Source organism: Tachysurus fulvidraco, chromosome 15 (assembly GCF_022655615.1).
Source record: "Tachysurus fulvidraco isolate hzauxx_2018 chromosome 15, HZAU_PFXX_2.0, whole genome shotgun sequence".
Lineage (NCBI taxonomy): Eukaryota > Metazoa > Chordata > Actinopteri > Siluriformes > Bagridae > Tachysurus > Tachysurus fulvidraco.
Window position 1 is genome coordinate 18,411,003 of NC_062532.1, and position 144,179 is coordinate 18,555,181.

General features: G+C 38.4%; 8 protein-coding genes and 1 long non-coding RNA gene across 17 annotated transcripts in view; 6 read left to right on the forward strand and 3 right to left on the reverse strand.

Moving 5' to 3' along the window:
- plcd3a (phospholipase C, delta 3a) overlaps window positions 1-12,726 on the forward strand; it is a 34,343-nt gene extending 21,617 nt beyond the window's left edge. Inside the window, exons 4-15 of the mRNA XM_027161074.2 lie at window positions 1,372-1,501; window positions 1,724-1,949; window positions 2,400-2,601; window positions 3,044-3,188; window positions 3,283-3,435; window positions 4,324-4,467; window positions 5,276-5,432; window positions 5,529-5,645; window positions 5,723-5,901; window positions 7,067-7,202; window positions 8,230-8,379; window positions 11,323-12,726. Of these exons, the coding sequence (XP_027016875.2) occupies window positions 1,372-1,501; window positions 1,724-1,949; window positions 2,400-2,601; window positions 3,044-3,188; window positions 3,283-3,435; window positions 4,324-4,467; window positions 5,276-5,432; window positions 5,529-5,645; window positions 5,723-5,901; window positions 7,067-7,202; window positions 8,230-8,379; window positions 11,323-11,453 (1,870 nt within the window). The 3' untranslated portion in view covers window positions 11,454-12,726. The remainder of the gene's footprint in view (window positions 1-1,371; window positions 1,502-1,723; window positions 1,950-2,399; window positions 2,602-3,043; window positions 3,189-3,282; window positions 3,436-4,323; window positions 4,468-5,275; window positions 5,433-5,528; window positions 5,646-5,722; window positions 5,902-7,066; window positions 7,203-8,229; window positions 8,380-11,322) is intronic.
- A 1,304-nt stretch (window positions 12,727-14,030) lies between these two features.
- Window positions 14,031-24,899, forward strand: nmt1a (N-myristoyltransferase 1a). Its single transcript, XM_027161075.2, has 12 exons — window positions 14,031-14,253; window positions 17,778-17,877; window positions 17,997-18,141; window positions 18,517-18,635; window positions 18,984-19,075; window positions 19,462-19,578; window positions 20,375-20,545; window positions 20,909-21,017; window positions 21,385-21,555; window positions 22,476-22,643; window positions 22,902-23,039; window positions 23,808-24,899. Exons 1-12 carry the CDS (start codon window positions 14,144-14,146, stop codon window positions 23,826-23,828), a joined length of 1,461 nt encoding a protein of 486 aa, XP_027016876.1. The 5' UTR covers window positions 14,031-14,143; the 3' UTR covers window positions 23,829-24,899.
- Window positions 24,900-25,944: 1,045 nt separating this feature from the next.
- On the forward strand, window positions 25,945-34,719 carry LOC113652163 (perlucin-like protein). 2 transcript variants are annotated; one of them, XM_047801162.1, is made up of 14 exons: window positions 25,945-26,947; window positions 27,363-27,464; window positions 27,979-28,047; window positions 28,987-29,013; window positions 29,133-29,260; window positions 29,343-29,464; window positions 30,153-31,640; window positions 32,249-32,287; window positions 32,491-32,580; window positions 32,730-32,792; window positions 32,955-32,972; window positions 33,456-33,592; window positions 34,073-34,194; window positions 34,407-34,719. In XM_047801162.1, exons 1-7 carry the CDS (start codon window positions 26,827-26,829, stop codon window positions 30,283-30,285), a joined length of 702 nt encoding a protein of 233 aa, XP_047657118.1. In that variant the 5' UTR covers window positions 25,945-26,826; the 3' UTR covers window positions 30,286-31,640; window positions 32,249-32,287; window positions 32,491-32,580; window positions 32,730-32,792; window positions 32,955-32,972; window positions 33,456-33,592; window positions 34,073-34,194; window positions 34,407-34,719. The 2 variants fall into 2 exon arrangements, with proteins under 2 accessions (XP_047657118.1, XP_047657117.1); XM_047801161.1 differs by lacking the exon at window positions 32,955-32,972.
- Window positions 33,463-36,569, reverse strand: LOC125138875. The gene is made up of 3 exons (XR_007137976.1): window positions 36,433-36,569; window positions 35,600-35,830; window positions 33,463-33,597 (listed from the first exon to the last, which is right to left on the reverse strand). It is a non-coding gene; the product is annotated as an uncharacterized LOC125138875 (long non-coding RNA).
- LOC113652191 (all-trans-retinol 13,14-reductase-like) lies at window positions 35,705-43,506 on the forward strand. The gene is made up of 11 exons (XM_027161113.2): window positions 35,705-35,867; window positions 36,461-36,643; window positions 37,191-37,432; window positions 38,151-38,352; window positions 39,018-39,215; window positions 39,295-39,414; window positions 39,843-39,981; window positions 40,104-40,213; window positions 40,378-40,544; window positions 40,788-40,947; window positions 41,143-43,506. The coding sequence occupies exons 1-11, from the start codon at window positions 35,705-35,707 to the stop codon at window positions 41,286-41,288; spliced, it is 1,830 nt and encodes a 609-aa protein (XP_027016914.1). The 3' UTR covers window positions 41,289-43,506.
- Window positions 43,507-43,641: 135 nt separating this feature from the next.
- Window positions 43,642-47,642, forward strand: cdk21 (cyclin-dependent kinase 21). 2 transcript variants are annotated; one of them, XM_027161114.2, is made up of 8 exons: window positions 43,642-43,787; window positions 44,722-44,955; window positions 45,195-45,327; window positions 45,530-45,697; window positions 45,786-45,895; window positions 45,978-46,028; window positions 46,133-46,265; window positions 46,522-47,642. In XM_027161114.2, the coding sequence occupies exons 1-8, from the start codon at window positions 43,762-43,764 to the stop codon at window positions 46,597-46,599; spliced, it is 933 nt and encodes a 310-aa protein (XP_027016915.1). In that variant the 5' UTR covers window positions 43,642-43,761; the 3' UTR covers window positions 46,600-47,642. The 2 variants fall into 2 exon arrangements, with proteins under 2 accessions (XP_027016915.1, XP_027016916.1); XM_027161115.2 differs by lacking the exon at window positions 43,642-43,787 and adding an exon at window positions 44,010-44,162.
- A 1,430-nt stretch (window positions 47,643-49,072) lies between these two features.
- svilc (supervillin c) lies at window positions 49,073-72,687 on the forward strand. Of its 7 annotated transcripts, none has more exons than XM_047800821.1 (30): window positions 49,073-49,165; window positions 53,084-53,616; window positions 56,015-56,161; window positions 56,513-56,686; window positions 58,186-58,217; window positions 59,473-59,534; window positions 60,773-60,906; window positions 60,987-61,239; window positions 61,474-61,910; window positions 61,989-62,046; window positions 62,363-62,404; window positions 63,279-63,347; window positions 64,233-64,295; window positions 64,367-64,575; window positions 64,805-64,962; window positions 65,129-65,221; window positions 65,441-65,577; window positions 65,832-65,979; window positions 66,090-66,229; window positions 66,943-67,118; window positions 67,213-67,354; window positions 67,576-67,870; window positions 68,016-68,228; window positions 68,358-68,565; window positions 68,720-68,850; window positions 68,940-69,095; window positions 69,725-69,853; window positions 69,958-70,061; window positions 71,170-71,325; window positions 72,112-72,687. In XM_047800821.1, exons 2-30 carry the CDS (start codon window positions 53,321-53,323, stop codon window positions 72,196-72,198), a joined length of 4,449 nt encoding a protein of 1,482 aa, XP_047656777.1. In that variant the 5' UTR covers window positions 49,073-49,165; window positions 53,084-53,320; the 3' UTR covers window positions 72,199-72,687. The 7 variants fall into 7 exon arrangements, with proteins under 7 accessions (XP_047656777.1, XP_027016922.2, XP_047656780.1 ...); XM_027161121.2 differs by having other exon boundaries at window positions 60,990-61,239; XM_047800822.1 differs by lacking the exon at window positions 49,073-49,165 and adding an exon at window positions 52,965-52,989.
- Window positions 72,688-72,785: 98 nt separating this feature from the next.
- On the reverse strand, window positions 72,786-79,077 carry tmem98 (transmembrane protein 98). Its single transcript, XM_027161122.2, has 7 exons — window positions 78,937-79,077; window positions 75,911-76,101; window positions 75,334-75,465; window positions 75,166-75,199; window positions 74,943-75,058; window positions 74,775-74,834; window positions 72,786-74,224 (listed from the first exon to the last, which is right to left on the reverse strand). Exons 2-7 carry the CDS (start codon window positions 76,039-76,041, stop codon window positions 74,035-74,037), a joined length of 663 nt encoding a protein of 220 aa, XP_027016923.1. The 5' UTR covers window positions 76,042-76,101; window positions 78,937-79,077; the 3' UTR covers window positions 72,786-74,034.
- Window positions 79,078-138,331: 59,254 nt separating this feature from the next.
- Window positions 138,332-144,179, reverse strand: part of kcnj19a (potassium inwardly rectifying channel subfamily J member 19a) — a 29,515-nt gene continuing 23,667 nt past the window's right edge. Inside the window, exon 3 of the mRNA XM_027161046.2 lies at window positions 138,332-140,857. Coding sequence (XP_027016847.1) covers window positions 140,217-140,857 — 641 coding nt within the window. The 3' untranslated portion in view covers window positions 138,332-140,216. The remainder of the gene's footprint in view (window positions 140,858-144,179) is intronic.

The following is a 144,179-nucleotide window of genomic DNA, read 5'->3' on the forward strand; positions in this document are numbered from 1 at the left end:
ACAAATACGCTTTACAACGTTGTCGTGCTGTTGAAATTTCCAGCCAACGTTACTCGAGTGTTCAGTTACCTGAACATTTGACAGGTTCTACCACATGCTGTAATGTTACAAAACTAACATCCGTGCAATGTTGTAAAAACATTGTGTGTGTTTATTTATGGTTCGTTTTAAACATTGATGTAATGTTAGTTAATGACATAGAAACATATGCATTAAAATGTCTATTCATGAGCATGTATTTATAAAGATGTTCACCTCATGGTCATAGAACTTTCAGGAAACATTTTGCTACAGTTCATTTCAGACTTGTTTATATTTTCTCAGGCCTAGAATCTTCCTCCAGCTGAAACATCAGCTCACTTTGTCCTGCAGTATACATGGATTACTGCATACGGAGCTTTCTTAATAAAATTGGACAGGAATTCTTCTGAAGTTTGAATTCCTGTCACTCACAGGAAGCTGAGAAAAAGTACAAAACAGTTCTTTAAGACACCATGAAAGAATAGTAAAGAAAGGAAGAAAATAAAGAAATCAAATCCTCCTATCTTGTGTCCTGGCCCTATTTTAATTAGCAAATATACATTTACATTTACATTTGGAAGATGTCCTTATCCAGAGCAACTCACTGGTTCGCTAGGTTACAGACATGGGATACTATCAACCTTAAACTCTGTACAGGGTTAAGCATTAGTTCAAGTGTTTCAGGAAGAGGAAGGACTTCACCTGTCATTTGAAGATAACCAGTGACTCAGCTGTTTGGGGACACACACACACAAACACACACATATAAGTTCATTCCACCACCTTGATGCCAGAACAGAAAAGAGTCTTGATCTATATCTAGGTGCAGTCCAAGTACTGATAAGAGCTTTGAGGTAAGAGGGAGCTGGTTCATTTTTTGGATTTGTTGGCAAGCATCAGTGTTTTGAATCAACCGTGCAGCTACCGGAAGCCAGTGGAGGGAGCGAAGCAGTGGGGTGGTATGTGAGAACTTAAGCCAGAGGTAGACTTGAAAGCAGCAAGTTACATTAGATAAATATTACAAACAAACATTCCTGTAAAGTTATACAACAAACCACCGAGTCCAGCAGAACCTGAAGGCTTGTGAAATATAAAAGAAACAGCTGCCAGTTATGAAAGAACCATTCATTGTTAATGCAGCTCTTATGCTATTATTATTATTAGGGGAGGTCGTGGCCTAATGATGAGAGCGTCTGACTCTTAACCCTAAGGTTGTGGGTTCGAGTCTCTTGTCCTTAATATCTGGGTAAATTTGAGACTGTCTATATTTAGAAATACATGCACACAATAAATGTTTCATCAGATTTAACAGTTGCTATACCACACTGAAATATCCTTAACTTTTGACACTTGGATTCAAAGCTATCTGAGACGAGCCGATCTGAACCAGGATGGAAAGATGAGCTATGATGAGGTCCAGCACCTGCTTCAGATGATCAATATAGACCTGAATGAGCAATATGCACGCACACTCTTCAAGGTTTGTCTCTTCCTATATACTGTATATAAATGTTGTGTATTTTAGACTCCAAAACTTGACTTCTGTTCATGTATGTACGTGTTTGTTCCAACTTGCTATACCACAATTCTTGATTCTGATTGGTCAGAAGATTTTGGTTCATTTTTATTTCTGAAAACAACTGTGCTATATTCATGCCTGCTTAGTCTGCTTAGTCTCTCTCTTGTTCTGGGTGTTGTGTAGAAGTGTGACCGCTCCCATGATAACCGCTTGGACCCTGCAGAGATTGAGGAGTTTTGTCGGGAGCTCATGCGACGACCTGAGCTGGACTCTGTGTTTCGACATTACTCCAGTAACGGCTGTGTGCTCTCTACGCTGGAGCTGCGGGACTTCCTGGGTGATCAGGGCGAGGGTGCCACGTTGGGCCATGCACAAAAACTCATCAAAACCTATGAATTCAACGACTGGGGTAATTTAAAATGAATTTAAATTAAAAATCAACACGTTATTGATGGAGCATCTATGACGTGTCACACAGTAAACATCTTGCCCTCTGATTTAACAAAAATCCTCCAGCATATTTTGTAATTACATGAATTAAAGATTCACTGGTCCAACACTACTACTATTACTACTACTACTACTACTACTACTACTACTAATAATAATAATAATAATAATAATTGTGCTATAATTCCTCCTAACAGAGTTTTAGGCTAAGAATTCTGTGAACTACTGAACCAGTGCTGATGTATTTATTGATATTTTAGTATGTCCCTCTGGTTAAATGTTAACACTGTACACACACACTTGAGGAATTTGATTAGGATATTCCATTAAAAAGGTTTCCGATAAGTGGCTACGGAATCTGTGTGCTGTGGGTGTGTTGTTGATGATAATTGTCTCATGTGTTTTTCAGCCCAGAAGAACCTGTTCATGACTCAGAACGGCTTCACCATGTACATGCTGTCGAATGAAAATGACTTGTTCAATCCTGATCACACTGGTGTGTACCAGGACATGACGCGGCCGCTGGCCCACTACTACATCTCCTCCTCTCACAATACCTACCTTAGTAAAGACCAGGTTACAGGAGAGAGCAGCACAGAGCCTTATATCAGGTATACACACACACACAAACACGAACACCAACACACACAACAACTACGTCACTAAAGACCATGTGACTGGAGAAAGCAGCACAGAGCCTTACATCAGGTACACTCACACATACACACACACACACACACACACGTAAAAACAATGCACACCTCAGTAAAGGTCAGGTGAATGAAAAGCGCAGACACACACCTTAAAATGAGCAACAGAGAGCTTTATATACAGTAAACACACACACCACGCTAAAGGCCAGGTGAATGCCAGGAGCAGCAACAAGCTTTTTATCAAGTATACACACACACATACTCTCTCTCAAACACCACTATCGTAGTCTCATATCCAAAAAATAAACACAATGACATTTTTATCAGTATACCTCAAAAAGTTCAGTGCTGTATATAAACGTGTGTGTGTGTGTGTGTGTGTGCGTGTGTGCACTCTCAGGGCTTTGAATCAGGGCTGCCGTTGTGTTGAATTGGACTGCTGGGACGGTGATAAAGGCGAGCCTATGATCTTCCATGGACACACACTCACTTCTAAAGTAGCTTTTAAGGAGGTCATTGAAACTATTGCTCAATATGCCTTCAAGGTGAGAGCAGCATTTACAGTTTCAACAGGCTGCGGCTGTCAAAACAGAATGAATATACATGCTTATTTCTCTCTCTCTCTCTGTATGTGTTTAGGTGTCTCCATATCCTCTGATCTTGTCTCTAGAGAATCATTGCTCTGTGGAGCAGCAGGCCGTCATGGCTCAGCACCTGCGCTCTATCCTGGGTTCAGCGCTACTCTCCAAACCCCTCAGCGAACAGACACTCAATCAGCTGCCGTCACCAGAGGTTACGAACTCTCCTTCTTTCTCACTCTCTCTATTTCAATTGACTTATCATAGAATATTGCAGAGAGGGTTATGGACTTTGCTAAAGGGCCCAACAGTGGCAGCATTGGGGCTTGAACCACATATCCTTGGATCAACAACCCAGAACCTCAATCACTTAAGCCATGACTGCCCCAGTATTTATAATAACAGTGTCAAATTATAACGTGCTAGTGTCAGACAAAATTATAATAAATGAGGGTTGTGTCAGGGCAACTCTTTCTTTGTCTCTTATTTTGCCTGTCTCTCTCTCTCTCTCTCTCTCTCTCTCTCTCTCTCTCTCTCTCTCTCTCTCTCTCTCTCTCTATAGAAACGATATAATACATAGAGATAGAAACCTATTATACATAGAGTATCGCAGTTACCTTTCTACCTGTGATTTTGCCTTGCACTACTGATGTCACTAAATTAATCAACACTTTCCGACCAATCAGATTTGAGAATTCAGATTTGGTGTGGTTGTAATACAGAATATAATTTTGATTATTTGTAATATAGAATTTATAATTGCATGAATATTCCACACTTCTGCTCCAAGTCAACAACCGCAGGTACAAAACCCCAGGAGCCAGAAAAAAATAACCTGAACTATTATAGACGATTAATCTCAAGTCTAAACATCCTTTAATTCTTTAATTTTTTAATTCTTTAATTAGTCTTTCATTCTCTTTCCCTTTATGGAAACTGATATTGCAATGGACATCATACAGCATTAAGCCATTTTTAAAAACCCTTTTATCAGGTGGCATTTCACTTCATCAGAACCATTTGAGAAAGATGATGAAATTTCTGTCAATTTTAAAATAATTGTCACTCTGTTGTCCCTTAAATGTCCTTTATGTGTTTTCAGGAGCTGAAAGGCCGAATCCTGGTGAAGACCAAGAAACTGACTGGTCAGTTGGAAAAGTTAGGCAGCTCGGCCAGCTTCTCCTCGAGCTCAGATGAGGAGATCAGGGGCAACAACAAAAGTCCCAGCAAGAAGCAGTCTGGGAAGGTGAGTGTTGTTCTGGTCTAGTCCAAATGCAATTTAGTCTGAAAGCTACAGCTCAGTGTTCCTACTGTATGTCTATATGCTGCTGTATTGGAAAAAATGAAATTGTGGCAACTGGAAATATCTTGTAGTATTTCAATCTATTTAGTATTTCCTATATAATTACAATAGAACAAATATATGATCGTTAAATATATGTCTGGGCATTTTTCTCATTTTAAGCTTAAATCATTTTGTTCTATTAGCAGCTACTTTCGAACCAAGATCTCCATCAAAGTCCCAGTCTCCTGCGTACTGTAGATCAGACCCACATGCAGGATGAAGTAAAAGCACTGCTTTATTAACAGAACGAAGACTAACCAAACTTACATCAAACAAATATAAGAACGAAAACAAAACATGACAATAACAAAAGCCGGCGTCCTACGGCATCCGATCTTACGGCTCGAACACAACAATTACTGACAATAGAGATAACACGACAGGCATATATAGAACAGTACTTCAAGGTAAACAAGAAACAGGCGAGAAGGTGGGAAAATAGAACAATAGGAAAGGGCGAGGCACAACCCACATGGGAACAATAATAGCAAAGCAGGCCATGATGAAATGCCTGCCAGCACCCCCTCTGGTGGTTTGGTAAGGAACTGTCTCAGTAGGATCTAACAGTTACTTTTAAAATGTCCTGATTTTGTCTTGTCATTTGGTATCAAAAGTAAGAGCTTGTGCTTCGACATTCACCTTATGTCTCAGTGAAGAAAGAGATGAATAAAGGTACAGTATGTGTGTATGTGTTTTCTCTCTTTTTTAGCCAGTTAGCTCTTCTAAGGTCAGTCCAGAGCTGTCTGAGCTGGTGGTGTACTGCTGCAGTGTGCCGTTTCCCGGATTTGATGCGGCCAGTCAGAGACCCCCAAATGAGATGTATTCTTTCTCTGAGAATGATGCACTCAAACACATCAAAGAATCAGGTGAGACATGTTGTGTTCTTACAGATGTCTGTGAGGAAAAAAGGGTGTGTTTATTTAATGTGTGTGTGTGTGTGTGTGTGTGTGCACTTTCTACAGGAAACCTTTATGTGAGACACAACAGTAGACAACTGAGCCGGATTTACCCATCAGGCCAGAGGCTGCAGTCCTCTAACTACAACCCACAGGACATGTGGAATGTAGGAAGTCAGATGGGTAAGACACTAGAGATCAAGCAATCTAGAAGAAGCATAGGATCATTTGTATGATGATAATTTTTCACCCTTTTCCAGTGGCTCTAAACTTCCAGACACCAGGGGAGCAGATGGATCTGAACCGGGGTCGTTTCCTGCCTAACGGGCAATGTGGATACGTGCTGAAACCTGACTTCCTGTGTCAGCCAAATTCCAACTTCAACCCAGAGAAGACCGGAGGAGGCCCAGGACACATACCCACTCAACTCACCATACGGGTCAGCAATATTTACAGCATGTAATACAGCATGTATACAGGATGAGTCATGATATTAACACTGAGGCTTGTCAAAAGGGTTAAAGAGACACAGCCTAGGATTCAATTAAAAGTTTTTTAAAATTACTGTAATTTACTGTATTTCTGCAATGATAATGTGTTTCGCACAATGCAGATCTTTTTAAATGCAAATGCTAATAAATCTGCAAACTACTCAAGGTCAAGTTTAAGGTCAAAAACAGACAGATGATCAGGCTGGATATTGTAACAAAAAATGGAATGCTAAAAACAGGCAATTTACTCAGTTACAAAAAGAGTATAGAGTAGAGTATAATACTCAAAAGGCAAAGTCAGATTAAGCACAGCTGAGGGTTACTTGTGAAGTAGTCTCATCATCAGATGTCATGTGAAGTAGTCTCAGCATCAGATGTCATGCCTACGAACCATTGCCTGAATGCCTGATGCATATGGCAAACAAAACAGGAATCCATGTGATTGGTTTGATTCTACAGAATATCAAGGAGACATGTGTGTCACTTTTTTAACGGTCTCCTGTAGACAAAGCTGTCTTGATGCTCTTTTCTCATTGAAGAAGGAAGCTGTCGTATTTACTGTACAGCTGTGATATTGAGCACTTATGAGGATCAGCTAAATGCTGGATGTGAAGATCATGATATAGACTCATTCATTTGCACAAACTTTTTTAAGGAACGATCTATGGTTGCACATTGGTCTGATTTTGTAGGACTTTACATTTTCACACTCCTAAACTCCTAAACACAACGCTATCAAAACTAATCTTAATTGGTTGGTTTAAATGTCAGTGAGATGCCCTCTTGGCTGATCCTTGGCTAATAAAAGCTTCTGTTGTTGGTCTGAGGTCTGGCTCTGTGAGAATATTATAAAAATGAGTCTGTGTAATTGACAACAGATGTGTGTGGAGCTGTGGTGTGTAGTCCATTGCATCCATGTTCGTAGCTCGCAGACTTTTCTGGAAAGTTCAGAGACAAAGTTGACCTAACAATGTTATCATATCATCCACAACACTAGTCATACTATCTACTTTATATTCGGTGCCTTGTGTATTGTTGAGACATTTATTAAAATGCTTAATCTTGTTCCTAACACTGATCCATGAGGTTGATATCATCTCATGTCATTTTCAGGTGATTTCTGCCCAGCAGTTACCCAAGATCAACACAGAGAAGCCCAACTCCATCGTGGACCCTCAAGTTTGTGTGGAGATCCATGGAGTGTCTATTGATAAGGCACGTGCCAAAACTCACCGCATCAGCAACAATGGTACGGCCCTCCTTTACCTCGAATGGTCCATATGCTGTTTGGCTTATAAGGGTTGGGTCAGCAATTTTGAAGGCAAGACACTGTAATAGACAACAGACATCTTCAGCAGATTCAGTGAAATATCTTCTCAGAATAAAACTGTCCAGTTTCTAGGTGGTACCATCTGAGAGGGAAAAAACAAACAAACGATGTGAAGTTTAGGACAAGAAGGAGACACAGCAGTCCAAGAGCATGTGTTTTGTTGATGAGATGTAGCTTTAACTTTACAGTTTCTACACCAGCTTATCTGCCTTTTTTAAGAAGCCATCATCAGTAGTAATAATTTTCAACCATGAAGGCCTTTTTTCTTCTTATTTTTTGGTTACAATTGCAAAAATCACAAACGACCATTATATCGGTTGACTGTGTTCAGAAAAACATAAATAATGGAAAAATATATGGAAAAATTTGTCAACTGAAAGTTAAATGTAATAGAAATGTGCACTAAATAAAAAAAAACATTCATTTTGGCAATAAATATATTGGCAATAAAAAAATAATGAGAGAAGTATTATGTAATTAATTGTATTAAATACATAATACAATTAAATACATAATACTTCTCTGATTATGTATTTAATTGTATTACAGTATGTTCAATAAGATCTATAGTGTGGAAATCTGTTGTTTTGTTTCTGCAAATGCCGAACAATTTCTATGCAACACAGAAATTCACCTCTTCATGTTTATTAACTACAGTATGTTGTATAGTGAAGCTGGCATTTTCACATGGCTATGCATCTGTTACTCATGTCACTCAGTGCTTGTGTTATGTTGGCTGTTTGTCAGTGATGTGGCAGTGACACGAAAGCCTCAGGGCTTTCGTATCGTATTCCAGACATCTTCTCTGCCACGTTTGAATGTCCATCAAACCTTAATAGTGAATTTATTAAACAAGAACTGATTTCTTATGCTATCAGATATCGTCTATGCCCCTTAATGACTCTAAGGGTTAACGCACAACTCCATGTGTATGTTGTTACTGCAGGTTTTAATCCACGCTGGGATTGCACAGTGAGCTTCCAGCTGCAGGTCCCAGATCTAGCGTTGGTGCGCTTTGTGGTGGAGGATCATGATCACACGAGCAAGAACGACTTTGTTGGGCAGTTCACTTTACCATTCAACTGTCTACGCACAGGTGTGTGCATGTGTTTTTTTCTTTTATGTGTAATATTGTTAAGCTTTAGCCACATATATGTGTAAGTTTGTTAGGTGAAACTAATTATTCGGGGGGGGGGGGGGGGGCAGGTCTGGGGCTTATTTCTGGGCTGGAAAAATGTAAAAAGTATAAAATGTGAATTGAAGAAACTATGCCTATCCAAAGCAAGCCAATTTTATATGAAATACATTCTTTCTTTAAATTTAGTTGTATATTAGGGTAGGCTTAGGTATGATGTTGTGTTACATGTAGTAACAGTAGAATATGAGGTTATGTTACATGTAGTATCAGTAGAATATGATGTTGTGTTACATGTAGTAACAGTAGAATATGATGTTGTGTTACATGTAGTAACAGTAGAATATGAGGTTATGTTACATGTAGTAACAGTAGAATATGATGTTATGCTACATGTAGTATCAGTAGAATATGATGTTATGTTACATGTAGCAACAGTAGAATATGATGTAACAGTAGAATATGATGTTATGATGTTATGTTACATGTAGTAACAGTAGAATATGATGTTATGTTACATGTAGTAACAGTAGAATATGATGTTATGTTACATGTAGTAACAGTAGAATATGAGGTTATGTTACATGTAGTAACAGTAGAATATGATGTTATGTTACATGTAGTAACAGTAGAATATGATGTTATGCTACATGTAGTATCAGTAGAATATGATGTTGTGTTACATGTAGTAACAGTAGAATATACTGTTGTGTTACATGTAGTAACAGTAGAATATGATGTTATGTTACATGTAGTAACAGTAGAATATGATGTTGTGTTACATGTAGTAACAGTAGAATATGATGTTATGTTACATGTAGTAACAGTAGAATATGATGTTGTGTTACATGTAGTAACAGTAGAATATGAGGTTATGTTACATGTAGTAACAGTAGAATATGAGGTTATGTTACATGTAGTAACAGTAGAATATGATGTTATGCTACATGTAGTAACAGTAGAATATACTGTTGTGTTACATGTAGTAACAGTAGAATATGATGTTATGTTACATGTAGTAACAGTAGAATATGATGTTGTGTTACATGTAGTAACAGTAGAATATGATGTTGTGTTACATGTAGTAACAGTAGAATATGATGTTGTGTTACATGTAGTAACAGTAGAATATACTGTTGTGTTACATGTAGTAACAGTAGAATATGATGTTATGTTACATGTAGTAACAGTAGAATATGATGTTGTGTTACATGTAGTAACAGTGGAATATGAGGTTATGTTACATGTAGTAACAGTAGAATATGATGTTGTGTTACATGTAGTAACAGTAGAATATACTGTTGTGTTACATGTAGTAACAGTAGAATATACTGTTGTGTTACATGTAGTAACAGTAGAATATGATGTTGTGTTACATGTAGTATCAGTAGAATATGATGTTGTGTTACATGTAGTATCAGTAGAATATGATGTTGTGTTACATGTAGCAACAGTAGAATATGATGTAACAGTAGAATATGATGTTATGATGTTATGTTACATGTAGTAACAGTAGAATATGATGTTATGTTACATGTAGTATCAGTAGAATATGATGTTGTGTTACATGTAGTAAGTAACAGTAGAATATGAGGTTATGTTACATGTAGTAACAGTAGAATATGATGTTGTGTTACATGTAGTAACAGTAGAATATGATGTAACAGTAGAATATGATGTTATGATGTTGTGTTACATGTAGTAACAGTAGAATATGATGTTGTGTTACATGTAGTAACACTAGAATATGATGTTATGTTACATGTAGTAACAGTAGAATATGATGTTGTGTTACATGTAGTAACAGTAGAATATGATGTTGTGTTACATGTAGTAACAGTAGAATATGATGTTGTGTTACATGTAGTAACAGTAGAATATGATGTTGTGTTACATGTAGTAACAGTAGAATATACTGTTGTGTTACATGTAGTAACAGTAGAATATACTGTTGTGTTACATGTAGTAACAGTAGAATATGATGTTGTGTTACATGTAGTAACAGTAGAATATGATGTTGTGTTACATGTAGTAACAGTAGAATATGATGTTGTGTTACATGTAGTAACAGTAGAATATACTGTTGTGTTACATGTAGTAACAGTAGAATATACTGTTGTGTTACATGTAGTAACAGTAGAATATGATGTTGTGTTACATGTAGTAACAGTAGAATATGATGTTATGTTACATGTAGTAACAGTAGAATATGATGTTGTGTTACATGTAGTAACAGTAGAATATGATGTTATGTTACATGTAGTAACAGTAGAATATGATGTTGTGTTACATGTAGTAACAGTAGAATATGATGTTGTGTTACATGTAGTAACAGTAGAATATACTGTTGTGTTACATGTAGTAACAGTAGAATATGATGTTATGTTACATGTAGTAACAGTAGAATATGATGTTGTGTTACATGTAGTAACAGTAGAATATGATGTTGTGTTACATGTAGTAACAGTAGAATATGATGTTATGTTACATGTAGTAACAGTAGAATATGATGTTGTGTTACATGTAGTAACACTAAAATATGATGTGCTGTTGTCTTACATGTAGTAACACTAAAAGTGCAGTATGAAGAATATCAGTGGAGTATCAGAGTCGTTATGGACTTCTAAGGGATCTGTAGCGTGTACAAACTTGTGTTTAGGAGTCTGATGGTGTGAAAAAGAACCTCTTCCTAAATGATGTTTATAACTGCTGTAACATGACCCTAAACCAAACCCAAACCCTGCTATACTATAAGTAATAACAGGAACTAAGTTCTCAGACATTCCAGAGTGTATATTTCTTTAATAAATAAAAAAACATCAGAATGTCCTAAAAAAAAAGGCATTATTCAGAATTACTGTAAATAACTTATTACATGTTGTCTTTTGTGTCTTTCTTCATCAGGTTACCGTCACGTTCACTTGTTGAAAGCAGATGGCTCGAGCCTCTCTCCAGCAACGCTTTTCATCCACGTAAAGGTTACACGTCGAGGAGTCCCCATTAAAATTGTGTCAGACCACATGAGGAAAGTCTGAAACTTTCCAGGCCCCGAGTTGTAGTGAGCCCAGATTCTCAAGACAAGCCAAGGTGGATTAAGAGTAGCAGGAGCTGCCTGGCTCCTGAATCTCCCTTTCAAAGAACCACTTTGATGGCACACATGAGCTGTGTAGCATCCAGACACATCATCCCGCAGACTCCGTACTTTGAGTGTTGTTTGGTACAGACACAGCATCTAAGTAGCCAGGGTTTTCTGACAGGCTTTTAGACTAGATATGCTAGCTGTGATTGACATATATTACTATGAAGTCTTGTTGTTTTCTGTTTTCCTAGACAAAAGTTTCTGTGTAAGTTTTCATGAAGATAAACGCAATGATAATGTCTGACATTTTTACATAATATTTTTAGCTCAAAGAGTGTTTTTTTATTCTTGTAATTTAACATCTAATTTTATTTACATTCAAATAATCTTTAAGTGCCTTATGTCAGATAATGTACTGTTTAAAGGATGTTTATTAGTGTTACTATACATGCCATTCGGTAGTAATATGTGATGTATAGAATAAGTGGATGTAAGGATTCTTGAGCCAAATGTTGTCAGGCTAAAGACTGAGCTAGAATGTGGAAAAAAATGTTATGGGAAGTTCAAAGGCAGTTAAACAAGAAATGACCAAATCTTTTATGCAAGGATTTGATTATATGAAGTAAATAGCACTTTAACACACACAACAACATTAAATATAGAAAATTATTTGGAGACACATATCCTTTGTGTTGCCTTTAGGGAGAAAGGGACAGAACTAAGCTCATTTCTGGTCCAGAGAAATTTAACTAGTTGGCTGAAATATTTATGGCAAGATTGCAAAACAGTTATATTTATAAATTGTATTTAAAATGACTTACACGTAGGTGTAGAAACTTTGCTATGAACTTTTTTTTACGTTATTTTACATGCTAAGGAAAAAAATGCTCCGATCAAACAATTCCACAAGAGCAAATTTGAATTACTGATTTTTGGTTTTTTCAATAATCATACATTTTAAATGAAGACTACATTTTCCATGACTGCACTAGTGGGATTTAACGTATTGACTGATTTACCATCACTGTAAATTCACCTATAAATCCTGCCACCAAAAGTATGCAAAATTGAAATGAAGTTATGATTGCATGTATGATGGTTATTTTTAATAGAATTAGGAATTATTGCTTTTCTCATCCCAGATGGCTTTAACTTAACAGAGAACAAATCAGAAGTGATGTTAAATATGGACTACTGCAATTAATGTAATTAAATGTACTAAAACACAATGTGCTATGTTTCCACAGCTGTAAAATTTTTATTTCTACCAACTTTGTGTAACAGATGTTGGGTAAAGCCTATACATTTTATGTGTATATTGAATTACATATACAATGTAAATACTGTATATGTACCTAGATGCTTGACATTGACTTTTTTTTAAATAACATTTTTAAATGGCATTTTGATTAAATAATAGCCGATCTGGACAAACACTAGGTACTAATATAAGGGTTTATATATTTATATCATGCATTAATCACATGCTGGTCAGACTTGTAATATTTTGAAATAATTGTAGTTGAAGATGCATGTTTACATTTTATAAACTGTAAGATTTTATAACCTAATGTTTGTTTCTGAGATTTTGTTTGTGTGAGAAAGAACTCTGAAATAAGGTAATTCGGGGATGTAGGAATGTGCCATTTACGGATGAGTTGATCTAAAATGCTGAAAAATTACACATCCTTTATGTTAGAATGATATATGTTACTTTTTATTTAATTAAGACTTTCAGGAAAGTTAGGTGCAGACACAGCAAACAACATGTGTGTTGAAAAAATGGCAATTTTAGACACAATGCAAGTATAAATCAAACTGATTTTATATTTACTTAAACAAATTTTATAACAAAAACTATGCTAAGTATAATACTACATGTGTTCATCGAATAGGATTGGATTAAATCATTTAAGTGATAAAGCAATGACCTTAAACCTCAAGGAGTCGAAAAATTGCACTCTGATGAACCGAGCAGATCTGACTCACTAAAAGAGCCAACTCTTTGAGCTCCTGGAGTTTTTTCCTTCTTTTAATTCTGTGTAAAATTGTTAGGCTCAGCCTATCTGTGTACATCTACTTAAACAGGGTCAAACCGATAACTTTGGTCAGCTCTGGAGGCTAAAAACGTGCATAAATCTAAAGAGTCTGCTCTTCTTGGCAAGCCGAGCCTCTATGATTCTGACTCACTGAAAATAATTTCCGTCTGTTAAGGGCAACGGTTGAGTTAAGAACCATTTGGCGCCACCGTGTGGCCAGTACAATACTTACAATTGTAATATCAAAGTGATCCATTCTAAGTTACAACAATTAGTGTTGTTAGAGTGTTGTTGTTTCTTTATAGTGTTGTAAGAAAAGTCCCTAATACTATTTTATGGCAAAACCATGGTCAGCTAGTGCAGCAGAGATGGAGCAAGTTGCTAGCATCTAAAGCTAAACGATTAGCTAGGTGCTGCTGCACTACATAAACAAGGACGGCACTATAAAATTGAAAGCACTCGTTTGCTTTTGTGAAAGAAAACGTTTAACCTAGAATAGAAGTAACCCCATGACTACATCCCCCACAATGCCTTGACACGTATCCACCAATAGGAATCGGAAAGGGTTGGAGTTTTCACAGGCGAGTTCTTCACTTCCTCGTTAATCATGGCGGATGAGAATGAGACAGCACCGAAGCAGGAGAAAGAAGCGGAGCTAGACGAGGACCACGGACATTGTAGCGACTGCGAAAATGAAGAGCATCATTTCGATGATGGGTGAGAATATATACTCGTCTGTGGCTTGATTAGAAATGTAATAACTCGTGATCCGCACCCTTAAAGTCTAGGGCCCTTGCATGGCTAGGTCAAAGGAGGCGACAATTATAGGAATTCGCCCACTAGTTGCACCTTATTGGTGCTTTTCTTTTATTGACAGCCGGTATTCAACGGTTATTGGATGAAACGGGCTGACGAGGGCGGGGCTTAGCGCATTGATTCGGCTAGGTCCTGTTCAAGCTAACGTGGTTTACTGTCTGTCACGGCAACATAACCGGTGTTTTTCTGCACTATCTCACGCTATTGCTGTTCAAACTAACGTGCGTTCCTGCACTCTAAGTTAATCTTTGGATTGCTATCTATATTGTCTTATAAATCTCTGAAACCATACAAGCAAGTCGGACAAGTTCTTAGCCTTAGTTGAGGAGCATAAACCAGCCTGACTATATAACGCCGTGTCCCAAATACCCACATGCTCCCTCGATGATTTAAAGGTAGACTCATAGGGCTGCACTAGGATAGCGTCACTACGTTGCACACTTCGAGAAGTCCACTACTAGATTAGAGTGGCGTTTGAGACGCGGCCGAGTGTCCCTTTTACTTCACTGTCAGCCAGTTATTATATTAATAATCGTTTCTGCAATTAGAAAACACAAAATACACGTGTCTCAAACTCGGTATAATTATATAACTAAACCATTTGACGCTTGTTAATAAAATGCTATATAATCTGCATAGCTCTTTATTTTGCTAATCTCCATGCTAGGTAGCTAAAGCTTTAGCTAGTTTGAAGGAACAGACGTTAAAGCTAGCTGCTGTAACCACCAACACATTTATTAATAATTAGTAGCACGTTTTTTTTTACAACGTGTTTATTATTAAATCGCTTTTTTGTGTAATTTATTTTTAAGAAATCAGTTGTGAATCGAATCGAGGCAGCAGTCAACAAGCTAATATGTGCAAGCTAATCTTTGTAAACCGTGTATTACATGTAACAGTAGTAAAATAGCACCGTTGTACTTTCACATTTAATACCTCAGAATTCTATATTATAATCATATATACTTCTAAAAGTCTGGAAGTAATTATAGTCTTTGTTTAACTAGCTGTTAAGATTGAGAAAATTAAGTTTGAACTGTTTTGTATTTGTTTATGCTGATTGTATTGTAGGGTTTGAAATGTTCACCTTGTCTAACAAAAAAAAATATACCTTTACATTATACAACAAATATTTGTAGATACCCTTCCATCACACTAGGATGAAGTTTTTCCTCAAAGTGTTGCCACAAAAATCATGAGTGTCAACATCTGTGTAAGATGTAACACGACAGAGTCTCTGTGCACAAAGCAAGCCTTATGAAGGCATGGCGTGTTAAGGTTGGAGTGGAAGAGCCATGACCGTAACTCCACTGGGGTGACTTGGAACACTGATTCTACCCTAGACCTCACCTGACATCCAAGTCTGATCTCACTAATGCTCTTATTGCTAAATAAACTCGCATTCCCACAGCCACTCTCCGAAATCTATTGGAAAAACTTCCCAGAAGACCAAGAGTGGAGGTTAATTCAACAGCAGAAGGAAAAATATGGAACGAGGGCTTTAAAAAGTGTAATACGTATTTGCACCTTCGTTATAAACCTAAAAGTACATCATCGTCATAACTGTTAAAAAATAAAAGATCGATATTTTTGACCTTTGCAGTCAAAAAATCTACTGTTTAAGTGTTACACTTCAGCCCAGGCTACACATACAGTATGAGATGACAAGAAAAGTACGTTTTATACCAATGGGCTGTTTAGTACATTGTAAACTGTACATTGAGAGATTCTGATAGAACACAGTTCTAGGACGATATTTACATCCTTTTGGACATAAAGTATATCTCATCAGTATTTCCCATTTCTTGTTGTTATAAGCTGAAGCCAGAAAGAGTCTGCGAGTCAAGGCCGCATTGCAGCACCGTTTAGCCCAAAATAGATTGTTTTGTTTAGTTCTCATTAACAAAGCCATGGTTAATGATCAAGTCAGGGACTTGCAGTGATACCAGAGGTAGTAATGTAAAAGGCATGCGATTAAAATTACCAACAGATTAAATAACAGTAGTTGAACGTACAGCGAAAAGGGATTTCAGTGCCATCTGTATGCACAGAGAATAAAAATGTTGTATGAGGGAGGGGTCCACAGTGATGGGGTTTAGGAAATCTTTGAGTAGTCAAAATCAACAAATAAGGAAGTACAGCTACTGGATGAAGGTACTTTGTTGGGTAAAAAACGAACAAGCATTTTCAATCTTTTATTTGTGATGAGGTAATACACCACAACTAACAGTAACATCTGTCATGTACAGTAGGTCTCAGTAAACACAGAGCAGAAACTGTGTATTATATACAATATAGAATCCACTACATGCGAACAGATCCTACATACTTCTCTTGTCTATTGAAAAAGAAAGCCATTTGGGATTCAGCCACACTCTGCCTGAACAAAGCAGCACACACTCATGCTGTCACGACTCATGTTTGCAGCACAGTAGCGTTTATTCAGCCAGGAAAGGCGGGGGTTGTGGTTGGTTTTCTTTTCAGCGGTGGACAGGGCTAGAATCACGTCGAACACACAGCACACACGCTTTTTACCCTGCCGCTAATGAGACATGTCATCAGTCTCGTCCCACATTAACACACTGCGTTCTGTGCCTCCACCTCGCTCCCATACTCTGGAGTGTAATAGGATTAACTGCTGCTCCTTAGTAAGTACTGAGTGACCACTGTGTGCTGACGTTAACCCATATTAGCTCAGCTCAGATAGTTGGAATGTTTTAATAATAATTTCAAACTTTTCATGTATTTAAAACACAGTAGAAAATCTGTTAGTCACCAAAAAGCATTTCTATGAAATAATAAACTCTGTAGCGTGAAAATAACCACAGCATTTTTCTGTCTGAGGGAGTTGTTCTTTAATTGAAAAAAAAAAATTTAATTGTTTGCAAATTGTTGTGGTATCGCAGGAACAAAACACCCTTGGGATGGTAATGGTAACTTATTAACTAATCTGTTTTGTTGTGTCTCTTACCCATCATAAAAAGTGTAAATTCATATTTACTTTTATTGCTTTTAACCTTTTTTTACTTTTAACGACATTATAAAGTTAGAAATAGAAACTAAAAGCTTTTACATAGATTATCTTCGAGCTTGAAATGATTGAAGTTACTTTCATTCATAAAGTAAAACCTATGAACTTTAAATGAAATTTCTTCTAAGAGATGTGTGTGAGGGGGAGTGTGTGTGTGTGTGTGAGGGTGTGTGTGTGTGTGTGTGTGTGAGGAGGATTGCGTGCGTGCGTGTGTGAGGAGGAGTGCATGCATGTGTGTGTGAAGCGGAGTGTGTAAGGGCATAAACACCGTATATATAAAGCCATTGATTAATGCTGTCTTTGGACAAATAACATGTATGGTGTTTTTTTTTTTCGGATTGTCCCTGAATATTTGCATATGTTCTAAACCTAAAAGTACTGTCCTGGTTTACAGAGAAAAGGGGGACACAGGGGCCAAGAAGAAGAAAAAGAAACAGAAGAAAAAGAAGGACAAATCTGGAGTAAAAGACTCAACCCAAGACCAGCTGGCCAAAGTGAGAAAACCGTTCCTTCTTTTTATATCCTTGATGTATTGCATGTTTTTTTTGGACACTCTCAGTTCTTATGTAACTAAGTCTCTCTTTTTCCTTTTTTCCACTCCTTCATTTTCTAGGTAAACTCTCTCCCTGCCGATAAGCTTCAGGAGATTCAGAAAGCCATCGAGCTCTTCTCAGTGGGACCAGGACCAGCCAAGACCATGGAAGAGGCTTCACGCCGTAGCTACCAGTTCTGGGACACTCAGCCTGTCCCTAAGCTAGGTACACCCCAGTACACCCCAGTATACCCCAGTACACCCCAGTACACCCCAGTACCTCTGTACATTCCAGTACACCCCAGTACCTCTGTACACCCCAGTACCTCTGTACACCCCAGTACAAATCAGAGACTAAAGAAAATTCTCAGAGACAATGAAAGAATGTCTCTAGTATTAGAAAACTTTAGATTGATGGGCTTTATATTATACAATTTTAGATGAGTTACTGCCCTATTACATCGTCCAGGGTGAAAAGTATGACGTGTCATACTTCAATCTTGATAGTTGCTCTAATACGAGAGAAATAAAACAATGTTACAGGAAAATTTAGTTTTTTGTGGATCGTGTTCTGTTCCTTACTTTTTGTTTCCCTGTACAGGAGAGATGGTGACAACGCACGGCTGCATCGAGCCTGATAAAGATAACATCCGAGAGGAGCCGTACAGCCTTCCTCAGGGTTTCATCTGGGATACACTGGACCTCGGCAACCCCGCTGTGGTGAGACAGACACACACACACACACACACACGCAGAATTATTCATACTCAAATCAGTTCCCAGGCTTTGGGAGTCTGTTCAGAGGAGCTGTGATGACGTTTTGAATGTGGTCTGATTTGAAAGTCAGATTCTTTATTTTTAAATTTTTTTCCAAACACTCTCATCCATGAAAAGTGAAGACTGTGCAGTTAAACACCATTCTGCCATGACACTGACTCCAACTAGCAATATTATTTAAAATCATAGTGCTGCACATCAGTCAGTGAGTCTAATGATTTATGAGAAATCATTTCTAAAGTGATGAAAGGATTGTTGGATTGGTTTTTGTTCTCTCCTGCTGCTCCTCAGCTAAAGGAGCTGTACACTCTGCTGAACGAGAACTACGTGGAGGATGATGACAACATGTTCCGCTTCGACTATTCGCCCGAGTTCCTGCTTTGGTATGTGCATCATCGTACACCCCTTTCCAACAACACTGAGCATTTTCCACTGGTTTCTTATTTAAAAAACTCCTATCAGTGAAGAAACAAATGAGGACAGAAAACAGGACGCCGAATACACAATGACACTTTTAGATTGATATAGAAAATCAAATCTGCATAAATACGCATTGCAGACTCAAGGAGGACACCTTTGCTCTGATGCTCTCGTGCAGTGGAATAGATTTGAATTGAATCGTGGGAAGCTGCACCATTTAATCGGAAAAGTGCAACGAAGCTTCTGCTTGCTCAGGGCTTCATCATTGACCTGGCTGTGTAAAGCAAGAATGATTTACACATCTTGCTTTATCTCTCTCTCTCTCTCTCTCTCTCTTTTTCTCACTCAGGGCTCTACGTCCTCCAGGCTGGTTGCCACAGTGGCACTGTGGCGTGAGAGTCAACTCCAATCATAAACTCGTGGGCTTCATCAGTGCCATCCCAGCCACCATCTGTATCTATGACATGTAAGCTCTCTCTCTCTCTCTCTCTCTCTCTCTCTCTCTCTCTCTCTCTCTCTCTCTCTCTCTCAGCATGGCTGATTTATTGGAAGTCTGAAACTCTAATAAATCCCAGATACACTCTGGTGTTTGTGTCATATAGAAGAACTTCTTTCATGTGAACGACTAAACTTATGGTAGAAAGGCATTTTGGTTGGAATTGGCTTCAAATCACACGATTTAGAAGTAAAGTTAGGCCATTCTTAAAAATATTTTGGTTTGCAGTAAAGTTTTTTTCAAGTTTCAATGTAAAAAAAAGTACAATTTTAGTGATGGTGATTACGTAGGTATGAATTTAAACAAATTAGCATATCGTGACGTCACTGACTGGGTCTTCAACCCGTGCCTTCGGGCGCATCATTGCAAACCTTATTTTGATGCTGGACACAGTTTATCCAGAACTTCGTGCCAAGTTAAAGCGGTGTCGAGCTGTTTTAATGAATTTTTTAAGATGTTTTATAGTTGTTTGAACAGAAAAAAAAAGGTCGGTCTTAACGCAAATTTACAACCGGCAAGTCGGTTGGACTTAAAGCAAAAAAAAAAAAAAAATTGAGTCGGTCCTAAATTGACAGGGTCTGTCGGGTTACGGCAAACAAGAATATTTTTAAGGATGGCGTTGTATATAATTTTTTTTTTAATTATCATTGCCATTAGTGTAAATATCGTCCAAAACAACTCGGTTGAAATAGCGGCTTTGTAGTTTAATAGATGCAGTGAAAAGCTCCATATTCTGTTGTGTTCTGCATCATCTCTCCTTCCCCAGAGAGAAGAAGATGGTGGAGATTAATTTCCTGTGTGTGCACAAAAAGCTGCGTTCCAAACGCGTGGCTCCGGTGCTGATCCGAGAGATCACCAGACGGGTCAACCTGCAGGGCATCTTCCAGGCTGTCTATACTGCCGGGGTGGTACTGCCCAAACCTGTGGGGACCTGCAGGTAACCTACACACACAATCACTCACACAAGCATTCAGACCAAATGCAAAACTAACTAGGGAAAACCTTCATATTCCATCTTTTTTCTTGCTTTTATTGACTTTTTTTTAGGTGAATGTGTACCTGTAAAGTCAAAAACCTTGGTCTTGTGGGGATTTTGTTTGCATTCTAAAAGTTCCAGGTGAAATCAGCCTGAATCACATGCTTCATACCTGTAGTTTTTTTTGTTTTCCTTTTTTTTTTGCAGGTTGTTTTGTTTAATGATCCAAAGACTTTTTCCTTTTCTTAGTTAAATTCTTCAATCCGATGGTTAACTCTGCTTGCTTGGATGGAAAATAAAGACACATATATGCGTTGTGTGTAGATACTGGCACCGATCTCTGAACCCACGGAAGCTGATTGAAGTGAAGTTTTCACACCTGAGTCGGAACATGACTATGCAACGCACTATGAAGCTCTACCGGCTGCCAGAGGTACACACCGACCCTAAACCTCTTCTTTTACTTCTAGCTTTTACCACCCCAATTATAAAACTCCCTACTTCACCACGCAGTTTAATAATCTGGCACTACTATAATCTGTGATGAAATTGATGTGAATCAAAAACTTGTTAACCAAAAGATACTGTTACGTGTTAAGGTGTAAAAATAACTGTGAAGAGAGTGGTTGTGTCCCACATCACACAGTTGTCACATTAATAAATGTACATGCTTGTATTAGTGGTTGAGAACATGAACAAACATATCTCAGATGTTTTATCTCTAGTTCATTTTTCATTTAAGTTTAATATAATATTAATATTCATTTCATGTCGATTCTACCTCCTGTCCATGTCCCTAGGCCCCGAAGACCGGAGGCTTGAGGCCGATGACGGTGAAGGACGTCCCGGCTGTGCACCGCCTGCTGCATGAATACCTCCGTCAGTTCAACCTGGCTCCACACATGAGCATGGAGGAGGTGAAGCACTGGCTCCTGCCCCAGGAGAACATCATCGACACTTACCTGGTGGAGGTAGGCCACCTGCACAGCCCCAACACATACTAAACACATAGACCTGTATTCATGAAAAATTTTTGTACAGTGATTTTCTCCTAGTGATGAAATTCTAAGAAATGTAATGTAATGTAGAAATGATTCGACGTAAGATTAAAGAGAAGATCCTAGTAAAGATAAAAGTTCTTCACGAAGCATCTTAACCCTTAAAAGAGCTCATAAGGTCAATAAGTGTTAGAAGTAGTGAGGAGGACTTTTAAGAAGCTTAAGATGGCTAAAAGGTGAAGAGGGAGAAGAAATGTGTTGTATACAATATTTAATAATTGTGAGTTAATAAGATGATACAGTTTTGATCGTGTAGGGATCATTTTTCTGGCCAATCATATTAGAGAAAACATTAATTCATAAAGCGCATATATATATATATATATATATATATATATATATATATATATATATATATATATGCTGCTATGACATTTAGAGATAACATATAACTAACATATAATTTGATATTTCTGTGCTGTGTCAGACATTTTGACATTTATAACATACAGATGATCAGTCACGAACGTCAATATGATCAGTCACGAACGTAATCCCTACACGATATAGACTCCAATATCTTAACACAGAGACAAAGTGAAGGTTTATAATAGACAACCAATCACAGTCTTCAACAGAGTGTGTCATACCTAGTAACAGGGTTAAGCCCCGCCTCCTATCTGAGGTAAAAGTTGTATTTTGCTTGCGCTGAGTTGCTCTGTTTGGTCCTGAATCACTTTTTATGTATTCCCCACCTTTATTATTCACCAGTCTTATCTATTCTTCTTTTTTTAAGAGGTGTTTTGAAACCTGCCCTGAGATAAAACACTTTTTGTGTCAAATAACGTTTTCATTAAACCTAACTGGAAACTGCCTGCTCCTGATTGGTCCAGACTCCTGAGGGGAAGGTGACCGACTTCCTGAGTTTTTACACCTTGCCGTCCACCATCATGAACCACCCGGTGCACCGCAGTCTGAAGGCGGCGTATTCCTTCTACAACGTGCACACCACCACACCGCTGTTAGACCTGATGGGAGACGCACTCATCTTAGCCAAATCGGTCAGTGTGTGTGGGTGTGGGGGTGTGTGTGTGTGTGTGTGTGTGTGTGTGTGTGTGTGAGAGAGAGAGAGAGAGAGAGAGAGAAAGAGAAAGAGAAAGAGAGAGTGTGTGCGTGCGTGTGTGTGCCTGTGTTTGTCTGTGGGGGGGTTTCTGTGTTTGTGTATGTGTGCACGTGTGAGTGTGTGTGAGTTCAGCAGTTTCATTCCATCTCTCCTTCTCCCTCATTTTGCCTCTCACATCATCTCTCTCCTCCCGCAGAAAGGATTTGACGTTTTTAATGCACTGGACCTGATGGAGAACAAGACGTTTCTGGAGAAGCTGAAGTTTGGTATCGGAGACGGGAATCTACAGTATTATCTGTACAATTGGAAATGCCCCAGCATGGGCGCTGAGAAAGTATGGCTCCTTCTCATAACACTATACTGTATATACAATGTTAACATCTTACCAGAAAGTGTATTTAATATGATAGATCTGCTTTAGTTCCTGATCTCATGTCTTGGTTTTCACTGCAGGAGAACGCTAATATTTACATATTTTCGGTGTAAGAGCTCTACATCAGACTATGCTGCTGAGACTAAACACAAACTCACACACAAATAAAACACCAGACAACCAGTCGTCAAACGAATCAGGAAGGCTGAGGACATGTTTTGAGCTAATCGATATTAATAGAGCTCCTGGAAGCTCCTCCCACATCTCATGTTATTTTATATCATGTGTAGTAATAGTTGCCTTGACTCGCTTGAAAGAAAAATTAGCATCGATTTTACATTTTACAAATAATTCTAAAAGTAATTATAGCCCAACCCTTACCATAACGCTTAACTCCTAACCCTATCCATCGAAACGGCTGCTACATCCGGTTAGTAAAAAAGCATTAGTGCTCCATTTGAGACGATATAATCCTTTATACACGAGACGCTTGAGTACATCAAGCATGTAAATGCATGGTGGGTCCTACATCGTTTAGGATGCAGCTCTAGTGTCCAGATCTCCTGGCAGATCTGATATTTAAGATTAAATGTCTTACCACTTTTGACACAGAGACATCACTGTGAATAAAGATTTTTCTGTGGACGGCTGTGTGTATTTTTCTGTGTAATGCCATGTTTTGATTAAATGGATTTTGCTTAGTCTGATTGTTTCTTCACACTTTCGCAGGTGGGTTTAGTACTGCAGTGATCCTCTTGACTCATCAAAGCCCTTCCTTGCGTCAAAGCGAAGCCAAGAACTGACGTCATGCACTGACCACCTGACTGATGCTCCAGAGGGACTTCCAGGTTTAGGAAGAAAAGCCACCGACCGCAACCACCCCCCCCTTTTTTTCTTCTTTTTCCCCCCTTTTTTTTATAAATATAAAAACTCTTGGACCTGCACTACTGCTGGCAGACTGTCTTTTCCTTTTCTTTCTCTTTTTTCTGCTTTTCTCTAACTCCATTTCTTTTTAATCTCAGCTTCTTCTTCTCCTTTTACTTATATCCTCCCTCAGCACTCGGATCTGAAGCCACCATAATTAATTTCGATCATGCACGATCGTTTGCGCTGCGATTGCGTATTGTGTTGTGATGCGAGTGTGGATATGTGCTGAGAAACAGCAGCTCGTCCTTCATGCTGTCTCCGACGATGCTCGCTTTCGCAGTGAAGAGGCTCAATCCAGTCTCTCTCTCTCTCTCTCTCTCTCTCTCTCTCTCACACACCTCCCGTCCATAACTTACTGTAGGTGTATTTTTTTCTTCAAAAACAAAAAAAGTCATCGTAACTAAACAAACAAAAAAAAAAACACAAGAAAATGCTTGCAACAGAGAAAAAACAACAAAGATGACGATAAAACCCCAGAATGGACATTACAAGGGCTGCTGTCAGCAATTTTCTCCTTTAATCACCATGAAAGTATCACTGATTTACTGATATCATATATAGTCTAAGGAAGAGATTATTATTTTTTTTTTATTTTACTCCTGTGCTTTAATTTTATATTTTTTTCCTATTTGATGGATCGCTGCTTTATCAGTAACTGACTGCCTGTGATTTCACTGTAATGCCAACAGAGAAGCCCTGTGTAAATACACAAAGACGCAAATAATACCTAACATAAAAAAGAAAAGAAAATCACAGCTCAGAGTCCAGACTGTGGACACGGACTAATGATTAATCCTAAACGGTTCGAATGCTGAATAACGAGTGTGTCGGGAAGGTGGAGACGCATCAGGGGTTATGTTCGGGTTGAAATAAATATTTAAACGCAGAGATGAATACAGTGTGGGTTTGTTTTGTTTTTTTTCTTTGTTTGTTTTTTTTGTTTTTTGTTTTTATATGAAGAGGTTATATACGGTTTAAGTTTAAGTCAAATCTAATTCTAATCCTCATAAAGGCATTACATTTTCTGCTGCACAAAGACGACCGTACAGCATACAGAGTGATCACGCGTCTGGAAACAAGCTGTACGAAACGGTGCGCTATTCTTACAGTGTGGTTCAGTGTTTTTAAATACAGGAAGTATTGAATTTAAAAAAGCCATAGTGTTTAATCGACACAGTTAAACCTAGAGTATTAGAGGTTTGGCGTTAGTATGAGGGAACCCGTAGTGGTGATGACTTAACCGACTGTGTTAGGAGAAAAGAAACATCTTTTGCTTTTCATGATTTAGCAAGAAATCATTGTCAACATGTTTTTTTTTGTGCTAAATAAAAGTAGACGTTGCTGTGAGTAGTTCTTTGGTTTATTGTGGAATCATTTTCAGTTTAGGAAATGACGGATATTTTCGTTTTTTTAGTATGAAATCACAGTACGAATCGTTCAGGTGCTGCATTACAGTAGAATGTTGTATGTTTGAGGATGTTGTTCATGAAGTGTCCGTTTAGTTTTGCCTTGATAGTCGCTTTAACTTTGTTTCTTGCAGTACATTCCTGTTTTTTTTCCCCACTGTTATTCATTTATTAAAAGAAGCCATCATCCTAATAGATGACACGATGAGTACATAATTATATTTTAACCTCCTATCTTCATCACATATCCTCATCTAATCTCATGTATTTTTGCTTTTCTTTGCCTCTCTGGGTCCATTCCAAAAGTAACCACTTGAACCCCTTCATAAATTTCATCGTTTTGAATTGCTATATTCACAGAACAGCATGCTAGTGATTGTAAATTTCTCCACAGACTACAGATGGAAAACCAGATCTCTTTACAATGACATGTACTGTAAACAAACAAACAAGCATCAAGAACTTCGACATCAACTTCACTTCAATTTTATATATAGTTGTATGTTGAACCGAAAAGAGGAACCGGATTGAAAAGGGAAGCCGTCCTTATCTGGGTGGCCGCAGAGAGTGTGATTATAAATCATTTTCTCTTCATGAATGTGTTCTGTATGGTCAAAAAAGTGTGTGACCAGGAAGTTTATTCGTTTTTTATCATCAATTCTGTTTCCTGGTGCTCGATATCACTTCACTGGTGGAGACTTGAGCAGAAAAGTGTTTGTATTAATTGCAGTCCCAAGCCATCATCATGGTGATGATATACACAGTGTAGCTTTAGGATGTCTGGGTGGGGTCATCCTGAGCAGCAGTTAGTGGTTTTAAAAGTGATGTGAATATCGAACCAGAAGTAGGGAATCAGAACGGATCGAGCAGATCTGAAGAGGAGAAGGGTTCAGGATCCCTGGTATATCAGAAGGAGAGGCTGAGAAAGTGAGAAGGATTCCCCAAATTTCCATCCGTCTGTAGTGCTTATCTTACACAGGGTCAAAGGGAACCTGGAGTCTAAGGTTACCAAAGCATCACAAACCCTTCCTCAGGTTCTTAATTTACCTCAAAATGTTATACGGCTGAATCATGAATTTCATGGCTGCAAGTTACTACAATATTAAAACACTTGGTTAACATTTTAATTTGGTTAACCTACTCTTATTGTAGCTGTCTGTGGTTGTATGGTTTTCATGTTTCGTTTCTTTTTGCCCCATTACCTATTGAGAAATATTTAGATCAGTAAGAAACTGGGAGAAAAAAGAATTTTTTCCTACTGTGAATCCTCCATGTTTAGTTAAATGTCTCTGTTTTGTGTTGGTGATGCATCATGGGAACAACATCGCGTTAAGTATAAAAGGAAAGCACAGTGCGGAAATTAAGCTTGATGATATACATGATGCAAGTAGAGAGAAAGGAAGTGATACAGTTGTATGTCATTCCATCACCTGACTTCAAGTGACCTTATTAAAAAAAACCCCTTTGCTGTCTCTTTACTGAGAACCATGAAGCAGAAGCACATCTATGGTAATGTTACCCCAATGTCTGTGAATGGTGAGTGCTAAGGATGTGATTTTATTTCCAAACAGTTGCTCAGCAACTGACTTCTTCTTTTGACAATCGAAACAATCTAGCTAGCAGAAGCTACTGAAAATGTGTAAACTGATGTTTTCATGAGCATTAATATAGCCAGGATCTTTATTCATACACATCTGTACTAAATTTATCCTTCATTTATTGAAGAATCTGTAAGAATAAAATAATTTACTTTGATTTCAGTTATTAAATTAAATATTTTACTGTATTCAGTATACGGTCATAAAGCAAGTGTCTGGAAGAAGTCGTAGTTTTACCTTTGCTGTCTGTAAAAAATGTTGCAGTGTTGAATCTGTTAGTGATGACTGCCCCCAGATATGTGAATGTGTAAAGTAGTACAATCTTTATCTACTGAAACCATTGTGCTTTGTAGACGAAGCCCCAGGAAGCGGTAAAAGGGGCCATCGTTTGGCGGTCTCTCTATCTGTTCTCCTCTTCCTCTCTCTGATGGCCAATGGTCTTCTAACATATTTTTGTAAGTGCTTCTGAAAAATAGAAATCTAGTTCAACATCAAATCAGTATGTGGACACTTGGCCCTCAAACTTAAATGTGCTGGTGCCAAAATTGGTCTTGAATTTGTTTACTTTGTTCACTATAACATAAGATTTCCCTTCACTGGAACTAAGAGACTCGAACACTATTACAGCATGACCACGCTCCTGTGCACAAAGCACAGAGCTCCACGAAGACTTGCGTGTCTTTTACTGACTCTGACTCAACCCTACTGAACACCTTGGGATTAGCCACCATATTCGACATGCAAATCCAAACAGTCACTTTCTAAAATCTAATTACTGTAAAAACCTCCCTGAAAGAGTGAAGGTTATTATAACACCCATATTACATGGAATGCAATGGCATATGGGTGATCCATTCAGGTGTCCACAAACTCCTAGTTATATAGAGTATATAACAGTACTTTATTGCACTATATTTATCAACCATAGCGTTTTACTCTTTAAAAGGTTTGCTTGAATATTTATTGTAGATGTTAAACTCAAATGTCCTTCAGACGCTCACACTTTGCCTGGGCAGGATGGGAATTACTCAGCTGGAGGTACGTTGACTCCGTAATGTCTAGTACTAATAACAGTCATTGTATGTAATCTTAAGATTAAATGTAATTTTATATACTGTATATGGTGAGGTGTATTATTATTTATTTATTTTTAGGAAAATAGAGCAGTGTTACTGTAATATTTTCCATATTTTTAGAAGCATTTCCTTTTTATCCATATATACTGTAGTTACAATCTCAGTCAGTATTATGAATGGCCAAATGTTAGAAGAGCTATAAGCAGGAGCTTTCTCTCAGCAGGATATTTGTATTTTTTCTCTCTCTTAAAGGAAATAAGATAAAAATGTTTGATAAAAAACCACAAAGCACAAATTTTAAGGAACAACTTTATCTCTGACTGGGATAAAGTGTAGACAATTGAGTTGTGTCTTTTTAGAACTCTCTATATACAGTATATATTATCTACTGAAACCATTGTGCTTTCTAGACGAAGCCCCAGGAAGTGGTAAAAGGGGCCATTTTTTGGTCGTCTCACTATCTGTTCTCCTTCTCCTCTGTACTAAGACTCGAACACTATTACAGCATGACAGCGCTTCTATGCACAAAGCACAAAGCTCCATGAAGACTTGCGTGTCTTTTACTGACTCTGACTCAACCCTACTGAACACCTTGCGATTTACCACCATATTCGACATGCAAATCCAAACAGTCACACAGTCACTTTCTAAGATCTAATTAAAAACCTCTCTGAAAGAGTGAAGGTTATTATAATTACAGAGATTGTAACTACAGTATATATGGATAAAAAGTAAATAAATAACATTAAATATCAACCAATATATCATTTTTTTAAAATTGCAGTCTTATGTGGAGCCTGTAACTGTATTCTAATAAAATATATAACCTATAACTAGTGACTTTCTGTCATTCCTGGGAATTTCTTTTTTTAATGCTTAATGTTTGATTCATACTTTTTAGAACGTATCAGACGATGCTCAGCTGGAGGTCTGTAACCTTTCAGACACTATAAGGTCATGATATGCTATACTGTCTTACTCTATCAGTGGTAATACAGTATGTAATGTAGTGTAGTAGATCATCTTTCCCTCTTTTACTTTCTATAGAGCGTCAAATACAGTACAAAAACAGACTCTACATTTTCCCTACTGATGAAATGAGCTGGATTTCTAGTAGAGAGAAATGTCAGGAATTAGGGGGAGACCTGGTGATCATCAACAGCCAAGAGGAACATGTAAGATACAATAACTAAAGAATGTATACTGTAATATGTTTATGTTTATAATCTCGATCTGCATAATTTTCTGGCTTTCTAGAGGTTCCTTGTTGGTGCGATGAACAAATTTATCAATTCCCTGCACTGGATTGGTCTGAGAAATGTTGAAAATCAGGGCAGGTGGCTGTGGGTAGATGGAACACTTCTGATGCAAAATCTCTCGTAAGATTTTCTTATTTTTTCATTCAATTTTGTTTTTAATGTTTTCTTTGAGGCACTTTCTAGTCAAAATGATGTAGATGCCTGGTCAGTAGAAACATACCATATATCCCTCTTAGATTTATTACAGGATTTGGCAGACGTCTTTATCCAAAGGGAGTACTTTTGAAGGCTATGAATGAATAAATAACAGTCACAGACTAAAAGTCTGTTGGGAAGTAAAATAGCAAGAATAACAGAACCAAGAAAAGCTTATGTATTTCAGGAAGAGGCAGCACTTTAGACATTGTTCCTTGTTCAACATCACATTCCAAAACTATTGGTATGAATGTTGAGTTGGTTCACAATTGTGCTTGTTCTTGGAAGGCTTTCGTTTTGATTTACAAGATTGTTAGTGAGGTCAAACATTCATGTGATATCAAAAAGGCCAAATTATCCCAAAGGTGTTCAGATCAGAGCTCTTAACTAAAGGATATTAAGGTTCTTGACCAACCAACACTACAACCTTAGTGAACCATGGCCTTCTCCATGGTCCTAACTTTGTACTCAGGGGTATTGTGGTGCCCAATGAAACATTAGTTCTAGTCAAGGGAAACTTTTTTAGACAACTGTGTGCTTCCAACAGTTTTTCAATGGTTAAGTGCATCATATCTGTTTGAAAATTTCTGAATGTGAATCTCTTTTCTTTAAGCTGGTGGAAGGACACTGGAGTGGACAGCGAATCAGAAAGAGAAGACTGTGTGGGTTATTACGATGGGCAATGGGTGGATCTGCCCTGTTCAACATCAGAAAGGAGGATCTGCGAGATCACTTGCACTCACTGAGCACTGAGTGACTCTTGATTTCTCTTTGACTTTTTTCTTTTTTAATTAATAAACTTTTATCATTAAATGTATTACATTTATTAGCAACAACTGCACATGCATGTAAATATCGAATCAGCCAATCATGTGGCAATAGAGTTTTAAGTAATCCTCACATCAAGCATCAAATATGAGATCAGAAGTGTGTTCCATGTGACTTTAATCACGGCATAGGGGTTTCAATGTGTTCACGCTTGTAGGCTTGCATGTTTCTTTTTCACACCTTTCTCTATGAAACCACCAGCCTATCTAATACCAGCAATCTTGCCACGATCAAGTCACATTTTTTCATTTACATTCTATATGATAATTAACAAAAGATCTTAACTTGTATTTACACGATTTTATAGAATGTCCTATTATTATCTACACTCTGTGAGCACATTAATAGGAACACTGTATGTGTACATTAATACTGATTGGGACCTCGATTTGCTCTCAAATCAGCATCCATTCTTCATGACACAGATTCTACAAATCACTGGAAACAGATCTTTGAAATTCTGGTCTATGATTCACTTCCTGGTAAAATGTAGCCATGAAGGGATGCACATATCCATGATTTATTGGTATTAAGCATCTAAAGTGTGCCAGCATTCCCCAAGCCATTACACCACCTCCACAAGCCAGGACTGTTGACAGATTGGCTGATTGGATCCAAGGATTCATGCTTTAGGCACCAAATTTTAACTCTACCATCTGGCTGTCTCAGCAGACATAGAGATTCCCCAGACCAGTTTCTGTTCTTAGCTGATAGAAGTGGAACCCGATGTGGCCTTCTGCTGCTGTAGCACATCTGCTTTAATGTTTGACATGCAGTGCATCCCAGAATGGCACTAGCACCGAAGACTTCTTCTATCAATGGAAAGTTCTGTCAAAAATTATTCACTTTTCTTTTGGCAAATAATATACACTTCATTAAGTGTAGAGTATGTTCTGCATCAAGCATTTATCCTGTGATTTGAGTTTAGAACATCTTCTGACCAAACAGATTCAAGATTTTAACAGCCATGTTGTATAATTTATTGTAGCTGCTTGATTATACTAAATATGTACTATCTGATACATTCGATAAATAAATTGTACCTCTGCTTTAGATTGTCTGTAAGGATACACACATATTATATTATGTCAAACCATGTTTATGCAATAAATGAGGAAATGGGCTGTACCCCTGACGTCCTCTATATCAGAGCCTTCTGTCGTATATATATATCTGTATTTTCATTCTGAAGCACCAACTCTGAAGGGTTACGTACTGCTGTGAGACATGAGCGTGGGTGAGAACATCTACCAAAATGCTATTCCTAACAGAGGTGAGTGTTCACAACACAGTTCTACTCTTTCAAACCCTGTGGTTGGTCTTCAACTGCTAATTTGTTGCTGTAGCCTTAAAAGTGCTCAGTCAGCACTTTTAAAAAGGATCAAATATTAAACCTGACATTAATAAAAATGATTGTGATTTATAAACAAAAATCTCACCATTCAGATCTTTCTTTTTATTGTTGATCTGTGTTGTAGAAATATATAGAAATAAATATTTTTAATTTTTAGTGTTCTTTTGTGCAGTAAATTTGTATTGAAATCCCAACAGACGATTTATATCTTTTTAAAAAATGCTGTGTATAAAAAGGGATAATTAGTTGTATTTTGTTGTTTTACATTACAACAATACTTGCATGAAGTTAAAAAAAAATGATGTTGATTGCCCCAGAAGTGTTTTTTATTTTTTATTAGTTAGAAGAGAAGCTTGGGGTACAGAAAATAGATGGATGGATGGATGGATGGATGGATGGATGTTGACTAAACAAATTAAAGGTTCAGCCATTAACAACCACCTTTAAATGACTTCTGAATGAACATTAGACATCAGCTTTTCAGAATGAAACTGTCATTGACCTTTTTGCTTTTATTATTGTGACAGAGGAAAACCAAAAACCACAAAAAAGTCATCTTCTTATTGGTAAGCATAACCTAATAAGGCACATAGTTTAAGAAGCATTCAGCATTTTATCATTTTAAGCTGTATTTTTTCCTCAAAAAAAAAAAAAAAAAAATACAACCCCCCCCCCCCCCCCCCCAAAAAAAAAAAAAAAAAAACAACCCAGCATTTTGCTGACAGATAAAATGTTTGCCACTTCTGTTTTCTCTTGAAATGTCTTCCAGGAAGTCATAAGAAGCACAGGGTTCTGTCACTGATCTCTATAGCTATCCTTCTTCTCTCTCTGATGGCTAATGTGCTTCTTGCCTATTTCTGTAAGTGCTTTTATATTTGTCATTTACAGATAATAAAATATTGTTCAATCAGTTTAAAACATCATTTCCAAGAAACTATATTCACTTATTTATTATTTGAATTTTTGTTTCGACCATCTTATCTATGGTGTTTTTGAACATTTCTTTAGATTGTAAACTTAAATGGGCCCAAGTGACTGTTTCTGAGAAGATTGGGAACTTCTCAGCTGAAGGTGTGTATCCTTACGGACACTAAAGGTCATCAGATCATGGAAAATTCATTATAGTAATTAATTGTATTTAGTATATAGTATATAGTAATTAAATGATTATCATTTATGTTTGATTATAAATTGATTAAATATTTCTGGATTTTTTATTTGTCATATATACAGATATATAACAGACAACTGGTATGTATAATAATAATAATAATAATAATAATAATAATAATAATAATAATAATAATAATAATAATAATAATAATAATAATAATAATAATAATAATAATACTGTTAATAATAATAATAATAATAATATACAATAGCAATAATAACCATAATAATAATAAAAATTATAATTATTTTTATTATTGTTGTTGTTATATTAGTAGCTTGTGAGAAATATTAGTAGAAATATTAGAAATATTAGTAGCTAGCCTACCCAAGAATCTGAAGAATTTTGCAGTCTAATAAATTGAGTCATATTTTATCAAAGCAGATTCTCAGCAGAAGTATTCAATCATTGAATCATAGCCTTAAGAATCAAAATCTTACAACTTCAAGTGAAAAGCGCATGACGAAATGTACATCCCTGTAAAATTAAAAATAATCATGTATATATAAACATCGTGCCTTTTTTAATTCCTCTCACTTACACATAATTTTTCTATTTAGAAGCTGAAAATCAACACATCATTTACAAGGAGAGAGTCTACATTATATTCGGTGATGAAATGAACTGGAGCTCCAGCAGAAACAGCTGTCAGAAACTGGGAGGAGATCTAGCCATCATCAACAGTAAAGAAGAACATGTATGCTGAAAGAGAAAACAGTGACACTTTCTGTCTGTGCACCTCTGACTAAATCACATATTTTGTTTATACATATATTAGTTATATATATTTATATTTATGCATATATGTACATATTTAATTTATATTATAAATATATATTTTGATTGTTGAAAAAAAAACTGCTGCAAACATTATTTTGGCACATGGAAAAGATTGTTTTTTAATTAGTAAAGTATCCAGATGCCACAACAACATACAATGCCACGGTTTTAATTTTTTTTTATATATATTCATTTAAACGTAAAGTATCTCTACATCACTGTTACTTTTGAAATCTTTTTGCTGCAGAAGCAGCTTTTTCTTTTCAATTTAAGTCAACAATATACAGTTCAAAGCAACAATATCTTATATTATATGTAATTTTGCATGCAACAGTATTTTATAAATCTATATTCATTCCCAAGCCTCACAATTTTGCTTGATTTTGTTGCTTTTCAGGATTTTATCAGTGGTTTGGTGTCCAAAATGGCTTCTTCTTTGTTCTGGATTGGTCTGACGGATGCTGAAAATGAAGGGGTGTGGCTTTGGATAGATGGGACACCTCTGAATAAAAATCTTTCGTAAGATAATTAATTTCTTAGTGTTTTTTTTTTTACATGAATGAATATTTTCATGATCTATTCTGGCAGTATAGTCACTAACCTATTTTAAATGATAATAAATAATATTGTTTTAAGTTTTAGGATTTTGCTTACTGTATGAAATACTGTATCATACTGTATGAAATGAAATTCACTGAAAGTGTGCATTTGATGCTTTTTTGTTCTTTAAGGTGGTGGAAATATACACCAGATGATTGGAATCAATACGACCCACTAGGAGAGGACTGTGTGGTTTATTATGAAGGGGAATGGGCAGATGTATCTTGTTTAACCTCATATATGAGAATCTGTGAACTCAACAATCAGTCATTTTTAAACTAAATATGATTTTCATCTACTACAGTTGGATTGACATTTATCTGCTGTAATTTTTTTTTACCTTTTCCCTCACTGGATATATTGTTTTCTCACTTTTTTGCTTTCAGAATGTGCTGAAGCTTCCAATAAATTTTTTATAAACTCTGGTGCAAAGAGATAAATACATTTTATTTATGAGGCCTGTGTCATTATTGAAGCTGGTTGACTTTATAAAAGACTTAAATCTGGGGATAGATAGGGATAGATATTGAAGTAATTTATACTGACATATGTTTTCGGATTGCGCAGGAAACCCTTCCACAATCCCACTAAGGAATCCATTTGCAATTTTTTTCTCTCCTTCTGTCTTTCTCTCCTTCTTTTATGTTTTTCTCCTTTGGCTTGGTTTAGTTCACTTTGCTTCCTTATTGAAATTTCGTTCTTTTGTTTAACCTTCTGATTATGACTGTGGCAAAGATCTCGTAAATGATTCAGGCGTGAGTAACTTACAGCTTCATTCCATTTCACCTTTCTCTCTACAATATAAAATATTTTACATTTTAAGTGATTTAAAAAAAAAATTATTTTAAACTTTAATTATACATACATATATATATATATATATATATATATATATATATATATATATATATATATAAAAATTTATTTTTATCCTTCTTCTTCTTCTTCTTCTTCTCTATTTATTTCTTTTTTCTCTCTTCTGTTTCCATACTTCTGTAAAGCTGCTTTGAGACAATGGGAATCGATTTTAGAGATTTCTATACAAATAAATTGAATTGAACTGAATTTAATTGAATATATTTAGACTTTTATCAACTGAACTTTCTTACTTGCTTATTTATTTATTTATTTATTTATTTATTTATTTATTTATTAGCGCTGAAGTAACCATGATACGACGGTTTGCATTGGATAATCATTTAATTTTGCGACTTCCAAAGTTATTTTGTGCTGTTAAAATAAAAGATTTTTTTATTTTAAAGTTTATTGATTATACACATTTTTATCATATAAACCTTTCTTAAACTGGGCGTCTCGTGCGTACCTTGGCTGAAGCATAAACCCGGAAGTGTTCGACACACGGCGCTCCACCCGGTCAAAGTGTCAAAGCAGATTTTAGGTAGCGAACAGATAGAGAATGACATGAGAAATGTGGGTCTCTATAGGATTAATCGTCGCACTGCTGTTTATTGCTTTATTCCTTAAATATGTCTTTGGTAATTCCGGGCCGAGTCCTTTTGATGTCGACATGCGCGAGCCGCTCAAACCGGTACAGCTGGATAAAAAGGAGAGAAACAAAGTGTTAAAACAAGGTGAACATTTTGTCTTTGTATCAGGTGTTGAACCACATTTATTCATTTCTGTTCCCAGAATAGCTGAGATTAATATGCATGTTATGTTAAAAAAATATGTAATGCACCTACATTCTTCTGCTGTGAACTATTTGTTTATTGACATTGTGTAAACTTCAGTGTAAACATGGTTAAGTGCATTGTTTTCTTCTCTGTTTTGATCTAGTGATCTATTTTCAAAGATTGCTCATAATAGCTCTTCATTTAGTATCAATAAGAGCCTTTTATCTTATAAGCCTTAATTTTTATGTCTTTTTCTTTGTTTCAGTAAATGAACAGTTACTAATGTAACTTAATCAAATAATTTGATCAAACAATTACATGGACAATTGAACACAGAACCAATGTAAACAAACACTTTTTTTGGTTTTCGCTCATTTTGTCACATTTAGCCAACATGCTGTCAGTTGCATTCATCAAAATGTTATATAATATATATTACATATTACATAATATATCCAGGGAGAATGACATCTGTATAAAATTTGATTTGATTTGATAACAATGATTTGGGCCGTGATGTCACCTTTTAAAAATTTATTTCCTCTCCACAGGCTTTTTGGCCAGTAGAGTTCCTCAGGACCTTGACGCCATTGTGATCGGCAGTGGTATTGGTGGGCTGAGCATCGCTGTTCTGCTCGCCAAGGTTGGAAAGAAGGTCCTGGTGCTGGAACAACATGATCGTGCTGGAGGATGTTGTCACAGCTTCTCTGAGAAAGGCTTTGAGTTTGATGTTGGTGAGAATGCCACCACTGTTCGCCTGTTTTTAGTCTCTGCCAATTTCCTTCCTCAAACAGTACCTGATTGCCCCATATCTGACATGTAGCAACATAATGAGCAATAAGATTTTGCAACCACGGTTACACAGTAAACCCCACCCTCTTGCACAAACGTGAAAATTAGGTCATTTTCAGTTGTTTTTTTTTTCTTTTTAAATACAGATTTACTAGACTACAAATTGTACTAGACACCAAAATAAAAAAGGACCTCGGTTTTCTTCTGATCAAACACTGCACAAGCACACTTATAAGTACTCATTACTTCAGTACTACTGTATTACTTCAGCCTTCAACAATGTGACAAAAGCACATACGACATTAGCTCACGTCTAGTTGAAAGATTTATAGAAATGTTTTAATTCCTGTTATGTAATGAGGCATTTTAACCTCAAAGTCTTTTAATGAGATTGTTAGAAATGTGTCAAAATACCTGTCCTTGAAAAACACCTAAAGATGTATTTCCTTAAGGTAACCGCAGTATTGATCTCACCCATCTCTGTTGTAGGGATCCACTACATTGGTAATCTAGAGGAGACAGGAAGATTCCGCTGCATAGTGGAACAGCTGACCAATGGACAGTTACAGTGGGAACCGCTGGAAAACCCCTTCGACCAGGTGGTCCTGGGTCCGCCGGAGAACCGGCGCGTCTACCCCATTTACAGTGGCAACACTCGTTTCCCAGAGGAACTGAAGAAGTGCTTTCCAGGAGAGGAGAAGGCCATCGATGAGTTCATGAGATTGGTTAAGGTGAGTCACAGCTGTGTTACATTCATCTAAACTACAACACAGATAATGACTTAAGGAGGTAATGTAAGTAAAAATACCCCACTGTTCAGAATTTAAATATAGCCACATTATGTAAAGATGAGTTGTAATAAATATGAGCACAGTGCAAATCAGTGCGAATGAAGCAAGATTTTGAAACCAGCAAAATAATGATAGTCTTCTTTTATTGTACTGGCTTCTTGGGTTCACTAAAGTATGCAGTTTGCAGAAGTATGTATTGCAGTTTGCAGAAGTTTGGAAGTAAACTGATTGCAAAGTAATCATGACACGAAGTTTGTATGGTTTTAGAAGATGTTCCTTTTTTCAACATAAATAACAAGGCTTACAAAATGTACGATGGATTAAGATAGAAATTGTGAAAATTGTCTAAATCTCTAGTAACTTATAAATCCTGGCTGTATAACTAGCAGACTAGGTATCCAAGACTTTTTTTTTAACCCAGACTCTTCATGTATGTATTATCTGTACGGCAGATGCTTCATGCCTGACATTTCCCAGCTATTCCAAGTAGAATTGAACGGGTAACTTAAAATATCTATCTTGTAGTGAGATTGTATAGTTGTATTGTTAAAGGGTTTTGCATTTATACTCCAATGTAATTTGTCATGATGAATTATCTCTATCAGCTGATCTGACAGTAGTTTCCACTACAAGTTCTTTGATCTAATATCCTTTCCAGAATTGTGGCCGTGGCGTGTGGATGGTGTTGCTGCTTAAGCTGCTCCCCTCTCCTGTGGCTAAATTCCTGGCTTATACAGGACTCGCTAATCGCATGTCCTACTTCTTCTCCTATGGCTCACGCAGCCTGAGCGAGGTGGTGAACAGCCTGACGGAGAATAAAGAGCTCAGGGCTGTGCTATGCTACATCTTCGGCACCTACGGTGAGATCCACATCTAGCAGATTTTTGTTTGACAGATTTTAAAGTCTTTTAGCAGCTAACTACGGACTATGGCAAAGATGAAAAAGACATGTACCAGCTCCAGTTGGATTCTGCTTCGTGAAGATTCGGGCATTTAAAGAGAAGATGCCAACTCCATGTGGTCTTTGAGGACCTAATTAATACAAAACTGTCAGACTGTATATGACTAGAAATGACATTATTCATAATAACACGTTCCAGTGTTTATAACAGTTAATAATCACATCCTCCAGTGACACCAAAATGAGGATGAGGTTCCCTTTTGAGTCTGGTTCCTCCTTTTCTATCTAAGGAACTTTTTCCTCAACGCAGTCACCTCGGTCACCTCAGGCTTGATCATTAGAGATAAATACAAACACATTTAAATATAAGTCTAATATTAATATTGAACTTTTTATTATATCAGTCTATATTAATAATTGTGTAATATTAAACCTTTTGTACTATGTTTCTTATGTTTTGTGACAATGTCCATTGTTAAAAGCGCTAGACAAATCAAATTGAATTAAATTGATTTGGAAAAAGAAGCTGCTTTTCTATAGAAGCACTAATATGATACATTCTGGTTATTTCTCCTACCACAGAGGAAAAGCCGTACTTAGTGTTATGTTGTGATATGTTTGTAGGAAACGCCCCAAAAGAAGCCAGTTTCTCCATGCACAGTTTACTGGTGTGCCACTACCTGCCCGGTGCCTGGTACCCTAAAGGAGGTGCCAGTCAGATCGCCTATAACATGATCCCTATCATTGAGAAGGCAGGAGGAGCCGTGCTCGTCAGAGCACCGGTCAGTCGCATCCTGCTCAACGGCGCCAACGAAGCTATAGGTAATATCGAAATCATCATCAGACTTCTGATACTCCTGACTGATATTATGGCAAGTGATTTGGATGAATTTGATTACAGGGGTGAGTGTGATGAAGGGACAAGAGGAGGTTCATGTCCGCGCTCCAATCGTGATCTCAGATGCAGGAATCTTTAACACCTACCAGCAGCTACTGCCTAAAGAGGTGCAGACTCACGCAGGTGAGCTCCAGACAGCAGGGATGTAGAGGGACATGATGGAAAAGAAAAGAAAAGTACAAAATAAAAATAATGACAAATATGTGTGGATAACTTCCTGGGAAAATGCAATACATGGCCAAATTTGGCTTTTAAGTGTTTATATATATATATAGTTCCAAAAAACTGCAAAAAAAAATCTGAAATAATAATAAACAAACAGAAAAATTAGCATTCCTTTTCAAATTACTTTGTATTTGTTCGTGATTTTTTTTATAGTTATTCGTGTTAAAAAATTGTGTGGATAGGGACAAAAAACAAGACAACAACAACACTGTTGTGCCTTTTAATCAATATAAGTGACTTTTGTTTTACTGCTGTATTACAGTTTGTTTCTAGGAGGTTAATATAATACGAAAAATAAACTGTAACAACCACACTGTATGTAACAGCCATTCAGAAGCAGCTGAGTATGCTAAAGCACGGAGAAGGCGGCCTCAGCATCTTCATAGGATTGAACGGGTCGAAAGAAGAGCTGGGCCTCAAAGCCGAAAACTACTGGATCTTCTGCGAGAATAATCTGGACGAGCTGTGAGTGACTGAACACCTCTTCTTCACGTACATCACAAGTCTTTTTAATTATATAGAGCTCCAATGTCCGAGCCTTTGTCTGAAGATACGTAAAGTGCATTTATTTTTAATCCCTCCATCAGATTCAATTGCTACATTAAAGGAGAGAGGGAGGATTCGACAAAGAACATACCTATGATTTTTGTCGCCTCACCATCTGCCAAAGATCCCACCTGGGAGCAGAGACAGCCAGGTTAAAAAAAAATTAGATATATTATATATATATATGTATTAGATAATATGCCTGAAGTTCCTAATGATGTTTTTCTGTCTACGTTACATCTGATATCAGGTGATTAGTATTGTAATGAATTTCATTTGAAGCCTGAATACTGATGAAATCTGTACCTTGTGCAGATAAGTCCACTCTGAGTGTGGTCAGCTTCGCCCCTTACTCATGGTTCGAGGAATGGAAAGACGGGAAAGTCAAGAACAGAGGGGACGACTACGAAGAGCTTAAGGAGACCATCATCAACTCTGTTTTGGAATTGTTAACTCAGATTTACCCTGAGATCAAGGACAAGGTACAGACTTTTACTTCTGGTAATTGCAATAATACCTCAGCAAAAAAAAATCAGCAGCTGGTTGTAATCAGTAAAGTGAGCTTTGCTGCTTTTCTCAAGAGTTTTCATAAACCTTTGTTCTTATGACCTTTTTCTTATATTATTTCTCTCTCTCTCTCTCTCTCTCTCTCTCTCTCTCTCTCTCTCTCTCTCTCTCTCTCTCTCTCTCTCTCTCTCTCTCTCTCTCTCTCTCTCTGCCTGCAGATAGAGTATATTGAGGCTGGCACTCCCATCACTAATCAGCACTATTTAGCAGCTCCTAAAGGAGAGATCTATGGCGCAGACCACAGCACTTCCCGCTTCACTGCAGAAGTCTGCGTTACCCTCAGACCACAAACACCCATCAAAAACCTCTTCCTTACAGGTATGTGCACGTGTGTGTGCATGCGTACGTGCATGTACATCAGTTTTGTCTACATGCACGTACGCATGCACACACACGTGCATGCATACGTGTGCATGCGTACGTGCATGTACATCAGTTTTGTGTAATGTTCCATGAATATTTACTCGGTCCACTGCTTACCTGTCTTCTGTCTGTGCGCATTTCTTTCATTAGGCCAAGACATCTTTTCATGCGGTTTTGCCGGAGCAATCGCAGGAGCTATGGTCTGTGGCTCTGCTATTCTCAACCGCAACCTTTACAGGGATATTGAGTCCCTAAGAAAGAAACTGAAGAACACCAACAGTAAGAAAGTCCAGTAACAATGGCAACATGCACTCATCCCCGGCTGATTGCAGAACCGGCAAGACGGCAACGATCATCACTTGATCCTCACTAAATTAATATCAGCTCTGTTAATCCCTGTTATTTTTTGTAATCACGTCTCTACAGCAATGCATTTGTATACTGTAGAATTGAAATATGGATACGATCATTTCAGTATTGCAGAACTCTGTTCTGACACAGTGTCGATGCATGTATCAACATTACCCTATTATGACTACTATGATTTTAGAAAGTTTTAGCAAAAAATGTACAGGATATTTTTCCCATCGAGTCAATCAGTGGACATGATCAGAACATCAGACCCATTTAGAGTACTTGGGATTTAACAGAAAATATACCTCAGGATGTACATATGATCCTTCTGCATTCTTTGGTTTACAGCTGCTGTAAGATATTACAATCAATTGATGATCTCTATTTTCAATTTTTCTATCGATCACTAAATTTAGCAGCCTTAATAACAAAGAACTCGAAGCACTGTTTTTTTTTGTTTTTTTTTATACAAACTACCAATAAAAACAACTCTTTTTAATCAGATGCAGTATATTTTAATATATAAATGAAATTTCATACTTCGGGATCTTTATTTTTGCTGAATTGGATGTAAGGTCTGGATGTGATTATACCTACAGGATGATTTTTCATGTAACCTGGTGAGCTTTGGTTCTTTTTACCTTGCATTCCTATTACAAGATTTTCCCAAGGCTCAGTATTAAGACCTCTTTCATTCACCTCATACACTAAATTAATGGACTCCATGATCAGATCCTATGACTAGACTTCTGTTCTTATCCTTTTTCCACCCAAGTAGATATCCAAATGATTGTTACGAAACCAGATTTTAAGTCGATTACTCAATCTAACAAACTCCTTATAGTCTATCCAACATTCCTAACTTAGAGACTCGGTGTGGGGCTCAACATCTCTGACCACATTACACTCTATTGCACTACCAGATCATTTTCACAACATCAGAACACATTCTGCTCAGATTCTCAAAGCTTCTGCAGCTCTGCTAAGAATATTAAGACTGCTGCTGCTCACTTTATAACCTCTTGCCCAAATTCTCTCCCATGATCCGTGTATTGAGGTTTGTCCATAAATCTGCCACAGCAAAACTCAAATTGCCCTATAAAACTATTGCCCTTGGGCTCCTGAGTGGCTCAACAGAAAGATCACGAGTTACCAACAATGCTACTGCCATCTATGGGCTGGAGCCAAGGGCTCAAAATTACCAGTGCTGTTTTGGAGGGAGGGATGGTGTATTCTGTCTGTCCTGTCAATCACAGCCAAAGCAGTCTGTGGGCTGTGAGCTTTACTCTAATTGTGTTATGCTACACTGTGACCTAACATGAGCATCAAAGCAGTTGGAAAAGATGATCCTGTCTCTTGGAGGAAACGTGATTTAACCTTCATAAGCCTTTGGGAATTGGCAGGACATTAAATTGGGAAGATCGTAAGAGTAAATTCTTCTACAACTTCACGTTACCTGGCTCTTTAGTTATGGAATCGATGGCTAAGATTGAACTCTGTTCTTAACCACACTTTCATTTAATGTTTATGTACTTATGTAAGTGTTCAACTCAAACCATGATCAGACATAAGGGTTAACGAATCAATCAAGTATTAACTGGACCAAACTTGTATTTGTATGAACCAGTATTCATTTGTGTACAATGTGCCTTTAATTTTCAAGCCTTGAAGAGTGCTGTGATGACTGCTGTGATTTTCTCAGTCTGAAAAGAAGCATCTGCACAATAACTAACTGTAAAATATTCAGCACTTTCAGTTATATTAGTTCTCACATGTTTTGATCTGTGACACTTCTGGGACATTGATCAAATAAGGAGATCAAAATTAAGTGCAAAGTTTGGTGTGTTTTTTTAATCTGAAGGAAAAAAACATTCAAATTCGTTAAAAAATAAAAGTACTTTATCTGAAGATATTGTAGTACTTTAGTAAGATATTTGGTATGAATGCTTGCTACAATAATCACTGCTGCCTTGTTGCTTTTAAAGACTAAATAATGTGTTCATATTCAAGTATTAATTTTGAGTAACATTTGATTTGACTAAGTATTTGTACTTGAAGTTTATTTTATTGCTTTATTTTATTGCTGTATTAAATGTTATTAATGATGTGTGCTAGAGTATGTGTCGAATTATGACGAACAATAAACCAGCTTCACTGTTGTTTTGAGCATCCTGTCATTTTTATGTTGAGTAAATAAAACGCAAATTTGACTGACTCGAACATAAATTTTAGAATTAGCACAAGGTCGTTTGTTGTAGGTGTATTTTGCAAAGTTAAAGTTCTTCTATGAAACATTTTCATTGCCACATCTCACAGGTCCATGTCTCTGAATCATATAGCTGCATTGCCTTCTGGGCCTTTGTTTAGTGTTTGTACAAATATCTCCACTACTTCTGTGCTGGATTTCTGATTAGTATGATTAACATCACTGGAAATGATAGGTGAGAACAACCTTTTTTTTTAACAATGTCACCTTGTGACGTCATAGCAGCACACAACCTTTTATTTCTCACAGGAACAACCAAAATACAGTCACACATTAGCACACGAATTATATTTGGATATAAATATTACTACATGCAATATGCAAAAAAAAAACCCAATGTCTGTCTGAAAAATTGGTTGCCAGATTGTTTAATTCAGGCTAATATCTTCCCAGCTATCCTTATGTTTTCACTACAGATTTTGTAAGTATTTATGTATATCTGGCAACCCAAGACTGGAGACGTGATAGGAACATTTCTAGCTTTTTATTTATTTATTTATTTATTTAATAGCACACATTTCTCAACATTGTGATTCAAATTAAGCTAAAGGTATGTTTTATTTGTATTTTTTGTGTAAATCAATAATAATTAAGTTGATTGAATTTTTTCCCCAGTCTGATTTGTTGCCATTAAATATACTGACTCAGCAAGTTTCAGTATTTCTTTTCAATATAGTTATTTTTGTATTTTCTTGTAGTTCTATAAGATATAATGAGCATAAGTATAAGCTAGCAAATTTTTAGAATAAACTTAAGTATATACATTCCACCCTTGCTAAAGTTATTAAGATGCAGTATAACTAATTAGCCCGCTGATTCACATGCTCCAGACCACACACTAATACTAAATACTACTGTACTCTGTAGTATTTGTGTCAGAATAACATGTATACGTAATATATGCGTAATATATGCGTACTAAATAGTACGCTAGTGTGCTAGTCTGGGTGTAGCCCTAGCAACCGTCTCTGAGTCACGTGACCATTAGCAAGCTAATAAAGAATTGGCATGCTCTTTATAAAATACATTTTCTCTTTGTTCTCAACACTAATTTCTATATTATATAGAAATTATTATATATATTGTAGTATTTTTTATTTCATTTTCAGAAATATGGATGATTCAAAGTGCGAGAATTCAAATTATGAAATATTAGCGGAAATTGGCCAAGGCGCCTACGGGAAAGTGTACAAAGCGAGGGAGCTCGGTGAGAAACAGCGCCTCGTAGCGGTGAAGAAGCTCAACATCAGCACAGACCCAGACGAAGGCATCCCGCAATTCATGATCCGCGAGGTGGCGCTATTGCGAAAAATAGGCTATTTCAATCACCCAAATGTAGTGAAGTAAGTAAATATTTTTTTCTTTTATAACATTTAAATTATAATAATACTATTCATGAAGAAAACAAAACTTTAGTTTACAACTAATGACCACCACTGGGCACATTGAGACAGCTTTAAATCATATGGTTGCCAGATTGGCATTAATCATACACCATAATATTAATTGTTCGGGTGGTTGCAATGTTGTCGTTGGAACTTTTTCCAGTTAATAAAGTGTCTTAACTCATTTCCTTCTGCAGGTTGTTGGATGTGTCGGCTGGTCTCAGGAAACCAGGTTTGGACCTGATGCTGGTGTTTGAGTACATCGATCAGGATCTGTCCTCTTTCCTCAGCACTGTTCCTGAGGACGGTCTGAGCCGAGACAAAATAAAGGTGAGAATCTCCTTCACCAATGTGTTTGTGTTTTATTTGTCAGAAGTCATATGTGTGTGCATCATGGCTTCATTTCACCCAAATACCACTAAAGCTATTTCTAATTATTTTTGCTCTTCTTAGTTTTATCCTAAGGGTATGAATGGAATGTCATGAAGAATCTCCATTCCTGTTCTTTTCCTCCTGTTGTTTTGTATATTAGGACATAATGCAGCAGCTGCTGAAGGGCCTGGACTTCCTTCACACTAACACTGTCATGCATCGTGACCTGAAGCCCTGTAACGTGTTGCTGAGCAGCCGTGGAGAGGTGAAGATCGCAGACTTCGGCTTGGCGAGGATCTTCAGTAACCGTATCGCCCTGACACCCTGCGTGCGTACATCCTGTATCCTTCATCAGTATTACAGCATACAGCAGTGATGCTGAACACTATAACGTTCGTGTTTACATGTATGTGTAGGTAGTGACTCTGTGGTACAGGGCTCCTGAAGTGTTGCTTCATTCAGACTACATGTCCTCTGTGGATATCTGGAGCGCTGGCTGCATCTTCGCAGAGCTCTTTCTGCTAAAGTGAGTGAACACGGTGACACACAGCGCTCCTTGTTGTGTCGGTCTTGAGTTGATGCATTCTTCCTTTTTTGTTGTTGCACAGACCTTTGTTCCAGGGATACACAGAAGTCCAGCAGCTTCAGAAGATCTTTGAGTCAGTACAGATTTGACTTACATCCAATCAGTGAATTGAGACTAAAATCAATTTCGGTTTTCATTCTGAAGCTTGTCTTTGTGCCCTATCATGTATATTTAAAGGGTGATTGGGTTGCCTGCTAAAGAGGACTGGCCTAAAGAAAGCCCTATCCACTATAATCCAGCCTGGGCTAGACGAGACACCAGCACACAGCTGCTGCCGAGCCTGACCACAGAGGAGAACAACCTGCTTAGTGTGAGTGTTTCCTCATAGCCCTATCTAATATCCATATAATCAACAATGATCAACAATGAATATAACAGGAAAAAAAAATATAACTATTGAACAGGAATATAACTATTGAAGTGAATGAGTGTGTCAGTACATGCACACAGGGACCTGAGATTCATGGCTCCAGACGTACCACCATCCTGATGGATGAATGAATGATTGTAAGAAAAAGAGAGAAGTTGATCAAATTGATGATCTGTTTATTTTCTCCTACATGCAGCAATGTCTGGCCTTCAGTCCATCCCAGCGCATCTCTGCTTATAGAGCTTTAGAACATCCTTTCTTGGCTGGTCCATAACCTTAAAGCACAATGAAGCTGACTTTTATGATGAATGGGCCTGATGGAGGTGAGAGGATTTGCCTTGGAATCCTCCAACACACACATAGCCAGGAAATCAAGTAAGGAATAACACATTTGGGGGTGTGCTCTCATAGCAAAGCAATCAACAACAACGGACATCAGTTGAAACCCTGAAGTTGATTGTTTTCATATAGCAGCATATCCTACAGTGTTTTATTCCTCTTAGACTGCAGCAATAATTATATATGTTCTTATTTATTAACAAACAACACCTCATACCTTCTATCAGTTTAAACTATAAATGTCATAGCTTCTCTTTATAGACCTGTGGAAAATGTGTTTGTTTAATTTGTGTTTGTATTTACGTTTGCGTTAATTCAAAAGAGAAGCGATAAGTACTAATAAGCTGTTATGTAATAGTTGGATATTTGACTCGAGTTTGTATTCAATAGCTGTTTTTCTATGTACGTCGTTCTGACGTGTGTTCCTGGATTTCCAAAATGATTACTGAAATTTAATACAGAATAAAATTCGTAGTTATTGGCACTTTACTTTACGCAGTTTTGTACTGATAATTAATTTTGCATTGTACACAATAAAATGATAAAAATAGAATAAAAAGGAAAATATCATAATAAGGTTATAGCAGAAAGCCAGAGATGTGTACAAACATTAGGCAATCATAAAGGATTGTATTTGTTTTGTGTTATCAGAAGCTCAGGTCATGCTTGCTCAGCTGAAGTGTTTCAGCTAAACTGTAAACAACTTCAGGGCTCATATCTTTTACAAATTTTCAGAGAGCTTTAAACTTTGTATAAGGATGAAACTGATTGTTCAACAGCACAGTTCGGTTTGCAGTTTTTGTTTTCACGTGTTTCCACATGAGGTTTTGTTTCCATGCTGGATTTGACACTGAACTGTTACAGCTGTGTCTGAAAAACAACAACCCCTCTTTATGGTTTTACGGGTTGTCTAGGATTTCAAAAGTGTCTTTGTAGTTACATTGTTCACCCCCAAAGCAATTAAAACAATTAAATGTTTTTCAGAGTATTGCATTTTCTTGCTTTTCTACTTATTATGTTATGCTTTCAGAAAAAAATACACCAGAAAATATTGAGATGTGAGTGAATTGTTTTTAAGCCCAAGTGGCTGTTTATACGAGGCCTGTTATCACAGCAGGACAGCCCATATATATGTATATATGATTGATGAATGAATGACTGGTATGTCTGCTCTGTGTATAAAATGTTTTCTCTAATATGATTGGTGACAAAAATAATCCCCACACGATCAAATCTGTATCATCTTATTAACTTACTATCATTATTAAATATTGTATACAACACAAAATTTTCTCCCTCTTCACCTTTTAGCCATTTACTCCTCTGATAAAGAAACTCTTAAGGCTCTTAAAAGTCCTTCTCACTACTCCTAACACTTTTTGACCTTATGAGCTTTTTTAAGGGTTAAGATGCTTCATGAAGAACTTTAATCTTTACTAGAATCTTCTCTTTAATCTTAAGGGGAAACACCCACATTGTGTCACTATAGGAGAAACTCTTTCACAGAATTTTTATAAATACAGGCTCGGGTGTTTATATATACACCTATGACCAAGGAATATTCACATATATGGTTAGACCTCAAATACATTTCTCTATGAAAAACTTTAAGCCTGAAAATCAAATCAAATCTGAAGCCTGAAATGTCCACAGACTTGACAATAACAAATCAAGGAAAAAGTGACTGGTTGTTATTAAAACAGTGGCTCTTGGTTGTCATGTCTAACAATACTTAGCACTATCAGCCTTAACTTCTGACACACATAAACGTTTCTGAATTGTATAAAATTTAAATTAGCATGTGTTTAATGGTAAGGGGGTGACCTGTGGATGTCACGTGACCAGGTGTTAGCACCTCAGGTAAGTTTTAATGAAGCTAATGGTTGCTACTAAAAGGATGAAAGAAACCTGCTGAGTAATTACCTGGGAAAGTTATGATCTAGTGTTAATACAAAGGCTTCTCTGAGATAAAATCTCAATTTTATACTTAAAAAACAAAATATATAAGTCGAAGGGATTTTCAGCTGTGGGAATTAGCATACAGTTGACCACATTATAATCCATTATAATGGAATTTGTTCTTTAATTAAGTTTTTAATTATGCATGTTATTTTGTTTGTCTTCTGGAAACCTTTGGATAGTGTGTGAGTTACACATACAGTATTTTAAATGCCTGTCTATAGCTCTGTCCCATTCTCAGGGTTTGTTGATCATCTGATAAATAAGTAAATAAAAGGTGAAATCATCAAACGACCCTAAAAAAAAGGTTGATAATGTTTGCTGATCCTATATATAGGATCACAACCTTGACCTCTTCAGATGGAAAGCCGCAAACCCGCATCCACACAGTGGTATTTTTATCATCTCCCTCTTATACACTGGTGTATATTTAACACACCGCTTAAAAGGGCTTTTCTCCGCCTCTAGTCGGGGTGTCGTGCGCATGCGCAAATGCCGCATGGCTGGTCTGGCACAGCTGAGCTGACCCACAGGAAGAGCATGTAAGTACTCCTCTGCATATTTAAAATATATACATATACACACACATGTTTGTGAGAAAGAGATTGTTGTTTTCTTTATCTATTAAATTATCCAATTCTCTGTCTAGTTATCCATACGTAGAAAACATTTTGAAATTTATTTTGTTTCTATGCAAGGACGCATATCAGTTTTACGACTTTACATGACTTTACTTAATGCATGTAATAGTGTTTATATTGCACGGATAACACGAGCTGCAATATAAACCGGGTCGCGCGTGTTTAACTTTTTTATTTTTTTATTTTTTGCGCACACCTGTTGCTAAAGCGCGCACCCGTTGCCAAAGCGCGCACCCGTGGAATTTCAGATCCTATAATTCACTCCCCAACACAATGCCATACAGTGGACACAGACTCTCTGCATACAAATTTGCAACCAGTGTTTTCTGTTTTTTTTTTTTTGTTTTTTTTTGGTTCATGACAGACCATCATGCTGAGTCCTCAAGTCCATGGTTTTGCCACTTGTCCAGGGTTTTGTCTTTTGGATATATTTCCTGCTCTAGAGATTCACACTAACCCTCCCAACATTATAGTAAACTACATCGACAGTATGATGGCTTTTAATAAAAACAGTTAAATACCAAGACAAAGCAGGAAGTGATTTTAAACATAAGGAGGAGGTAGGGGAATTTACATACATGTATATTTGCATAGGACTCTGTTAATGTCATGAGTTTACCTGATTCCAGACTAAACAAATAACATTCAAATATACTCTACAGGATGTTCCTTCAGTCTGTTTCAATATTATAATGCATTAACAGTAGAACACGTTTTTTTTCCAAGTCTAAGAACACTTAATTATCCAACAAACCTTTTAAAGAACCATTAAGGAACCCCTTAAGAGTGTTTCTTGAGGCCTTCACAATAAGTAACGTCCTCCATCACATTCTCTCTCCACCTCTTGGGTATATTTATTATTTTTATTTTTATATTTACAGGGCATTAAGTAAGTCTGTTGTCTGTCTAGCAACATCACACCACCCCATTGTTGATTGTTTTTCCTCAAACAGCATGTCCTAAACTATTTTATTCCTATGATAACATATGAGTGTGGCGATGGTTACTAATAGAATAATTAAATAACTTTCTGACCGCTACAAAAAACATTGCCCTCTGAGGATAAATGTCTTTCTACAGAAAACTTAAAACACACTGATTAAAAAAAAAAAAAAAGAAATATTAAAAAAGAAATAGCAGATTTTTAGTTAATCATCAGCCTTGTGGTATAATACTATTGCTACAACAACTACTACTACTACTAATAATAATAATAATATGAGAATAAATATAAATGTACTGGAACTTTAATTTTTTTCTGTCCAAGGGGTTAATTTAGTGATGGACCCCCCTTTTTTTTTTTGGCTTTACAGGGTCCCAAAAGTTCTTTAGGTGCTCCTGCCCGTGAGTGCCACCGGCTCTGTGCTTTATTGTTAGATGAAGCGTATTGTGCTTCAATAGGAGTTTGGAAAGGCTGCAATGCTGACATTAACAGTTTAGGTGTTTGAGAGAAGCCGAAGCCTTGTGCCTCCACACCCACAGTTAAACACACACAAAACAAATCTTTACTGATCTACTGATTGTACTTAGTAACTTAATATTAACAGATATGCATTCATACTAATTGTGTTTTGATTCCATCTCTGAGATATCAGTCCTGCTCGGCCAGTGCTACAGGCTCTCTGATAAGGTCAGGATGTCATTATTTATTCACGGTTCCTGGAGCTCAGCTTTGTTTGTGTCTTGGCTTTGGCCTGGAGACCAGGTAGCCATGGGAAACTGTGTGTGTGTGTGTGCTGAATATATCTCTGGCTACTCCAGTCCTGTTTTAGGCAGCATCAAGTCATTAAATCAGTCTTAATATGACTAACAGTCATTAAAATATCCCCTGTGAAATGTCTCCTTTTCTCTCTGTGCTGCTCAGATAAGTTTAAGACAATATTTCACTACAATATTTTTGTAGTGAAATATTTCCAGCAGTGAAGGTGTAGGGATTTTAAAGACCAGGATTTAGACATCTAATGCAGGGAGATGAAACTGATATTTAGATTTTTCATGTTGATTTTCTTACCTACCGATTTGAAGCAACTGATAAGATTTTGGTAGTTTTGTAATGTTTTAAAGTTTTACATTTGCTTTTGTTTATTTTTTTGTTGTTGTTTATTTAAAAAAAAAAAGGAAAATCTCTTTTTTTTCAGTAATAGTTTTTCTGTAATTTTTCTTTTCAGTGTTCATTTATTTTTGTAAAAACATTAATAATTTAATCATTTTTAAACAAAAAATGAACACAGAAAAGGAGGGGAAAACCTTTTTTTAAATTTTTTTTCAAAGATAAAGCTATTACCCATTTTTTACGTTTAAAAGTACAATCCTAATAAATAGCTTTTCATTTATTATTATAATATTGCACTTTATATTTTATTTTATTGTATCCTAGTAAATAACCTATTAAAACAAATCTAAAAAAAAAAACATATTAAATAACACATATCTTGTGATCTTTTTCTTTTCTTTTTTTTCTTTTTCCGGGCCTTTTTATACCCAGATCCATTTTTAATTACAGTTCTTTTCTTTTTTGCTAAATATTTTTTAAGCATTTCATGTAATGTAAAAAATCAACTAATCCTCAGTAGGTGATACAATAAAATCTACTGTGTCTTATAAATCACTGATCACTATTGAGCATGAGTTACACTCTGTTACGGTTTTGTGCATAACTAGATTTCTTTATTATTCACTTTATAGTAAGAACGTTACATACATATTCACTTAGTGGTTTTTACCCCAATTTTTTGGCACAGAATTCCTTTTTTTTTTTTTTTTTTTGTAATACTGTATTAAATTTTGTGTCTTTCTTAGTGATTTTTTTGTTTTTATTTTTTTAGATAATGACACTAAGGCTTATTTTGCCTGATGTTTATATTTCTGTTTGATGACAAAAAATATAAACAGTTCAAAAAAGGTTATTTAAAGAAAAGCCATTTTTTTTACATCTAGAATTCATGTTCTTTGTTAGTTTGTTATAGAAGATTAAAATGTGAATCCTGCATTACTTAAAATGAGCTTTTATCATATGAGCAACACTACAGTGACCGTTATTGGTCCTGTGCTAAACTGCTGTATTGCTAGGGATTGATGTTAGAGAGATGTGTATATATAGTATTTAAAATGTTAAGTTAATATTTTAAAACTAATTTTAAACTTTAAATTGATTATTTCTTTATTTTCATTCTAATTGTTGTTTCTCTTTTATTTCTCCCGTTTCTAGATTTCTGTAAAGCTCTTTTGCTTTACAGTAAATTGTAAATTGTTAAAAGTGCTATACAAATAAAATGAATTGTAGGATATTTTGTATCCTTTTATATTGTATTGTAGGATCATTTTAGTCTGTGTGGCTGAAAAGGTCCACACACAAGCACTCTTCATACCAAGCCTGTATTATTTAGTGAAATGTTGTTGAAGCGCTGGGTTTATAGAGTGCACGGTGCGCTGTGAAATGTTGTTGGAGTGCTGCCGTGTGTCAGAGGTTTTGAGTTACAGTGCAAGGGGAGAATCCCAGATGCTAGAGCAGCAAATCAAACCAGGTCATCTTACAGTGCCGGAGATGTACAGTCCTCTTAAGATGGCATGCTGGTTTGAGAATAGAATGAGAGCTGGTGGGAGCTAATTTTTATAGCTGACGTGTTTAACAGGTGGACACTGATATCTTGAGAGCTGAGTTGTGTGTTAAAGCTCGCTGTTAGGAATACAGTGAACACAGGTTTTCCTGTCACCGTTGGTCAAAGGTGGGGCTATTTTATTTCCGATCAACTCTGAGAACTAGCGAGTGCCAGGATGATGAATGTCAGATAACTGTCGATTTTTCTGATATCTCAACAGTGCTGCTTCCTCAAAGGAGCGACCACGATGATAGACGGCTGTCTCAACAGAGCCAGATCCTCTCGCAGCTGCTGATTGGTCGAGGCTTTCTGCTCTCTTGACTCCTCACATTTCTTCCTCTCTTTGAAGACTGGAGCTTAACTAGACCCCAGGATCAGTAGAACCTCTTTGATAAATGTGTCTTCAGCCCGAGCTTACAGCAGAACCCGCTTAGACAGGAAGTGACAAAACAGGAAGATGGAAAGTTCAGCAGCAGAGTCCCGAGCCGAGAGGATCGCTCGCTACAAAGCCGAAAGGAGGCGAGAGCTGGCAGAGCGCTACGGAAACCAGGAGGATGAACTGCCATCTAATTGGTCAAAGAGGGAGAGGGAAGGATGCGGCGCACACCGTGACTCCACCTTCTCTGACAGGAACCAATCACATGGTGTTAACAGAGACGTGAAGTCACGTGGAACAGCTCCGGCTAAGGAAAAGCTCATCGTCTCCAATGGATGCAACGGAGACGCTCGCCCCGAGAAGACCAACCTGAACAGGTGACATTAACACACTGTTTTTTTCCACATTGTCGAGGATTTTTATCCAAATTTTCTAACTGACTTACACTGACTATCCACTTTATTAGGAACACTCATGCAGTTTTCTAATCAGCTGATAAAGTGGCAGGAACCTCAGTGCAATAAATCTGATTCAGGACAGGTGGAACCTGTCTTTTTCTGTTGTAGCCCAGACACCTTGAGATTGATGTGGTGTTCATTCTGTAATGATGTTCTGCTCACCCTGCTATAGACATCCTGTTAGCTCAGACCTTCTGGGCATTCTTCTTTGTTCTCTATCATTAACAAGGTGTTTCAGCCTGCATACCTTCCACACTCAAGATGTTTTGTGTGTGTGGTGTTTCTTTTTGGCTTTTTTTCCCCCCATCATTCTGTGTAATCTCTAGACACTGCTGATTTCCTGGGATTTTCACACACACAAATCTCTGAAATACTCGAACCAGCTCACATTTGGACGTGAACATTAACTAGAGCTCTTGACCTGCATCTGCATGATTCTATGTGTTATGCTTCTTCCACATGATTGGCTGATTAGAAAACTGCATAAATAAGTCCACAGGTTGTATTGGTGTTCCTATTAAAGTGGCCAGTGAGTGTATCTTTCTTAATACTGTGATTGGAGATGAGAATGTGGGGTTGCATTTTAATTCACTGCTAAATATGAACTGTAAGTTTGCTTACCGTGTCTTTTGTGCTGGATTTCTAATGATTAATGAGTTGCATTAAACAAAACAAAACAAAACATGACCTCCATCAGCCAATCAGAATTTGTCAGGCAGGTAACACTGAGCTACCTTCACAAAACTTGAGTAGTGTTTACCTGTGGTCTCTTTGGTGTTCGGTGTAATTTGGTAAGACCTGGCCACCAGTCAGGAAATGTGTTTGGACCCCTCAGATCTATGCTTGTGGCTGGAATTTCAAAATTTTTTTTTTTGGGCTTCTCTGGCAGATGTAAGAAAATAAGTTCCAATCTACAGAGTGTCTGTTTCCATCCGCTGTATCATTTTCGTGTGGATTGTAAACAAATCTGGATCTGCGTATTTGGTCATCGTATTTGGTCATCGAGTCCAACTGGCTCCTGACTTTTCTGACCTTTTGTATAACGCTTAAACTGTTTGTCCACCGAGTAATTGTGACAAGAAAAGGGAACTTCCTCCTACAAGACATTTGTCATTGCTTCCTCAGACATCTACTGACTCAGAATCATTGAAGTAACTTTGAGGAACTTTCGGTTAAATCTGGCATACTGTTAGAAATGGAATAAATCATGACCAATGGTCATGAATTCAGGTTTCAGCAATAATTTGTGTCTGGAGACTTTGAAAATTTAGCAATGATTATTTCAGTTCCTCCATGATTTCAAGATTTTTTATTTTTTTTTGATTATATTTATTTATTTATTTATTTATTTATTTATTTATTTATGTATTTATTCCATATTTTTCACATTTCTTTTTTTTTTTTTTTGGTATTTGCTTTTTCAATTTTGTTGAGCAAATTTTCCCCTATTTTATTTTGATCTTTTTTTTTCCATTTTTCTTCCAAATTTGTTTTTCCATTTTTCTTCCAATTCCCCTCTCAATTTATTTATTATTCATTTTTTTTTCCAGATATTTAATTTATTTATTTTAATTTTAGATATATATATATATTTTTTAATTTACAGTGGTGGTTTATGTCAGGATTAATATTAAACCCTGATAAATGTTTATTTGTAGGGGAACCTACCACTTTATCATTAGTGAGTAATTCCTCACCCATGTTGGGTTTCTCAGCATGTCAGGGTATTTTTTTAATTCTCTGAAACATTACTTCTATCCATTTTTATACAAGATGAAATAATTATAGGCATTTTAAAGCTCAAGCTCAGGGCGTTTATCAAGAGTATGAAGGCGGAGTATGTTGTTAGTCATTTGTTGTTTGTGTGAATAATTATTTTTATCTACATTATAATAAACCAAGCGAGTGCATAATGATGCATTGACTTTAGTTGCTTATTAGGTCTTTAGCTGTAATTCAATACTAAAGAACTTTGTTTTAACACCTTTTTTTGTTGTTGTTGTCTTTTTTCTTTAATTAAATTGTGCTCAGGAGACTTGCTATTCATCTTCCTGTTTATCACCTCACTCTTTAAGTGTTGTTTGTTTGTCTCCATTAAGTCCGTCCCACTTCCATGTCCACCTCTGTTACGTGTTGTTTTTTTTTTTGTTTTTTTTCCCCACCGCTCTTCCCCATTCACCGCTTCTTCATTCCACTGCATCTTCGGCACGTTCTCTCGAACTTTTGAACTTTTTTCTCTTCATCATTCTTTCACAATGCTCTAGTGTATAACCGCATTGCATCAGTCTTTCCCCTTTTCTTCGTTGCCCCTCTCCAGGCAGTGCGTGTTGGATTCGTCCAACATGCCAGCTACGGAAAATCATCCCGACTCGGACGTGACGCAGCTTCACACTCGCGTATCAGTGGGTGAACTGAAAAGGGCCCTGCTTCAGCAAAGCTCAAGCTCAGCTGCCTCTGATAAAGTGTAGGGATGTGTGTGTGTGTGTGTGTGTGTGTGTGTGTCTGTGTGTGCTTTGCACTCCTTGAATAAAATAATAGGCACAATAATGTGTATGTCTGGTGAGTAACAGTGTGTTACGAAGCAGGACTCCTGCTGGAGATGATGCACTTTAGGAGTGATGATGAAGATGATGATGAAATCACGTGTCTGTGGCTGGATGAGCTTTAACAAAATTAAACTCCTATATGCATTAACGTCAGCGTTAACCTCTCTCACACTGTGCTGATGGTGTTTTACAGGAGCTGATGGTAGCGCTGCCTCACTTTCTATATTTGACTGTCTGTTTTTTTTTTGTTTTTTTGTTTTTTTCTAAAGTGCTAAAGATGGAGGCTCTGATGCAGTGACTGATTCGTCGGTGAAAGCAGGATCTGATGGCGGTCGTCGGCGTACTCGACGCTACATGCCCGCAGGAGGTGCTGGGAGCCGCAAAACCAGCGAGCGTTTCCGAACCCAGCCAATCACGGCCTCCGAGATGCAGGAGAGCGACGGGTATGGCACCGCATGTTGTGGGGTTGTCAAAAAAATGCATGTGTTCCCTGCTGATGATGGGGATGTGGTAGCTTGGTGATCAAGGTGTTGGATTTCTGATTGGAAGGTTGTGAGCTTGAATCCCAAGTTCACCAAGCATCCACTGCTGGGCCCTTAACCCTCAATTGCTCAGTTGGATTAAAATAACATATGTAATTCACTGTGGATGAAAGTTTGTGGCTAAGACATTGAGTTCAAAACACAATTAAAACCAACACACACAATATCACGTGACCTCCTAATGCTCTGACTTGCTCAGCCACAAGCCGCTCTGATAAAGGTCAAGGCAAGCAGTCGGCATTAAAACTATGTGCATCATGCAGCACATGTGGAACATCAGGTGTGACAAGACACTCCCATTTCTGCAATTTACCCAAGAAATGTTTACACCAGACGTCCTCCACCAAAGTTACTTAAAAAACACTGTCTGCTGTGAATATCTTAGAAGATCCAAATTGCATTCGTTATACAAATGTATTGCAAATGGCAGCTTGTCGGGTTACGTGAACAGGCATGAAGAGACTGCATAATCTTGCCAGACTTGATGATATGATCTATTTGGTAGATTCAGTGGGAATAAAAATCCCAGAGATGCATGAAGATTAAAATGAGCATAAAGTATAACATAAAGTATACAGAATATATAACATATATAACATAAAGTAGACAGAATAGGGCTCAGAGCTTCACTCCTAGGTGAACAACTAAATCAACTTAATTTTATAACTTAATAATTAAATTATCTTTTTATTTATTTATCTTTTTAACAATCTAAACTGGATATCACTGTAACGACCAAATCCTACACGGATTTTAATCGTTTGTTTAATAAGTTTGTTCGCATTGATGTGTCTTTATATACTTCAGTGTTGTTTTGTTTCCTGAGTTAAAGTCTTTTGCTACAATGCTGATCTAAATGCCATGAAAAATTGTAGCTATAAATACATCCTCATAAAGCTAAAATTATGTTTTAATAATGCTTTCAGGAACAGCATTCCTACAGACACACACATTGTACATAAGTTATAATTAGGCAAATGATGTGGTGTGTGTGTGTGTGTGTGTGTGTGTGTTTTTGCATATTTCCTCCTTGTCACTTGTAGGACAGATTTCCATAACAGTCTTAAATGTTGAACTCGCACTTCCTGTTGCCATACAAGGCTCTGTCATTCCAGCTTAGTGACAGCTCATCACTTTGCGTTTGACTTATGTCATAGCTTTAACCTGTACAGACGTGTCTGTGTGTTTGTGAGTGTGTAAGCGAGAGTGAATGCGTGTGTGTGTGTGTCAGATCCCCTAAAGGGAAACAGCAAGGTCATAAAATCGATATGAAATCATCTGGTCTTCTGTCTGGATGACGTGTGTGCCTGCATCTCCCTTATTTTTGTGTTTGAGGAACTTGTGTGTGTTGTCATCCAGTTAAGTGTGTTAACTCTGTAGCTTTTTGTTTCACTCTACAGAGTCATGGATAAGACGGATCAAGAAAACTCGGGTAAGTAATGTTATGGGGAAAGTGGAAACCTGCTTGTCTGTGTTTCTATCTGTGTGCGCCTGTCTGTGTGTGTACGTGTGTGCACAAAGCTGTTTGTGTTTCAGAATTAATCATATAGCTCTGTGTGTGTGTGTGTGTGTGTGTGTGTGTGTGTGTGTGTGTGTGTGTGTGTGTACACATTGGGATTATTAACAGTCACTTCCTTCCATCACTGTTTGATATAGTTTTCCATAATAACAGATTTTGACCATTTTAAACACTTGGGGTCTGCTACTGAAAAAAATGAAGTATGGAAAATGTCAGCTGTAAGATGTAACACAGAAAATAGTAAAAAAAAAAAAAAAAAAAAAAAAACACTGTATGGAAGCAATGAAGGCAAAATCATTTGTCCAGTTTTAATGACTCACATTAACACACTAATAAAACAGCGCTTACATAAAGCCCCTAAATGAGAACTTTCTATAACAGGTTTTAAAGTTTACTTTCTTTTACATCATTAGTGCCGGAAACTAAGAGTAAGTGATTAGTCAGTACGTCTTAGCTGATTCCTTGGTGGAAAGAAAACGTAACTTTAAACCCGAAAGTCAAGGGTGCCATTATTGACCTACTGTGGTATGAGGGGAATAAAACTTTCCTTACTGTACTTCAACAGGAGTTACTTTTTGCTCACTATTTTTCTACGTAGTAGTTTATATTAGCTTGCGTGCACTTTTCAAGTTTCTCGTAAGATTTTATTTGATTTATTTGACAGTTACACAACATAACATCGTCCCTGCTAAGGCAAAGTAGTTTTATGGCTTTTTCCATGTTTTAGCACCTTAATACTAGGGTTAGTACAAGGGATCGCTAATTGCTGCAAGTAAAACATGTATGTAGCAATTTCTGATTAAAAGAAATAAAACGGGTTGATAAAATTGTGTGGTGAACAGCGTGGCATAACGGTATAGTTTTTTTTATTTGTGGTGGAGAGAATACGGATATTTACAATACATGAGATGCAGGCCAGAGTGACTTCCGTGTGTGTGTATACAGTATAGAGGTGTGTGTGTGTGTGTAGGGGTGAGGATTATAGCTGCTACAAATCTGTGTATGTTTTAAAGGTTCAATGCCAAACAATTCAAGTCAAGATTCAAGATGAAATTATGACATCACAGTCTTACAGTAATTATAGAGCTTGGATACAATAAATGTGAGAGAATTTTCTTTTTTATGTCTAACAACACTTTCTACCTTTTTTTTCCTCCCTTTCTTTCAGCAAACGTAAAGACAGACGAGAGAGCCATGATGAGCGTCGCTGCCAAGATGTCTCTGTTTAAAGTAAGTTCCTAAAGTTTTTCTTTCTGTCTGTCTAGCGTTTAGGTTCAGTTGTTAGCAAGAATGTTAGCAAAACGGTAGCGTTGAGTTTGGTTCTCATCTTTTACTCATCTAACATGACGTGACGTCAAAATCGTGCTCAGATCTGAAAACACAGCAGATGACTTAGGAATTTGTCAGTTAGTGTTTGGTGTAAATATTGCATGCATTTTTACACAACTCCACACTTCAGGATGTTGGTGTGATTGTTATCTAAAGCAGTCCATGCATGAAGAACTGAGGCATTGGTTTATAGCAATGATGGTTAAAATGTCTTCCTGTTATTACTTATGTTACAGCAGAGTAATTCCTTCAAGAGACTCACTTTCTTCACTCTTTCCAAGTTTGTCTGAAATAATAAATAAATAAGAGGAAACCCGCTTTATCATCAGCAAGTACAAATATCTTCTGACACTGGAGACTCCTTTCATAAACACTAAATCGGAGGATAGGGGTTCAACCTTTTCTGCTCCAGGGACGCTGTATCATGTCTGACCCTGTGCTCTGACCCCAACCGCAAAAGCTGGAAAGAATTTCACTGTGCTGTAATGTATATGTGACAAAAATAAAGGCTTCTATTCTATTCTATTTTACCATCAGTTTAATTTCTTCATGTGGAGTGTCCACTGGACTGCTGTGGAATTTTTCTGGCACAGTCTTCTTATTGGTGAATTGGTGCTCTTGTATTTACATCTTCTTGTAAAGTCAGCATGGATAATGCATTAGTAAAAAGGACACTACAAATAATACACAGCTATAATTAGATTAACCCCCGCTCTGGGTCACTCGCTGGCTCGTGGCTGCTAATGCAACACTTGGAGTATCGGATTACCGAGCGCCTCTCGGGGATTCATCCGTTACAGAACCGTTCAGCACGCTGCTATTTTATTCATCCACCTGCTGACCCGCTTCTGCTCTGTCTTTTTGATAGACATGCAAGGAAGTCGCAGTGAAAAGTATCTTCAAGCTTACTAAGATCCCAGCTGTGGTCTATAGATCAGATTAGATTAGATTAGATCTGTCTGCTATTTGAAGCGCTATCTTTTGTGTATTAGCATACCGGACTGAACCGATATTGATGGACAGAACATACAAAACAATGACCGTGCACTCCGAATAATCATCTGATGATCCTGTACTTCATGACTACCTGAATCCGGACGTTCATCCATTTCATTCTCCTTCCTCTCTCATGCTCGCAGGAGATGGAGAAGACGGCAGCTCCTGAGGTTTCCTCTTTCCTGAGGCCTCGTTCCAGCGGCAGTTTCAGGGAATCTCGGGTTCGCCGAGCCCCCACTCAGCCCGTCAGCTCTGAAGATACTGGAGCGGCACACGGGTAAATGAATGAACAATCATCCTTTAAAAGAAATAGATTCTGACTGTTAATTAAACCTTCCCTGTCTCTCCTGTGTGAAGTAGCGCTCGTGTTGCTGTACCAGGTGATACCCAGCCGGAGCAGACGGAGCAAGTCGAGGCAGAGCAGGATGATGCCAGCTCCAAGCTCTCTCTGAGTGAGAAGCTGGCACTCTTTAATAAACTTTCCCAACCATTCATGCCTAGAGCTTCAGGGGGGAACAGCGGTTCAGCAGATGCTTCAGAGAGACGCAGGCAGAGAGCAGCACGTTACCGCACACAGCCCATCACTACAGATGAGGTCAACTTGGTCAATGTGAGTAACATCACACTCGCCATCCTAAATACACCATTCACACCGAACGGATGTAGACCAGCAGAGTTTTACTTGAAGGCTTCACACCTAGTACCCGAACAACACTGATCTCAAGCCATCAACACTGATAGAGAAAGCACTTCAAACACCAGGATTTTCATTCCGGCAGCCAAGATTAAAATACATCTCAGTCCTTCAGTTTCTCTAGCTCTCTCTCTCTCTCTCTTTCTGTAGGTGCAAAAAGGCCTTGTCCTGCTTCCTACTCTGCATCTACCCTCTGGTCTCTCTGAGAGGCAACAGGCTGAATCAGTCAACCTCAAGCCCAGCGAAGTGCGTCTCTCAGGCTCACAGTCCAGGCCAGTGGAAGATCAAGAGCCCAAGCCTGTCTTGCAGGTCAAGGGCATCCTGAAGAAGACCATCTCTGAAGACAGGAGCTTTAAGGAAGGAGCCAAGACAGACAGCATCCCTACCAGACAAATGCCGGTACTAAACGGGCAGCGGCGCGACCAGATTTCACCTGTTACAGCAGGAGAATATTCTCCAGCTCCACGGTCTACTGCCCCCTGGAGGCAAAGGGCAAGAAAGGACATTATCACTTCATCTCAGAGATCTCGCAGGCCCGTCTCCATGACCGACGACTGCCTTTCAACGCCAGTGAGCACAAGAGAAGGGTATGATTTCTCTTTATATAGTTTGGCCATTTTAGGCCTTACAGAGCGACGAATAAAATATTTGACTTTTTTTTGCAGGTTGTCTGAAGTTCAGGGAGGTGCAGAAGAACATGAGCAGAGGATGCCACCGACCCAGGTGTGTGTGTGTGTTTTTCTGTTGTATATCTCAGTAAAAGTGTTGCCAGTTGCTTAAATCTGGTTGGCAGGAGAATCCAGGAAACTGTTAATAACCCCTTCATGTCCATGATTACTCTTTGGAACTCAGTTTTGAAGTTCTTGCATGATGTTATGTAAATGTCTTCAGCTGTGTCCTGTTTACAGACTTGTACAGTGCACATGTATGTGTGTTTCTTCTGCACATTTTGTGTCTAGAGCCGTATTTAGAATTTCACTGAGCGTCACCTGTTTGTTTTTTTCCTGTATCATTTCCTGTCTTGTGCTGCCTCCTGTAGGAAGAGAGCAACATTACACACGAGCTTCCAGCTCAGTGTTGGGTAAGGGTGTGTGTGTGTGTGTGTGTGTGTGTGTGTGAGAGAGAATTTGTAACTTTAGGTTTTAAAATTAATTGTTAATGACCACTTGCCTTCTAATAGAGAAAGACAGAGTCTCCATTAGACATTATTACATTTGGACACACTACTTACTACATACCACATCCAAAATAAGTTTAGAATTAAAATATGCTTCTAAAACCAAGTTAAAGTCATAAATATGCATATTATTCATATGTATTTAAAAACCAGCATGATAACAAGGGTAGGTTTTACTCTAAATGAAATTTCATTCGGTTAGAAGCAGAGACAAGCTTTTTAAGGATCTCGCTAAGCTCACTGAGGATATGTCGTGGGTGAGAAGTGTCGTGAGTGTGTTGTATCTATTTTGTCTACAATTGAAATGTTTGATTCTGTTGACAGGCTTAAATAACATAGAGAGTATGAAGCCCAATTAGACAAACATCTGTCTATCAGTCATAGCTGCTTGTTTACACAATTTGAAAGTCCAAAGTTCGCGAACTAGCGAGCGGACTTAGCTACTACAATATTCTAGATATCTAATGTTAGCAAACGTGCTAGTGTTGGTGTTAATTTCACAAGAGTTTAGTTCATAAAATTTCCTAGATTTTATAGTCAGAGTTAATACTTGGAAACATAATATTAGCTAAAGCAGAATGACCAACTAAATATGGATGTTACTTCTGTTACACATGCAAACTTCAAATATTAGTATTTTTATGAGTCTGTTTGCTTTTCCTCTACCTTCCCTTCTTTTTTTTCCCTCTCTCTTCTCCTTTCCTCTCTAATGTCCTGTCTTCCATACAACCTTTTGTCTCTTCTGTCTTCTCCCTCATCTCTCATCTGCTGTCTTCAGGAACCCGTCTATTCCTCTGTTTACTCTTTTCCTAGCTCTCCCTCTCAGTACAAGATGTTTTTTAATGAGGTGAGTGTGTGTGTGTGTGTGCGCGCGCAGATGTGTATGGATTCAGCTGTATCAGAACTTTAGGGGGAAGTTGTCTGCATGTTCCAGGGTTTTTTTGATTGGGCTGATGCTTAAGTTTTGCTTTGTGTTTTCAATTCAGGCTGTTTATTCCTGGTGTGTGTGTGTGTGTGTCATGTCTTGCTTTTAGCATGTGATGCCACAAGCATGTGCACTTGTGAGCTGCATCTCTTTTAGCCCACTGTTGAAAAAGAAGCTTTGCATGATTTCCTTCATCAGACCAGACATGTTGTGTGAACTTTCCTGACTTCTGAATTTTCTTTCTTATGGAGCCCTGAGGCCGAAGCATACAGTATAACCTCCAGTTTTATATTAACCAAGACGTAACCTGTTCCACACTTACTTCAATCCGTATCCAGTTGTTCAGTGGGTCAGATACAGATACATAAAGTAGATAGGTCATAGGTCATATACATAGGTCAGTAGATGTGACAATTGACATAAAGAGGATCTTGGCCTTGGACCAGTCATTGCAGCTATTTTCAAGTATTTATTTTTTTGTTATAGCAAAGTTTGATGTCACGCAACATAAACACAGTTCCAGTTCCCACAACTCCAGCACTATCAGTGGTTTTATTTCATACATTTTATTTCAGAAAATATAACACATACACAGCTCTGACACTGTGACTCCTTCAATTGATTTAATAACATACTTATGTGGAAGTCCCTGTGGAAGGTACTTCAGAAAACACTGCATGGCTTTGCATCCGTGCGACCGTCAGATCTTCTGACCAATCAGATTCCTGAATTCAGGTGCAATGTGGTACAAGTGACTTTTACTGTCTTTGAGAGTTTTGTGTAGCTGAAAGTTCTCTCTTTCTGTAGAGAAGTCTGTCGTATGAGGCTAAGGAGGTTTCCTCACACACCCAAACGCATGGTACAGATAAGGTATATAACAAACACACACACACACACGGAAGTGCATATCAGACGATTAAAGTGTGCATCTGTGCTTGTAGGAGAACTCTGTGGAATCTGAGGCTTTCGTGCAGATAGATGATGAGACACTATCCAAGAGTTTTGACGAACCACGGAAACCCCAGCAGCCCGTTGTCATGGAGACTGGCAAAAATGTTGCGACCTCAGACCCCTCATTCCCTGAGTGTCAGAGCAGTCCAGGAGACACAGAGCAGGACCTGAGCACCGTCTGCCAGTCCAACACTCCTATGTAAGATCTCTCTGTGTGCCTGTGTGTGAGAGTGAAACGACTTCTTCCGTAAATGCTGAATAGGCACTTGTATTAATATGCAATACCATATATGGTGTTTTTTGTTGTAGTTTACTGTTATAACATTGTTATATAAATAAATACATCGTAATGACAACAAAAGGCCATTTTGATTTGTTGGTTCAGGGGGTATAAGGAGAAGCAAGTTATTGTGTGTGTGTGTGCATAGATTGAGCTCTGCGGTGACGGAACACCGTCGCTCGGTCCGTCCATCCCGCCGTACTCAGGGTTCGAGGAATCCGTTACGTGCTCTCGCAGCCCGTGACGACATCATGCATGACTTGATGCAGGCCCAGGATGACCCCGCTGCCATGGAAACCAACAAATGTGAGTCTCAGGACCGTGGACACTCTAAGTGTGTAACCACAGTCCAACTTCAGATTCTCTAAATAGGTCTGTTTAGTTTACCTTTCCATCTTTACTGTATCTGTAAGGGTTTTAATTATCGATAGAGGTGTCATTTAAAATCACCTTTTCTCCTTTTCTTATTCAGCTGAAAAGAATCACAGCTCCACTAACACTGCATCTGCCAAGTCTGTCCCAAACACTGTGCCTTACTGCAACCTGATGCTGATTCTTGTTAAAGGTGACAACTTATCAGTCTTAGAGAATTAAAAGAAATGCAGACTTGTACTTGTATTGTGTTTTTTACTTGTATTGTATTCTGTTTCTAGGTTTTTCGTTATCGTATAGTGATTTGGAAACAAAGTCTAGAAACTTGTACTGTATTTTTCGCAACCTACCAAGAGACTTTTCATACCGAAGTTCGAGGATTGTGGGTAATATAGTTTTTGTCCTGTGTCAGGATGCAGACGAGTGCAGGTCCGTTTGGTGGAGCCGGTAATTCGCTCGCTGAACAGCGGGGACTGCTTCTTGTTGGTCACCCCATCACGGTGCTTCCTGTGGACCGGGCAGCTGTCTAACACCTGCGAGAGGGAGAAGGTACACACACACACTCATGCACACATGCTTTAATTAGTGCTAAATCATACTGAGTAATCTCCTTCTTCAGAGCCCTCCAGAGTTCTTGGTCTTCGTTGTTTTTTAATTACGCTTCAGAAATGCCTTCCTTTTTTTTTTATTTTATTAATATAAATGTCTCGTTCCCAACACAAGTAGCGTGGATTTTGTTCATATTAATTACTTGTACATTACAATTTCTAATTGTGTATTCAGTGATTGACTTTTTGTTTAAGGCCTCTTCCTTGGCCTCAGTGGTCGTGTCCCAGAGGGATCTGGGTTGCCATGCAACAGAGATCATTCACCTGGACGAGGGATTAAACACACATGACCCACAGGCTGCGGACTTTTGGGAACTTTTGGGAGGAAAAACCTCTTACAGTGGTTCGAGATTCTCACAAAGACACCATCATCTATCACTTGAAATGTTTTAATTATTCCGTATTGTGTTTGATTTGTGCGTTTGTGTGCAATTTGTGCGTGTTTATGCGCAGGCTGTTCGGATGACGATCAGCACTATGAGACTGCGATAACAGAATCCAACTGCGTGTACAGTCTACAGGGAGACAGACTCCTCCCACATGAGCAGGGCTGGGCCTCAGTGCCACGCCTCTCTCTGCTGGACTCCTCCCAGGTGATTGCTCATGCAGGAATGTTCGATTCGAGAGCTCAATTAAACCAGATTGTGGTTATTTGTCAGAATTTATGGTCATGTTTTTCTTTAATATACAAGCAGACACTTTCCCACATTACTGGATGATTACCGTACTGTGAATCTAGTCGTGTGTGTGTGTGTGTGTGTGTGTGGGGTTTGTTATTATTGAGGCAAGTAATGGTGCAGCAAAGGAAAGAAATGTCACACGTGACTAATTTTCACCTGCAAATCTTTCCATGGGATTAAATTCTGCCAATTTTTCATCATGCTGGTTGGCCAGGTCTCTCTCTCTCTCTCTCTCTCTCTCTCACACACTCACTCACACATCACACACACACACATTCAGGTAATAATTTTCATTCCATAGCCTGTTAACATTGTACAATAATGATTCAATTCAATTCAAGTTATAGCGCTTTTTACAATAGACATTGTCTCAAAGCAGCTTTACAGAACATAAACATAGAGCAGAAGGTAAACATAATTAATAATAAAGGAAATAACGAATAATAAAAGTAAAAGAATTGACAGAATAAAAAAATTCTAGATTATTATTATTAGATATAAATAAGATATAATGAGGTGCTGTTTTTTGGTGGACGTGACTCATTTATTTTTTTTTAAAGATCTCAGATTAATTATATTTCCTAATTATTCTTGTTTTTTTTTTTTTTTTGTTTTTTCTGTTTCAGAGCCTGCTGTTCGACTTTGGCAGCGAGCTTTACTTGTGGCACGGGAAAGATGTTTCCCCCAGTGACAGGAAGCTGGCACTAAATTTGGCTCAGCAGGTGTGGAGCGGAGATTACGACTACAGCAACTGCAGGATGAACCCCCTCGACCCCTTCGGGAGCAACAATCAGATTCAGAGGTGTCTTTAGAAAACACTCAGACAGCTATATTATATCATAGGGAGATTAAACAGTCTAACCAGACATGTTTTTGTGCTCGTGTGTGGCTTTAAGAAAAGGCGTGGGTCGGCCAGGTTGGGCTCTGTTTGGCCGTGTGTTTGAGCAGAACGAGACCGTTCTCTTCAGGATGAAGTTTGCGGATTGGGTTCAAAAGATGGAGGATGTGACTCCTAATGGACAGGAAGCAGTCAAGCAGGTGAGCAGACCAGCGACATCCACTCAGTAACGAGATCTCTGTACTCAAGGTATTACTCAGTCATTTAAGTGATAGAAAGCTGTGTAGACCCACCTCTATACAGATGTTTGAAGAATAAATCACTTGGAGGTACTGTTTTTGTAAAATCTTAAAACTTGCCTCATATTTTTTTCCATTTGTAATTCGGCTGACTATAAACTTCTCTAACTCTTTCTCTCCAGACTTCTTTTATTGTAGATTGTCCAGCTGACATGCGGTCATGTGACGCCAAAGCCCTGTATGCTGGAAAGTGCGTGTCAGGGGCGAAGCCTATCATTCTACACGGTTTGGACATACAGAGAGGGCGGGACTTGGTTACTCTTGGTGATGGCCAGCAGGCAAAGCTCAGCACCGTTTCTGTGGAAAGTTGGCACGCTGGCATGGGAGATGTTTGCAGAGTGGCTTCAGAGAGCTTGGGGCAGTTACATGAGGACAACACGTACGCTATACTCTGGAAATATCGCCTCAGTGCTACAGGTGAGTGTGTGTGTTTGCGAACAAGCTTCAAGCTTAGCTAGAATAATTATTGTGACATTTGAAAGAAAATGGTTAAAATATATTTTTTAAGGTCTGTGTCTCCTGGAATCTGTTTGTATTTTTGACTTTGTGTAAATTTTAAAAGGTGTCTCCGAGGATCAAAGTTTGGACCAGGAAAACTCCGCCCTTTTTATCTGGCAGGGACGGCACTCGCAGGTTAACCCACTGGACCTGTCCCTACCGTTATCCTTTGTGAATGAGCCTCGCGTGAACGTAAAGGAAGGGGAGGAGCCACCATGCTTTCTGCAGCTTTTCCAAGGAGGCCTCATCCTTCACAGAGGACACAGCAAACACACAGGTCAGTATCTATACACATCACAGCACACTTTAAACCCATCTGTTGTATCATGCTATAGGTCAGTACTGTGTGTGTGTGTGTGTGTGTGTGTGTGTGTGTGTGTGTGTGTGTGTGTGTGTGTGTTTTCAGGTGACTGGCACCTTTTTTGTGTAAGGGGAGCTGTGCCTGAGGAGGCCAGTCTATTGGAGGTGGAGTGCTGCACCTCCAGCCTGCGCTCTCGTGGTTCTGTGCTTCTGATTAACATCCAGCAGGCAGTGCTTTTCCTGTGGCACGGCTGCAAGACCCACGCTAGTGCACGTCAAGTGGCCAAACACACTGTCCAGCAGCTCACACACACGTAAGACTTGTGCTTCAGAATAATGAGAAAAAAATGTGATCGCATTGTGATTTAATGAGCCGACCAGGCAAACTAGCTAATTAACATACCAAGTACATAAACTGTGAAAATGTCTAACCGGCAATGTTGTGCTCTGAATGTGATTGTGTATTAGGCGTCCTCCTGAGATGGGATTGAGCAACAGCAATTTGAACATTCAGGAATTAGAGGAAGGGGCGGAGCCTGTAGAGTTCTGGAATGCTATTGGGCCACAGGATAGAAAGGCTTACGACTGCATGTTGCAAGGTGATCCTTAAATATCCTATATACAGTAATGAAAGCCCCAATTTATAATGTTTATATTACATGAAAGCGTGTTATTGTGTTCCGTACAGATCCTGGCAAGTACAATTTCACTCCACGCCTCTTTCACCTGAGCGCCCAATCAGGAGTGTTCAAAGGGGAGGAGCTGGAATGTGCATCCCGGGCAACTGGGGTCGTCACGGCGATGCCGTTTTTTCAGGAATGCTTATACTCTGTGCCACAGCCGGGTGAGATGCAAAACACATACACACATGAATAGATAGATGGATGGATGGATAGATGGATAGGAAGATAGACCTAATGGTGCATAAAAAGGAAAAAAAAACTGTACACATAAATATAAGTGATAACATAAGTGATCCCGTTAAATACTATTTAGTCGAGGTAGTAGACAGCTAAGATTTTGCACTTAACATATTGCACACGTAAACTGTAAAGTTTACAGTAAAGTAAAGTAACAGCAAAAGTTAAGTTTAATAATAATATTAACATTTTGCACATTCAGTGTCTTCTGTACATAGAGAGACATATAGAGGTAGAAGGAGAGAGAGGAAAGAACGAGAGACAGAAACTACATTCAAGTCAAAGAGACTGTAAGAGACCGATGGAGAGAGAGACACAGAGAGAGAGAGAGCGACAGACTGAAAATGCAACAGACACATTAAGAGAGAGACCGACTGCATGGTACAGAGATACATTGCAAGAGACACAGAGGCTAAAGAAGGCAGAGAGACACAGATGCACACAGAAACTGGGAGTGTGGATGAAAGAGAGACAGACAGGCTGAGAAACGGACAGGTAGAGAGAGAAAGAATGTATCTGGAAGGTACAATAATTTTATGCTCATCTCTTTCAGCTCTCTTCCTGTTGGATAACTCGTTAGAAGTTTATCTATGGCAGAGCAGCTCGACTCAGAGCTCACAGCGCCCTCACTGGGACATGGAGAGGAAATGTGCCATGGAAACAGTGCTTCAGTACTGCAGAGGTCAGAGAAAGTGGCAATAAGAGAAGAAAAGGCTTTGATGTTGCTTGTGTTGCCGATGGTTTTGGGTGACATTGGGTAACGTAGTGTGCATGTGTGTGATACAGAGAGAAACACCAGACGGCCTCCTGTGGCTTATTTTCTCGAGGAAGGAACCGAGCCTCTTACCTTCACAAACGTTTTCCCATCCTGGGAGAGACGAGTAACACAGGTCAGTAGGGCTTCATCCTTTTTAGTGATTATTTTTATTGATATGTAAATTACTAGTTTGAATTCACACACACACAAAAAAATCAGCCTATTTCACATGAACAAATCCCTCGAACACCACAATCAAGTCTCTTAGATTAATTTGATCTTTTAAATGCTGAATACACACCCAGTTAAACTCGGAACACATGCTGCGAGTTGACAGGCAGCTGAAGGAGGCATAGGGAGGCATAGGGATTTAATGCTCCAGAGGAAATAAATGTACATCTCTAATGTGCAATAATTAGTTAACTCTAGATAAGCTTGCTAATGTCGTCACTGATTGTGTTTGTTTAGTTGAGCAAGCTGAAGTATGAAATATAATTGACTGTGCAGCTCTTTAAATAAGACTAGTATTTCTGGGAATTTCTCACTGAGTGCACTTTTATCCATTTATAGTTACTTTTCATGGAAGGTAAAGCTTGTAAGGTGTCATTTATGTTATAGCAGCTATAAACAGTTATTCCTTTGTCATGTTATGGAAAAACCACAAAGCCATCAATCCTAAAGACTTTCCCATATCTTAATGCTCAATTCGGATATTTTGCTCAGATCTGATTTTTTTTGTTTGGCTGTTCACATTACCTTTTAAAATGTGGCCCATATCAGATACCGGTGTGAACTGTTTGCTGTTTCTAACTGACCCGCATGCGCAAACGAACAATAACAATGACGTCACACGCAGCACGCGGTTGCACTAAAAAGTTGTTGAGGTTATGGAGGAAGTATTGTATCATCTGGTGCAAGCAAACATATTATGTAATGCTATAATGTGATGTATTCAATGCAAACATTGTGAGCTGGTTCACGTAACCACTTTATATAACACTCTTAACACACACACACACGTTACCAGTCATATGGAAGTGGCGCAGATCTGATTTGAAAAAATCTATCGATCTGGGTCAGATTTGAGTGTCCACACTACTCCTGTAAAAGTCTGATCTGGTCACTTGACCCCCCCCAAAAAATCGGATTTGGGCCACTTTTACCTGCAGTGTGAACGTGGCCCAAGTCTGCATTAGGTGATGCAGGTGAATTGAATCCTCTGTGTGTGTGTGTTCCTACAGGCATCTTCTGTGCAGAAGAAGCTAACATTAGTGCAGGATGCATTGGCGCTCCTCAACAAGACTCAGTTCTCTGTACAGGATCTACTAAAGAGACCTTTACCAGACGGAGTGAACCCCCTGCAGCTTGAGACCTATCTGTCTGACCATGACTTCCAGGTCAGTAACTAAATCAACTTGTGGTTATGAGTCGTCTTGGAAAAAGTTGAATGTGTTGAACTATAAAATGTAGGGTTGGGGCACTTGCAGTGTGCTTATACGTAAAGTCTGTGATTCTTAATAAATGAGGGCAAGTGTGGAGGTGGGTCTGTAGTGCTTCTGTTGTCTACAGTGATTTTATTTGTTTATTGTTTAATGTAGAAAACTTTAAAAGAGGTATATTTTGCTCCCTGGTGTCTTTTGGTGAGCTCAGAAGAAGTTTGATTTCTTCAGTGTGTTGTAAGGTTTGGTAAAAAGCTGGCTGATGGACGGAAGTCGCAAATCCACGACTAGATTTGGGAGAAAGTGTGTGAAACATGCTGTTTGCATTTAGGTCACTAAACCATAAGATGTTCCATGTTTTGACTAATGTACAGTAGAACTACAGAACAGACCATGCACTGACATTTAAGTTTTCTAGCTTAAACAATGGTTGTTTTTCTTCGATATAATCACTAATAATTTATTTTCTAAGAGTTTTAATTCCTTGAATGATGGTTGTCTGACTTCGCTCAGAAAGATCCTCAAATTCTTAAAACCTTCTTAAAGTAATTTACTGTAAACCCTGTGTTGTTTTATGGAACATCGTGGTCCTGGAGAAACGTCAACGAAATACGGTCAAAATGGCAATAAAAGCTTCTTGACTCTTGACTTGACTTCCCTTGTGCTGTAAATGCAGTGTTAGGGTTTAGAAACGTAAACTATCATGAGAGATGAAGCATAACTCGGTTTGTCTTTGTTTTGAAGGTGGTTTTAGGAATGAAGAGGAAAGACTACAATTCACTGCCAGAGATGCAGCAGCTACACCTGAAAAAGAGCAAAGGTCTTTACTGAAGCCACGTTTGAAAGACAACCGACGCAGAACCTGAACTACTGAAGCAGTTTCGATTTCTATGTTCGTTTTGTAGTCTTTTTTTTTTTTGTGCTTAATCCTACTGTCTTGTTATATTACCCCCTTTTCCATGTACAGTTTGAGTGCTAGTGTGTGTCTGTCTTTTGAGTGTTGTCACTTTAGTGCCTTACAGAAATTGATCCAATGATTTTAGCCAAAAGTCCAGGGGTCTGTGAAAGACTGCCTGCTGTACACACAAACAACTCAACAGGTTTCCACTTCCAAAGCTGCTGTTTTCTTTCTCCTTCCTTTTTCTTTCTCCACTTGTTTCCATCTTTTCTCATCTCCATCAATAACCTTTTTATTCCAGGTCTGGGTGGGGGGTTTAAAAAGGAATAAAAATAAATAAAATCACAAGTTGTTTTACTGACCTGGAATTAAATCTGGTCTCTTATCAGCTATAATAACAAATAAATTGGCATGAAAATGTTTTTCTCTATGCAGATTTAATTAAAATGTATACAGTAGATTAGAAATGGATGAAGTGAAGCAGTGAACTGATAAAGAAAAAAGACAGGCTACAGAGAAGTAGAACATAAAGGAATATTCAATAAGGTTTTTAATTTCAAACCAGGTTTTTCACCACATCACTGGTGCATGTGAAAACCACGGACTATGATTTCGACACTAATTTTAGAATTTTTATGCGAGTTTTTTTCTTGGTGGAGGAAATATTTATCAATTATTATCTTGATGAAAGCATGTCAGAGGACCAAGAGGCCAAAAATCTAAAGAGATCCATCAGGGGCTTAAAAAAACGAGAAGTAATGAAGAATTTCTACACTTTCTGACTGATTTTGGATAAGGAGGATGCACGTGCACACACGGCTACGTCCAAATACACACGCTCCAACCATTTAACAACCGACATGGTCCGAAAAAGAAATAATGAGCGGGCAGCTTCACGATCAGAACTGTACAATTCTTGCTGTTAACTAGCTGCTGCTACTGTAGCTCACTACCTGCAGGTTATCAGTGGGAAGCAGGATTATATGCTTTCTAGAAAGTTTTTAATTAGAATGATTCATCAAAACTTATTCACTGCTTTTGCAAAAATCATGAACTGTAAAATAAATATAAGAACATTTACAAGATGTATTTTCCATACGTAAAAAAAAAAAAAAGCCATAAAAACACCAGTTTTAATTTCATGGCTAGTTTAATAACAATGCATGTGCTCAATGTTAAGACTTATGGGTTAATATTTAATCTGCTGGTTTGGTATTTGTTAGGTGTGTGAGCAGTGTAGAGAGGTTTGGGAATTAGACAGGCTTTAAACATCATGTGATTTAGGATTACAAGCCACACAAAAGTAGTGTGTTTGTATGCGAGAGTGAGACAGTTTATTTTTATTTGCTCCAATGTCAAAGGATCTAATCATACACTCTATTGCTCCATTTCTAAATCTGTACTTTATTAAATCTGTACTTTTCCTGTTCACTATATACAAACATTTAGCAGATGGAAGCAGGAACATTTCCAGATCCAAATATGAATACAGAGAAGAAGGTTAAACTACCACACACAAAAAAAAATTCTATATATGCGGTGGATAAGAATAGTACAAGATTGTCCATGATTGCTTCAACTTATTTACATTAATAATGAAAAAGTGATTGTAACTATCGCTGTAAGCAGTGTAACAGATTAAAAAAGGTAATTAAAAAAGAAGAAAATAAGGTGTTTGTGCAAGAAAGGCTATTACTAAGTATATGTGTGGATTGTATGGCTTCTGTGTCACAGTCCCCTACTTGCTATGTGATGTGTGTGTGAGAGACTCAGATAGACTGCTCTCTTTCTGGTAGTCGTCTTTCGGGTTCTGATGCCAAGGCTGCCTCTCTGAGCACGACCATGTGATCTTCGGCGGCATGCAGCGATTGGTCGATCCAGTCCAGGCTGCCAGACATGTGACAGGCGTTTCGTGTCACCAGCACTAAATGACTGACGGAGAGCAGCAACGCTGTTGCCCTGAAATGATATACAGAAACACTGTGAGAGCAGGAAGAACAACGAAGCCCCTCTTTGTTCTAACGTGCTTTTATTTATTTATAAAATTTTTTTTTTACTGTGTCCTTTTTAGCTTTCCGCCGAAATGCCTCACCTTCCACTACACTAAAGATTTGCATTTCCCATTATTGTGTAAACCCAGGAATGCACTGAGAAGGTAAAACAGTACATTTCTATATTTCCTTTTCAAAGAGTTCTCGAGAGTCACAATGCCTCTATAACTTCAGAAATATTTTATATAGGCGGTGAAATTGAAATAAACCTGAAACATTTACTATTTACCTGGACAGAAAGTACAATTTTCAGACGGGAATATTTTTCAAGACGTGCACACAAGCCGAAACATAATCGGAGATTGAGGGGACAAGGGCAGGGCTTGCTTTGAACTCTGTAATCTAAGTTCAAAACCTTTCTGCAAATCTGTTATTCCAGATTGGCTCATCCCATTTCAACTATGTCCTAAGTGAGAATCAAACCTGTAAGATGACTTAAAAGAGTAAATAGGAAAGACCTGGCATCGAGGAGGATTGGGTCCAGTGGGGGATACATTGACCGAACCACGTCATCCACCCTGTGAAATCAGAGATGAAGATATAGAATATTCTCCACAGTGTAAAAACATGCTCCTAGCTGGATAGTTCACTTGAGTTCACTCTACAATGAGTGAACAATCATCTACCTGGGGCTGATGCGTTTGGCCACCGTGATGATGTCACCAAGGCTGGCAGGGGCTTTTACCTTTGCTCCAGATCCCATTGTCATGGCAACAAGTTTCTCTGTCAGAGTGTGGCATATCTGTATGAAGGCAATCAATATTCGAATGACCCAATCAGCAAAGAGCTGTTTTAAAGTATGAGAACTGCGTGTGATTACTGCAGACTTTGGAGAAGTACAAAAATTACCTTCAGGATGGAGATACAATGAGACACTAGACCACTGGGGACAGAGAAAGACAGAAAGAGACAATCAAAGGTGTGATGAGAAGATGGCTGATAAGTGCAATTTCTATGCTGCTCTTGTGTATAATTATCATTATGACTGAACAGAAGGACACAGTGAAGAGGCCGTACGAGGCGTCTTCGATCCACTCCTCGTTCTCCAGGATGGCTTCGATGTGCGGGTTGGTGATGACCACGTCGTCCAGCTCCAATTCGGACGGCTCGCTCTGAGTCTCCATCGCTCCAATCAGATCCACCGTGGGCCTGAGAGGGGAAATGAATATTAATGCTTGAGAAGGACAAGTAGGCTGGGTACTTACACTTGAGGACTGCAAGAATTTTAGCACTGTTAAATCTTGGAATGCCGAATGAAGTAGTGAACATTTTGATACTCAAGGACATGGCTCTGTGTGAATAATAAAGCTGGTCTGTGTCCAAAAGTGTCATGTGACCTACAAAATTGTCAAAAAAGTTTACAGCTCAAAAAAAAAAAAGAAAACTAATTTTTTTGTTTAAACTGTTACATTTGGATAACAAATATGAATTAAGGACAAGGAGCAACATTTAAGACCTACTGCACACTTAAAAGAGTTGAGATTTGACTTACTGTATAGTGAAGTAGGAAGGATGTTCAGATGCAGCTCAAGAGATGTTAATATAATGATTTGTAAGAGAACTCTGGAATGGTCAAAGAAAGGGCTGTACTTACTTGGACTCGAAGTGATGCATCAGGTTGGGCCGGTGGCAATACCGATGACGACACACTACCACCAGTGCCACGAAAGACGCCAGGAAAATGGTGGCCAACACTCCGATGGCCACAATAACCACCGTCTCCATCGTGACGTGTCAGATGCACGAGGTGTGATCAGAGGCTTTAACCAGATGTCTGGGGTTCATCTAAGGAAACAGAGGCCATATATTTCAAACTCTGAGATACTGAGAAGTTGCTTTAAATCAATGCTGTAAAAAACATCATAAGGCTTTAGGTAGTTGATGAGGACTTGAGGTTAAAGATAAACATTTTTAAAGGTCAATTTATATGGTTTCCAATTCCCTTAAGGAGCACAAGAGCGAAATGCCACCGTCGGCTTTTAAGTGCGAAAAGTTCGAAAGTAAACAGCATTCAAACCTGTGATGAAAAGTCTTTTGTGCAATGGACTCAACTGTGCGATTTCTAGAGTGCTCTTTCCATTGTACAAAAAAAAGAAGGGGGAGAAAGATAAATCTCTAAAAATAGTAAAACCTCCAACATGACAATGACAATTTGTTTATATAGCACAAATAATTTCAGCTTCCGTCGATCAATGTGCTTTCCATTAGGTCATTAAGAACAGAAAAAAACACAACAAACAAACAAACAAACAAACAAACAGAAAATCGAACAAACATCCCATCAGCCATATGCTTTTGAAAATAAAAATGTCTTTAGCCTGGACTTAAAAATATTAAGAGAAGATGCTTGTAGACGTGCTGTTTCAGACACACTTAAAGCTTACAGCCAAAATGTTACACATAAAACATAATAGCAAGGTCACTTTTAATCATAAATATCATAAATCCTTCTGCCTATTTAAATGTGTGTGTGTGTGTGTGTGTGTGTGTGTGTGTGTGTGTGTGTGTGTGTGTGTGTGTGAGCAGCATGTATTTATCAGGACCACACCTATCAAACCTTTACCCATGAGTAAGTTGATCATTAACATCTCGCACATTAACTCTGGTTTGTGTACAAGATTAAACACTGTCAGAACCTTACAGTGTGTGTTAGCCGATTAGTGCTCACTTTATTTTAAAAAATAAACCTTCTATTATTGCTAAAACACAATCTTCTGAACTTATTACTTATTTAGTGTGCATACTGTGTGTGGAGAAATAAACTGCATTTGTACCTTTAAAGATCCTGAACTAGCAAATGTTCCAGCTTCGTTTTTAAAGTTATTAAAACATAAACACAAAAAATGTAATTTAATGTAATATAATTCTTTCTAATCAAATTTCAAATTTATTAATATTAATTAATATTAATTTGATTCTAAACTTTACTTTACTTTATTCACTTTCTCAGGTAATATTTATTTCTTATTATTTTATTAATATTTACTACACATGATCTGAAACATATGCCTCTATAACATCAGAAATATTTTATATAGTCTGAGAAATTGAAATAAATTATTTCTATTACACAGAAAACATTGGACTTGCAAGAAAAAGAAAAATCTATCCTCTGTTGGTCATGATGGATCAGAAAAGGTGCTTTATTCTCTGAAATTCTGTTTTTGAATGCTATAAGTCTTTAATCGGATCTATTCAACTCACTCAGATTGAATCAGAGCTACGCAACTTCCAGCGTTCAGAGGGTAGCCAGATTCATCAGCTGATCTATAGCTGGATCTCATATCTGTGAGTTCAGTGTAGTTAATAATGACCCATTTCCCAAATTATTTAATTATACAAAACTGCAAAGTTAGATTATTTTCTTAGAACAGCTCATTCTAAAGTCTAAATTCTAAAGTATTTATTGTTTAATAAAGCATTGTACTTCATCATCAGTTTATAGCTAGATTTGTTTGTTATGGAATGTCATATGTCTTCATCAGGTATATGTTTCTTTAAAAACTACTTAGCTTTAAAACGTGTTTAAAAAACAAAAGTATAAATATATTTTTTTAAAAACAACAAAAAACACAACAACAAAGTTTCTAAAATGCACTGTATTATTATATGTATTATTTCATGTATTATTAAATTTATTATATGTATTATTATATGTATTATTCATGACATGCCGTTTAGGAAATTATTCATGAGAGAATTGAATGAAAAGTCTGAATATATTGAATGGATTCTGACGTCAAGTCTGGAATTTAAGTAAAATTGGCCGCATATTCACAGATTGGAGTTTCCCGAGTCAATAAGTCCTGAGCTAAACGCTATAATAACACAAATAACAGCTCTTTTTATTGTAGTAACGTAGAGAGGCAGCTACAACCCAATTTTCCTCGAAATCAGATTTCCTCCATGTTGGACAAAATACTGTACATAAGTCTCTATGTGCGAACACCTAAGGGTGCGTCTTGATGACGTCAGAATAGATTCAATATATTCAAGATTCATTCAATATATTCAGAATTTTCATTCAATTCTCTCATGAATAATTTCCTAAACGGCATGCCATAATTATTATATTTATTATTATTATTATATGTATTATTTTATGTATTATTATATTTATTATTGTATGTATTAGTATATGTATTATTTTATGTATTATCATATGTATTATTTTATGTATTATTTTATGTATTATTATATTTATTATTTTATGTATCATTATTATTCCATTAATATTAAATATACTTGTCACTTTTGTCTGTATAAGATTTCATATGCAATGCAATAAAAACAGTCTAATATATTAAAAGGTAGTGAACTTTTTTTTGTTATGAAATGTTTAGTATAAATAGTGATAAACATAAACTTAACCTGTTTAGGGACAAATGTAACTTCCTGTTAGTTGTAGCTAAAGTTTTATTTTAGTATAAAAGTTAAAAGTTTCTGACTTTTAGAGTCTGAAACAACGTGAAGCTCTTTTTCACCTCGAAAAATCTATATTCAAACACATTATGTAGTCATTTTCCGGGTCTAACCCGTAACCACTAGACATTAAAACACAGCCATGAGATGAAATACACCACAAAAACACTCCAATACATCAGTAATTAAAAGTCTTACCTGTATTCCACCATTTTAACGCGCTTTTCTCACGAAAACAAAGCGGCCAGCTAGTGCGCGCGCGCGAGCGCGAGCGGGGCCGGAGACAGCGCGGAGAGCTCCGGAATGAGCGCGCGCGATGGAGGACACGGGTTGCCAGATTGGGCTGATGAGTTTCCTATCAACACATTTAATATACACTATATAAATTATATAAATAAATTATTTTTATTTACATATATAAATATCTTATATACAATATCTATATATAAGTAATATCTTAAATACATTAAAATATTGTTATTTTTATATATGTAATGTATGTAGATGCTGCTTTGGTCCCCAGATACGATGATGACTTTGTTTAAACTGGCTGGAGACCATTGCAACTACTGGCAACTAGAAGAAGAAGAAGGCCTTTATTATCACCACATATACATTACAGCACAGTGGAATTCTTTTCTTCACATATCCCAACTGAGGAGGTTGGGGTCAGAGCGCAGGGTCAGCTATGATACAGCGGCGCTGGAGCAGGAAGGGTCGAGGGCCTTAAGGGACCAACAGTGGCAGCTTGGCAGTGCTGGGGCTTGAACCCTCATCCTTCATTCAACAAACCAGAGCCTTACCCACTAGAGCCACCACTGCCCCAGCATCCTAGATGTGGGCATATCCATCGAATTCCAATAAAGTTAATCAAGGTAATATGATGAATTAATAGCAAATGTATTTATGCCTTTTAAGCATATGACCTATGTGACATTTTAGTAAACCTGTGTAAATAAAAGTAACTACGTAATAGCCATGTTAAGCAAACTCTGTGGTCTTTGGATGCTGTTAAATTTACATTTCTAGCATTTAGCAGGCACTTATCCAGAGTGACTTACTTTTTTTTGTTTAAACTGATCAATTGAGAGTTAAGGGCCTTGCTCAAGAGTCCAGCAGTGGCAGCCTGGTGGACCTGGAATTCAAACCCATAACCTTCTGATCAGTAAGCACCAGGATACCATGTCCTGGCTTAACTCGACTAAACCATTTTACAACAAAGGGGAGCATCAACTTGAGGTGCAAACCATGCATAGGCTCACAATTTTAAACATTGTAGTTTTATCAAAGTCAATGGATTATTAAACGCTCCTGAACTTCACACCAGACCCGAGTCTGTAATCAGGTTTTCTGGTTCTCCCTCCCCAGCTGATGTTCAATATGTGCATGAAAAACAGAGGTTCTAGCTACAGTGTACAATACAGTGATGGATAGCAATGTAAACATGTACGGAATGATAAAAGGCAGAACTGTTGTCTCCCCTGTACGAGATATGTTTCTGATTTCCCATAAGTTCCAATTATATCCACCAGGGGTCGGTATTGAGCTATTTGAATTTATTTTTTATATTTTTTTATTACATAAGGTTGACCAGATATTTGATCTTATGCAGTCCCCCAAACATTTCATTCTGTAGATCAGCTCCATAGACAGGTTTTATTATTGCCTTCACCAGACAACGCTTTTTCCAAAAAGAGCCATCAATTCTGTATTAATGGTGGAGTCAGTCAGATGCTTTAGAATGTTTTTAAAGCTTTTTTACTTGAAATCCTGGGTGCAGCAATTTTTTAAATGGACGTTTTAGCTCCAATTTATCTTCAAGATTTAAATCCAGTCAAATTTCCACATTACAGCTTCCATAAATACACAGGCATTGAAGGCAGTGCAGAGAGTAAATGTGACGTGAAGAAAAATGATGAGTTTTTATCCATTTCAGGGTGCTATAGGGTTCAAAGATTATAAGTCATTCAAAGATCATAAGTCATCAAATGTATAATCATTTATACAAATGATTGGTGGTTTGGAGACTTTTAAAATAAACTGACCAAAAATACCAGCAGTTAAGAATGATTTTGGTCAATTTAAACACACACAAAATGCATATTGTGGCCTGATTTATTGTAATAATGACAGTATCATTTCATCATATCAATCACTTTATATTTATAGAAAACAAGATTACTTACATGGTCGGTTGGAAAAATGAAGAATTTACTCTGTTATTTCATTTAAAAACTATTAAAATATATAGTTCAATTTAACAGCTAATGATAAAACAAATAATCTACATGTCTAGCACTACAGGACACATACTGTACCATCTGATTTGTACACTATAAACTCCAATGAAGAAGTGTAATAGGATCCACAGAGAGCAGCACCTTAATAACACCTCTTTACTCTACTTTGACACCAAATCCGACCCTGACCTGGCTTTTAGAGAACTGAAATACATTTGCGAGGATTTCTCTTTGCTTTAAAGTCGACAAAACTAAAATACAATCACTGAAGCTTGCCACTCAGATTTTTTTTGTTGTTTTGTTGTTGTTTTTTTGCTTAAATTTTTATTATATTATTATTTATTTTCTAGCCCGAGAAAAACAACTCTGGGATTATAAATAACAGAAAGCAATTCAAATCAATTTCTTCTATCAAGTGACGGTGTTAGTGTTAATCTTAGACTAGACCTTATATTATTTATCATTTTGTGATTTTGATTGGTCAGGACTCTAGAAAACTTTACCTGCAAAACAAATCATGACAAAGTGTGACAAAGTGTGTATTCATGAATAATTTCTTTCAGTCCATATAAAATGATGTTTGAGGAAGTTTTCTGTGTGGAAACATTTGAACAGGAGTCTCCAGAGTCAAGAAGCTTTCATTTTCATTTCAACCATATATATCTGATGCAGTACACAGTGAAATGAGACAACGTTTCTCCAGGAACAGGGTGCTACATAAAACAAAGTCAGAGCTAAGGACTAAGGACACTTAAAGTGCATCTGTGCAACCTGGTGCAAACAGTACAGGACAAAAGACAAAAAGACAGTGCAAACAAAAAATACAAGACATTACACAAAAGACAATACACAAAAGCAGCGCCGACCAGTGTACATACTGTATGTTCTATAGTGCATGTGCAGAAATACTGGAATGAACACTTAATATAGTAGCAGCAGTTATATGAGGTATTGTAGTGTGAAAGACAGCATGTGGAACAGATTGATATGATGGTGCTGTGTACATGGATATATTTTGGAAGAGTGTGTATTTGGTGTAGGTCAGTGCAGTCCATACGGTTGATTGTGTGTGTGTGTGTGTGTGTGTGTGTGTGTGTGTTGTGCTCAGTACAGTTCAATTCAGTGATTGAGGAGTCTGATGGCTTGTGGAAAGAAACTGTTACACAGTCTGGTCGTGAGGGCCCGAAAGCTTCGGTACCTTCTTCCAGATGGCAGGAGGGTGAAGAGTGTGTGTGAGGTGTGTGTGGGGTGAAGATAGTGTGTGAGGGGTGTGTGAGGTCATCCACAATGCTGTTGGATTTGCTGATGCAGTATGCGGTGTAAATGTCCATGATAGAGGGAAGAGAGACTCCAATGACTTTCTCAGCTGTCCTCACTATCCGCTGCAGGGTCTTGCGATACGAGATGGTGCAGTTCCCAAACCAGACAGTGACGCAGCTGTTGAGATTGCTCTCAATGATCCCTCTGTAGAACGTAGTCAGGATGGGGGGAGGGAGCTGTGCTTTTCTCAGCCTTTGTAAGAAGTAGAGACGCTGCTGGGCTTTCTTGGTGATGGAGCTGGTGCTGAGTGACCAGGTGAAGTTCTCCGCTAGATAAACACCAAGAAATGTCATGTCATCCGTGAACTTGTGATATGGTTCAATCTGTGCATTGCTACAAAGTCATGAGTCAGCAAGGTGAACAGCAGTAGACTGATCCTGGGAAGCCCAGGATCCAGTTGCAGAGGGAGGTGTTCATTCTCAGCAGGCTCAGCTTCTCAATCAGGTGCCGAGGGGTGATTGTGCGTATGTGTCTTTATTGTCCAGGTGGGTGAGGGCTAAATAAAGGGACATGGCAATGGCATCGTCTGTGGATCGTTAGGGGGGTCCAGTGAGGGTGGTAACTGGGTCTCGATGTGCCTCATGATGAGCCTCTCAAAGCACAGTGGGTGTGAGTGGGACGGGACAATAGTCATTGAGGCAGGACATTGCAGACTTCTTTGGCACGTTGACAATGGTAGTGGTCTTGAGGCACTTAGGAACAACAGCACTGCTCAGGGAAATGAGTCACTCAGAGGTAACGCTTTACTTTAAAAGCTATACATTTTCTTAAAAACTGTAAGGGAGAAAATAATTTCACAGTGTATGTGGAAATTATTGTGTTAGGAAATTAAAAAAAATGTTTCATGTATAAGAAAAAATATTGTACTAGTAATTTTTTTTCCTCTTGAAGGGTGCCAATACTTCTAAACCTGCTTGAATTCGACTCCCCGTGCTGGTTCGGGTCAATATAAATATCAGTTTGTATTACAGTAAAAAACTAAACAGAACAAGCAATAAGCCACAACGGCATGAACTTTGCTGCAGAGATGGGATTTAGGTTTGGGTCTCAGATGTGTCCCAGAATGCAAAGGGCAGATATGAAGAAGTTCACCTTCCTGCTCTCTGCTCGTATGTATGATTTATTAGTTATTCGAGCGTTTTTAGAAAAATAAATCCAAAATATTACACCTGTGACACTGTCTGTCATCTCCGTTCAGCAAACGGAGAGGAAGCTGTGTACTTAAGTTTCTGTATTAGGGACTGAGGTTGTGTGTGTGTGTGTGTGTGTGTGTGTGTGTGTGTGTGTGTGTGTGTGTGTGTGTGTGTGTGTGTGCGTGTGTGTGTGTGTGTGTGTGCCATGTATATCACAGTTCTGATCTTACAGGAATATTTAGCATGCCCTCATGAGGAAATGTAACTTTAAGGTTATGTGTAGATCAAGGCATAGTGTTATTAAGCTACTGTGTGTGTGTGTGTGTGTGTGTGTGTGTGTGTGTGTGTGTGTGTGTGTGTGTGTGTGTGTGTGCCATGTACATCACAGTTCTGATCTTACAGGAATATTTAGCATTTCCTCATGAGGAAATGTAACTTTAAGGTTATGTGTAGATCAAGGCATAGTGTTATTAAGCTACTGTGTGTGTGTGTGTGTGTGTGTGTGTGTGTGTGTGTGTGTGTGTGTGTGTGTGTGTGTGTGTGTGTGTGCCATGTACATCACAGTTCTGATCTTACAGGAATATTAAGCATGTCCTCATGAGGAAATGTAACTTTAAGGTTATGTGTAGATCAAGGCATAGTGTTATTAAGCTACTGTGTGTGTGTGTGTGTGTGTGTGTGTGTGTGTGTGTGTGTGTGTGTGTGTGTGTGTGTGTGTGTGTGTGTGTGTGCCATGTACATCACAGTTCTGATCTTACAGGAATATTTAGCATGTCCTCATGAGGAAATGTAACTTTAAGGTTATGTGTAGATCAAGGCATAGTGTTATTAAGCTACTGTGTGTGTGTGTGTGTGTGTGTGTGTGTGTGTGTGTGTGTGTGTGTGTGTGTGCCATGTACATCACAGTTCTGATCTTACAGGAATATTTAGCATGTCCTCATGAGGAAATGTAACTTTAAGGTTATGTGTAGATCAAGGCATAGTGTTATTAAGCTACTGTGTGTGTGTGTGTGTGTGTGTGTGTGTGTGTGTGTGTGTGTGTGTGTGTGTGTGTGTGTGTGTGTGTGTGTGTGTGTGTGAGTGTGTGTGTGTGTGTAATATGGGGGTAGGCCTGAAGGATTTCCTGGAGGGACTTTGGCCTCTATTACAGGATCAGGACGCAGGTGCGATGAATCCACATGGATAATGTGTTTGTGTGTGTGTGTGTGTGTGTGTGTGGTGTGTGTGTGTGTGTGGTGTGTGTGTGTGTGTGTGTGTGTGTGTGTGTGTGCGTGTGTGGTTGTGTGTGCGTGTGTGTTTTTAAGCTCATAAATACACATATGTGATGCACTGGTTATGCTGGGTGTAAATAATGACAAATAACCGAATCACTCTTTAAATATATTATAACTATAAAATTTTGATATTTTCCTCTGTTATATTATTGTACTGTATATTTAGTTGTATGTATGTAGTATGAAAGTTATATATTATATCTAGAGATATATATAAATCTTCTCTATATCTCTGTATATATTGCTTGTATATGACTGTCTGTAGTCTTATTTCTGTCTGTCCATCTATATGTCGCTCTCTCTATATCTATATATTATATACTATATATATATCTATCATCTATCTATCTTGGATTTTTGTCTGTTTTGTCCCTGTACTAACTATCTGACTTAGTATGTCTGGTGTCTGCTGTACGTTGTTGTCGGTGTGGCTGTCGTCGTCCATCTCTCTCTCTCTCTCTCTCTCTCTCTCTCTCTCTCTCTCTCTCTCTCTCTCTCTCTCTCTCTCTCTCTGTATCTCTTGCTGTCTATGCCTGTCTGTCTGTCTTATTTCTGTCTGTCCATCTATATGTCTCTCTCTCTCTCTCTCTCTCTCTCTCTCTCTCTCTCTCTCTCTCTCTCTCTCTCTCTCTCTTGCTTTTTGTCTGTCTGTCTAACTCTCTCACTGTCTATGTCTGTGTGTCTGCCTGTCGGTGTGTCTGTCTGTCTGTCTGTCAGTCCATCTCTTCTCTCTCCTATATCTTCTCTCCTCTCTCTCTCTCTCTCTCTCTCTCTCTCTTGCTTTTTGTCTGTCTGTCTAACTCTCTCACTGTCTATGTCTGTGTGTCTGCCTGTCGGTGTGTCTGTCTGTCCGTCCATCTCTCTCTCTCTCTCTCTCTCTCTCTCTCTCTCTCTCTCTCTCTCTCTCTCTCTCTCTCTCTCTGCGTGTATGATTGTATGTCTGTCTCTTTCTGACTAAGACTGTATGTCTATCTCTCTGTCCCGCCCTCTCTCTTATCCTTTGCTGAGTAGAGACAGTCACATTCATGAAGACACACATGCAGAAGAAGGGAGGAGGCAGGATGTGATGGGTGATGCAAAAAATATGAAATTCTTCTGAGAGTAAAAATAGCACACTTCTAATGATTATTTTTTTTCCAAAGGAAAAATCTTCTGTTCAATTTCTGAACATTGTTTTGAGAACATTGGAAATGAGGAAAACAACCTTTTCTGACTAAATAATCTGCTAAAATGATGTATCTTTATTTTTTATGTATTTCTGAACTCACAAAGCAGGCTGTTCTAACCGTTAGCTACGTTTTTACTGTAAGCACTTTTATGAGGGAACACAGATGTAATATAAGCATTATAAATGATTTACAAAGGAAAAGAGCAGGAGTGATGATGATCATGTGTAAAATAACAGTGAGAAACATGGCTATGTTTGCATAAAATGTTCAGCTGTTCAAACAAACTATAAATATCTAAGATTTATTTAAAAAAATGATAATAAGCCATTATGTCATTTAGGTAAATCTTCTAATTGTTTAATCTTTTCATTTCTGTCTTTACATTTTCATTATTGTTGCTTGGTAAACAATGTTGTGTTTCTCCAGAGAAAATGAGTTTATGCAAATTTAATGCCTCGTTTTCACTCAGTGTAAATTGTGTGCAAGTGATCTGTAGGTTGAGTAAATTACGTTATGAGGTGCAGAGTTAATCAATGTGCATAGTTAATTAGTGTAGGGGGAGGAGAGGAAGAAGGGCTTAGTGATTAGCTTGTTTGTCTCGGATCACTAGGGTTCAGGGTTTGATTCCTGTTCAGTTCCTGTGTGTGGAGTTTGCCCCATGTTTCAGGGGTTTCCTCTGGGTTTTTCCGGTTTCCTCCCCAGTCTATGTATATGTGCTGTAGGCCAGTGGTCTCCAACCCCCAGGCCACGGATTTTAATAATAATATAATAATTTAATAATAATTTATTAATAATTTAATGTTCCTAGGGCGGCCCGGTACCATTTGGTCCACGGACCGCCCAAGGAACATTAAATTATTTCTATTTTATTTACTGTGGTGTATTTCTCTCGGGTTTTTCCATGGACGAGAGGTTAACCGGGAGCTGAGAGACGTCACCTAAAGCCGCACCAATACCGCGCATGCACAAAATATCTGAATCTGTCGGGCTTATGTTCACGTCTTGAGCCTAGCTTCTGCAATCGGCAGTTGTTGTATGTAGTCTTCTTTGTGAGAGAGTGTGGATCGCTCTTCTCTCCTCGTTCACACCGTCCTTTGTCATGTTTAACAGTGCTTGGTGTACGTGTATATTGTGTTTGCTCAAATTTAACCCACAGATTAGCAAAAATGAGCACGAAACAGACGTCGTTAGAAAGTTAGAAACTCTGCCAGTGTTCTGGATTAAAGTCATGGCGGAATACCCTGAGATTGTCACCACAGCACTTACATCCCTATCGCCATTTCTGACATGCTATCTGTGTGAAGCGGGGATTTCTGCAGTGACGGCAACCGAAACAAAACAACGGAATAAACTGGACATAAGCAACACACTTCGGGTGTCATTGTCTCCTATTACCCCAGATGGAACCGTCTCGTTGCAAAGAAACAAGCTCAGGGTTCTCATTGATTTAGCTTTGTAGTGAGTTAAAGAGGCATGTTTAAATACAATTAAATTAAAACTATTAATTTTAATTTAATTTTATAGCCGCCACCCCCCACCCCCCACCCCCAGCAGGCCACGCTAAAATGATCAAACATTGACCGTTCTGCGGCGAAAAAAAAGGTTGGGGACCACTGCTGTAGGCATCTCTAAATTGTCTGTAATGTGTGAAAGTCTGTGTGAGAGTATGTGTGAGTAATGGATTGGCACCTGGGTGATGTGGTAGCCCAGTGATGAAGGTGTTGGACTACCAATCATAAGGCTGTGAGTTCAAATCCTAGGTTCACCAACCAAGCTGACACTGTTGGGCCCCTGAGTAAGGCCCTTAACCCTTAATTGTATAAAATGATATAAAATGCTGGAAATGGATAATTTATTGGAACTTGTACAAAGACATGAACAAAAAATGGGTGTCAGCAGACATTTAAACCAAATCTACTTTTTCTTTTTCTCAACAGAAAAACCTTTGTACTAAATTGTGAGTTTGAATCCCAACATTACATGCTTAGGGTCACATTCTGCCCCTTTGCTGAATGAAAGGATGCCGTTTTACAGCTCTGAGCAGCAGTTTGAATGATGACCACATTTGGGAGAATTTCATAAATTTTTTTATAACGTTCATATTCTTTTCCATAACATCTCAGAAGAAATCGCCTCATTTTATTGCTGAAAATATTTTTTTATAAATAATCTACCTGGGTGTCTACTTTCAAAAGACACACCGTGAGGAAGGTGGGGGGAGCGAGGCACATGGGGCATAGACAATGGGGCAGAGTGACGTCCACAAACAAGCAGAAGAGCCGAGCGACGTCCACAGCCGAGCAGAAGTTCCAAGTGTTGTCCACAGCCGAGCAGAAGAGCCGAGCGACATCCACAGGCATGCAGAAGAGCCAAGCGACATTCACAGCTGAGCAGAAGAGCCAAGCGACATCCACAGGCATGCAGAAGAGCCAAGTGATGTCCACAGCTGAGCAGAAGAGCCAAGTGACATCCACAGGCATGCAGAAGAGCCAAGTGATGTCCACAGTGGAGCAGAAAGGACCGAGAGACATCCACAGCCGAGCAGAAGAGCCGAGCGTTGTCCACAGCGGAGCAGAAGCTGGAGTATCCTGCTGGGTCTGTACGTGGTGAAGTCCTACTGTCAGGAAAGGTGGGATAAAAGCAGACCAAAGTGCAAGGATAACAAATAAAAAAAAAGATTTATTGAAAAAAGAAGAAACAGACAGGGAACATAAATACACGAGCACTCGAAACAGAACCCGGCTAAACATGATACATAACCCGACACACAAAAGGACTCCACGAAGCTACACACAATGCGGAGGAAAGAATAAAGACATAATGATGAGTCCAGTACGAACAGGTGAGTATTGACTACACATGTGACACAAAACACACTGAATGTCCAAGCAAAAGATGACACCACCACTGTAAAGTGGGACATGACAGACATACGGACTGAAAAATCTGATCTGACTGAAAAATCAACGCAAATCTAATGTCCTCTGGTAAAAAGAGTTTATTGGGGTGGGAAAAAAATGAGGATGCTGGGGAATGACTCCAGTGTATGATTCACAATTTGCTCAGCACACAGATATACAATTGGCTTTAAAAGTTTGCACACCCTAAAAGACTAAAAAAAAGGGATGCTTTACCTGGTAGCTGTTACACAGATGGATATACTTATTTGCCAGATTTATTTTTATTTATTTTTTATTTTAGGATCAACTCTCTCCTGATACACCAACGGATGGTGTGATTAGAACCCACTGAGACATGAAGGCAATTTAGGAAGCTGTGCAGTAAGAAGAAAGCGCTATGTCTCTGTGTGTTACGTGAAGACCTGGCGGAGTCTGAAATGCCATCCACCAGATGGATGATTGCAAGATTATTGTGGAGAAAAGCTGCTCACTCTTTTTTTTCCCTAGTGGTTTTGAGGATGCGTGCATCTAAATCGTACATGACTGGAATATCTTTGCTATTGTCTAGATTTTGTGTCTGTCTTTCTCTCACTGTCTGTCTTTTTTCTTTCTCACAATCCTGCTTTATTCAGGTTCTCTACAGGACTCTGCATGTACATCGTTAATGAAACACCTCGTTCTATCTACGTGTGGGAATACCTCTACAGGGTGTGTGTGTGTGTGTGTGTGTGTGTGTGTGTGTGTGTGTGTGTGTGTGTGTGTGTGTGTGTGTGTGTGTGTGTGTGTTAGATTTGTGAGTACATCCTTGTGAAAGTGCAGCCTGGAGCAGATCCCTAGAGCAAATTTTGAAAAGTCATTTTGTAGACTGTTGCCTTTTTTCATGGATCTCAGCTAAGTAAGAAGCAGAACACTTTTTGGAGTTGGCATCCTCTCCTTAAATCTCTGAAATCTTCATGAAGTGGAATCCAGCCGGAGCGGGTATAACTGTAGGTGCCTCAGGATCCTCACAGGAGTTGTAGGCAGTTGTTCTCTAGATAGATAGATAGATAGATAGATAGATAGATAGATAGATAGATAGATAGATAGATAGATAGATAGATAGATAGATAGATAGATAGATAGATAGATAGATAGATAGATAGATAGATAGATACATAGATAGATAGATAGATAGATAGATAGATGTAAATATGTAAATATAAGTACAAAAATAAATAAACCTATAATAATAATATGTGCATAGGAATATGTGAATATGTGCCAGTTGTATAGTACGAGTTAGGCCATCCTTAAAAATATTTTGGTTTGCAGTATCAGTAAAAAAAAAAAAAGGGGGGGGGGGGGGTCGGTAGGTAGATCTATATTTTTTTGTTTCAATGTAAAAAAAAAAAAGTACAATTTTAGTGATGGTGATTACGTAGGTATGACTTTAAACAAATTAGCATATCGTAACGTCACTGACTGGATCTTCAACCCGTGCCTTCGGGCGCATCATTGCAAACCTTATTTTGATGCTGGACACAGTTTATCCAGAACCTCGTGCCAAGTTAAATCGGTGTCAAGCTGTTTTAATGAATTTTTTAGATGTATTATGGTGCCCGAACCCGTTAATATTATTTTATTGCTTTTGCTTTTGTTGTTTGAAGAGTAAAAAAAAAAAGGTCGGTCTTAACGCAAATTTACAACAGGTAAGTCGGTCGGACTTAAAGCAAAAAAAATAAAAAATAAAAAATTGAGCCGGTCCTAAATTGACAGGGTCGGTCGGGTTAAGGCAAACAAGAATATTTTTAAGGATGGCCTAATCAAGATAATATACAGATAATGTAGGCTACATAAAGCAGTCGTTCTTTCCCCAGTCGCATTCTTTCATCTCAGTATCATAAAACATTTAATTGCGCCGTGTCGTGTAAAGTCGATAACCAAGAGCATAAAAACTGGGATAAATAGTGCACGTGCTTCCGACAACTCTGACTCAACAGCAGTCATGTTCATGTTCACGGGTTCATGTTCCTCCGTTCTTCTTACATGTTGTTGATTTGCTGTAATGTTTTGCGGTTGAGAGCCGGGAGACCCGAGGCATCTCTTTCCGCATCTGAAGAACACAGAGAGACACGCAGGAGGTTAAATGTAGAGAAAAAAGAGACAGGCAGACACAGGAACAGATGGATGGAGAAAAGAAAAAAGTAGAAAGCAAAAGAAGAAGCTTTTAGGAATCTGTTTGAAACATTTCGATCTGTGTCTGGGCCCCGGTGTGTCCTGCTGTGTGTATCGTTCACACTTCTGAGACGACGGATCCTTCAAATGGACTGCCGCAGGGTCAGATGGGAACCTGTTGAGACGATAAAAACACGGCATGATTTTTTTTAGGACCAACAACAACATATTGAATCGTATTTCCTTAATTTACCATCTGCCTCTGCTGCTGCTTCTACACACACATGCACTCACACACACACAAACCAGCCGATTGTTATTGAGGATGGATTTGCTTTGACGACACTTCGACAGCTGCTTGTATTTTGCACTCAGCTTTGGTACGTTCTGCTCTCTCATTATCGGTTATTTTCCTAATGGATGCTGCGGTTTGTCTCGCACAGAAGGTGATGTTCAGACTCCTCTATTATTACTGTTGACTAACAGAATCAGCATGCCATGCGCTTTTAATTAAGAAATTAAATCTTCCATCTTCCCCAGTCAGTAATAAGATGAAATTGCTTGTGATCGTTAAAGGAACTTTCTTTTTTAATACAGACAGAGTCATTGGTTGTGGTATAAACAGTGATTATTTGTGATGTAATTTATAAAAATCTAAAAAGAGACAAAAGAAAATAGCTTGAACCCAAGAGTAAAAATTCATTAGACTCGTACTGAGTATGAAAGGAACCACTAGTGAACTGAGGATCAGAAAAGACCAGATCACCAGGAACCTCCTCAAGTCTCATAATCCAGTGTTCAGTGAAGCCGCTGAGAGAAGAAGGCCTTAAAGACAAGACACAAATCATTCTTTTAAAAAAAAACCTGAAGAATTTCACTCTTTTCACTCTCACTGAAAAATCTTCTGTTTTAGCGTTATTGATATTATCACCTGCTAAAGAAATAAATGTAAGGAAAAAAGAGGGTAGTAGGAAAGAAAGAAAGAAAGAAAGAAAGAAAGAATAGTAGGAAGGAAAGACAGAAAGAAAGAAAGAAATTTAGAAAGAAAGAAAGAAAGAAAGAAAGAAACAAAGAAAAAAGAAAGAAAGAAAAAGGGTTGTAGGAAGGAAAGACAGAAAGAAAGACATAAATTAAGAAAGAAAGAAAGAAAAAAAGAAAGAAAGAAAGAAAGAAAGAAAGAAAGAAAGAAAGAAAAAGGGTAGTAGGAAGGAAAGAAAGAAAGAAAGAAAGAAAGAAAGAAAGAAAGAAAGAAAGAAAGAAAGAAAGAAAAAAAGAAAGAAAGAAAGAAAGAAAGAAAGAAAAAAAAGAAAGAAAAGAGGGCAGGAGGGAAGAAATGATGAAATAAAGAAAGACAGATGTAAGTAAGAGAAAGAAAGAAAGAAAGAAAGAAAGAAAGAAAGAAAGAAAGAAAGAAACTACAGCTTGCTTGCTGAGGGTTTTGTCCGTCTGGATGTAGTGGTGTGGTCCTGCATGGCTCTGTACTAACTGCTTTATTATCACATGTCAATCAAAAATTAAATACTGAGGCACCAAATTATTGTCACTTGTTAAAGTCAAGTTAAAGCAAAGATCCTAAAGCTTCATCCAGGTCAGGATCACTGCAGAATCTGGGACCACTGAGCACATGGACCTGAACCCCCAATAAACCTCGAGTCTGGATGGAGTGATTAATATCACACTTGAAGATATATGAGCAGTTAATAAAGAGCAGGATATGAGAATTTATGAGCACAAATGTAACCTTAATTCCAAGCTATTCATGCTGAAAGTACACACGAGTATCACCTCGATGCTTACATCTGTCGGGGTTTATTAAGTCATGTGACTGAGCCTGTTGTAAACATGGCAGATGGACACTGGGCTACAATGCAGGACTTTTCCCCCAAGAACTAACTAGCACTGCAAATGTATGTATGTATGTATGTATGTATGTATGTATGTATGTATGTATTTATTTATTTATTTATTTATTTATTTATTTATTTATTTGTACAACAAGATTTATTAATCTATAAATTAAAGTCCTACATGAAACAATACTATTTCCTTTATTACCTTCATGTCAATCAAGTTTTAAATCCTATACTCTCATTAGCTGAGTGCATAATAACGCTATTCATATAGAGAGCCTGGAAAATCCATTCATCACAATGTTACTCAGTTATATTCCAGTGCTGCTGAAACTTTACATCTGATTGGTCGGGAGGTGATGACTCATTATTCTATATGCATGTGTCTAAATGCATGTGTCATTTAAATCTCAGGTTTATATTAGCTGGATGAATCTGATATTCTTGTTCAGGATTGTTTCTATAGTAACAGCTCATTTACTGGGACTATGATGGATGATAAACAGATTAGCAATTCTAATCACTGAAGGAGGTGAAGGAGGTTTGCAGAAAACTGACGTCGTAACAGACCACTACAGGAAACTCATCACACTTTCTGGGAACAGATTTACCATATAAGAATTAAAGACTTGGTACTTATTACATATGGAACACTGAATCAGAAGATTTTTACCTTCAATATTGAATATATATATATATATATATTTCACTTCTCTGTTTTATTTTAGCCTTACATGACAGCTTCTTTGGATAAAAGCATTGTGTAGAAAGGTAATTTTATGGGAATGCATACAAACAGTTTCTTAAGCAAGAGTTTTTGAAGCTTGAAAGATTGGCAATGGGAAAGTAAGGCAAGGAAGGAAGAAAGGAAGAAATGAAGTGACGGAGAGAGGGAAGTAGGAAAGAAGGAAGGCAGGAATGAAGGAAAATTAAGGAAGGGAGGGAGAAAGGAAAAAAAGAAGAAAGAGAAGGAAGGAAGGAAGGAAGGATGTACAGAATGAAGGAAGGGAGGAAGGAAGGAAGGAAGGAAATAGGAAGGAAGGAAGGCTTGAAGGAAGGAAAATTGAGGAAGGAGTGGAGGAAGGAAAAAAACAGAAGAAAGAAGGAAGGAAGGATGTACAGAAGGAAGGAAGGAAGGAATGGAGGAAGGAGGGAAAAAAGGAAATAAGGAAGGAAGGAAGGAAAGAAGGGTGGATGGACAGAGGGATCTACTAATTCTAATAAAGGAGGGAGAGTGTTTTCTTATTTAGCTCCCGAACTTTGGAATATTCCTGATAGTGTTCGGGGCTCAGACACACTTTCCCAGTTTAAATGTAGATTAAAAACTCATCTCTTTAGTCAGCCGTACATCTAATACATCCCATAATATTTTGCACTATTACATAATATGCAAATATTATGAACAGCAGCTACGTTAATCCCTCTCCACCGCTTCTCTCGTTCTAACCATCCCGAGGCATTCAGAAATTGTACCAGTTCCGATTGTCTTCCGCGTGCGATGAAGATTTTGGACCTCCACTGAGATGAGGCCGACTCTAGAGATCTACGAGCTCCAATTGGACTCTGCAATACTATAGAGGAGACGTGAACTCCATGTGGACTTTTGCATCGATACAACATTTGTCAGACTGTTTATAATATTTATAATCACACCCTCCACTGTCACCCATATGAGGATGGGTTCCCCTTGTGTCTGGTTCCTCTCAAGGTTTCTTCCTTCCATTCTAGGGAGTTTTTCCTTGCCACTGCTGCCTGACTCACCTCAGACTTGCTCATTGGGGATAAATACATACACATTTAAATATATCTAATATTAATCTTGAATTTTGTATTCTATTAATCTTTATATTAACCTTTGTTCAGTGTTTATGTTCTGTAAAGCCGCTTTGAGACAATGTCAATTGTAAAAAGCGCTATACAAATAAACTTGAATTGAATTGAATTGAATGGAGAAAGGAAGGAAGGAAAGAACCAAGTAAGGAAAGCAAGAAAAAATAAAGGAAGGGAAAAAAAAGGAAGGAAGAAAAATTAATTTAGGTAGAAAGGAAGGAAGGAAGTATAGAAGGGAAGAAGGAAGGAAGGGAATAAGGAAGGTAGGAACTATATGTCTTGTTCGTCACTCCCTGTGACTTTGTTGCCAGTGTACTACTATAGGTTGAATCCTGGTCATGTCAGTATTCTCAGGATTGCGTCTCTGGCTTGTGTTCACACCAGATCCTTTCCTGATTCATTTCTACATTTAAAAGCATTTGTGAACTTGAAGGTTCCATGGAACACAGACAAAGGAGGGATAAAGTGCAGAAACCTGTAAACAAGCATCATCGGCCTAGACAGACACGGACATCTTAGGCCCAGTATGTAGACGCTCAGCTCCTCTTTTCTAACATTGTCACATTCGATTTTTCATATAGCGTCAGATGACCTTTCGCTTTAGACTCCACTGGGCTTTTCAAGATCATCCAAGCCTGTCTGTTCCTGCACAAATACAGATTCACAGCAAGAACAAGTTTGTTTATGCTCACTCACACACACTCACACAAACACACACACACACACACACACACACGCACACGCACACGCACACAAACACAAACACACACACACACACACACACACACACACACACACACACACACACACACACACACACACACACACAGACACACACACACACGCACACAGACACACAAAACATCTTGCAAAAATGTGACGTGTTTACTGCTGGAAAATCAGAAAGATAATGGTCTTTATGTCAAAGTGTCAAGTGCACACAGGCACACACACACACACACACACACACACACACACACACACACACACACACACACACACACACACACACGGTGCTGATTTCTTTGATGTGGTAACTGAGCACCTGTGTGATAGAAGAAGGGATGAGTAGAAGAATAGGCTAGAGGGATTGTGCTAATCAGCATGTAACAATGGCTTAACCTTTGCAGAAACCAGAGCTGCTTCCCAAATGACTTACTACACACTTTCACTACGTGTCTAATGAATGTAAATTAGAAGGGTAAATTAGTATCGTCTGTCGTCTCAAATGAAACGCTACCGTTTTTTTTAACTAATCGGAGTATAAGCTGTGACCAGTCGAAGGCAAATGACGTCAAAGGCAAATGACATGACATCGCTAGCTTTAGCAGAAAACTATTTTTCAGAAAACTTTTTTTTTAAATGCTTAGAAATACATCAGACACCTTGTGCTAATTCAAAAGATTATTAAGATGTCTTGTCCACTTAAGTATCTTCGGATATCTTGAAAGCGGTTTCGAATGCATGAAGTGTCCGACATTCCATACTTATTGAGACACACCTCAAGATTTTCTTTTTTCCCCCAATAACAATAACATCATAACAATTTTACATCCATATTTATGGCATTACAGTAGCAATTGCATTTATCCAGTCTCATGACGTCTTCTTAAAAAAAATAAGCATACTCCAAAGGGAGCGCAACCTTTAATTAACAAAGACATATTTACCTGCATCACTGGTTTCTCTTTTTAGGAGGCCATATTAATTATTATATACTTTTCGCAATTTGCTTATTGCAAAATTTAGGTCTTGCAATAAGCAAGCAATATTATGTGGAGCGTCCATTCATTCATTCATTCATTTTCTACCGCTTATCCGAACTTCTCGGGTCTCAGGCGTCATTGGGCATGAAGGCAGGATACGCCCTGGATGGAGTGCCAACCCATTGCAGGGCACACACACACACACACACACACACTCATTCACTCACACAATCACACACTACAGACAATTTTCCAGAGATGCCAATCAACCTACCATGTCTTTGGGCCGAACATGCTAACCAGTAAGCCACCATGCCAACCTGGAGCTTCCATCATATCTGTAAATCAGCTGTTAACGCTAATGTAGTAGAATAAACATGGGATTTGTATAACAGTCAACAGAAAATGATGGACTATGAATGAACTTTCTGATCAATCAGTATCAAGAATTCAACAGAGTACAGTGATATTAGTTACCTGTGTTTGTGTCTGTGTGTGTGAATGTGTGTGTGTGTGTGTGTGTGTGTACACTTGTTGAGGTGTGATTGTAATTTGCTTTTCAGTCCATGTTAGACCAGTGAACCTGTGATAAGTTTGAGTGTGTGAGTGTGTGTGTGTGTGTGTGTGTGTATGCTGTGGTGTGTTTGCCCACCTCGTTCCTCCGCCTGGCTCGGCTCTCACACCTTCTGTTCTTTACCTTTTATTGATGCCAGTCTGTGCCCTGTTGCTTAGGAACCATATCAGATAAACGTCCAGTCTGATTTCCTCACTCGCTTCATTTCCTGCAGCTGCTCTCCTGGAGTTAGAAGGGAAGAGAGATGGGAAAGAGAGAAAGAGGGAGAGAGACTATAATCATTCTGCTAAATAAACTGTAAAACATATGGCTCTTTTGCTCCAATTGGCTCAGGCTAAATCCATTAATCTGCTATCAGTATGCTCCCTGGCTTGCACTTTCTGCAATTCTCATCTAAGTCCAGGCTCTTGACTTGACTTTGCTCTCATAGAAACATTTATGCAATCTATGTGAAGACTCCTTTGGCTCTCCATGTCTTAGAATAAACTTTTAATAACAGCTTTCCCCACAGTGACTTTTTTGGGAGGGAGAAAAATTTGGATTTTGATCAAATTTTGATTTGATCAAAGTAAATTGGGATTTGATCAAAGTAAAAAGACTTTGCTTTTTTAAGCTAACTGGGACATTAAGGACAGATTAGGCATCTGGGGTGTCTTCTTTAAGATTGCTTCCTGTAACGATTGTATGAGAGAGTCCTGTTGCATTAGTTATTTGATTGTTTAATTTACCTGACGAACCCTCATACTTATTGTGTTTCTTTGTGCTTTATTAATTTAACTGTGAGAAACACTCCCACTCAGTCACTCATTTTCTACCACTTATCCGAACTGCTCGGGTCACTGGGAGCCTGTGCCTATCTCAGGTGTCATCGGGCATCAAGGCAGGAAACACCCTGGACGGAGTGCCAACCCATTGCAGGGCACACACACTCTCATTCACACACACACACACACACACACACACACACACACACACACACACACACACACACACACACACACACACACACAATTTTCCAGAGATGCCAATCAACCTACCATGCATGTCTTTGTACCAGGGGAGGAAACCCCCGAGGCACGGGGACTACATGCAAACCCCACACACACAAGGCGGAGGCGGGAATCGAAGCCCGACCCTGGAGGTGTGAGGTGAACGTGCTAACCACTAAGCCACAGTAACTTTTTAGTTACTTTTTTAAAGAACGTTCTTTAATGTTCCCATTAATGCCCTTTTATGCGTTATGGTCTATACAAACACAAAACCAGACATCCCAGGTATCCCGGATGTTCCGGGAGTCTCCCGCATATTGATAGCGGCTCCCTGATGCTCGCAAATTAGTTACAATCTCCCGGGATCTAGAGCGAGCGAGCAAGAGCGCGCATGCGCGACAGAGACAAGCATTTAAGTATGTGCTCCAAACATTGTAGCGCACGGTAGAGAGGGAAGGGGCCAATCCTGATTGGCCTGTTTCGGTGTCAACCAATCAATTGTCAGTGTGGGCGGGCTATAGCCCATGTGTTTCGGAATTACTGCCGACATACTTGAATAAACGGAAACACGCCCACAGTGCGGCGTCTTCGTGTTTACAGGTTGGCATCCACCAATCCTACAATGCGTCGCTGCTGTAAACAAGTTAAACTGTAGGCTACACTTCAGTTAAAATTAATTAATTTAAAAGTAACGAGTAACGTATCATATAGTAACAGTAACGGAGTTAATTTATTTAAAAAGGTAACGCGTTAGAGTATTAGTTACTGTCAAAAGTTACTGCGTTACAGTACCGCGTTACAAGTAACTCGTTACTGACCAACACTGCTTGTAACCCTATGTAAGTGATGATAAGTGCTACAGTACATCTTGCAAAGCTGCTGGACAAACAGGCATAGAGTTTAGGAAACATATTTAGTATTTAGTTTAGTTCAGTTTCTGCATGTTTTTCTAAGTAGTCCTTGACTGCGCAAAGTTCCAGCCATTATGGTACAGTACAATTCTTTAATATCACTCAAAAGACCTCGATTTCTGATGCATACTGTATCTGTACATCTAAACTGCATTGTGTACGATACATGTATTTGCTTTTTTAATAATATAATTATTCATTCAAGTATTGTGTATGAAAGCAAATTACAAATTGCACAGTGTTCACTCTTTTCCAGGAAAAAAGGCAGTATGTCTGCAGGATTTCTTTCCAACGTTTGGACACCCCTGTCTTATCACATGAAGCATAGCAGTGAAGGAGTGTGAAAGTGTGAAACATCCTTGCTGTAGATCCTGACCTCAGGCTAAACATGTTACCGCTGTGCAGTTTGATATCTGGACCCAGATATCAAAAGAGCCACTTTGCAGCTTGGTGTTTCAGAGCAGCCAATATAAAAGCTATAAATGTTGGAGATGGTGTGGAGTAATGGTGGAGAAGCTTAAAAGAGACCAAGGAGGCAGCTGGTGAGTCATAAATGTGTACTACTCTCTAGAATACTCTTCCTCTCTCTTTTTCTGGGTTTCTCTTCTTTCCTTCTCTCTCGGACTCATTTATTTCTCATTTATATTGCTGTTATAAATGAACACACTAAAATGTGAAAAACTTGCATTAGCAATGGAAAACAGCTGAAAGGCTTTCACACTGGTGGTTTAGTCTAAAATCAAAGCACAGTTTGTATGAAAAACTCTCATGTGGACCAAGAATTACACAGTGGTACCGAACTCTGTAGGAGTCTACCTGCAGGAGGTGGTGCGAGTTCGGTTGCACAGGATCTGTACTGCGATTCCAGTGAATGTGAACACAGCTTGTATTACTTCCTGCACTAGTTCAGGCAGTAAGTTAACCTGCAAGTGTGTTTTATCCGATTAAGACATGGTACATTTCCATGACTCACGTGTTTATCGAGTAGCAGGGGAACGCTGTGGGACACAGAAGAGACAGATGAGGTAAATTACTGCACATAATATTACCAAAATAAAAAACAAAGAATATTGTGTTCCCCATGGTGATGTAAGTTTTAAACCAGACCAATACTTAGGAGGTTCTGGGAACAATTTCATTCAAATCCAGTGTAAAATCCACCTTCGACATGCTTTCACACTTGGCCCAAATACTTCAGTCCACAAGCAAGAAAAATTCCATGCTTGGTTGTCAAGTCAAGTCAAGAAACTTTTATTGTTATTTCAACCATATATGCAGTACACAATGAAATGAGACAACGTTTCTCCAGGACCAGGGTGCTACATAAAACAAAGACAGAGCTATACGGACTTAGTAAGTTAGTCCTAGATCCATAAAGTGCAAACGGTGCAAGACAAGACAGAAAGTCAGTGGAGAACAAAAGACAGTTCAAACAAAGAATACAAGACAATACACAAAAGACAATTAAAAAAACAGCGCCAACCAGTGTAAATACTGTATGTTCAAACATACATCAAATATAGTATTATAGCAGAAGTTACATAAGATATTGTAAAGGATTGTGCAAAACAGCAAATGACTGAAATGTGAGACAGCATGTGCAAAAAGCAAAAAAACAGTGTGCAAACCAGCATGTAAACAGTTTGATGGATATATATTGGAAGAGTGTGTATATGGTGTAGGTCTGTGCAGTCCGTACAGTTGATGTGTGTGTGTTGTGCTCAGTTCAGTTCAGTTCAGTTATTGAGAAGTCTGATGGCTTGTGGAAAGAAACTGTTGCACAGTCTGTTCGTGAGGGCCCGAATGCTTCGGTACCTTTTTCCAGATGGCAGGAGGGTGAAGAATGTGTGTGAGGAGTGTGTGGGTGGGGTCATCCACAATGCTGTTGGCTTTGCGGATACATCATGTGGTGTAAATGTCCATGATAGAGGGAAGACAGACTCCAGCGATCTTCTCAGCTGTCCTAACTATCCGCTGCAGGGTCTTGCGATCCGAGATTGTATAGGGGAAGCCGTTAATAAAACATTTCCTCATGATCTATAGCTCAATTTTGCTATTCCATATGACTTTTAAACACAAAGGTTTCCAAAATGTTCATCATTTTATGTTTACATAATTACATTACAATTTGTTTATTTTAAATGTAATTTTATTAGATAACTCATGTTTTAAGTAATTTTTGAATACCTGCCACGTTACCATAGACCTGCATGACCCAAAGTTTGGTTTGATATATCAATAAGGTGTTCCATTGGGTGCCTACACTGATTAGATCTAAGCTTGAAACCAGATCTAACATGACAAGTTCTCATAGCTGCTCAATCTCTTTACTCAGCATGTGGCACAGAGCACAGATATCTTCCACACCTGATGTGGACTGTACCACAGCCTGGAGTTATCGATTAACTTTCAGTGATCGACTCGTTGGACTGCTCAAGTGCTCAAAAACAGCACTCAAACTTCATCAGTACCAAACTCTCAGAGAACATGGCCTTGAGTATAGGAAAAAAACAGAAGTGTAAAAAGTATCCTAAATTGTGCTGGACAGGTTCATGACCAGAGTTAGGAACTTGGGACGTAAACAACCTTCAGCCAAGCTTTATTAACCTGCAGCTCCACTTCAGGGACACACACAGCCCTGGAGAGACACACACTCACTGGAAAACCCCACAGAAATTGAATGCAATTGAAGTCAATTTGACCTGTCAGCAGTTGTTTTCTGGAAGCAATAATGAAGATTATGTGGAGTTGCACTGATTAAGATCTATTTCGATTCAGAAAATCAGAAACAAGTCCTCTTAATTAGCGAGTCAGTGTTTCCCTGTGATGTTCAACTGTACATAAAAGCCCCTGCTCTTCTCATAGTGCGTTGGTTCAATGCTAATCATGTGTATGTGTGTGCATGTTTTCATGTCCATGAGACTCTTGGAGTGTGTGAATGGCCCTCGTTTTCCCTACTACTTAACAAGTCTGTGTGTGGAGTTTGTAGTTTTTGAGCCCTGACAAACAGCTTAATTAAATCAACACCTCGCAGCCACTGCATTCGCAATTAGCTACAGTGCCTGCAGTGATGGCTACTGATTAAAGTCTTTTCTCTCTCTCGCTGTGTGTGTGTGTTTAACTGTTTAGTCTGTTTTCAGACCGTGAATACTCTTTTCATATTCACTGATGTGCTTGTGTGCTGCTCTGAAAGCATTTAATGGTTTAGATGTTGTTTCTTTGCTAGCATGACGAAGCACTTATCGTTGGTCTGCCAGCAACACGGCCAACGCTAATGAGGCACTTATGTGTCCTGCAATGTTCCTGTGAAAAATCAAGCATCACCACATGTGAAGATGTTTGCCTTGAATTTATAATTTGTCAATGGACTGTCTGAATGCATCAGTGTTCTTTTCAATGTTTTATGTGTAAAAAATATAGATGACACAAGTTCCTACAATGGTGTGTGGATTTGTGTTCATTCAGCTGTAAGAGCATTAGTGAGATCAGACACTGATGTTGTGATGAGGAGTTTTGCTGCACAGTCTGTGTTCCAGTTCATCCCAAATGTGGTCTGTGGGGTTGTGGTCAGGAATTTAGGACACTCAGTTTTTTTCTATGGAAACCTTGGCAAACCATGTCTTCATTGAGCTTGCTTTGTGCTCAGGACCATTTCATGCTATAATGTGTTTGGACTTTTTAGTTCCAGTAAAGAGAAATCTTGAAGCTATCGCACACAAAGACATTTTATACAACTGTGTGTTTTCAATTTTGTGGTCTGTGAACGAAGCACATTTAAGTGTAAGTGCCACTGTTGGGCCCTTTGAGCAAGGCCCTTAACTCTCTCTGCTCCAGTGGTGCTGTATCATAGTTGACCCTGTGTTCTAAACCCAACTAACAAAGGTAGAATATGTAAAGAAAGAATTTCACTGTGCTGTAATGTATATGTGACAAAATAAAGGCTTCTTCTTCTAAATGATGTTCAGGTGTTCTCAAACTGTTGCCTATGTCCATGAAGAGTTTAACAAAGTTTGTATGTGGGATAAACAACAGTGACCAGTAATTAGTCGTAAGGAAAAATAGGGATCAATGATTGGTTGATGGGAACATCAGCATGCACAAACACACTTCTGTTTCATGTGTGTAAAGGAAAAGTAGAGTAGCTCCATTACTAAGCTAAAGGTACAAGTTTTGGTATCTAAGCAATTGAGGGTTAAACACCTTGCTCAATGGCCCAGCAGTGAAAACTTAGAATACCTTGGATTTGAACTCACAAACTGAAATAATGTGAGTGCTGATCTTTATAGTTGAGAGAAAATAAGTGCTTTTTTAAAAATCTGTTGATGTGTTTTAACATCTTTGCTCATGTTCTGTTGCCAGCTTAAACATGCCTGAGACGATGCTCAGTGGACACCAACCAACGCACCCAAAGCACAGCTAAGCAAAGCACAGCACACCCACTGACAGCTGTGGGCTGGTGAGGGCCTGATGTAATATCATCTTATTGGCATGCCTGTGGACACATCTGTGTGTGTGTTTGTGTGTGTCTGGGGGTGTGTATGAGTGTGTGTGTGTGACTTGCGTCACTGGACACCCCGCTTAACCGACTCCTACAGGGAAATCAGATCAGTGTTATGATCGTCACACTGACTCGACAACATCTGTTTCACATGTCCCAATTATTCAGTTCTGTCTGTGAAAGTTGGTATTTCCAGTTCAAACTTATGACTACAGTTTAAAATTGCTGATTGGTTGATGGCACCATCTTCAAACAGGTTGCTTCCAGGCTCATGAGACTGAACTAAACTGAAATATAGTGGTTATTTAGTCCAAACACAAAGCTAATATTTCCCTATAATATCATGTCTGGAAAGCTTTTATTATTCATAGAACAATGTAATGTGTTAGTAAAGATCAATTTTAAGAACGAATGCATTAAAGGTAGGGTCTCCGATATTTGAGAAATGCTTCTGAAAACTGCGTTCGGCTACCAAACAAAACAAAAATCAAAACAAACGTGTAGCCAATGAGCAGAAAGGGGCGGGTCTGGTCAATATGTCAGCATAAAGACAGTAGTGATGTGTCAGACCTTTGGAGTTGCTCTTTTATGTGAACATCGATGAGATCTCCCTTGTGTGTCTGCACTGATTCATGCACTGTGGGTTTTTTAATTATTTCATGAAATATGATTTATCCACTGAAAGACTGGACACTACAATATGACTGACACGATAAATACCGGTTAAATCATTCAGACATGGTTTATGTATTGCAGCATGAGTTGCTTGTTAAGGAAAATGAGTTGAGCTGCTCTATTCCACATAGGGCCTTACTTCATTTCTGGGTCAGAAAACTGAAATGAAGAAACTAGTCAAAGGCAATTATGTCAATATTGTAATCTTTTTTTTTTTTTTTAGAGAAGGGAAGTAATAAAAATGCATTATCAGGACTGAAGAATATATTTTTATAGGTAGTATTTTTTTTTACCTATATGATTGCGCGGAAGCTTGTATGACAATAAAGACCAAAAAGACCTGGTGCATTTACAGCATTCATTCATTCATTTATTAATTCATTCATTCTTTTATTTAGTAACAGCCTGCTCAGGTTTGTGTTGGTTTAAATTATTCTACTAACTTGTGTACGTTTTAGAAACTAGTCAAGACCAGTTAGGAACTTATGATATTCATGAAATGAAGCATATTTTATTTACAAGATCTCTGGTTTTAGCCACAGCTACTTTGGTTTATACTCCAAATACAGAGTAAAAAATGCATACTTTGATCTCCAAACTGATTCTGATGCGGATTTTCGCATTTCGTTACACCCCTACATATTCTTTATATATAATTAGATTACTATATATTACAGAGCAAGAAACACTTTACAATAACGCATACTGCTGCTTTAAATTGCTATGTATGTATATATTATGTTGGCTTGCCTTCATCACTCTCTGTGTCTTGTGTCTTGTATTAGCCGTGTTTGTGTGTATTATGCGTGGGTGTAGGCATATATAAGCACCGAGAGGTCAGATCAACCACCCATCCGTATTACGCAGTGGACACTAATCTTTTTCTCACTCAGACTTTTACACACAGATACTGCAGCGAGCTATTACGATCCTCTACGTCTTTCTGTCAGTCATGGAAGTCACAATTTGCTCCATCTGTATCCCTGTGTGGATTCATCACTGTCTAAGTGCAGGCTTGCTGCCACCCATGGTGTGTGTTGATTACCTACCTGTCTGTCCTCTGACCCCCTTCACTTCCTCTCTGAAGCTGAGTGTTGCTATTACTGCTGTTGTCTCCATTCATATGCTAATGACCGAGGGATAGCAAGATTTTTTTTTAAAAGGCTAGAAATGTTATATGGATACTTAGACGATTTTAATTCATCAGTAATTTAAAAAGATTTGTGAATAAATATTAGTTTGCATTTTTCCGCCATCCATGTCACTAAGAGTAATTAAAGGGAAAGCCTTACTTGTACAAAATCAATGAAGAAAGAAAAATCAATAGAATCACTTCGTTCTGCATTTATCATGTAATGATTTTTTTGTCAGGGCTTTGTTTTTGTCCTATACAATCATGTGTTATCTAAATAAAATAATAATAATAATAATACAATTATTGTGTGTGAAGCCATCGATGTACAATAATATTTTGCAGTACATGCTCATTTTTGACCTCGCATGGTGACCTCAAAAGGTTTCTTAAATTCTGCTGATTTAGACTGGTGATGGCAACGGCTATAGCTCTGCTCCTTTCTGATCATTTAAATAGCAGTGAAAACTAAAGGCTCTTCTCTTCCTCTTATCTAAACAGCAGTGACATCTAATGGCTCCACCCATCATGCTAATTTAAACTGCTAATGATGGTTCTGTGTCTTCTAGTTGAACCTCAGATACCTTGAAAGTGGGTAGTGAAATGGCTTCATCACTTCCAGTAAATTAAACAGGAGCAGCCTATAATCGCATTGCATTTTAGTCTAATTTAAGTGGCAACAACTTCTAGCTCGGCATCTTCTGATAATTTAAACTGTAGTAGGCTCTTTCACTTCCTCCTATTTAAACTCAGCAGTTTATGATGGCTCCAAATCTATTGGTTACACCTTAGTGACCTCTAATGTCTCTTCCACTAACTTAAAAAGGACCTTCTGAAAGAACTTCTGATGGCTCCGCCCCTTCTTAGAATTTTAAGTCTAGTAACCTCTGATGGGTGTGTGTGTGTATGTGTGTTCCACAGCGGCTTAGTGGTTAGCACGATTGCCTCACACCTCCAGGGTTGGGGGTTTGATTCCCGCCTCCGCCTTGTGTGTGTGGAGTTTGCATGTTCTCTCCGTGCCTCGGGGGCTTCCTCCGGGCACTCCGTCCAGGGTGTATCCTGCCTTGATGCCCAATGACGCCTGAGAAGTTTGGATAAGTGGTAGAAAATGAATGAATGAATGAATAACCTTTAATGGCCCCGCCCCTTCTGATCATTTTATTCCAGTAACTTCTAATGGCTCCGCCCCTTCTGATCATTTACATTCCAGAAACCTCTGATGGCTCCACCCCTTCTGACAACAAACTATTTATTGATCTCTAATGGCTGCACCCTTTCCAATAACCACATTTTTATTGATCTTTTAATAACTCCACTCCTTCTGATGAATACATTTTCAGTGATCTCTAATGGCTCCACCCTTTCTGATCAAGATTTCAGTGGTCTCGGATGTCTCCGCCCCTTCTTATAAATAATAACCTCTTCTAGGGTAAACCTCATTGTGCCCTGTTGGCTCCACCCCTTTCACATCAAAACACTTGCAAGTATTATTAGTGCACTTTATTTTTGCAAGAAACTAATGTGATTTACTCCAGGATTTTTAAAAAAAATGCTTGCTCCGCCAAAAGAGAGCTTCATCTCGTAATCCAGACTCACAAAACACTGGATGAAAATTGATTTTGTCCGCTTGCATTCTTTGCCCTTTCTCCTTAGTCTCATTTTAATTGGAAATTTGTGAGATTTATTTAGTGTGAACGCTCTCTGCCGAACACAATGCAAGGCTGTGCGTCTGCGTGTGTTTGTAAAGCGTTTCACACATAATTGAAGGCGGCATAGCTCGCTTCACACTTCAAAAGGCTTCAGTTTGGCTAGCATCGTCCCGACAGCTGGCAGATAAAACAGATTCATGAAGACACACACAACACACACATATGTTTATGGGTAATGAGTGGACACAAAGCAGAAAGACACAACAATACACACTCCACACACTGGAGAACAACTCGAGAACAATCTGGAGTCCGTGGCTGTCTGACAAGAGACAAACTCTAATGTTCCCTTGCTTTGATTTTGTTTCATTAGAGCTGACAGTGTTTATGAATAGCCTGCTTTGTCCCAGACACCAAGTTTAGGAGAATGTAGCAGGAGAGATTGAGAAGTAAAGCAGAGGTCACGCACGAGCTGGTTTAATTACATCTACCACTCCTGAGATAAAAACCACATGCTTGTGTGCTGAAAGTAGTGATGAGATAATATAACCACGGTTTAATGACTCTACACAGGCTGTCTAATAGGATCTGTCATTACGTTCGCCCTTCATGGGGACACCCGTATGAACACGCTCACATGCTAACAACAAGCAAAGGTCAATTCCAGACAGTGTTTTGGTAAAGAGATGTACCAGCGGTTATGTGGGTGATATGAGTTAGGAGTAGATATAACATTTCATGACAGAACTGATTTGTGGTCTAAATTTCTAAATTTGTGTGGGCAGTGGGAACTGATCGGGGGAAATTCACTACTAAAGAATGGAAGTTCTAATCATTTAAACCTGAGTGATCTTTGATGACTCGATTGCTTCCAGTCATTTAAACAGCAATGACCTTTTCTATGAGGGTGGTGGTGGTGGTTCAAACGGGTTAAAGTGCTGGGTTGTTGACAGGACGTTTGGAAGACCTGCAAAGCTGCTACTGTTGGGCACTTGATAAAGGCCCTTAACCATCCCTGCTCCAGGGGCACTGTATCATGGCTAACCCTGTATTCAGATCCCAACTTTCAAAGCTGGGGTATACAAAGAAAAAAATTCACTGTGCTGTAATGTATATGTGACAACATATATAAAGGCTTAATAAAACCCAGCATCCTCTGACGTCTCAACCTCATTCCCTAATTCACTAGTTAAAACCTGAATGACCTCTGATGGCGCTGCCTCTTCCACTACTTAAAACCTGAGTGGTCTGGTGGCTTGGCCTCTTCCATTGGTTAAAACCTGAGTGACCTCTGATGGCTCCGCCTATTCCACTAGTTAAAACATGAGTGACCTCTGATGGTTCCACCTCTTATGATTAAACCTCAATCACCTCTGATGGCTCTGCCTCCTTCACTAATCTAAACTTCAGCCATCTCTGATGGCTCCACCACTTCTACTATTTTAAGCAAGTAACCTTTGATGGCTTCAACCTCTTTCATTAATATAAAACTTCAGTGACCTCTGATGACAATCTTTTTGGTTAAAACTTAATGACCCTATTTTTATAAATTAAACACATCATTTGTTAACACCCAGAATCAGTTGTATAGCTTCAGATACGTAGAGATGAAAGAGGAGATCAAATATAACATTTTGTGAGTTGCTGTTTTGTTTCAAAAGGCGGTCAATACTTCTAAGTGTACAATTAAGCCATAGATATTTGGATGTTATTTTGGAATATTCCACACATAGCCTTCTTATAAATCTTAATAAACATTTAAACTTGGTCTCTTTTCAATTTAACAAACATATCATTTTCTACAGGTAAGAACATTAACAGAAAAATTGGTTCTACATTTTTTATCTTTTTCAAATCCCAAGTTTGTTAGGCCGCCTTTATAAATGATCCTTTGTCTGTGGTAGAGCACAGGTGCCACATTGGCTCATACCCTCAGCACTGAGAGAAACTTCAGCCAATTGCTTTCCAGTGTCCCCTGCCCACAGGCTGCACATGGCACTGGTGGGATTCAAACCTCAGTCCTGCCAACAGGCCTTGCCTTTACACCACCAAGCTTTTATACAGGCACACAGAGGCTGGAGGATAGAGAGGGAATGAAAATGACACTGTATGACCGTGTACCAAAAGCACATACATTTGAAATGCCAATATGCTAATGCTAACATTTAGCCTTTTGCTCTGGGGTTTGGTTGTTCAAACATGTGACGGTGGCCGTGAGGTCAATGATGAGATTATGCATTCAGGGGATGTGTATGTATCTGTCCTCGAGTGTCATCGTTTCTTTCGCTTGCATGCCGTTTCCCTGTGCATTATTCACTCGTTGCCTTTCTCTCCATTCCACATCTCGCCATTTTCAATTAGTGATACTGGTTAGATGGTATATAATTATACGATTCAAACAGCTGCCAGATCAATCTAATGAGCTACACAATCCAAGATTGCATTTAGGGATTTGCCTGATTTGAGTCTCATTTACTAACATGTTTGCTCCATATGTGCTTCTAATAGAGGAAGAAGGAGATCTATTTGTTTGGTTGTTATGTCTGTTAAACCTATGAGGGAGCCTTGGTATCTGTATATATCATGAATACCTGTCAAATGTCAGGAGCCAAGTACAGCCATTTCTTTAAGATATAAATGAATGAACAACATTACATTATAACATCATTATCGGATTTCAGCGGTTAGCAGATTATATTTACGTTTACATTTATCCAGTGCAATGTACAAAAGTGCTTTTAAGTCTCTATTGATGAATACATTTACAGGCTCACTAGGTTACAGACTTCCTAACAGAATACCTACAGAATACCAACAACCTAAAAATGTTCGGGTTATTATGTATATACATTTACATAACAAATTGCTAGTTTGAGTGTTTCAGGAAGAGGTAGGTCTTCACCCCTCATTTGAAGATAGTCAGTGACTCAGCTGTTTGGACATCTAGGGGAAGTTCATTAGTCTTGCGTTATACCTACCTCTTACCGTGTTGAGCAGTGCTGGTAGATCTGAGGGACCGAGTTGCAGTGCAAGGACTGATAAGAGCTTTGAGGTAAGAGGGAGCTGGTCCATTTTTGGCTTTGTTGGCTAGCATCAGTGTTTTAAAGCCAGTGGAGAAAGTGCAGCAGTGAGAGGGTATGTGAGACTTTAGGCAAATAGAAAACAAGTCATGCAGCTGCATTTTGGATCATTTACAGGGGACGAATTGCATTCATAAGTAGACCTGCCAGCAGTTAATTATAGTAGTCCAGTCTTGAAATGAAAAGAGGCTGAACATGATCGAAATGACAGAATCGTTCTGATGTTGTAGAGAAGAAACCTACATGAGCGTGTCACATTAGCCCCCCCCCCCCCCCCCCCCCCCCCCATGGTTACCCCAAGGTTGCGAGCTGTGACTGTAGGGGAGATCAGCTCATTGTGCAGGGACATTGCAAGATCCTGACCTGAATCCGGAGGAATCGCCTGGGATGATCAGCAGTTCAGTTTTACTTGATTGAATTTTAACTAATGAGGCATTATCCACGATGATATGTCTGCCAGACATGCTGAGATCCGAACTGAAGCCATGGTATCTGAGGGAGAGAGGGAGAATTGAGTGTCATCAGCATAGCAGTGGTAAGAAAACCCATGTGTGGAAATAACTTCAGGAGAGGACCAAGTACTGAGCCCTGTGGGACACCAGTGCAGAGTCTGTGTGGAGCAGATGTCACTCCCTCCATGTTACCTTCCAGGTAGGAAGCAAACCATTCCTATCCTGATCCGCCAATTCCAAGAGTCCTGAGGGTGGACAAGAGAGTCTTGTTGTTGTCTGTATCAAATGCTGCTGAAAGGTTGAGGAGGATGAGGACAGATGACAGCTGGGCTGATCTAGCATCCAAAATGGCAGTCTCTGTGGAACATGCTTCTTTAAAGTCAGACTGGTTGGGATCTTGGAAATTATAATCATAGTTGTATGAAGGGTATATTATCATATCATGTTTCAGATCAGCCAATAAGTAGGATTTTGGCCACATAAGCAATTTCTTTAAGTATATCTTTTGTTTTTGTGTAACAAACAAATTCACACACAGAAAAGACATGGTCAGGAGTCTGAAATAAAGCCCCTCTAGATCTGCTCAAACCGTCTCTTCTGATCTCACTCATCGACAAAGTCTTTCTGCCTGCAGATACACCATTTACTATATTACATGTGCACTACTCTGTGTAAACTCTGGAGATTATTCTGTGTAAATATCCCACATAATCTTGGATGCTCTGGGAAACAAACTCACATAATCCATATCATTCTGATGTTTGACGATTGCTGATTGGATTGTTACCTGAACGAACAGTGGTAACAGTGTTCCTATTAAAGTGGCAGATTAGAGTATATGATCAATATCATCCAATCCATCCAATAGGAGTTGCCTAATGTTTTTCATTTCACAAACTAATTCTAGGTATTTAATATTAGGCTGTACAGAAAGTGTTTATTTAATTAGCATGCAATTTGTTCAGTTCACGCAACGTAACTTGATTAGTCAGTGACAGTTATTTGATTAAATTATAACTGATAATTGGATATCAAACCACTTTGGATGTATAACTACCCAATTTATTCTAATGGTGATTGATCTTAGTGTGTGTTTGTGTGTACAATCAGATCGCTTATTTATCACTTACTGTTAAACTGAATGGCCACAATGTTTGCACATTTTATACTTTTTTTTGTGTGTAAACTGGTGCAGGAAGACAGTTACACACTAGTTGCATCAGCTGTGGTTCTGGTTAAAGTTAAATGAACATGGTGGGAAGCTTTGCGAAGATTTTAATATAAGTTTAAAACTGTATTTCACACCATCCATCTTTTTTTCCAGGATGATCTCCAAAGTGTGTACAGGGTTCATCTACTCATCTACTCATGCCACATCCCAAGGGGTTACTCCTGAGAGAGAGGTCAATGGTTATGTCTCATAATTCAGTCCTCACAAGAATTTTCTTTTTTCATAATTGTAGTTCATTCTCACAGACTTCTCCAGGCAGACTGAGTTTTTTCCATTCTATATGCCAGTGTTGTCTCTTTTTTTCCCCTCAGAATGAAATTTTGCTTCTGAAGGTGCATTAAAATATGACCAAGTAACCTCATCTCTTTGGGGGTGAAAGATCAGTCATGCTCCAGGCATCCATGGATTGAAGGATAAGTCCTTTCATATTTGAATTCATTTTTATAAATATGTATCATAGTGATATCTTTGGGGGGAAAAAGGAACATGGCTAAGTTTAATTATGACTGTTCAGAGCTTTTTAAACCTTTACACTTGCCTGCTTTTAATTTCATTACTGTAATTTTAAATCTGAAGCTAAAACTTTTGGAGCACAGAAGCTGTTAGATTTTTTTTTTTTTTTTTTTTGTGAAACCACTTGGGAGGTGATGGCCAGCAGGCTTTTAGAGAAGGACCTGCTGACTTGAGCTCTGCAAAGAGCTACATACTGTACACACACACTTGATTACCCAATATAGCTGAGAGAGGGAGAGAGAGAGAGAGCGAGAGAGAGAGAGCGAGAGAGAGAGAGAGAGAGAGAGAGAGAGAGAGAGAGAGAGAGAGAGAGAGAGTGACAGAGACACAGAGGCTCAGAGGAAGAAGTTGTCACAGTTTAATGGGTTTATGTGAAATGGCTTGTTGCTGTGTAGCTTTAATCCACAGTGTGTAACTCTGGTCATTCTTCACTCCTGTGGCAACAACGCAGACCATTTCATGCTTCCTCCTCACTACGCATCTCATGATAAAAAAACAGCCACATTTTGAACGGAGTAATTCATCCTTTCACAGAATCAGCTAACCTGACCCTACAGGAATCCCTGATATGAACAGGGCTACAAATGCACACCTGCAGCATCTTAACTCATCATAACATGTCATTTTTTCCTCCCTAACAGCTCATCACCCTCAGGTTCTTGGCTCCCCTTTAAGCCCCAAGGGGCAGCCAAGGGCGTTCCTGATTGCAAAAGTGCTAAGCTGACCTTTAGAAGGCTAATTAAGGATGGTGTGACGTGCTCGGACAGATGGCCTTGCCGCAGGGTTTAAGAGCCCCTAAAATCCAAACAGGCATCATCACACAGCCACTTCATGGACAAGCGCCGAGATAGCATGTGTAGCAGTCATTTGGAAGAATCTGTCTCTCCAGTGTTCCCATGAGGACAGTACAAGCGTCTGCTCTTCCTCTCCAATTGTCACAAGAGGGTCATCAGGGGCCCAGGCATGTGTTAGCTTGCAGGTCTATCATTTTTTTCCTGGCATCACTTATTCCTTTTCCTTTCTCACCTTGCTGAGGTGTGAATTGGATAGATAAACTACATACACCTTGGCACATTTTAAATGCTCGATGCTTTTCTAGAAAAAACAAAACCAGGCTTCTCCTCAGTGGGAAACCTGCTTTTTAGGCACAGAGCTGTACATGTTAGTAAACTTTTTTCCCAGTAACCCTTGGTTTACCTTATCAAGTGACAAAACAAAAAGTGACCATTCATTTCTTAACATGCTGAGTCATGATTTGACAGTGGCAAGTGACAAAACAAGAGCACTTAAAGTATCTAAGCATGGGGTAGTAGAGTTATTTAAATCCCTGTTGAAATATTTTAAAACCATCCTAAATGCTTATTTGTGGGAGTTTAACATAAACAATTTGTTATAGAGTAAATGTGTTAAATAACCTGATCAGTAAACACTCTGGACATTGAACTTATCGTTCCAAGTCCACATTTAACTGCTCCAGATGCCAAATGCACAATGGCACTTATGCCTCTTTTCCACCGGAAAGAACCGAGTGCTGGTTCAGAGCTAGCACTAGTGCTGGTTCAAAGTTGGTTCCACTGGCGAACCTTCTAAGAACCGGTTTGCCTTTCCACCGGCTAGAGAGCCATCACAGCGCCGAGTGTGACGTCACTGTATACGTGTCACGTGTCCCAGCAACGTTAGCGCAGCAGCGGCAAACACAAACACAACAACAATGGTGGATGTTGCTTTACTGTTAATGCTCATGGCTTTGCGAACCTACATTGGCATCCAAACGCGGCGAATAAAACGTGTATGAGCATCTCCGTGTAATCTGTATAAACGGAGGTTGTGATCGATAAAGTACATAACGTTATTTTATCGTTAACACAGAAAAAAAATTTGCCTTAGCATGTACCTACCTACTATCATGTGTGCTGATAATGTATCATATCGCGGTAAAGTAAAAATGTATTAAACATTAGTAAACTTAAGGTACATTATCAAATGCGCTAACAGTAGCCCTGCCCCCAGCTCCCGCCCCAAGCGGTTCTTAAGTCTAGACCAGCAACGTTTTGGTGCTACTTAAGAACCACTTTTCCTGGTTCGGAGCCGGTGCTTTGGCGGTCGAAACAGAAAGAACTGGTTCTAAATTAGGCTCTGGCTCCGAACCAGCACTTGAACTGCCTCGGTGGAAAAGGGGCACTAGAGCCTCAGGTTCTCAGGGTACAAGGCGGGGGAGACCCTGGACAAGGTGCCAACCCTGCGGATGACAATTATGTCTTTTGGACCGAGGAAGGAAACTGGAGTAACCAGAGGAAACTCCCAAAGAACAGGGAGAACATGCAAAATCCACTTTTTCAAAGTCAAATTGCAGAGGCAGATACTGTATCACACCCCCAAATCTGGAGGTGAGAGGCAAACGTGATAACACATAACCCCCCCAAATTTAGAACCCTCTAATCAGGAATATCCTGGTTTTTATCCACTGGCCTCCAATGGGAGCCAAGAATCTGAGGGTGAAGAGTTGTTATGAAGGAATAAATGACATGTTAGAGGTTAGGATGCTGCAGGTGTACTTTTGTAGCCATATCATATCAAGGAGTCCTGTAGTGTCAGGTTTCTTAGACTGATTCTTATAATGGAATAATTTAGGGATTCAAATCATGTCTTTAGTCTAGGGAAGGAAAACAGAGTACCTAGAGGAAACCCCCAAAGCACAGGGAAAACAGGCAAACTTCATGCACACAGGATAGAAGCTGGACTTGAGACAGGATTTGAACCATCCAGCCCCTGTAGGTTTAATGCTACTATAAGCTACTATAACCATGCCATGGTGAGAAACAGGTTTCTGTTTGAAAGCTACTTATCATCTAGGTACAAGCTGACCTCAGGAATATTGAGGTGACACCTGAAGTATTGGAGGTTTACTAAAGAAGAATGTAATTTATCAGATGATTGCATTAAATACAGCCAGTCTAATAGGAGATATACGACCATGATTATAATCAAGGTGCAGTTAATCGGGCAGAGCTTACACTCCTGAGTGCAAACGAGTGCTCGAGCGTTGTCAAAGTGACATGTGTGCGCTAGCTCTTACATCCGTCAGAATAATTAGCCCATATCACAAAGCCAGGTGGATGAATCTCAGGCGTGTGCCATGAACTGACAGCTTTGTTTATTTTTGGTGAAATGAGTTTGCTTATAAATTGTGCGTGTGCTTTGTGTGTTTGTGTGTGCATGCTCATGTGCGTGACGCTTGTGGTTGATGCCTCTAATCTAAAACTGTTTATACAGACACCATAAATCCATCCTCACTGAACTTACTGACACAGAATAACTTGTATAAAAAATGAATCCTGAGCCTTGCCAAAATATGTTTACAAAGCCATGCAAATGCACCATATGGTGAAGGATTTTATTTGGAGCACTTTGCATGAGCATAATTCAATGTGTGTACAACTTTCAGTGTTTGTGTTTTATTTAACACAAATCATGTGAAGTCTCCTAGGGCACCATCTGTAATGGTGGGGCATCATTTTATAACAAACACTGATCAGCTATAACATTAAAAAAAAACAATAAAACTTCAATAATATTGATTATCTTGTTAAAGTGGCAAGGAACGGGCTAGTGAGGGAACAGTCAGCTCTAAAAGATGATGTTGTGATGGCTGGACAACTGAGTCAGAGAATCTCCATAAACAGCAGGTTTTGTGGGGTGTTCCTGGTATGAAGTGGTTACAGGGCTCTCAAGTATCACGCATTGAGAGTGACAGTCACACATTTCTCACGCAGAAAAACTATCTGACTATTTATAATATATATAAAATGCCGCAGCACACAAAATGTATCTGTCCGCACCGCTGTCTCTATGGAACCGGGCAGGAATCAAGCGCGTCTCCCCTGGAGCTCTTAGTCGAGCCTGACACTTATCAGCCAATCAAAAAAGAGGCTACACAATAGCCAATCAGAAAATAGCACTATTCTATCTGGGTAAGATTTAACGCAACAAGGGGTTGGAGATGTCATGCTTGCCTGTCTTCAAAACTTGAGAGCCCTGTGGTTAGTACCTACCAAATATGGTTCAAGGAAAGACCCAGTATCAGGGTCATGGGTGATGAAGGCTCGCATGTGCTTGGGAAGTGAAGGCTTGTCAGTCTGGTTCGATTTTACAGAAGTTACTGTAGCAATTGCTGAAAAAGTTCATGCTGACTCTGATAGAAAGGTGTCAGACTGTCCCACACAGTGCATAACAGTTTGCAGTGTATTGGAATGCCGGTCAGTGTGTCCATAATGATGGGAATTTGAGCTTCAGAACTGCACCATGGAGAAACAGAAGATGGTGACCTTGTCTGATTAATTGTATTTTTGTTAAAATCATTTGGATATTTTAATAGGTGTGCATAGCTTATCTTGCACCATGAAGAATGAAGATATGGCACCAGAATGCAAGTCGGGATGAAGGCTCCATGGAAGACACAGTGTGATGCACTGGACAATGTTCTGCTGGGAACCCTTGAGCCATTTTGCCACATACCACCTACCTAAACACTGCTGCAGACCAAGTACACCACTTCATGGCAGCGGTATCTCATCTTTCATCAGGATAATGTGCTGTTTCCCACTGCAGGTATGGTTAAGGAGCAAGACAAAATGTTTAAAGTGTTGACTTGGCCTACAAATTCCTCAGAACTAAGTCCAATCAAGCGTCTGTGGAATGTGCTGGATAAACAAGTCTGATGGAGAGCAACCTCACAACTTACAGGATTTAAAGGACCTCCCAGCTAACTTCAGAGGTCTTGAAGAGTCCATTCCTCCACAGGTCAGGGCTGTTAGGCAGGCTCTTGTAGTGTTATGGCTGATCATACTACAGTATGTTGGTTTGACCCCAAAAGTTAAGAACTAACCCCACAAGACCTAAAGCACTGGTTCTGTCTTTAACTCTGTAAATAATAATGGACTTAATATCACATCTATAACAGTTAATGACAGATAACTTACAAGAAGTGTCAGGACAGTGTAACCTATCCTTCAGCACTTGTGTACCACCATGTGTAGACGTCTTTTGAAGTTTCTGTGTGTCTGTACGTGTGTGTCTGTACGTGTGTGTGTGTGTGTGTGTGTGTGTGTGTGTGTGTGTGTGTGTGTGTGTGTGTGTGTGAGAGAGAGAGAGTGAGAGAGAGAGAGAGAGAGAGAGAGAGAGAGAGAGAGAGAGAGAGGGGAACAAAAGAGTTGCTAAGTGGTATGTGTCTATGTGGTTATTTCTTTGTGTCCTTGGGGAGGTGAGAAGTGCTGATAGGACCATGATTAACGACCAGGAGTGTGGTGTGAAAACACTTATTACTGGATGTGAGAACCGATATTGTGTGTGAGCATACACACACACACACACACACACACACACACACACACACACACACACACACACACACACACACACACACACACACACACACTCAGGACTACACTTCTTATCTGCACAAAGAAAAAGAAGTGTAGTGGTGTGTGTGTGTGTGTGTGTGTGTGTGTGTGTGTGTGTGTGTGTGTGTGTGTGTGTGTGTGTGTGTGTGTTATGTAAGGAAAGAATATCTGTTTGGTGTTCTGTTATTGTCCATTATTTTCTTCTAATAACATATCCTGCAGTGTTCTATTCCCCTTATTATACAGGAATAAACAATTTACATTTACTGAATATTGACATATTACTTTTTTATTACTTACAATTATATTACTTTATATTTATATATTTATTACTTTCTAATTATTATTACTGAATATTATTATTTCATCCGTTTCTAGTTAAGTTTAACGGTGTGGAACGTCCACAAACCACTGTTTCTGTTAACACTGATATTCCACCATACTGATCTGACTTGATTGTATTGTATATAGATTTCTATTAGACTGTTATTTGCACATCTACATTACTGTAATGCATCATGCTGTTGAACTCTAACTGTATACATTTTACCTTTAACTTATTACACAATATCTCTTATTTATTTCACTTAATTTAATTTCTTTTTGCGTTAGTGTTCACCTTTACATCTACACTGTTATTTTAAGTCATTTTACAACATAACCTCAATTGTTTCGTTGAACTTCGGTGCTATTTGCGCTATTTATATGTTGTATGCTAACTGCATATTGTCGTTGTGTATTACACCATTTACAGGTACATTACATCTGAAAATACAGGTACTGTCATTCTGTTGAATTCTTTTCTTTTTTATGTAATATTATGTAGAAACTTGATATGTGTAACATAGCTCCAGGCTCCCTGGTTCGATCTAGAGCTCGAAATACTATCTTTCTTATTCCCGAAGCTCATTTCCAGGTAAACTCTCTTCTGCTGGGACAGAATAAAACTGATAGAAACTGATTGAACTGATAGAAAGGCTTTCTGATATGGATATTTTTTCCCGTTGCTCGGCACTCGCGAGTTTTCCTGCTGCAGTCTTCGTACTCTTGGTTTCCACAAAGGACTATTTCTAGCTCGTATTTCTACTCTGGGTTTGTTTATGGACTGTGTGTGGAAATCTCAGCAATTGTTCCCAATCCCTCATTGCTCGTGACAGCTGCCTAGTTGCTGCATAACCAACATTACATGGCATGGCTGAAAATGCAAATTTGGAAAGGGATGCAGTTTGGAGGAGGATTTGTTTCAACCAGTGATGATCATGCTGTCAGTATTTTTTGGTTGAATACTGACTCGACTCTCAACATAATGGTTCATTAAAATGTGAAAGTCAAGCCGCTGTGCACAGACAGTCACAGCTCACTGTGTCTACCTGATCTTTTCATATTCATCCCTTTTGAAATCATGGCCTTATTCTCCAAGAGTTAGCCAACCAACGGATACTAAAAACTAATTCAGTTCTAAAAGATGTCCCTTTCAATCCCTGCATCAAACTGCAAAATCATTCTAGCATTACTAAATACTGTAAAATGTAATATAACTAACTATTAAGTCATATTACTGTATAGAGTCCACTTCTATGTGAACATGGAAGAACTGGCAACCCAAATGCCTTCTTCCTTCCCCATACTTCTCTATCACTCTCTCTCCACTTCTGTAACTGGTAAATGATCATAACTGAGCTTTTGTCATTCAGTCCCTTTGTTATTGCCCTGTGGCAAATTGCCCAAACCTTGCCTAGAGGGCATTACATTTTCAACAGTTGCAAAATAACTCTCATCCTAATTAAAGCAAATATGCATTCACAGGTGAGTTTACACAGTAAACAAATTCAACCGGGATTCAAAAATGTAAAAAAAAAAGGTGAAAAGCTGTGTTAAAAGACATTTGAAAGCCAAGTCAATGTAAAATAATTAAAGGATTTTAAAGCCCGCAGCTGATGTATCTTTTTTCTCTGTCTGTCTGTCTGTCTGTCTGTCTGTCTGTCTGTCTGTCTGTCTGTCTGTCTGTCAGTTTGTCTGTCTGTCTGACATTCTCTCTCATCTCACTGTGCCTTGTGTGATAAAACCATGTGCAAGGGAAATGTTTGATCCTGCAGTGGAAAGCAGATTTCACAATCTCTTTGTTAGAGAGTATTCGGCTTAACAACGCGGCGCGGTCATGCAGATATAATCAGTCTCCTTGGAAAAACACAGGTGTGCATTTGTGGGTGTGGACAAAAAAAAAAAAAAAAAAAAGCAAGGCTTAGCATCATGTTGATGGCAAGAATCGGCTGTTCTCATTGGTCCAAACGTTTCACACTGAAAGCCAACAGTGTCCTGACAAATTTTATATCAGACATATATAAAATATCGATAAAATAATTAATTTGTTCATACCAATTGAAAATGTCCCATAAGTCCATTTTTGTTCTGCCGATGGAACGGACCGACGAGTACCGAAAAAAGCGTTAATGTTAATTGTGTTCATGTTAAACTTCTTGACGCTAAAACGTTATTAGCAAAGGTGCCCATATTTATGGGTTAGACATTATTAGACATGAGAGCCATGTGCAATCTAGAGCATGTTTCTTTTTCCTCAGCTAAAGAAGTAAAGATCAATGAAACGCTCCAGATGGAAACGGTTATTCACTGAAAGGGAAAGGACACAGCACGTGAAAAATGAGAGTTTGCTGCTCGTAGCCAATGCTGCTGTACTAACGTGAGGCCATAGAAAACAAGATGGTGGGACTCTGGGCTGTGTAGTTTAAAAATATAGAGGCATTGCAAGTATTAAGTAGCAGTTTGACCAAATTCTGATAAATATAGTGGCAAAAAAATCAGTGTAGCAGCATCTAACACCCTCACAAAACTCAGGACTTCTGATAGTTAACAGAATTTCAAAATCTACTAAAGGTGGGAGAGCGTTTTTGTATTTAGCTCCCAAAATTTGGAATAGTCTTCCTTACAGTGTTCGGGGCTCAGACACACGCTCCCAGTTTAAATGTAGATTAAAGACCTATCTCTTTAATCAGGCATACATAATACATAATACATTGTGCGTACAAATGCACATTATCATCTAGTGCTTGCTAATATTATGAATATAAGCTATGCTAATTCCTTTCCACTGCTTCTCTCTTTCTACCCATACCGAGGCATCTAGAGATTGTACAAGCTCCACTTGTATTCCGTGTCATGAAGATTTTAGACCTTCACTGAGATTAGCCCAACCATGTGAGGATCCCGAGGTATCTAGAGATGTACCAGCTCCAGTTAGACTCATGAAGTATTCAGACACTCTTAGAAGAGATTTCGACTCCATGTGGTCTTTGAGGACAACAACCTCCTAATCAGTACACAATTGTCCGACTGTATATTTATATCGACTCATTCAATTGATTGATAAAACTGTGTTAGTGTCAAAACCCAAAGTAGCGTATGGATACTTTATTAAAAAACAGACTTGAGTAATAAACAACATGAATGTGCTTTGTTGTGTCCCATCTCTGAAATGTGTGTGTGTAAGAAAAGGAAAAATAGCAAAAAGCAAACTAATTTTTAGAAGGAGACAATCAAGCCAGGTGGCATTATTGCTTTTTAGGTTTTGTCCCCTGAGATATGCAGCCAATCTTAACCATTAACCACCATAATGCTCTGAGAGAGAATTAGGGCATTCATTCTGTCCCAATCGTTAAGCTTTTATTTTCTTTCCTAATAATGCAAGACAGATTTGTCTATTATGTATAGCTGCCTGTGCATTAAGCTTCTTTTTACTAGTCTAGCCACAGCTCTGCTTTACAAACCCACACGAGGCTGCCAGCGTAACATAACGAAAGCGGTTCTGATCCATAATTCATTTGCGTGAAAGACGTTTTTCATTAAAAACCAGCCGAGGAATAGCCCCGGATCCGAAGCCATTTGTACTTCGCGTCCAGGCCAGGCTCAGATTAGGCGGGAGGTTATTATGAGCGGAGAACCCGTGGGTAATGGTGAATGCCTCTTGGAATAAAAAACAGACTGTTGCCTCGGCTCACACGGAAAGCAGCATGCTTTTCATTTTTTTCTTGGTTTTTCTCCTTTTCATACATGCACTTTGTCACAATCTGTTTCTACCCATCCTTCTACAAAATGCACAATGGCAGCCGTCATTTAGGCTTGACTGGACGGAGAGATTGCAGCTTGGTTTTGCTTCTACTTTCCATAATGTAACTCTCTCAATGTGTTAAAAAAAATGAAGGTTGGTGGAAAGAAAGAGTGGATTGGGGGACGAGAACAAAGGCTGAGTAGGTAGCCATACTGTTTTTGAAGAGGACACTCAGGCTAGTGTGTTGTCCTGAAAGGATTTCCATTACAAGGAACAATGGCTCTAAAGCACCAGCCATTCTAATGGTGTGTGTGTATGAGAGAGTGTGTGTGTGTGTGAGAGAGAGAGAGAGAGAGAGAGAGAGAGAGAGAGAGAGAGAGAGAGAGAGAGAGAGAGAGATTGATTGATTGTGGTCTTTATAGCTGTGGGCATTTTTTATTTTGAGTGTGATACATTTTATTGGTGTGTTTTCATATTTTTGGGTGTGTGTCAGTGTCTGTGTTCACAGCTTTTCCCACATGTCTGGTCACGAACAATAGAACTTGACAGACAAGTCTAGTAAAAAAAAAGAAAAGAAAAAGCATTTTCTGATTTTCTGACAGAAATTTCTATACAGCTTCAGTGGTCACGACTTTCTGTTCTGTCAGCAATCATTCCATTTTATTTGATCACACATCCTCCATTCCCCCTTTCCTGTGGTGAATCTTCCACTCTTCACCTCCCTGCATGATTCCAGGCTTGATTGTGGATTTCGCTATTTGTGTTTCTGTTGATTATTGGGCCAGTAAGTTGTTGTGATGTTTGGCTTTGCAGATATAATTGTCTTCAAACTGTGAGCACCTCGATTGTTAAAATCGACTGCGACAGCAGGAGATGCTTCAGCTGATAAAAGGGCCTTTTATCGCTTCATAGTAAACACTGTAAACTTTAAAGGGATGATACTGAGACTCTTCTGTGTTCTAGTACTTACATGGCATAACATTCCCCTTGATGTCTAGAGTCTTCCAACAATATTGATAAATGTGTTTGCGTTTGCCAAATACCATAAATGTAAATATATGAAATTATTATAATTAATTTATTAATGAATAGTGTCATGTATCGCATATAGAATTCCAATGCAATTTCATAGCATAGTTAAAGCCCAATACATACATTTCAGAGTGACATGTCGTGGTCTGGATACTTAATACCGCAGGTTGCTTGAGGTGATTATATATATATATATATATATATATATATATATATATATATATATATATAAATCACTTTTTTTGTCTCAGTCTCCTACCTCGGCCTCGTTTGATGGAAGTAAATTCACACAGACGGCAACCTGAGCTCAGGATTGATCAGGAATCCTGGAGCCGTGAGGCATCAACGCTATCTTCTGTACCACTGTGCCACAATTTACCAATAAAACAAACTTTCTCCTTACATTTATACATTTTAAGAACTTCTAAGCACAAAATCATTAAAGATCCTGATTCAAAATTGGCCAAACATGTTTGTAACGTTAAAAAGAACTATATTAATATGACACATTCAGTTGTATGGACAGTCTTTGTGCAAATTAACATAATTTGGTTTAAAATGGTTAACAAAAAGTAGTTTTGTTTATTTCAGACAAATAAAGTTTTTTTTACACTGGGCTAATGATATATGGCCTACATGAGGACCTAATGAATGAAGGAACCTTTCATTAATTTTTTCTACAGCTTATCCGAACTTCTCGGGTCACGGGGAGCCTGTGCCTATCTCAGGTGTCATAGGGCATCAAGGCAGGATACACCCTGGACGGAGTGCCAACCCATCATAGGGCACACACACACACTCTAATTCACTCACACACTCACACACTACTGACAATTTTCCAGAGATGCCAATCAACCTACCATGCATGTCTTTGGACCGGGGGAGGAAACCGGAGTACCCGGAGGAAACCCCCGAGGCACGGGGAGAACATGCATAATCCACACACACAAGGCGGAGGCGGGAATCGAACCCCCAACCCTGGAGGTGTGAGGTGAACGTGCTAACCACTAAGCCACCGTGCCCCCCTGAATGAACCTAATTAATGAGTTTTGTGTGCATCTTGTGTCTTGCAACATGCATCTCTGATTTAATGTGTTGTGCTTCATGCAAATCAGCTTGTAATGTTTGACAACTGCCTGTGATTATCAGTAAACTAGTGCGGTTTGTAAGTAGCATTTCCCTGGATAACAGACGTTTGATCTGATACTAAAATGGGTAATTTGTGCTTTGCAATTTTTCTGTGAATATCTGAGGGATTTCTGTAATCCTACTGAAATAGTTTGTGTGTCTTAATGAGTGGTTTGAAGAGAGGAGTCATTTGAAAAAATTGATCCATGAACGGATCAGGTTCAAGAGATCTTACTGATTTCTCCTGCCTCATTAAAAGTTCTCTTGACACTTCAACAGTTATTCCCTTCAGTATACTTTGACTAATGGGTAGGAGAAAGAAAGACAGACTGTTTAAGGTACCGCAAATTGGCACAATAACGTCCACACAAGTCATAACAAAACTAAACAAATCCAGTGTGTACTAAGCGTTGTAATTTTATTATTAAAGCTAAAGCCTCATTATGAGCAAAGAGCATAGAAAATGTGCATCCTGGTAGACTAGGGGTTTTAAAATAAATCTTTAGTTATATCTTTTATGACCCGTTCGATATGGTAACTTCTCATTAGCTAGACAACATGCTCAATTTGGCTTTCAGTCTAAAGAGAAAATAGAAGCAGTTTAAAGTTCTCTAATTCTACAACCAAAACATGCTGGAACCTAAATGCAGGCTTCTGCCAGACAACACACTTAATTTGCCTTTCAATCCAAAGAGAAAATAGCTGCAGATTAAAGTTCTCCCAAGCTACAAAAAACAAGCTTGTATCCGAAACAGCTCCGTTTCCTAGTTACTTAGGTTAGCTACGTTATCATAAATGTTTTCTACAGATTGAAGAGTCTAAAAAGTGACCCTTCCTCCAAAATAAATCTTTTGCCCTTTTCTAAAACAGGCAGAATGTCTCTGTTTATATAATCCATTCAGCGGAGTCCTGGCATTTGAAGGCTTTGCAAATGCTTCCAGTTTCTTTTTTTTTTCTTTTTTCATTTCTCGTCAAACAATATAAAACATAGAAAATAAGAATCACACCCACAGCATTGTGTTTCTTACTACCAGATGAATATTCATAAAAGGAAATAGGGAAGATGAGTAATTAAAAACAGTGCCACAATCTAGATACGTTTGGATTCATTTAGGGGGCCTAGTGCCATCCTGACTTCTAGACACTGTCTGCATGAAGGTTCACATGTTCTCCCGGTGTTCATGAGAGTTTCTATCGATTTGGGGTTCTTTAAGTTATCCAGTTTTCTCCTATCCTTATCTCCCAAAAACATGCCTGTAGATGGGAGAGGTATGGTGTAATATGTCTGGTGCACATCTGGGGTGAATTCTTACATCCATCCATTGTTCCAGGGATATGTCTCTGATCTCTGACTGGTATAAAGTGCTTACTGAGGATGTATGTATGAATTTCTTAAAGATGAATGAACATTTGACACAAACCCATTTTGATTTTTTTTTCTATCTGCTCTAATTTAGGTATCTGTTTTCTTTGTTTTTAACATCTGTGTGACCTCAACTTGACAGATTTAATCCCCAATCGGTGTCTTCTTCGGGTAACATGATTGTCTTGTACTTCCCAGATTGGGGTTTGATTTCTGCCTCTCTGCCCTATTTATGTGAACATGAATGTTCTCCCTGTGCGTTGGGTGTTTCCTTCTGGTACTCCAGTTTCTTCCTCAAGTCCAAAGACATGTGTTGTAGGTTGAGCAGCAGGATCCATATATTTATTGGGTTTATTATTGAAAATAACACAGGTCGCGGTATTTAAGTCTGTAACCCCGGACGTAGAAACCAGAAGTGTCCGCTGTGACTTGGAAGTGTCAGAATTCAAGCAGGGGTCCCTCTGGTTGGTAGGAGGTATAGATGTAACAGTTCCCTAGTGACCCTGTGTAGGAAAAGTATTACAGAAAACGGATGGGTTTAATAATAACAGAAGCCTTTATTTTTTCACACTTACATTACAGCACGGTAAAATTCTTTCTTCATGTATCCCAACATTAGAGGTTGCGTTCAGAGCTTAGGGTCAGCCATGATCAGGGTTAAGGGCGTTGTTCCCATGGCAGCTTGGAAGTGTAGGGATTTGAACCCTGTTCCTCCAATCAACAACCCAGAGCCTAATGGACCATTCTTATGGATGGGCTACTCTTTAGTTTTATTACTATGTACACTTTTGTTTAGTTTAATTGCAATTTCATCGTTGCTAAGAATCAGATGACATACAGATGACCAGGAGCCTCCTGCTGTGCATTCCTCTCAAATTGAGACAGAAAGGAGACACTGACTAAATTCCGAATAGGCAAACAGACAGATGGACAGACTGGAGCAGACAGCACTGGACTAGCCAGCGGCGCCTGACAGAGATACTGAGCGACTAAAAAAGTGTTGCGTAGCTTGCTGGCAGAGTGAGGCAGCTACCAGATGTCCAAACAGAGCCTGGTGTGAACAGTGTGTGGATGTGGTTGAGTGGCCTGGAGTGTTTAAAGCAAACCCAATATATAAGCTGATTATAAAAAAAAATACTGAAATACCACCAGATTGGTCTAGCAGCAGATCTTCTGAGATGCATAGGGACTTCAGTGTTATGTAGGTATGACATTTTTGGTGCCTGTGTAATTCAATTCTATCACCTCAAATTCACTTAACGCAATTGTGTGTCTGTATTGCGGGTTAGAAATACTATGTGAGCCTAAACTGGGTTAGTGGTGAATTAGTAATAATAATAATAATAATAATAATGTTGTTGTCATTGTCATGACTTCTCTCTTTTACTGTTTAGAGCATTTCCAAGTTTTTTTTCTCATATATTTTTAGCATGAAATGTTCTGCTTTTTCAGTTTAGACATATTTTTTTTCTCCTATCTTTCCTCCTACCTTGACTTTGGTTAATTACTCTATTGTGTTCTCCTGTTCTGTGTTTATCCTTAATGACCTTAGTTTTATATATATATATATATATATATATATATATATATATATATATATATATATATATATATATATATATATGGTAGCTCTGTTCCTCTGTTGCATCACACTTTTTGAAAATAAATAAATAAATTAACAAACAAACAAACGAATAAACAAACAAACAAACAAATAAATAAAAAAATATAAAATAAAATTGCTGCTCTACTTGATTGTAAAAATCAAACAGGAAGTTCAATGTGAGCAGATTGTCAATGCGAGTCCAGTAACAGCGGTGGTTGTTTATCTTCCAACAATCTTCTTCCTTGAGATCCAACCCACACACACACACACACACACACACACACACACACACACACACACACACACACACACACACACACACACACACACACACACACACACACACACACACACACACACACAAGCTTGGCTGAGATTGAATTTTTGTGTCTGTGTGCTATAAAAAAGGAGAGATTAGAAAGGAAGAGCCTTTTTAGCCATTTTAAAAATTCAGCATCGAGTACATCCAAGTTTGTGTGTAATGACAGTTTATTCTTCAATCAAACACAACTTTACATCAAAGATTCCACTCATCAGCATCGCTACTTTTCTAAAGACTAATACATCACAGATCGTTAAAGGAAGCTGTCCCCACGATCAGACGTGAAACGATGTGTCTCGGTTCATCCCAAAAAAGAGAACCCTGTGGCATGGAAAAGGAACGTAATATATTCACACTTGCGAGATGAAGCTGTGTTTGTTTTTCCTGCTGTTTCATCCAGATGCTGCTTTTGTGCTTCGTTCTGATAAGCTGGAAGAGGAGCTGAAAGCATTTTTCAGCTTTTTTGTAAAAGACTCTTTGGGTAAAAAAAAAGGCTCTTTTTTTCAAGTGATAACTTGCATTTGTCTACATTCGCTGGACTACGATGATCTTTCACTTCTCATTTGTATAAACAATTGTTCCTCACATCCTGAACTATGGATGTGAGGTAGAGAGAAAAAAACAACAACAGACTAATGCTCATGTTATGAGAAGTTTTTAATTTTGTTCTGATACATACATACATACATATATACATACATACATACATACATACATACAGACAGACAGACAGACAGACGGACAGACGGACAGACAGACCATATGGTGGCGTTACCATGCCAACATGATTACAACATGTGTTAGGTAATTCCCAAAATAAAATTGTATATGATTATAGAACGGATATTATTATTAATAACACTCTCTGGTGTTTATAACAGTTTATAATCACACCCTCCAGTGCCACCCAAATGAAGACGAGGTTCCCTTTTGAGTCTGGTTCCTCTCAAGGTTTCTTCCTCTTCCATCTAAGGGAGTTTTTCCTCACCACAGTCACCTCAGTCACCTCGGGCTTGTTAATTAAGGATAAATACAAACACATTTAAATAAATCTAATATTAATCTTGAACTCTTGTATATTAAACTTTTTGCATTATATTTCTTATGTTCCATAAAGCTGCTCTGAGACAGTGTTAAAGTCCATATACAAATAAAATTGTATTTATTTAAATTGACTAACTTTTCATCCATTTATAGTTACATTTGATATCACTTACCTGTTCTACCTGTAAACAGACATTTCTTCAACAACCTCTTGATTTTTCTCTCCCTCTTTATTTTCTTGGCAAATCCCTCTACACCATGTCAGGAAATCTAAATATAAAGCTATAATCCTGACTGTGACGACATGCTGAAACCTTCCAAAAAAAATCCGAATAATAATAAAATATCTCCTCGCAAAAATGAATTTAAACTAAATTTAAAAAGATTACTTTTTTTTATTGTATTATTAAAAGTAAAAATTCACATTGCGAATGTGAGTAAAATGTGTGACACTCTTTTTTGCCTATTTGTGATTAGTTTTGTAAATAAAATAAATTTTAATATTTAAATATCACAAAATAATTTAAATAAAAAATAAAAGAAAAAGAAAATTCAAGCAAAAAAAATTCAAGCAAGATTCCTTGGCTGTTTCAGTGCTTTGGTGCCTGAATTTACAGTAAATTAAATGATTTAAACACTGCAAACATCATGTTTGTCTGAACATGTTAGAAAAAAAATGCAGAAAAGTAAAGGTACTTTGTGTCATCACAGGAAACTCTATCAGAGTAGGATGTTATCTTACCAGTATCTTACATTTCTAAAACCTTGCCATGATTGTAAGAGAACAGTAAATCCACATAATAACATATCCCAAATTAATCCTATTGTTCCTCTAAGCCGTAATGGACCATGGTGACACTCTGCATTATTTATATCTCATTATTTATAGCATCATGTTATCTAGAATGAAGCAAAGAAGGCAATAACAACGCTTGACACCAAAAAGTCTCTCAATGATGAACCTCCTTAGTATACTGCTAAATCTTTCATTCGCACATTAGTCAATAATCGGGCTATTTGCTTCTGTGAAAATAAAGCAAAGTGGCTCTCAGTGATTCTATAAATAATTATGGCTCGAATGAAAATGCTAATGAAAAACAATAAGGAAGGAAACATCAGGGGTCTGATGAAGCAGGAGGCTCAAATTCAGAAGGAGATTTCACGCTTCTCTGAAATCGTTTATTTTTTATTTTTTTATTCTTGGTTCTTCAGGGTCAGCGATCGCAGTCAGTCATATCCATGTAATCTTACAGTGTGCAGTCAGGAGGAAGTCCAGCTTTGATATTACTCTTTATTGAGAAATATGAGATGTCATGCAGAGCACAGAATGCTGGTGAACTCCAGTCGTCGACTAAACGGACATGTAATCTTGGGGTAATTGGTTGAAATCCCAGTAGCTCATAAGCTCCTGCTGTTGAGGTCTGGAGGAAAAAGCTGTACTTAAATAACTCTTGATTGATGATAAAGAGGAAGGAGTTGATAAAGCGGACAAACATGAATGCTTTTATACTATAAGCATCTTAACCTTCTCTTATCGTATAATCAGCACGCCCATGCCATGTTTCTTTCCCTCCCAAAAAGACCACCAGCAGATTTTTGGAAACAATTTTCTTCACAACGACACGATCTGATTACAATTCATGAGAGCTCTTGCTCTGATGGAAGGATTTGCTAAAAGCCCTGCTGTTTGGCTTGTGTAGCTTAGGGTTGTAATCGAATACAAATAAATTCTAGATTTATTAGAGATACAAATACGGAAGGCTCACACTGGGCCCCGAGTGTTCAATTCAATTTAATTATATATATATATCAAAATAATATAGTTTTATATGTTAATTATGTTATATACCATTTTAATGTCTATTTTATTATGACATTTTTAAATCCTAGACACTCTCACACTCCTAGCACAATTCTCTTGCAGATGCTTCATTTAGAAATGGGATCGAATAAGAGATCAAATCCCAGAGCATTATATACACACCCATGGTATCTGCTGTGACCCTATGACCAGGTGGCCTAGTGTCATTGATGCTGTAGCTCAAATAAGTTCCATAAATCTACATACCTGGGATTATTCTTATCTAATCCATGACTTCAAATGAAGGGTTCTTTAGTGAAATAGACGAGGAAATGTACTGAATAAAAACAGGACATACTCAGGCATTGAGGGCTGCAGGAATGAGTAAAAAACCTGGAACTGAGTTTACATTTTTGCACTTCCTGTTCCATCCTGCCTAAGTCAATGGGTTTGGGTTTAACAGGTTTTGATTGAAAGCTTGAAATAACAACAAAATAAAATACATCAGTAATATCGCAGTCAGAAAATACAGGTGATTGATACAAGTGGTTAAATTGGACTACACACGTTGACCAGGACATTAAGCGTCATCACGCTAAACACAAAAATTTGTTTACTTCTACAGCCATGTTGTGTCCATTCATTCATTCATTCATTCATTCATTCATCCATTCATTCATCCATTCATTCATTCATTCATTCATTCATTCATTCATTCATTCATTCATTCATAAATTCATTCATTCAAATTCATCTGCATACAAGAGCACATTATCAGTCTCCTTATCAGTCAGCATGTTCTTTAGACTAAAAGAACTGAAGCTTAGTGGTATGAAAAGTCATGTTCATATTTGTAGATGATCCTGATAAAAAAAATAATAATAAAATAAGTAAGAATAAGCTTTTGTTGGTCACTGAGATTATTTTACAGACTAATCCAAAAAAATTGGAAAAGTTCTATGTACTTTTTGTCGAAAGAACCGAGGTGATGCTAACTTCTGAGTCAGCCTCATCCTTGCACCACTCTGCTGCTTTTGGATGTCAGATAGTAGTAGACTTTAATGATTTATGGCATGGTCCTTAAGAGGCATAGGCAATGTAGCACTTTTATGTTAGTTCCGCTGAATCTAATTAATATAACATGTTAGGAATAGAAGGAAAGAGTAGCAGAGGGTTCACACGTCATGGTGCTCGTGATATCTCTCGAGGTCTTGTTTTGAGCAGAGTTCAAAGCAGGATGATTATTGCTACGTGTGATGTAATGCAATGTGAAATGAGTAATAATGACTGTTGCTACACACACACACACACACACACACACACACACACACACACACACACACACACACACACATACACTCTCTTGCTCAGAGCCTTGACATGCTGTCCTCCTCAACCTTCTTATACATTTGAATGAGTTGCGTGTGTGTGACATCTTGAGTGTTTTTATCCCTCAGTTTTATATAGGCTGAAGTATTTTCCCCCCCATTTTATTCTCTCAATTATAGTAATTATTTTAACATAAATGTCACAAGAGTTGGTCTTTCTTTCTTTTATGGTCATATCACTTAATTATCAGCCCCCGTTCCTACTGAAAATAAGGCGTTCTGTTTTAATAAAGTTTATGGTTCTTCTTTTTGTCCCTTTGTCCCTGAGGGATTCCATATGGGTTTGATGTAGAGCCCTACAACATATGCATCCTTATTACTTTCTGAACCCTTTTAGGAAGCCGAAACCTCTTCGTTGTGTAAAGAAGCCATAAAGAACCTTTGAAGAACCTTTTCCATAATCACACAAACCTACACATGAATTAGATACACAATAAGACAAGACTAGATATTCTCCAATAAGACAAACTTCCCTATCTAGTGCCCTATACAGTGAATATGTTAATACACACAAGCCAAAGGTTTCCTCAGGATACCAGCTGTAATTTGGTAAATCTTTGATTGTAATACAGGTTTCTGATTCCAGACCGAAGCTGTGGATGTGTTGAATGGCCAATTTACTAATTTAATTACACCATGTGGTTGCGTCGAGCTCTTATCATTTCCCCTGAGAGACTTTCTGATTAACGTAATGGCTTCCAGTGCTGTAGATCTTTGTCAGACCATCCAGATTTTTCATTTAAATTAAGACTGAGTTAAGCTTGTATGACTGCTCTTGAATTTAATGTGGAGATCCCATCTTCTGCTGCTGACTTTTTAACCAATGTTTGTAATTTTGTTGGTACACCTTCATCTCTCTCGGTGCTTCATTCCTGAGACTCGAAAAAAAAAAATCAACGAGGAGGAAATGAGACGTGTTGGAGCTTAAAAGCAGGGTTGTATTTAAAGGATGTTCTGATTGATGATGGAGTAAGCTATATCTGGAATCAGATCCATCACAAGTGTCCAGAGGTATCTGCAATGCAAGGGCCAGAATTAAGTGCATCCTTCATAGTGTCTAGGAAAATGGACTCCCCCCCCCCCCCCCACCTCCCAAACTGTCAAGCAGTGATTACATTCTCTGTTGCTCTTTTAGTGTAATTTGTTACTATGGTGCAAAAAGTGTATTTTTTCATCTGAGTCATTTTTATTGTTTAATTTGATACCCCTTTATTTGTCCTTCTTATCTTTCCACAGTTCACCATGAAGGTCTTCAGCTTTGGTGCTTTTATTGGAGGTGCAGGTGCTTCCAACATGCTCTCAGGTTAATTAAAGTCATCTTTTACACCAGACAGAGTAATTCCTGTGTGCGCAAAGCTGTGTAGTTTATAGATGCTAAAGACTCACATGCTGTGGTTCATGATATATCCCACTTATATTGGAATAGACATGATGGACTGACAGCATCAGTGATTACACTTAGCTTGTATTATAATCACATAAACAGATCTGTTGAATTCATAGAGTAACCTTGAAATAAGCAAAACCCTGTCATCCAGCCTACATTCCAGCAGCTTGTTTTTCACTCAGCAGGTCTGTTTCCTGTCACCAGCAAGGCGCACACAAAGAGCGAATATCATTAACGAGGGTTGCCAGGTTTCGGTGAAACTTCTAGTGTAACTGGGTTTCAAAAACAACACAACCGACCATAAAACTAGCCTCAAAATAAATTTTCTCTAACTCTCACTAACATACGAATAAATTTTTTTAAAAATTTTTGTTCCTCAGCAATTGCAGTTCTTATGTCCGGGCATCATCCACTCCGTCTTTGTAATTTGGGCAAGTCGTGGCATAATGGTTAGAGAGTCTGACTCGTAATCCTAAGGTTGTGGGTTCGAGTCTCGGGCCGGCCACGACTGAGGTGACCTTGAGCAAGGCACCGAACCCCCCAACTGCTCCCCGGGCGACGCAGCATAAATGGCTGCCCACTGCTCCGGGTGTGTGTTCACGATGTGTGTGTGTGCACTTTAGATAGGTCAAATGCAGAGAACGAATTCTGAGTATGGCTCACCGTACTTAGCTGTATGTCACGTCACTTCACTAATAAATCTTAAAATAGAATGAATTTTATTCAGATCTGATTTTTCATTGATCAATAAGACCGAAAGAACAATTTCTTATACATGTTGAACTAAAACATTTATCTCTATCACCTACCATACAGTATATGTGAAAAACACTTAAAGGATTAAATAATTCAGTTCCTAATTATTCCATGATGGTGAACTTTACATTAATGTAATGGGAATGCTGAAAGTCCCAGGTCTGTATTTGTACTTTAATTCTACTTGGAAATTGATTTATTTGTTAACAAATTGTTTGATTCATTTATATGAACGCGATGCGCCTGGGTTCATGGTGCTAAAGTGATGGTTGAGCTTCTTATCTAAACTAAGACCAAATCCCAGGACTTTTAGAAAGATACTCATTTTTTTTTTAACTATTCTTCTTGTGTGCACTGAATTCTTTCCTTTATGCCACTTAAAAGCATTTTCTAGATATATAAATGATTCACAATCACGAATAAATCACATTGTACCGTTATAACTAACACAGCATACAGCATACTCCCACAATATTCAACAGTTCAACACCGGACTATACACACATGCACACACGCACACTGCATTCGGACTGCATCAATACACACACACTGCATTTAATTTAAAATGACAATCTATCTGACAATAAGCTATCTGACAATAAGCTATCGGTACCACAGGACATTTCTGTATCTGTACAGTCCGTTGCACCTTAACATGTTACATATATATTACATGTATATAATACTTATATATATTATTTATATTTATACTTATACATACATATATGTATGGTTATATATATGTCTAGTAGTACACTGTGTGTACTGACTATGTATGAGCACATTGCATCCTTTCCACATTTTCCACATTTGCACATTTCAATGGTACTGAGCATTTTGCACATTCTTTTTTTTCTAACCTGTCTGTAAATTGTTCTGTTTATGTTTCTACTATTGTATGTAAATGGTTCTGTAATTTCTGGAGCTCGCTCCCAAGAATTTCACTCACCAAGGCACATGTGCCGTGGTGATGTGACAATAAAGGTGACTTGACTTGACTTGACTTCACTTGTATTTTGCTCTAGTGGGTTTATTTGTGTGTCATTTTTTGTATATCCCTTAGCATATTGTCTGTACTACTGTCAGATGTGCTTTGTTTTTTTCTCTCCTTAGCAGTAATCATTATTTTTACTCTCCAATCAGATGCCCTCGATTACCACCAGACTGTACAGGGGTTAAACTCTGATCCAATCAAACTGCACAATCTTAGAGTCTCATTGTGGCATTAAGAGAGGCAGGAAGCGCTTTCTACTTCTCAGTGGGTGATGATTAGGTCTCCAACATTTTCCTGGCTCTGAGAAAACATTTGAATAAATATGAGATAAATCAGAATGCGTTTCATCTGTGAACATTGGAAACTGTGAATGTTTGCTGGTATCTCACGAAATTGAATGCGTCAGTGTTTCGTTTAGATTAAAACAATGTTATTTCTCCCAGATTCTCTGTTCTCTGCATCTATTCTAACGGATAATATCTAATATTGCCTCCAATTCCATTATTGCACTGAGTCTGGAGTCTGTGTTTGTGACAATGTTTAGGAAATCTAAATGACTCAGAGGTTCCTCAAAGGCTTCATGCCATCCTAAAATGGTTATATTTGATTTCTTTACCCTCAATTAAAGTTATATGGTTCTTTATACAGCATTGAACAGTTTAAGCAAAACATATGATCATGCAAAGTTTTAGAGGAAAATGTTTTTGTCAAAAAAATAATTTAGACCACCATTTTTTACCCATATTGGTCTGATGATGAATTCACTGGGTGCAAAAGGTGGTGAAGATCACCCAACAACTTCCTGCCATTGAGTATCTGAGCACACAATATCATCAAGGACTCCTTCCACCCTAGTCACAAAATGTTCAACCACCTTCCATCCTGGAAGAGATACAGTAACACCACAAACCGCACCAGCACCAGCAGGATCAGAGCCATTTTTTCCCCCACAACCATAAACCTACTGAACTCTACACTACACCGCTAGAACCCCCGTGTCTTACTAATACTTTACCATCTGTAATCACATTACATTTCTGCTCCACTCTTCCAGATGTACTGTACATCCAGTAACATCTTTTCCACCAATTATAACTCTTGAAAATTGTACATTTATTGCTTACCCTATCGTTTACCTCAGTTTATGTATACTATCTGTTCATACACTGTATATTTCTTGGTTAATCTTGTACATACAATATACATAATGCACACATTTGCGTAGAATCATATAGAATTATTTAACTGGCATATATTTGCACATTACACAGCTTCTTCAGTCTGCTGCCATCAGGGAGGAGGAGACTGCGGAGTCTCCGGGCCAGGACCAACGGATTGAAGGACAGCTTCATTCATCAGGCTGTCAGGAAGCTGAACTCACTCTCAAACTTGCCTCCACTTCTCTTTTCTGCCACAGGTTCCACAGATCTATGAACCCAACACTCCCCTTCAGATCCCACATCCCCAAAGTCCTTCCACTCCCCCTCCAACTAACATACGAAAACATGCACCAGTCACTTTGTGCAACATTGGTCTGCTTATTCTTCACTGTATCTACATATGCTTTGCACTTTATTTAAATTTCATTGCTAATATTTTGCACCTTGGGACTGAGAGAAATACATTTTCAATTCTTTTTTTGTGTATATATTGTACATGTGAAAGAGTTGACAATAAAGAAAAACTTGACTTGACTTGATTTGTATATTGCGCATTTTACCTGCCATAACTTTATTAATTGATGTACTATAGCTGTACTATGCAATGACAATGAAGCTGTATGTATCTAAAAGCACACAACAGGATTCATGAAGTTGTACCTGCTTAGAGTACGGGGGGGGGGGGTTGTCAGGGGGGCACGGTGGCTTAGTGGTTAGCACGTTCACCTCACACTTCCAGGGTTGGGGGTTCGATTCCTGCCTCCACCTTGTGTGTGTGGAGTTTGCATGTTCTCCCCGTGCCTCAGGGGGTTTCCTCCGGGTACTCCGGTTTCCTCCCCCGGTCCAAAGACATGCATGGTAGGATGATTGGCATCTCTGGAAGATTGTCTGTAGTGTGTGTGTGTGTGTGAGTGAATGAGAGTGTGTGTGTGCCCTGCGATGGGTTGGCAGTCCGTCCAGGGTGTATCCTGCCTCGATGCCCGATGATGCCTGAGATAGGCACAGGCTCCCCGTGACCCGAGAAGTTTGGATAAAGCGGTAGAAAATGAATGAATGAATGCTTAGAGTACAGGAAAAGCTAGCAAAATTCCGAATATGGGGTTCAATGTAATTTGGTGCTTGGACCCCAAAGATGGCCGCTTGCAACTCTCTTGCAATAATAATAAAACTGGAGGTTTTACAGATCATGGCTGCATCGAGTCCCACGTTATTTCAGGCTAAATGTTAGACTCATTAAACTAAACTAATGTCAGGAATCATGTCATGTCATGACCCTGTACAGTATTGTCACAGGTTGTTACGCTCACATGCCTCCTTTGATTACACTGTTTATTTAAACCCTCTCGCGTCTTCTGTTCTTTTCACACTTTAGTATTCCTCAGTGTTTTCTCATTACCAGGCTGTTTATCATGTAGTATGTTTTCTGGATTTTAATTGTTTCATTTTCATTTCCTTCTAAGTCAAGGACTGTGACAGAGACCGAGAAATAAAGCACTTAATCTGGACAATTTTTTATTCACTGAATTTTTTTTTTATGTGAAATACTGTGAAAGCAAATGCTGAACATCATTGTATTGTTGAGTACAAAATTAAGGCTGCTCATTTATAATCAGTTCCACTGATCGGTCCATGATGTGGACAGTGCCGCATTAATAATTACAGACTTTTCTAGGTTGCTTCTTCTTCCTGGAACCTTAGTGTGAAAAATACTTGTTTATTTCAAGGGCATTAGAATCTCATACTTCTAATTGGGCTGGAACTCGAAATAATTGTTTCACAACATTGTTTTATTCATGCCACATCGGCTCAGTCTCGATATTACATGAATAAAACATCATGCAGTCGTGCATGAATAAACGGTGAAAGGAAATGATGTCGAACGCAACTCCACGTCTATGTATAATGCACCTGCACATCAAAAGTGTTGAAATATGGTCATTTGGATCACAAATTCAGTTTCATTACAGCAAGTTAACCCCTTAAAGTCCCAGGAGCTTGATGAATCCAGATTGACGTTTTTCACACTCGTTACTACACCCTACAGTAGAAGCTGAATAATTCATAGGAGTTAATATGTCTTTATAGTGCAACACTGACAAATGCACGATTCTGATTGGTCAGAAGGTTTTCATTCATTCATTCATTCATTCATTCATTCATTCATTCATTCATTCATTAATTCATTGTCTATAGCAGCAGTTTAGGGAGTATTTCAGGTAAGACAACGAAAAAGAGACATGGAGAGGTTTGTATTAACGCAATCATATGTGTGTGTATATATATATATATATATATATATATATATATATATATATATATATATATATATATATATATGGTGTCATATATATAGTAACAACTTGAACGGTGCATGTTTGAGATAATCCAAATTATTATTATTATGTATTGATATAGTGATTTCTTTAAGGAGATGTTTAGTCAGAGTCTATGGAAGGAGTCTCCAGTGTCCAAGCTGTGTGTGTGTTTTTTTTTCTTTTCTTTTTTAAAATAACTTCAAGAGAGATAAATAAATAGAGAATTGTGCAGGAACAACTGTTTCTATCTGTTATAATCTGTGATTTAAATTTTAATGTGTGGTGTAATATGTGAACAGGAACTCTCTTGTTTTGTAGTATGACGTTCATTAAGAATTTGGATCATCATATGACACTTTACAAGGAATTAAACAATTGAGAATAACAGAAATTTCATAACAGCATCCTGTTGTTGATTCTTTTTTTTTCTATCACAGCATGTGTTATTGTGCTTTATTGCTTAAAGTAAGTAGAAAGATGACACAGATGACACGGTTTAATAAACAGTGACCCCATAAAAGCAAAAGAATAGTAATAACCACAAACAAAAGCCTCTTAAATATAATTTATTCATATCCAATCTAATGGACTATGAGGAGAGACAGTGCTACACAGAGATGGTGAAGTGTAACTGCATGCACACATGGTTTGTTAGTGTGCGTGTGTGTGTGTTTGTGTGTGTGTGTGCGCACGCGCGCTAGAATGCTAGGGGTCCGTCGCACCAACAAGTTAATAGCTTTAATAGCTTTCGGGGTGGAAATTAAATCTGCTACATCAGCTAGTCATATATTATATTATATAATATTATATTTATTGTTACTAGTTATACACAGGTATTATAAGCTATAAGTCTTTGCCATGGTGACCAACATAAACAGCAGATCCTCAAATCTAAAGGCGGCTGCAATCCGTCGTATTCATAACGAACTCGAGTTGACATCAACATAATCAGTCAGCGACTAATGTGATTTGGAGGAATTTTCCAAACTGATATTTCCTTTCTTGTGTCACTAAAGAGGACTTTTTTTTGTCTTTTATGGAAACTGTAGCGTGAAAGAAACACTCCAGGCTTTGCAATCATTCCTGCTAAATACATTAGTATAAGGCAGCGGTTATTACCCAGAAGCTGCACAATATAAAAACAAGAACATAATAAACCATTCATGATATTTAGGACCTTCATTTCTGCAGCGATGAAGGTAAAACGAGCTTTGTATGCGTTATTTTGCTACACATTCACGTGTCCAATAACATTAATATTCAAAAGGGTTTCATTCAAACACCTTACTCATATTTAGACTATGTTTAGTAGCTGTGTTAATGTTTCACTGGTATTTGTTAGGTCTTAAATGGATATTAAGGGACCGTTGTCAAATTGTTCATGGGTCGATGAGTGTTTCAGTGAAACTCTGCACATATTAATTCTTGAAAACAGGCGACATTTATGCTGCATTTGATTGAGCTAGTTAAGGTCCACAGCCACTTCGGTTACTGAAATTGTTTATAGATTGTATATAGAGTCATTAATAACGAAGGTTTGGTATTTTCACAGATCACGCATTTTAATTGCATGTACTTTGTTGACGGTCCCTTATGTTCAGAACTGATTATCACCAAGTTGAAGAATTTTCCAAGTGTATAATTTTCTCATAGATTTAGATAGAGAGATTAAACTATTTAGATCAGTCTATCTATACAATATATGATACAGTACTTTTATGCTTTTTAGTCATTTATGCTGAAGGATTTGCAAATTTCTTGGCTAAAGTAATTTGCCTGGCTCAGATGTATCAAACATCAGAGCTGAAAACCTTTCTCGAAAGTTTTTAGTGACATTTGCAAACTAAAAATATTCGCAAGTTATGAACTCTTTTCTTTTAGGAGCTTCTGTCTTCTCTGTAAGCTAGTTTTCTGCCTATACTGTATACATGATACAGGGTTTCAAAATGAGTTTTGGAATCGTGAATCGTTTCGATTGTTCTCTGGACATCCCTGGACACTGAGGTGCATCGAGTAACTGTACAAACCATCACATTGAAAAATAAAAGTGTGTTAAATGTAGAAATGTGGGCAAGTTCTGTCTGGATACTAACTAGCAGCTTTACTTAACGTAACTGAAGTAAAGTGCTTTATTTCTTATCTTTAACTGTTCTGACCTGTTGGTGCAAACGGACCAAAATAACAGGAGTCCCTTCTAGAGTCTGGTAGTGTGTGAAATGGACATAAACAAACACGCACAATACCCCCCCGCTGTTCATGCATGGATCAGTCCATCCACTTCTCCATCTTTCTGTCAGGATTTTATTTGCAGTTCATCCATGACCTCTGACATCTTTTATATGCACTATGTATGTTAGTATTAGTTGTTCTTTCATGCTGATGCAGGACCTGAATCGTGTCAAATCCCGGATCAGCAACAAAGAACAAAGTCGGTGTGACCTCAGCGGTCAGCGTTCATCCTCCTCAGTTTAGCAGGCAGCTTATCCTCCATTCTGGATCCAGATGAGGGCAGAGGAGTGTGTGGAGGAGCGTGATTGTGTGGTAGGGTGATGGGAGAAGGCATTGGGGGCAGCCTCCTCTGCTGGAGGTCTCCGGTGGACATGGTCATGGGTTCCACCCTGAGAGCTTTGAGATGGAAGTCGTCTGATTGGCCGGGACCAGAGCCCATGCGCTGCAGTTTAAGGGGCAAGTCGCCTGTGCTGGAAGCCTTCTCCGAGGCCTGGGAGCTCAAACGCAGAACCATCTTAGGCAGCTCCTCTTTCCCGGACGAGCTCATCCTCTGAAGCTTACTGGGAAGCCTGCAGGAGGCACTTCCTCCAAGGCTGGGCCGCTCTTCTCCCAATTCCAAGCAGTTAACAGAGAAGACGCGTTCGCGGTGTGGCACAGTGAGTGGAGAAGGAAGCGAATGTTTTTCCTCATGCTCTTTGACACTGTAAGGTGGCGTAGGAACCTCAAACGTATTGTGAAACTGTGAGTAGTCCACGCGGAAGAAGCCCTCCTCTAGAGACATGACGGGTAAGAAGCGGTGTCCCCACAACACCTCGTCCTCTGTGTAGGAAGTGCGAGCCTGGCATGTCATACCTAAAAGACAGAGACAAGCAAAGACACATTAATCCTCATATTAAGTTCACTAGTTATCAAATAATGGTGTTGAAAACCTTTGCACACTTGGACTGTTCGCATTTCAAGTCATCTCTTTCTTTTCTTTAGTAACAGCAATATTTCAAAATATACTAAGTATATAAACATATCATAATATAGTCTGTATATATTTAATATATTATTGTAAAATAATAATGCTTGAAATAATTAGTTAAAAGCTTTTATAGACCATTTTAAATAAAAACCCTTATTTATTATTTGTTTGTTTGTTTGTTTGTTTATTGGATCAAAGGTCAGTTATTTCCTGATTCATCAATTTGTGTTGTTCAAAGCTGTTACGTCAATTGGACGTAACAGCGTTGAAAATGAATAAAGGCTTTTGAGAATAAACTCCATATGAATGATGAGGGGTCCGGACATAAAACAAACAAAACTCTAGACATTAAAGTCAAGTCTTACCTGAAAATATTAAAACCTGAGAGCTATTTAATTATCATGCTTTTCAAGTACATGTGACTTATTATGCATTATTAAAGCTCAAACAGTGTAATGGTTAATACATGATTAATAGGTAATATATTAATGTTTTATAAGCACTTTATAAGGTAAGTTGAACGTAACATAAAACCAGAAATAAATAAATAAAAAACAAACAAACAACAAAAAAAATCACCCAGGCAGAGATGTTAGAAGCAACAAACAAACGATTCATCTCTGTCTTGATTTGACTCTCCTGTTGCCTCCATCGCTGCGAGACTAATTTACACTCTGAATGTAGTGTGTGTGTGTGTGTGTGTGTGTGTGTGTGTGTGTGTGCGCTAGCTACGTGTGATTCTTCAGCCAGCAGCTAAGTGAGGTATTCAGTGGTTTAGAAAGCGAGTCGTCCTGATCGTTACTCAGCTCTGCTTTATATCCACAGCCGAGCTCAGAGAGAGCACAAAATCCGATTTCTGGCGTTTCTGCCTCCAATTTAAATTAGTCAATAAACCGATTAGGCCAGAGTTGTTTGTCCGTGCAAAGTAAAAGGAAGTCTTTCAGGCTGTTACAAAGAAATATAATTAATGAAGAAGGAATTTATTTAGCAAAATAATGGTGAATGAGAGAGAGAAAGAGAGAGAGAGAGAGAGATATCATTAGAGTAAGAACAGTATAATAATTAGTTTAAAAAATGATTTTTTGTATATTCTTAAGTAAAAATAAATAATTAAAATGAAATGGTAGTGCTACATTTTTACAGATATAAAAAATAGTAATAAATAAATAATAAACAAATATTTTTTTTTATTTATTTAGTTATTATTATTATTATTATTATTATTATTATATCAATATCATTATTAGCAATTCTACAAAATCAAACGACTAAATACAACGAAGTATGAATAAATCAATCAATCAAACAAACAAATAAACAAAGAAACACACAAGCAAACAGTCAGATAAAAGTGCTCTATAACTTAGCTAATGTAATTGCTGTCATTGCTATTCATTTATGTGTAATAACATTTTTTTTACATCAGCATGAATATCAAAACAGAGTTCAAAAACCTCCACATATATTCATTATTCTTATATATAAAGATCCCATCAGGGACATTTAATCTCACAGATGAAATGAAAATATGAAATATTTGATGTTCCTCAGCATGATTTCTCCCTTGATCGGCTCATCCGCTGTAATTGGACTCAGTCTGATCCCTTCGTTTGAATCTGCATGCAGTACAGGTTTATCGAGCGCAGCTCCTCACGCAGAGTAATTAACACACCGTCTCAGCTAAATTCCACACACGTTTCTTAATTATACCTGGTACGTGAGCCACAGTTCAACGAGCGCTGTAATGCGAAGCCCGTTATCTCTAATCGTAAGGCAATGTAAATCTCATCGGACGGGATCTTCATGGAATCCGCTGCAGTGTCCGATGTGATGATGCGCTCTGACAGACGATCCTTTGGAGATGTCCGAGCTTCTCCATCAGCACCAACTAGAAATGTCTACAATCTCAGTTAAGACTTATGCTTACTTATGTTCTAAAGCACTACGGTTGAATCTTTTTGCTTTTCTTCACTGTTGCAAGTCTGTAAGCATGTTGTATCTCTTCTGTTTTCATGTTTGTCAATACGCAAGTCTTTCTTTCAATACTTCTTTCCTTTGCTTTACTGTCTGATTATTTTCTGTCTCTCTGAGGCTTTCAGAAAAATCGGGAACGAAGAATCTAATCCATGTTGCTCATCTTTATTCCACGCGCTGCACCACACCGTCTCGGGCGATTTCTCGATCACTTCTGATGACGTCTAATAGATGTGTCAGAAATACAGACCCCTGAGTGCCGCATGTCACGTGCATCACGTTAACACACACGCCACAGACAGCCATACTGCACATGCACCTTACCTTACCTTCCTACCTAAACTGTGCGTGTTGAGCTGCTCCTCTATTGTAGGATTAATGCAAAGTTGATGTTTCTTTAAGCCTAAAATTCTTACTTTTCTAAAATGCTTCGTTTATTCTATGTACCAAGGTAAATTCCACATTTCTGCTGATGTCGATGCTGATTCTGGTCACACAGATATAACATAAGATGAGAGCTGAAAAACTGAAACACCTAGAATCCTAGAGTTGAGTCTGGTTCCTCTCAAGGTTTCTTCCTGTTCCTGTGAGTTTTTCCTCACCACAGTCACCTCAGTCACCTCAGACTTGTTCTTGCTGATAAATACAAACACATTGGAATTTTTTGAGACAATGTCCATTCTTAAAAGCGCTATACAAATTAAATCAAACTGAACTGAATCGAGGGGGACACGGTGGCTTAGTGGTTAGCACGTTCGCCTCACACCTCCAGAATTGGGGGTTCGTTTCTCACCTCCGCCTTGTGTGTGTGGAGTTTGCATGTTCTCCCCGTGCCTCGGGGGTTTCCTCCGGGTACTCCGGTTTCCTCCCCCGGTCCAAAGACATGCATGGTAGATTGATTGGCATCTCTGGAACATTGTCCGTAGTGTGTGTGTGTGTGTGTGTGTGTGTGTGTGTGTGTGAGTGAATGAGAGAGTGTGTGTGCCCTGCGATGGGTTGGCACTCCGTCCAGGGTGTATCCTGCCTCGATGCCCGATGACGCCTGAGATAGGCACAGGCTCCCCGTGACCCGAGAAGTTCGGATAAGTGGTAGAAAATGAATGAACTGAATCGATTGAACTTTACCCGGGATTCACAATGAACCATTTTTAACAGAATATGACACGAGGTACAGTTTATTTCCTGCAGCATTATTTTTTTAATAAAGAATTCATGCCTCCGAATGTTATAAAG

Bases quoted from the DNA above. Each gene is read 5' to 3' on its own strand.
- nmt1a (XM_027161075.2), top strand. From the start codon at position 14,144: ATGGCGGATGAGAATGAGACAGCACCGAAGCAGGAGAAAGAAGCGGAG. The intron at 18,636-18,983 runs GTGAGACAGACA...GCTGCTCCTCAG, and splicing joins ACCTCGGCAACCCCGCTGTG to CTAAAGGAGCTGTACACTCT. The intron at 23,040-23,807 runs GTATGGCTCCTT...ACACTTTCGCAG, and splicing joins CCAGCATGGGCGCTGAGAAA to GTGGGTTTAGTACTGCAGTG.
- LOC113652163 (XM_047801162.1), top strand. From the start codon at position 26,827: ATGTCATTCCATCACCTGACTTCAAGTGACCTTATTAAAAAAAACCCC. The intron at 28,048-28,986 runs GTACGTTGACTC...CATACTTTTTAG, and splicing joins TGGGAATTACTCAGCTGGAG to AACGTATCAGACGATGCTCA. The intron at 29,014-29,132 runs GTCTGTAACCTT...TACTTTCTATAG, and splicing joins CAGACGATGCTCAGCTGGAG to AGCGTCAAATACAGTACAAA.
- LOC113652191 (XM_027161113.2), top strand. From the start codon at position 35,705: ATGTGGGTCTCTATAGGATTAATCGTCGCACTGCTGTTTATTGCTTTA. The intron at 35,868-36,460 runs GTGAACATTTTG...TCCTCTCCACAG, and splicing joins AAACAAAGTGTTAAAACAAG to GCTTTTTGGCCAGTAGAGTT. The intron at 38,353-39,017 runs GTGAGATCCACA...ATATGTTTGTAG, and splicing joins CTACATCTTCGGCACCTACG to GAAACGCCCCAAAAGAAGCC.
- cdk21 (XM_027161114.2), top strand. From the start codon at position 43,762: ATGATTAACATCACTGGAAATGATAG. The intron at 43,788-44,721 runs GTGAGAACAACC...TTTCATTTTCAG, and splicing joins AACATCACTGGAAATGATAG to AAATATGGATGATTCAAAGT. The intron at 45,328-45,529 runs GTGAGAATCTCC...TTTGTATATTAG, and splicing joins TGAGCCGAGACAAAATAAAG to GACATAATGCAGCAGCTGCT.
- svilc (XM_047800821.1), top strand. From the start codon at position 53,321: ATGGAAAGTTCAGCAGCAGAGTCCCGAGCCGAGAGGATCGCTCGCTAC. The intron at 62,047-62,362 runs GTGTGTGTGTGT...TGCCTCCTGTAG, and splicing joins AGAGGATGCCACCGACCCAG to GAAGAGAGCAACATTACACA. The intron at 67,119-67,212 runs GTGTCTTTAGAA...TGTGGCTTTAAG, and splicing joins AGCAACAATCAGATTCAGAG to AAAAGGCGTGGGTCGGCCAG.
- tmem98 (XM_027161122.2), bottom strand. From the start codon at position 76,041: ATGGAGACGGTGGTTATTGTGGCCATCGGAGTGTTGGCCACCATTTTC. The intron at 75,200-75,333 runs GTACGGCCTCTT...CTCTGTCCCCAG, and splicing joins GAGTGGATCGAAGACGCCTC to TGGTCTAGTGTCTCATTGTA. The intron at 74,225-74,774 runs GTCTTTCCTATT...ATATCATTTCAG, and splicing joins CCAATCCTCCTCGATGCCAG to GGCAACAGCGTTGCTGCTCT.